This window comes from Ochlerotatus camptorhynchus, unplaced genomic scaffold (genome assembly GCF_037179485.1).
Source record: "Ochlerotatus camptorhynchus isolate MF236.1 unplaced genomic scaffold, CSIRO-AGI_Acam_v1.1 ptg000696l, whole genome shotgun sequence".
Taxonomy (NCBI): domain Eukaryota; kingdom Metazoa; phylum Arthropoda; class Insecta; order Diptera; family Culicidae; genus Ochlerotatus; species Ochlerotatus camptorhynchus.
The window spans coordinates 83,076-227,254 of NW_027041172.1; the positions used below are offsets into that span (position 1 = coordinate 83,076).

Below are 144,179 nucleotides of genomic sequence, written 5' to 3' on the forward strand. Positions count from 1 at the left end.
TCATTGGACGAAGACCAGTCGTCATCGCAGGAGACTTCAATGCTTGGGCAGTGGATTGGGGGAGCAGATGTACCAACGCAAGAGGGTATAGCCTGCTGGAAGCTCTGGCAAAGTTGAACGTCAGTCTGGCCAACGAAGGAACCATCAGCACCTTCCGCAAAGATGGTAGGGAATCCATTATTGACGTCACTTTCTGCAGTCCGTCGTTAGTGGCAAGTATAAACTAAAGAGTGTGTGAGGAGTACACTCATAGTGACCATCAGGCGATTAGGTACAGCTTTGGCCAACGGATACCTACGGCAATGTGGAAAACGAAAGTAAGCAAGCGGAGGTGAAATAAGAAGGCATTTGACAAGGATCTCTTTGTAGAAGCTCTCCATGCCGAGGAAATCGGAGCCAAGGAACAGACGGCGCTAAGCTTACTGGTGGAACGAGGCACTTGTGGTGTTTCGAGCAGCCATGGCCGCTCTAAAACGGGAGATAAAGCTGAGCAAGTCAAACTGCTTCAAGGAGCTGTGCCGAGACGCTGATGCCAACCCCTGGGTGACGCATTCCGAGTCGCGATGGCGAAGATTAGAGGTCCAACGACGCCCGTTGAAATGTGCCCAGACAAGCTGAAAGTCATCGTGGAGGGACTTTTCCCGAAGCACGACCAAATGACCTGGCCACCTACACCGGCAGATGCAGACAACACTGAAGGTAGACAAGTCTCCAACGAGGAACTCGTAGCAGTGGCGAAAGGGCTGAAGACGAAGAAAGCTCCCGGTCCGGATGGAATCCCCAACGTGGCGTTGAAGGCGGCGATCCAGGCGCTCCCGGACATGTTCAGGATAGTGCTGCAGAAGTGTCTGGATGAAGGTCACTTCCCGGACCGATGGAAGATACAGAAGCTAGTGCTGCTGCTGAAACCCGGAAAACCGCCGGGGGATCCAGCATCGTATAGGCCTATATGCTTGCTGGATACAGTCAGAAAGCTATTGGAGAAGATCATCCTCAACAGGCTAACGAAATGCACGGAGAGTGTGCATGGATTGTCGGTGATGCAGTTCGGATTTCGGAAAGGGAGATCAACGGTGGATGCAATTCGGACAGTGGTCGAGAGTGCCGAGAAAGCGTCTAAACAGAAGCGGAGAGGAGATCGATATTGAGCCTTGATAACGATCGACGTGAAGAACGCATTCAACAGCGCCAGCTGGGAGGCCATCGCCAAAGCACTGCATGAAATGCGAGGGGGGCGACACATCTAAATCTCAATCATAGATGCTCGAAAAATCTCACGCCAGCGAATAAATCTACGAAAAATCTTCTTGCCATTTTAAGCATCTAAATCCATATACTCGCATCTTTTTGCAGGAAATCTTCAAAATCTTCATCAATCTTCTTAAAATCTACTCATCGTACGTGCAGCTAAGCACAGCAAAACAAAATCGTTTCTGCATCGAAGATAGAGTCGTCCCCCTCGAAGAAATGAGGGTTCCTGATTACCTGTGTAGCATTATAAGGAGTTACTTCCAGAACCGGGTTCTAGTCTACGAGACGGACATGGGAGAGAAATCAATCCGGATCACGGCGGGTGTGCCACAAGGGTCCATAATTGGCCCAACGCTCTGGAACGCGATGTACAACGGCGTGCTAACGCTGAAGCTGCCCAGAGGAGTCGATATCGTAGGATTTGCGGACGACGTCGTGTTGGCGGCAGTAGGCGAGACGTTGGAAGAGGTGGAAATGCTGACAACCGAGGCGATCGACACGGTTTCCAACTGTATGCAAGGAGCGAAGCTGCAGATATCCCACCACAAAACGGAAATGCTACTGGTCAGTAACTGTAAAGCGGTACAGCGGGCAGAAATCACCGCCGGGGAGCACGCCATAGCCTCGAATCGTGTGTTGAAATACCTGGGAGTAATGATCGATGACCGGCTAAACTTCAACAGCCACGTCGAATATGCCTGTGAGAAGGCTTCGAAGGCCATCAACGCGATAGCTAGAATCATGCCGAACAACGCTGGTCCCAGCAGTAGCAAGAGGCGTCTTCTGGCCAGAGTGTCGTCATCGATACTGAGGTATGGAGGTCCAGCCAGGGTTGCAGCACTGAAAACGAAGCAGAACCAAAGGAAACTGAGTAGTACGTTCCGGCTCATGGCCATGCGAGTCGTGAGTGCATACAGAACCATCTCGTCGGAAGCAGTATGCGTTATCGCCGGTATGATCCCTATCGGCATCACCCTGGCGGAGTGATGCCGACAGCGAGTGCTACAGGCGGAGAGAAGCCAGAAGAGTACGGAAAGTTGTGAGAGTGGAGTCATTGGCTAAGTGGCAACAGGAGTGGAACACGATGGAGAACGGTAGATGGACACATTGACTAATACCGATTCTTTCGACCTGGGTGAACAGGAAACACGGAGAAGTCAACTTCCACCTAACGCAGTTCCTGTCTGGTCACGGCTGCTTCAGGAAATACCTGCATCGGTTCGGACACGCAGCGTCACCCCTCTTTTCGGAGTGTGGCAACGTCGATGTAACGCCGGAGCATATGGTCTTCGACTGTCCAAGGTTCGAGGCAGTGCGAACGGAGATGCCCGTCCTTAACGTGGAGAATGTCGTCGTTGAAATGTGTCGAGAGGATGGCACTTGGAATGCCGTCAGCAGGGTAGTCACGCAGATAATGTCGGAGCTGCAGCAAAAATGGAGAGAAGAGCAGCGATCTAGCAATGCCAGCTACTGTGTTACCTGACTTATAACGAATATACACGCAGAAAAAAATATTTTAAACGTAATAATATTTGACGTAAATTTAATAAGAATTTCATTTTGTTTTGGCTGCAAAATGAAATCATTATTATTTCAACAATCCAGTATCTTTGTTTTTAAAAACCCATGGATTGTTAAATCAAAAAGAAAATCTTTTCGAATTAACAAGAGCTTTTATGGTTTTGACGTAAGCTTTCAAATTTGGCAGCTGGGTCAACAAAAAAATATGTTTGTTTTTAAAAGAGATTTCTTGTTGATTCAATCATATTTATTTTATTAAGCCTAAAAATATACGCAGTGGAAACTAAAATATATTTATTGATTCAATTTTTAATAATTTGCGATTATTTTTGTTTTGTTTTCTATTTGTTACCAACAGAAATACAATTAAATTTAAAAAAAAACTTTCTGAGGCATAAAATCTCTCCGGTTCATGAGTCGATGGGTCGATAGGTAGGGCAGAAGTATACTTACTTACCTCTAGAGCTGAATCAAACGAGAATTTTTTTTGTTATTGTTTACATTTTTGTCCGGGTTTTCACGAGGGAATGGTTGGTAGTTATTTTTGCATTCATGGGAAATTGACACAACAAATAAATGTTAAATTAAAATTAACTATTGTTGGCTTGATAAAAGAATATTGTTATTTTTACAATAGTTGCAGTTGAAGAGTGGCTTATGAAAACAAAAAGAATCTTATTTTGAATTTATTTGAATAAATATTATCGAAACAATAAAATGCAATATAATTTCAACCGGAATTGTTTGTGTATATACAAATAAAGTTTTTTTTGGTTCAATGCAAACAATTTTCTGTCCGTGTACGTTATATACAAGTACCCCGAATATGTTAACATATGACTCGTCTAATTTTGCATAGCATTTGCAATGTAAAATTAGACGAACTATACGTTGTATTCGGGGTACTCGTATACAACGTATATTTGTTATAAGTCAGGTAACACAGTAGCGCTGAGCGTATGACAAGTGCATGAGCACAGCCACCCCGAAGTAGTCGCTTCACAGTGGTCCCGGGGGGATCCACGCAGAGGAGAGAGTAAGGAATGGGTTTTAGTGCAGCTGCACTAGGCAACTAGTGGATATTACACCGTGCCAACTTCACTACAGGCCAGGCTTCTTGAAGCTTTCCTAAACCTTGCTATGAAAAAAAAACACACACACACACACACAAATTGACCCCAATGCAGTTTTTTTTTTCGCGCAGACGAAGGGTTAAGTTTTCAGTAAATGGACAAAATCGTGAATAATATCCCAATTGCGGTTACTGAACAACTGATTTATTCGCTGATTATTTTAAAGATTTATTAGCTGAAGCTGAAAATGGAATTCTTTGTTGATTATTTTAATTAATGGTATGTTTGTTAATTTGATTTTCACTTGAGATATTTTTTTTATTTGTGTCATAGAATATCAATATATTAAATATAAATTGTATCGCGGCATTTAAATTAACCTCTGAACAATGGGCCGTACACACTTAGATTTTTTTGCCAAGATGGGCACCACCGAGCAGCTCGGTATTTTGTTTTGCTGGATCTCAGTTAAAAACTTGCCGAGATTCAGCTAACAAACGGGATTTTTTCCGACATCTCAGCTAACAAATAAAATATTTGCTGAATCTCCCCAAGTTTTTCACTGATATTCAGCAAAATAAAATGCCGAGCTGCTCGGTGGTGCCCATCTCGGCAAAAAAATGTGTATGAATAAAAAGAGTTGACTTTACTTTCCCGTGCTTTTCTTACGGGAAAAGTAAAGTAAATGCTTTTATTCATACGACCTAATCTCCTCATACCATCCCACAGTCAGATGAACTTGTTATGAACTTGGTAAGCATCGACAGAAGGTTGGGCTAGCGGCTGAGCTCATTGATTTCGCCAAGCCCATGTTCGAACAACTAGATGCTCGGCGAGTGTCGTTGCAAGTGTTTTGCTCGTCATCGCCTAAGCTGTCGAGCCAAGCTTCGAGTACATAATAATTTCCGTTTATCCATTTCACTACACCGGTATATGAACTTTACTATTATGAATGATCGATTCTTTTGATTCATTGTATGGTAATTTAACAAGATCTGATTTAAATTCAATGTTTAAAGCATACTTGCAATGCATTACATAGCTAAAATACGATTATTCGGAATTATGAAACTATGGGATATAATTATTATATTTTAATATGTAAGATGCAGGAAGAAGAGTTAAAGTTTATGTATGACACTGTGTCAATTTTAAACATAAAACATACATTTAAAACTACATGTTTAACGATCTTAACCTCCATGAATGAAGCTGAAATTTATACGTTCGTGACTTACATGTAAAAGCACACACGCATGTGAAATTCAATGCAAATTAATGTATTATTAAATACTTCCATGTGAAATTAATGATTTATTGCTGTGTGTTTCAACTTCGACCAGAAAATACATGACTGTGCCACATGTAAATTTACGAAGTTTTTGCTGTGACTGTCAATTTCTCTTTCAGATGGTCACAATTAGCGATTGAGACCCTATTAAGGCAATTGTGACCCTCTGAAGGCAAAATTGACAGGTTTCATGTGTCAGACAAAAATTTACCTTTTATTTTTGCATCTTACATATTAAAATTATTGTTATAATATAAATTTCATAATTCCGAAAAATAATATTTTAACTGTAATGAGCATTTGCAAGCTTGGCACAGTTAAGATACCGGTGTGGTGTAATTTAAACGAAAACAATATAGAGTTCTGTTAAAAAATTCCTCCTGTTAAAGCTGTTGTACCTGAAAAGAACCAAGAAAAGATTGACAAAAAATTGGTTGAAATCTTATGCGACGTTTATACGTTATAAAATGATCTATTACTGGGAGAAATAAATCAGAATAAGTAATAACCAAGAGCAGAAAAAGATGAAGATGGTGTTTTCAATGTTCATACTTACATTAGTGCCTTGTTGTGACTATTGCGAAAGATAGACTCTTCTGCAATCTTATTTTGTATTCGCGAATCACACTCTCCAATCCACAATGAGGGCATTTCAATACTAGCTTTGGAATAATTGGACTAGATTTTCCTTTGGTGTTGATAATGAACTTCTCTGCGCATTCCCGATGAAACAGATGCTTATTGGAGCATATGATAAAATATCCCTGTGAACAAAAAAAAAAATAAAATAAAATATTTAATTTTTGAGGCAGGGGGTAAAAAGTAAAAGGGATATCATATATGAAACTATTGCTATTGTTATTAGGAGTTAATATGAGAAATGGGAGTAAAATGCCCATAGTGGGCAAAAATTCTTCTTCTACTTCTTCGAATTTTAAAGTTATTGCATATTGCATATTAGCTTATTGTGTGCTTGCAACTTAAACGCTGTCCAGACTGGAGAGTTATAACATATTATAACGGTTGTCAAATAATTACAACACAGAAACCACCATGAATATAGCGCTATAACATGTTAAAACCATAGAGGTAACTCTAAGACCACTGGGTCCCGAAGAAAATCATTATTATTTTTGGCTCACTCAGTACCAGAACAACGGTCCCAAGCAGTCCCAAGCTATTTCACTCACCCCTGCATGTTCTGCATGAATCCTCACACCCCTGATGTTATCTGTCAAACTTTCATAGCGAATCAAAACAAACATAGTGTAGTAATAGAATTTCAACTAGAATAGGGTACGTTAATCGTTTGCTTGGGACCAATAGGCTACTAAAGTGGTGAGCCAATTTAAAATCGTTAGTTTCGTATTGATTGTTGTTATAACTCTGTAGTCTGAACAAGGCATTAGTGTTCTAGATGCACTTCCACAGTTATTATTTGAGATGCCTGTACCATTTGCTCACTACTTGACTAGCCTATTGGTCCCAAGTAAATCGATTAACGTACCCCATTCTAGTCGAAATTCTAGTACTAAAAAATGTTTATTTTGATTCGCTAAGAAAGTTTTTCCTATGTTTCGAGGGGGGTGCATCGATTAGCTTGGGTACGAAGATAGTACCAGAGCTGAGCCAAAAAGTTGAGCACGTTTTTACTACTAGTCTTGAACGCTGTCCAGACTGGAGGGTTATAACATAGAGGTAACTCTAAGACCACTGGGTCCCGAAGAAAATCATTATTATTTTTGGCTCACTCAGTACCAGAACAACGGTCCCAAGCAGTCCCAAGCTATTTCACTCACCCCTGCATCAACAATCAATACGAAACTAACGATTTTAAATTGGCTCACCACTTTAGTAGCCTATTGGTCTTAAGCAAACGATTAACGTACCCTATTCTAGTCGAAATTCTAGTACTACGCAATGTTTGTTTTGATTCGCTATGAAAGTTTGACAGATAAAATGAGGGGTTATTGGTTTTTCCTATGTTTCGAGGGGTGAATCGATTAGCTTGGGACCGAAGAGAGTACCAGAGCTGAGCCAAAAAGTTGAGCACGTTATTTCGGGACCTTCTAGTCTTAGAGTCCCAAGCAGTCCCAAGCTATTTCACTCACCCCTTTATGTTCTGCATGAATCCACACACCCCTGATGTTATCTGTCAAACTTTCATAGCGAATCAAAACAAACATAGTGTAGTAATAGAATTTCAACTAGAATAGGGTACGTTAATCGTTTGCTTGGGACCAATAGGCTACTAAAGTGGTGAGCCAATTTAAAATCGTTAGTTTCGTATTGATTGTTGGTAAAGCCCTCTAGTAAAAGTATGGACGACTGTCACCACAAAACTGAAAAAAAGCTGTTCCAATCGAGTAAAGTGGTGCATTTTGACAGTTCGATTGGAACAACTTTTGACAGACGTCCATACTTTTACTGTAGGGCTTTAGGATAAAGCACAAAAATCATGGCTATTGTGGCTACAGTGTTGCTGCTACTTGATCATGCCACAAGATTATTAATCTCTTAAATAATTAATAACTATTTAATTCGACGTTTGGCTAAAAAATAATCTTCCGCAAAGATGAAGCTGAGAAAATTTCCAATAAGAATAGTTATAGAACGTTTCAGCAGAGCAATATGGAAAAAAGGCTAGAAGACAATGAATAAATAGTTAGTAATCAAGTAAGTTCCATACAAACTTCAAATGGCTGATCAGGACCCGATTTGAAGCCGTTTGAGCACTGTGGAGTGAACATTTCAAATTTTCTAACTCAAATCATTACCTGTGTACAGTAAACTCCACAAGTAGCACAGCATCCATGATGATGTAGTCTTCGCTGATGTGTCAGACACAAAAGCTGATAACTGGCACTATTGCTTGGGCGTAGCAAATTCTGGAGACCACCTTTCAATTCGTTGCAGCACCCGATCATCTGTCCGTCAATGTCGTCCGTTGCTGTACAATACATGCGACTTTGTGTTTTTGTTGTAAAATATCGGGTATCCTTTTGACAAAAACACAGCATTTTGGATTGCAAATGAGTAGCAGGCAGTGCATGTGTAGATGCTTCCGTTTGAGTTTTCATATCATCATTAATTTGAGCATCATTCGCATTCGTACAAGTATTTATTATTGTATTTGACGAATGTGTTAATGCTTTCGTATCTTCTTTATTTATACTAATTGTTTCGATACATTGGTTGTTTGTATCGGCAAGCGATTTGTTGTTGTTAGTTTTTTGAAGCCCGAGCATGAAGAGGTGCTTTTCTTTTAGTTTAAGCAATCTTTTCTGTTGTATCTTGGTAAGTTTGCTATTACATTCTGGCGATTTATTGCTCCCTAAGTTATTCCTTTTAACTTCATTGAGAAACTCCAATGGATCCGGACATTTGATTTGAACGTTGCTTAATGGTTCGGATGGGAACGAATCTCGTTGTTCGAGTGTATTATCAGGTTGACTAATAGGTATTGGTATTTTCGCCTCGGATATTTCTGTCTTCCCGGAAGTAGAATCCACATCAAATTTAAGTAATTCTTTGGTGTTAGATGAATCCTTTACTTCCACGTTTAGGTTTAATCTGGCGTTGTTTTGGAGTTCGAACCCATATCGTAGCTCGTCATTGGCTAGTATTTTTGCGGATAATTTGATGGGCCGCGAAAGTCTACCTTGGATCCCTGTAATGTCATTTTTTTCTCTCCTGGCAATTGCTGATGCCAATATACCATCACTTCCATCTTTAGATAGTCGAACTGATCGTTTTGGTGAGCGCTCCTTAGGATTTTTGGTTTTGGCAGTTTCTTTCTGGGTTTCTTGTGAATGTTTTGGTTTCTGTTCGCTTTCTTTCCCCAACTTACTGGTTTGATTTTTCGCGTTTTTCCAAAAGCGTGACGAACGCTTTCTTCTTTCAGCATTTTTATCCATAATACGATTCCGTTGCCTTGTGGGGTAATTGCTTCTAATGTGTTGTGTTCTTCGAGTTGTTGGAATTTTTCGTAGAACGGTTTTACTCCTGGTTACTTTTCTCGTTTCTGGAGAAACTGAATGTAGTTCCTTAACATGAACAACTTTTCGTGGCGATTCTTGCACCTTTGGATCATTCTTATATTTTTTCTTTGCAGTTGTTTTAGTTTTTGCTTCGGGTTCATTCAGTTTGATTCCAAAAGATTTGTTTCGCAAGGTTCTTACTGTGTTATCTGTTTTATCACCAGGGATCTTCACGGTATCATTAATGTTAATCTGTTCATCGCTCATATCGTTTGATGATTTAGAAGATATTGATGGCAGTTCGAATGTCGACGTTTGTTGGTTTGATAAATGCTCCACATCGGTCAATTCGGAATCTTTTGTTTGATCATGTTTCAATCGTTTGGACCTTCTCACAGAGGTAGGCGAAGGATGATCTTTATGATTCTCACTTGCATTGTCATTTTTTACGGTTGCTTTTAAATTGGATGATGATGTTTCTTCATTGGCAGATGGTGAATTTTGCATTTGTAATAAATTATCATTAGAAGAACTTTTGATTAGACATGACCCGTTGAATGTAGACGACATGTGAATGAAAATATGTTTTGCATCAGGATCATTATGTTTCGTAATTGTGGGAGCAAGCTCAGGTTTTCCATCTACAATTTCAGTATTTTCAGCATATTTTTTCTCAACTGATAAATCATCCTGAATAGGTCTTACATCGTTTTCACTATGGACTACTTTCTCAAAAACCTCATCATTTATGTGCTCACTGTTTGAGGTACACGTTGAACCCTCAATTAACTCAGAATCGTTTGCGATGTTTATAGTTTCATTTATTTCATTAAGGCTGACTGCTTTGAGCGCACTGGTTTCCTCTAACAATACCGGAACATTTCCTTGAGTTGATGCAAGGACTTCTTGAATTTCTGCTCCACTGATATCGTTAGCGATTTCAATTTCAATATCAGCGCTTTCACTCACGTCTGCTATTATAGGATCTTGGGAGCTATCACTTTTATTGTTTTCATCAGAAGACATATTCAACTCGCTGCTAGCTGCATCCTTCTTGTCTTTGTCCTTGGATTTTATTTTTGAACGACCATTTTTTGACCGGCTGGCAAATTGATTATTTTTTAAAGCACGCCATTTGAATGTTTCGTCCATTGATATTTCTGCTTGTTTTGGTAATGTACTTTCTTGGTTGAACTTAGATGACATATGATTTAGTAAGTTGTCGATGAAATCCATTTTTTCTTGCAGATTTATGCATTCGACATAATCAGCAATACCATAGCACAGTATTCACTCCATTTATTTATAGCATTTATTACTTTTTGCACAACATGACATATAAAACTGAATTTGTTTGATTTTTATCCAAGAGATATATTTTTAATAATAAATTACTGGATATCACTATTCTTCTGATTATTTTGCTTGACATTTATGCTTTGTTTGTGTGAAATGTCAGTCTCATCAGCTACTTCAAAACTACTCAGTTTTGGGTAAAAAGTCACCCACTTCGATTTTAAATGAACCTATTTCAAATTGGGTAGGAGTATACATCCTATGGTGGGGATGATAGAGAAGTAACCGTGACTGCTTCTCATCCCAGTGGATCTGGGTTAAAGCCCGTAGGGATTTTATGATGTTAAAAATCTCAGGTACAAGGAAAGTACGGCTAATGGGCTGATGGATTCGATATGTTGCCATCCTGGTGTTGATTATTGACACATCGCATGCGGGATATTGACGGATGAAATATTGCCAATTCAGAGCAAAATTAGCAAGTTGTTAGTTGCGTTGTGATTTTTTTTTCCTCTGAAATGTATATTATTAAAAGAAGAATAAGAATAAGAAGTATATGATAGCCAATTAATAGTAATATCTTGAGTCAAACTATTTGACAATCACATCTTAATTAGCATGTTACCCCATTCTAATCGGAATTCTAGTACTACACAATGTTTGTTTCGATTCTCTTTGAAAGTTTGACATTTTTTTTTTAAATCTTTATTTTAGAGATTTTTAGCCTAAAATGCTGTCGAGACTGGAGAGTTATAACATGTTATAACGGTTGTCAACTAATTGCAACAAAGAAACCACCATCAAGATAGCTCTATAACATGTTATAACCACAAACGAAGTGACAGACGAAGGGAAAATTTTGGTGACGCACCTGCTATTGCAATTTTACACTGTACCACATGGCAACACTACTAATGGATTGTACCACATGGCAACACTAAATGTACTAGAATGTTTTGGTTCTATCTTTTACACTCTACTCTAAACTGAAATGCATAAAAAAATGACAAAATGATACACTCTTTGCACACTGCCAAAGATCATATTGCACACAAAATCAACTATGTTCAAATCAAAACAAAAATACTAGCCCATATGGTGGCTGATGGCACAAGCTTCTAAGAAAATTCTATTGCAGCGAACCACATTATTTTAATTAATTTCTTCGCCAGTTAGTCGTCTGTCACTTCGTTTGTGTTATAACGTACTATAAGCACAAACGAAGTGACAGACGACTAACTGGCGAAGAAATCAATTAAAATAATGTGGTTCGCTGTAATAGAATTTTCTTAGAAGCTTGTGCCATCATCCACCAGATGGGATAGTATTTTTGTTTTGGTTTTGCACAAAGTTGATTTTGTGTACAATGATTCTTTGACAGTGTGCAAAGAGTGCGTATCATTTTGTCATTTTTTTATGCATTTCAGTTTAGAGTAGAGTGAAAGAGATAGAACCAAAACATTCTAGTAAATTTAGTGTTGCCATGTGGTACAATCCATTAGTAGTGTTGCCGTGTGGTACAATCCAGTAGTAGTGGTGTTGCCATGCGGTACACTGAAAAATTGCAATAGCAGGTTAGTCACCAAAGTTTTCGAGCCGCTCCGTCTGTCACTTCGTTTGTGCTATAAGCATAGAGGTAACTCTAAGACTAGTAGGTCCCGAAAAACGTGCTCAACTTTTTAGCTCAGCTCTGGTACTATCTTCGGTCGCAAGCTAATCGATTCACCCATCGAAACATAGGAAAATCCACTAACCCCTCAGACCGAGGGGGACGACTCTATCTACGATGCAGAAAAGATTGTATTTTGCTGTGGCTAGCTGCGTGCACGCTGAGTAGATAGAAAGAAGATTGATGACGATTCTGAAGATTTCCTGCAAAAAGATGATGCGCGATGCACGTAGATGCGACAAATGAAAAAATATTTTTCGAAGATTGATTCGCTAGTGTGAGATATGTTGAGCATCTAATTTTGAGATTTAGATGTGTCGCCCCCCTCGGCCCAGACTGGAGAGTTATAACATGTTATAACGGTTGTTAAATAATTGCAACACAGAAACCAACACCAAGATAGCGCTATAACATGTTATAACTCTGTAGTCTGAACCAAGCATGGAAAATCATTTACATTCATTTCATGCATTCATTTACATTCATTTGCCTCTAACTTTTTCATCAACAGCATTCCGCAAAATGTTGTTTGGAGCTTTAGTTGGTTTTGTTATTATCTACAACTTTTGCTCATAACTCAAATCTGTATCTCTTATGCCTCACGAATTAGAGCGGGCAGAACTTGTTACTGTTTTTCAGTGAATGTAAAATACATTCACTGAAAATCAGTAGTGGCTTTTGTTCGCTCTGGTTCGTCATGCATAAAAGATAAGGACTTAAGTTGTTGACAAAAGTTGTAGGTAATAGCAAAACCTACAAAAGTTCCATACATCATTTTGAGGATTTTTGTTGAAGAAAAAAGTTAGAGGCAAATGAATGTAAATGAATGCACGAAATGAATGCAAATGATTTTCCATGCCTGGTCTGAACGTACTATTAGAGTTACCGTGTGTACCAGAGCTGAGCCAAAAAGTTGAGCACGTTTCTTCGAGACCTTCCGGTCTGAAACGCTGGCCAGACTACAGAATAATAACATGTTATAGCGCTATCTTGATGGTGGTTTCTGTGTTGCAATTATTTGACAACCGTTATAACATGTTATAACTCTGTAGTCTGAACGTGGTATAAGACCAGAAGGTCTCGAAGAAACGTGCTCAACTTTTTGGCTCAGCTCTGGTACACACGGTAACCAGCGTAAACATTTCGTGAAAAAAGGGGCCTGTGTAAACCCAGGAAACGTCAATTGAAGTGTATTTTTTACACATTTTTCAAGAACGGTTTTTACAGCAAATAATGTGTAAAAGGTAATCATTTCTAGAACTTAAATATAATGGGTGCGCTTGGTTTTTTTATTAACTTTGGGATTTTCTTATTTGTGTCAATGATAAAATAAAGATTGCTCGAATACAATAATATTTTATAAAAAAAAAGAAATGCCATCAACAAAAATAAGTAGCGGCACCGGTGGTGTAGTGGTAACCCCAGTAGGCCTGGGTTCAATCCCAGTCGACGCTGCCGGGATGTTCTGAGGCATAACATCTCTGATCGCGCCTTCCTTCGGAAGGGAAGTGAAGCCATTGGTCCCCGGTTCATGAGTTGGTGGGTCAATAGTGTCGTGACCGGACCGAGGTTTCCAGCCTCGGTCACGGCTACACGAATCTCGGCTGTTCTGCTTCGACTGCTGCTGCTTCTGCTGACTGCTGCTACTGTGTTACTGCTGCTGCTGCGTTCCTGTGCTGCTTTTCCTGCTGCTGCTGCTGCTTGTCCGTTGCCTTTAAAATTCGTCACAAGAATGATCCAACGAGCTTAGGTTGGCCGTTTTTATACCTGTTGTAACCCAACATGGTGGCGATACGGCTTGGTCCGCCACGCCGGTGCTGACTCTTCTCGGCTCGCTTCGCTGGTAGTTAGTAAACTGCTTTTCCGTAGGTGGTCGCTCGCTGCAAAATATGTCAATCGAATGACTGTTGCTTCCGCTGTTCGTTTCTTATATACGGTCTGCTGCAGCTTTTTACTGTTTGTTCACTATTGGTAGTTCATTCTCTAAAAGAGCCACCAATAGAATGTCGTTTTCTCTGTTGTGCGTTCTGCGAGGGGTATGCACGCATCGAAAAGGAAAAAGGGGGAGACCAATCTATTACTACAATAACTCACAAGAAGAATAATTAACTGCCCAACAAATTTTAATAATTTTATTCCAAAACCCTTATATCTACTACAATACCCTACGTAATTTCCCTTACTTTACCCAGCGCTGACCGCTGTGTCGGGATTTCCTCTCGGATTTCCCCTCACAAAGTAATATTTTGTTTTCATACTCTCTTCTTTACTTTCACCTCTACCATCTTTCACGCTAACTAAATTCTACTAATTTTGAATGTTTAATTCCTTGATTTAATTCTCAAATTCAGTGTCAACATTTCAAAGGGGTGTAATTGCATTTGTAAACAGTTTGGACCGTACTTCCTCAATTTTTCCTGCTGTTCTTCACTGGAAATTCAGCAAATGGCGTGTGTCAACAAAGCAGGATGCAGCCTCGGATGCAGCAAAGTTTGAAGTTTATTAACCCATTAATGAGTATAAAAATACACAATTTTTGACTGGTACTACATTGTTTAAATGTGTATTTTTCACACATTTTAGGATCTACAAATTTACACATTTTTTGACAGCTGCGTATAAATATAAAAAAATGTGTATTTTTTACTCATTGATGTGTTTTCGCTGGTTACTCTCTTCGGTCCCAAGCTAATCGGTGCACCCCTCGAAACATAGGAAAATCCACGAACCCCTCATTTTATTTGCTAAACTTTCAGTGAAAGTCTCCTAAATAAAGATAAATCAATCAATCAACCAAACTTTCTTAGCGAATCAAAACAAACATAGTTTAGTACTAGAATTTCGACTAGAATTGAATACGTTAATCGATTTGCTTGGGACCAATAGGCTAGTCAAGTAGTGAGCCAATTTAAAATAGTTAGTTTTCACGCGTGGCTGTACGATCAATTTTGCGATACACTGTAGCTACCGAGGTAGCTACCCATTTAATGAGTTGACATCTAGGTTGACATGCAACTCTGTTTTTTTCAGAACTGGGTGATATTTTAACCATTATTATGGTTTTTTCAGTTACCGTGCATGTCACAGATAAACAACTCAAGTAAGCATTGCCAGCTTGTGATCTATTAACCAGGTTTGTGAAGTTCTTAAAGAATAAACATCGATATTTTGTTGTATATTTAATTTTAATGTTAGTAATAATGTCATATGTGATGTATGTCAGGTTCTCATTAAATAAATTTCGCAATTCAATGTCTATTTGATTGATAACAATAGATTATTCTATCCTCTAATCACAATGTCAGCCGAACAATACAAAAGGTCCAAAAGGGCAAGGATTACGTTGTACTATATAGTTTTTTCTTTGATTGAATTTAATTGATTTATGGATGCATTTTAAAGAGAATGACCATGTAAATGTAAATGTAAAAAGTTCAATAGCTTTCGTAAAGTTTATCGAGAATGAGAATGTATGTTAGTCTAGAGTGATTTTTCAAATCATCCTATCACAATGCAACCTCTCTTTTTTTTGTGTTGTCTTTCGACTGGCTAAGACCACAGTTGGTCCATCTCGTCCAACCTCTCTTCGTCAAGTTCCGCTCTGAAACATGAGTGATTTGCTGGTAACCAGCAAAGAACTGTCAAAGTAATCACCCCTATTCTGTATTTCGTTCGAAACTAAATTCTCATACAAAAATTTTTTTTTTTGTATAGGAATTTCGTTTCGAACGAAATACAGTATAGGGGTGAATATCATAACTGTCGATTGAGTATATCAGGTAGGTAGGTGTGGCATTTACACAATATCATGTCGACTTTAGCTTCACGCCACACGACATCGACATGATGTATTGACATGTTGCATGTTACCACATCAGTGGACGCCTGGCTTTTTGCTATGTTTAGACTAGGGAGCAGTCTTGTAAGCGGTCAACGTAGTCGACTCATTTTCTGTGATAATCGACTGCCTTTGCTTCCGACACTTGCTAAACCAAGCTATCAAATTACAGTACCAAACTAAAATGTCATATGACAGGCTCAATCCATGCTAGGTTTTAATCCCTGTTACAAGGCTATCTGGATGACATTTTCTTGTCGGTAATTATAAGGGTAAATTTGCCATTTGTGGACCCTTTCCTTTGGATAGATTTACCAATGGATAACACGTTTTCTAATCCATGTGCATCGGCTTTAATGAAAATGTTGGTCAAATGCTATTCAAAACAAGGAAAAAAATAATGTAAAGAACGCCAACAGCTGTCAAAGAAACATTGGACCCTTTGGGTATAAAATTTAAAGGCAGGACCATTTGTTTTAAATTACATTTTCTTGTTGATACTTATTAGGGTAAATATTACTCTTTCCTTTATTGAAGCACTTGTGGCTTAAATAGATTTTATAGACCGATTTACCTGTAAATTCCATTGGAAAACAGTCTTTAGTGGGAATGACACTAGTCGAAATACGTATCTGTCGTAGATACCAAAATTAATTAAGTGGAATTAAATGGAAGAAAGGTTATCTTGCTGTTTTATTTAAGCATAACCGACAACCCAATTTCATAATGATGGCTACCAAGCCATTGGGAATTTTTCCTTATTAGAGAGTTGTATAGATTTTTCTCCTTTGCTTTACTTAAATCTTTGGTTTTTTATTTAGGTAGGTTGCGATTCTACACATTGTAGTTTCATTTTTACACCTGTGATTTTGACATTCTTGTGACATCTCATGGGTAATTCTGCGTAATAAGGTGCACACATTATTGGGGTAAACTTATACGGTATTTGGTGTAAATTTAAACACAATTTCGCATACACCAGCAGTGTTGCATACAAGCTTGTAAACAATTTCGATGTTTATGCCGACTTAAGCTTAAAATTAAACGAAAAGAGATATTACGCGATGGTTAAAATTTCGATTTTTTCTGTGTGGGAATGACACTGATGAAGACTGCACAGTGTGTAGTCGAAATACGTATCTGTCGTGGATACCAAAATTAAATAAGTGGAAATGGCAGATAACCTTTTTTGCTGTTTTATTTAACAAAAATCATACAATAAGAACTTATGATAAAATTTTTGAACTTTGAGATGATTGCGATACCCACAGAGTTCTACCCACCACGTTTTCTTGGCGGGTTTTTAACCAATCGCTCTGATTTTCTCCATTCACACCACTCATATGCAAAAAATCAGACCGACTGGTTGAAAACCTGCCGTGAAAAGCGGTCGGTAGAACTTAGTGGGTAACGCGGTAACTAATACAGACCAAAAACTCATAATGGAACTTGATTTGCTCAATGAAAGTACAAAAATAGAACTTTAGTTCACTAAATTCTGAGGTCCTTTTGATCTTGGCATCGTACACACTTAGATTATTTTACAGAAATCAGTATTTTTTGACACCGTAATTCATGTAAATTTTTGCGATATATAGCGCACACGTAGACGACCTGAAAATAATAAAAAAAAAAAAAAATTGGCACGTTTATAAATCCCAGAAAATCTGTTTTTTCCTTATATTCTTAAAAAAAAATATGTTTTCTATCTCATCATGAAAAAAATTACTATCAAAAAAACCGAAAAGTCGATGTTTTGTGGTTTTTTGAGTCCAACTTTATGCCATGATGACTTACAAACATTTTTTACACGTGAATTATCTTTAGAAAAAAATGAGATTGTTTTAGATTTTTGATATGTTTTTCCAATATTTTTAGAAACATCGAAATTTTTTTCGAAGCGGTAAACTTCGCCTTAACGCTAGATTTGGCGTAATTCTATACGATATTTCATGTAAATTTAAGCAAAATATAGCATACATCAGCAATGTTGTATGCAAACTTGTAAAAAAATTCGTTATTTATGTGCTCAACATTAAACGACATCCCTAATAAAAATAACCATAGAAGAGAGCTAACGACGTGTTCGGGGTATCATCCAAACCATTTGTGGGATAGTTTACCCATCCGGGATACAGTTCGTTTATGGTATTTGTTTTTTTTTTTTTTTTTTTATATTAATTTATTTGTACAGGCTCAATCGAATAAACTTTACAGAGCCGAGTTATCATTTTCATTATACATGATTATTGTCTTAAATCTAGAGTTAAAGGAATTGAACCGATTACTCGCGGTCGTCTCGAGGTTAGTGGAGATTTACAATTTTTTGGGTGGGGAAAGGGAGAAGGAGGTATATGATTTATTATACAAATATTTAATTAATCCTAAAACATGAACTTATTTCTATTCATCTTGAAAACAAACATTAAAAAAAAACTACACGCACAATACACAAACTAAACACAAGGTTAATCAAACTTACAATCTAAGGTTAGTATTCTTAAAGTAAACATATATGAGTTTCATAAACTCCAGGTCACGTCTAGCCAAAATATCCCGAACTGGAACATTAGGTTGTCTACCTCGAGCCTGAAGGGAATCGCACAGCTCAGATCTGACTCCACGATGCTCAGCACAAGACCGAAGGATGTGATCGGCGTCTTGGTAACCTTGCCCACATTCACAGAGATTGCTGTCTCCCAGCCCAAATATCGCCTTCCATAGCGCCCACCTTAGCAAGTGAGTCAGCCATCTCATTGCCCGGAATCGAGCAATGAGATGGGACCCATGCAAAGGTGATGACAAAAGATCTTAAAGATAAAGCACTTAAAAGCTCTCGTATTTTCATGAGAAAATACGAGGAGTGCTTTACCGGCCTCATAGAGCGAATAGCCTCGACAGAACTGAGACTATCCGTAAAAATAAAATAATGATCTGGTGCAAGTGAGGCGATCGTTTCTAGCGTATAATATATTGCCGCCAGTTCAGCAACATATATGGAACAAGGAGCTTGAAGCATTCGAGAGGCGCTATGAAATTCGTTAAAAATACCAAAACCAGCGGACGACTCTATTAGTGATCCATCTGTGAAGAACGATCTTGCGGAATCAACTTGGCCAAACTTTGCAGCGTAAATTGACGGAACAATCATGGAACGATGATGTTCTGGGATTCCACGAATCTCCCGCGTCATAGATAAATCAAAACTAACTGAATTGCCGAAGTCGGAGAAGCATACACGATGGGGATTATGCTGTGAAGGGCTGACATCCTGAGTTATGTACACGTAGTACAATGACATAAAACGAGTTTGAGGGTTTAGCTCAAGAAGCTTCTCAAAGTTTTCGATTACCAGTGGGTTCATAACTTCACAACGGGTGAGGAGCCTGAGGGACAATTCCGAAAACCGATCCGATAGTGGCAACATGCCCGCCAACACTTCGAGACTCATCGTATGAGTCGAGTGCATGCATCCTAACGCGATACGAACACAACGATACTGGATACGTTCCAGTTTGATGATGTGAGTTTTAGCCGCCGACTGGAAGCAAAAACTACCGTACTCCAAAACCGCTAAAATCGTTGTCCGGTACAACGTTAGAAGATCTTGCGGATGAGCTCCCCACCACGTTCCGGTAATTGTTCGGAGAAAATTGATCCTTTGTTGGCATTTTCGTCTCAGATACTCAATGTGGGATCTCCAGGTGCATTTGGAATCGAACCAGACCCCAAGATATTTGAAAGACATGGACTGAGTGATCGGCTTACCCAAAAGTTGAAGCTTCGGTTGTGCTGGGCTATGCTTCCTAGAAAAAACGACCAACTCAGTTTTCTCCGAGGAGAATTCGATACCTAGCTCGATAGCCCAAGTAGACAAATTATCTAAGGTATCCTGTAAGGGTCCTTGCAGGTCGACCTCTTTGAGCCCTGTCATTGACACTACTCCGTCATCTGCAAGTTGTCTCAACGTGCAGTTGTCACTTAGACAATTGTCAATTTCTCTGACGTAGAAATTATACAAAAGGGGGCTTAAACATGAGCCCTGGGGGAGACCCATGTAACTAAATCGAGAAGCTGTAGAGTTTCCATGAGAAAAGCTCATATGTTTCTCTGACAGCAAATTGTACAAAAAGTTATTAATTAATGGGGAAAGGCCACAAGCGTGGAGTTTGTCTGAAAGGACTTCAACCGATACTGAATCAAAAGCCCCCTTAATATCCAAGAACACAGAAGCCATTTGCTCTTTTTTAGCAAAAGCCAACTGGATTTCTGTGGAAAGCAACGCGAGACAGTCGTTCGTTCCCTTACCCCTACGGAAACCTAATTGAGTATCTGAGAGTAGGTGGTTCGTCTCAACCCATTTGTCGAGGCGAAAAAGGATCATTTTCTCCAACAATTTTCGAATGCACGATAACATCGCGATGGGACGATACGAGTTATGATCTGACGCGGGTTTTCCAGGCTTTTTAATGGCTATAACTCTCACTCGCCTCCAATCATCTGGAACAATATTGAACTCCAGGAACTGACAAAACAAGTTCAACATGCGCCTCTTAGCGACGTCTGGGAGGTTCTTCAACAAGTCGAACTTGATCCTATCAGCCCCCGGAGCCGAATTGCGACACGAAAGGAGCGCGAGTGAGAGCTCCAGCATTGAAAAAGGCTGGCTGATCTCGTCTACCGAATTCGTCGTTTCGCGAGGAATCATCTGTGCCGGCACGGAATCAGGACATACTTTTCGCGCGAACTTGAGAATCCACCGATCCGAGTACTCCTCGCTCTCGTTGTTTGAAGACCGGTTACGCATCCTTCGCGCCGTGTTCCAAAGCGTATTCATCGACGTTTCGCGCGATAAACCGTCCACGAATTGCCGCCAGTATCCGCGTTTCTTGGCTTTGATGAGGCTCTTGAGTTCGTGTTCAAGAGTCGAGTACGCTTCGAAATACTCGGGTGTTCCGCGTTTCCGGAAAAGCTTAAACGCGTCGGACTTTTTACGATAAACCTCAGTGCATTGCTGGTCCCACCAAGGGGTAGGAGGTTTCCTACGAAAAGACGTTCCTGGAACCGGCCGAGTTTGAGCTCGAAGCGCGCTGTCCAAGATCAGATTGGAGAGGAAGTTATATTCCTCCAACGGTGGAAGCTCTTCTACCGACGACACGGCTTCATCTATCGCGGTCTTGAACGTTGTCCAATCGATATTACGGGTGAGGTCGTACGCGACGTTAACGGGTTCCGACGGATTGAACCCACTGGTAACTGAAACTTTGATCGGCAAGTGATCACTACCGTGGGGATCTTGGATCACATTCCACGTGCAATCCAACGATAATGAATTAGAGCAAAGTGTGAGGTCTAATCTACTTCCATTTGAGGATGGACCAGCCAGACGTGTTACTTCTCCATTGTTAAGAATTGTCATATTGAAGTTATCACAGAGGTCATATATCAAAGTAGAACGGTTGTCATCATACAGTTCCCCCCAGCCTGTACCGTGGGAATTAAAATCTCCCATAATCAACCGTGGAGTAGGAAGAACTGAACAGATATCTGAAAGTTGTTTTTGACTAATCGAAACTCGGGGAGGAATATACACAGAAGCAATACAAAGGCTCTTGCCTTTAACAAAAGCCTGACATGCGACAACTTCAATACCTGGAAATTGTGGAAGATTCACTCTATAGAAGGAATGGCACTTTTTGATCCCCAAAAGTACTCCTCCTCCACGCGAATCCTCACGATCCAGTCGAATAATGTTAAAATCATGAAAAGGAAGATCGATATCTGAAGAGAGCCAAGTTTCACACAGAGCAAATGCATCACAATCATTATTGTGAACCAAAAACTTAAACGATTCTATCTTAGGAATAAGACTTCGACAATTCCACTGTAGAACAGTGATCAAATCCCCGACCTCGTTTGGAAAATTATCCATCGAAGGAGATGATTGCTGCAAGGAGGGGCCACTTCAATGTCAACTGCTTCAAGAGGGTTTTCACAGTAGGAAGCATTGCCAGAACAATGCTTTTCAGAGGATCAGAAATATCGAGGTAATTGAGGATACTGTCCACAATGTTATCAAATGAGAACAACCCAGATGAAGAAGGGGCTTGTGTTCTGAAAATTGGGGCATCGGGGGTTTTGGATGTCCCCGGGAGAGGTGGAAAATCCTGGGTATAATCAGTTCTGCGGAATCCAGGAGGAGTAGAAGTCTCCTTTTTTCCACCACTCCTTGATTTGGGCAAGCTGATTTGGGGTTCTTGATCTGCAACTTTCCGCGAACGGATGCGTTTTCGTTTCCGGGCAGAACCTTCCGGAAAACTGAAAGAAACTCCCTCCTCAGCCAAGTCAGAGCCAGACTCGTCATCTGACAAAAGAGCGAAGGGATTTGTTTCGTTGGTCGATGGCTTGGCTGTCTTAAGCATTTCTGCAAAAGACCGCCTGGAACGTTCTTTAAGAGAGCGCTCTAGTTTTTCCCCGCGTTGTTTATACACCGGACACGACGAGAGACCATGAGGAGGAGATCCTTTGCAGTACACGCATTTTGGTGCCGTGACTGTGCAGGCGCCATCCTCGTGCTTCTCCCCGCATTTGGAACAGCGTGCCTTGCTGCCACAGTGAGAGGCCGTATGTCCCAACTGTTTGCAGTTTTGGCAGATCATGACCCGAGGAACAAACAAGCGCACAGGTAGCCGAAGTTTTCCCAACTCGATGTACTGAGGAAGGGCTGAACCAGAAAAGGTCACGCGAAACGAGTCTGTGGGGGTAAAACTCTTTTTACCCTCGCTGACAGATACTGAGCCCAGTTTTTGGACATCCAGTATCTTCACCGGGGGCCAACCGCCTGCTTCTCCAAGATCTCGGGGGTCAGACTCGCTTCGGTGACCACACCTTCGATCTCCACATCACGAGCTGGTATGTAAACTCTGTACTCAATCGTAAAGAGCTGGGAGGCAGCAATCTCGTTAGCCTGCTTCAGGTTAGAAACGACAACACGAAGTTTATTATGCCTAACCTTCGTGATTTCGGTCACGGCCGAGTATCGCTTCGTCAGATCAGTGGAAATTTGCATCAAGTTCAAAGGTTTGTTTTTGGGCTGAAAGTAGACAACCCATGGCCCAGTCGAGTCATCTGGATAGGCTCGCGATCGGGGGCTTTTCTGAGACGAACCATGAATGACAGGACGTTTTCGTCTTTTCTTGCCATCGAGTGGCAAACTGGTTTCATCTTCCGACAAAATGTCCATATCGTCTTCTGACGAGACGTCCATTTTGCCGTACTAGTGGGAGCGGTAAACGCTCTACCACTGAAACGATGCTTAAAACCACACAGACACAATAAACAGAAAAAAACTACAAACACAGAAACACAAAATTAAATTTAACTGATGGGCGAGAGAAAGAAACAGGAAAAAAAAACTTATCTGCTATACTACTACCACCGAGTGATTACACAGCAGCAGCGGAGCGACGCGCAGCGTGGGTGACCTTCGATGCGCGTGTGCGGGCGATCTTTGTAGTGGTGTGCTTGTATTAGGCTCGGCACTCAGCTGGACACACGATGATGGATGACCGGTATAAATGCGGAGGCAGATGCTGACACTCGATGACGATGATCTGTGTGCAGGTATGCGTGATCACGCACCGATGGCAAAATGGTTGGCGAATTGGCAATCGCAAAAACAATTTTCCTTCCGATGATGCCGAAAACACACTTTCTTCTCAGAAAAAAACTCACTTTCAGATAATTGTTTAGCCGGGTACTATGCCAGTAATCACTAAGCGAGAAAAAACTGATAATTTAAACCAACCGAATACCGAGAAAACTTCCGAAATACCGGAGCGCGAAACAAGTCGACTGTACTTCTTGCTAGGTCGCAGTGGGATGATGGTATTTGTTTATTAGGGGTTCTTTGTGTCATAAAGTCAAATAAAAATTTGTATCGGTCTAAGTTAAAATAACATTTTTTTTATCATATTTCAGATATGGATTATTCTCCAAGAGGATTCCTAGCACGTGCTGTGGTGGATAAAACCCGAAATGATATTTCACTTGATAACTGTGACATGTCAGCAGTAAGTTTCTAAACTTAATAAGAACTTATTAATGTGCAGCAAAATCTTACATTAACACCCCTTGCGTGGCGACATATGTGTGTAACATTTATTGTTTCGAAGATGTTTGAACCGATTTATGTTCAATTCTTCAATTCCTGAAAAGTGAAATTTGGTGTTCTTTTGCTACGCACTGCACACGAAAAATTTCAGTGTCAACCCTAGGAAGGTTAATCTAGGTTTTTGGGGTTTTCAATTATCTTGTATTACTATTTGTCATTACGCTACTAAAACCATGAAAATTTATTTCAAATTTGATTAGGCCCTAGGACCAGAAACTGAAGAACTAGGGCCAAAACTGGCACTAATCCAATAATGTAAAATTATAAATCTTTTATATGTTAGTGAAGCTAAGTTATGTTTCTTTTTTATATGTATTTTAGTGGTACACATTATCAAAACTTCCGGGAAAATATGAGAAGAGATTTGTTAACATGCAGAGTCCAGATGAAATCACGCTCAAGTGGTTAGAGCAATCTAAAGAAGTTTCCGGTAAACTGTGGTTACAATTATGGCACCTTATAGCTAAGGCTTTCCTTAGTGTATTTCTTACCCAAACTGATGTCAATGGAATTTTAAAACGTGGATCGATGTTTATCCTATCAGAGCCGCAGTTCAAACACTTGCTGATAAAAAGTGGAATTAATAATACCCTTGATCAAGAACCAAGAACCGTAAGTATAATTATTGTAAGTATTGGATTAATTTTGATGCTTAAGAAAGCATTAGATGACATACTTAAATGATGTTCCATATTGTTGACTTTACACGATATTTATTTTTTATTTTTGTATTTTTGGTACATAAGTCAGGGATTCAGACGGAAGATTTTGGATTAATTGTAATTTATCTTGGTATTTTTTTTAGTGGTTGGCACAGTCTATACACTGAACAATTACAATTAGAATTAGAAATTTTCTTGAAGCTCGCTTAAGAACTTCGTTAAAAGTTTTTTTTTTGCACTGTCGGACAAAGGGGCGACCCCGGCATAGTGGTGAACATCCATCTCTCACGCCAAAGTTACGAGTACAAATCTCACCCCGGACCATTCATGGCTTGAAGACCCAAGAGTGTTAAAGTGACTATGATAAAAAATAAATAAAATAAAACTATCTAACAGGTTTGGCCCAAAAGGGTCTCAGAATTTTATGAAATTTTGCCCACAGGTATGAACAATATAAAAAAAATCAAGTTTGTTAACTTTTCAGGAAAATTTTAGATGAAGATTTCGGTTTTCCCGGACATCGCGTACTTTGAAAAATCATAACTCATGAAACAAGCACCGATAATTCGATTTTCAGTGTAGCGTAAATAATATATGCCGCCTCATAATGCAAACCCGGTAAGAGGCACCACTCTAAAAATTTCACCAGTGAAAAATAATAAGTTTTCAAGCATAATAAAACAGAGAAGTTTTCATTACCCTGACAATGGATTTTCCGGATTTTCCTTGAGATTTTCATACATTACATTTACATACATTTTGATCCCCACGTGAATCCTCCAATCCAATCGAATAATGTTAAAATCATAAAAAGGAAGATCGATATCTGAAGAGAGCCAAGTTTCACAAAGAACAAATGCATTACAATCATTATTCTGAACTAAAAACTTAAATTAGTCTTATTTAGGAATAAGACTTCGACAATTCCACTGTAGAACAGAGATCAAATCCCCGACCTCGGTTGAAAAATTATCCATAGAAGGAAATGATTACTGCAAGGAGAGGCCACTTCAATGTCAATTGCTTCAAGAGTTAATTATTTAATTGGGAACTATGTCAGAAAACACTAATAGCGAATAGCGGAGCGAGAACCAAGTCGACCGTACTTCTTGCTAGGACGCAGTGGAGTCCTTTTTTTCAAGCATATGAAACTGTACCTGTGGCTTGAAAATCGACATTTTCATTGCAACCGGGACCAGGAACTTTACTTGAACGATTGTCTGGAAAAACGTGTGCTGCCTTTCCTGAAGCAAAACGATTGTTCCGTGCTGTTTTGCCCGGATTTGGCATCCTGTCATTGCGGAAAAAGGCTGTGGAAAGTGCCACCAACAACGTGTAGGTGGTGCCCAAGGACAAGAACCCTCTCAGCACGCCAGAGCTCCGCCCAATCGAAACAATATTGGGCCATCGTCAAGCGGAACCTGAAGAAGACCCAAAGAATTGTTGGAAGCGAGAAGCAGTTTAATACAAACTGGTGTTCTGCGGCGAACAAAGCGGATGAAAGGCCTGGCAATTTGGATTAGGTCAACCCGAAGCTTAGCTCAATATTTTTCTGTATTTTATTAAATTGATTAATATTTTATAAAAAAAATCGAATTATTCAATTAGTAAATTAAATAATTTAATTTTTTTAATAAAACAATAATCAATTTACACGCATTCTTGTTAGACCTAATTCTGATCTTAACACCCTATATTACATGCTATAGTCAGCTCGTGGTATTAGTTCTTTTGTAATTATCAGAAAAGTTAATCGTGCTGCTAATGCTAAGGGATTAATTTTTATTTTATATCCCCAACAGATAAAAGTATTGGATATTGGAGCTGGAGATGGAGAAGTTACTTTACGCCTTGTAAGTGGGATTGCTTCAACTTTCCCATCATCTACCATGAAGTTATATGCAACTGAGTCAAGTTGGATAATGCGGTCAAGGCTCGCAGAAAAGCAGATAACGTAAGTTTTTTTTTAACTGTTACCTTGAAACGGGCGAAAGTTGATCATTGTGGTGAAATTGATGATGACAATGACATTTTTCCTTCTCATTTTGTTTTTGCTATTATGGGTAAACATCTACAGTACAATTCTTTCGAAATGCTCCTCTGACGAGCAATGCATTCTGCTACGCTATAAAATAGTTATTTTGGAAGTGGATATCTGTTTCCATATTATATTTCATCGTGGCATTAGTTTTGGTGCTATGTTTGAAGAAATGGTCTATTTGATTAGCATTGGATTCAGAATTTTGCATAATAAATTGACACATTTACATTTTCTCAAATTAGCAAAATTAACAAACATCTAAAACGCATCTATGCTCAAGCTTGTGATTCAAATGTTTATCAATAGTATCATCGAAGTTTCTGTTTGCCTTAAGTTCCATGCACTTTTGATTCAGTTGGGATTCAGAAACAGTTAGTGCATAGACTATTTAACAGTTAGAGGAACTAAAAATGAACGACGGCTGTAGAATGTACAATTATTGGCTTTTTGAGCGCTAATTTTTTTTTTGTAAATGTAAACGATTGAGGGGGTAGAAGATACTTTGATTGAAAGCCTACCTGCTAGGTTGATCGAAATTTCGACGAATCAGCAATGAAAAACGCCAAGTGCATATTTTACTTACTATGTTCATTTTACTTATTCAAATTTTCGGGATAGCATGCGTGTGGACCTTCATTAGATTCATAATTTATTTTTAACTAAGAGTGTATTGTCGTTATATTTTAAGGGTCCTGGAAGAGATAAACCAACTGAATGACGTAGAGTTCATATCTTGCCTCAACGTACTTGATCGCTGTATTGATCCACATCAGCTACTATATGACATGTACAATGCTCTTGCACCAAACGGAAGAATACTATTGGCGTTAGTATTGCCTTACAGTCACTATGTGGAGAAAAGTAAGTATGAAAAATTCTTTCAATGCAATGTACAAAAATAATAATAATCATACTCAGCAAATCCACGCCGTTCAAACTTTACCCTCTCCGAATTCCATGAAACTTTGCATCATTTTTCGCTAGTGGCAATACACCAAGTCTGTGCTGAAATTCGGCCATTTTGACTCGCGCCTAAATTAAAAAAAAGGCTTATTCAATTTTTTCAAAGAATCCTAGCACGAAAATTGCTCATCTAACCAAAATGAAGTCTGAGACAAAGTTGAACCAGAAAAAAATCATTAAAGTTGATGTTTTACGATTTTTGTCAAATTTAAAGTTTCCATTGAGTGCAATATCAGAAAAGTTTGCATTTTTGATAATCTTTCAAATTACATAAACAAAACATAAATCTAAAAATGCACTTTTTTGCAATCTGTGTCAGTTTTTTGTCCAAAATTTATGTTCTGAAACTCAATCCAGTTTCCTTCAACTTTGTCTTAGCCGTTATTCCGATAAGAATGAAACGTTTTTGTGCTAGAACCTATTGAAAAACATCGAAAACGCCATTTAAAAAAATTTGGCGTGAGTCAAATGGCTGATTTCCAGCATAAATTTGATATGTTGCCCATAGCGAAACATTATGCATAGTTTCATGGAACTTTCTGAGAGGTAAAATCTGAAATTTGTTTATTTATTCACTACTTGACGTGGATTTGCTTTACTAAGCTAATATTGTGTCATATACGCTCTAGGATGAACTATTTATCAACATGATTGCTAAATTGCTTCTTTTTGCTGCTATTTATTTTCTCAAACCAGACAATACATGTCGTATGATGAAAAAATAGCAGCTATTGGAATTTCAACATTATGACGTCCGGCCTAGTGGCATTCGGTCTAATGATACTTCACCGGTTTTGACTACCCCAAATGTAATACAAACCATAATGATTTGTAATCATGATAGCTTTTGGAAGTCCAGGATCATAACAAAATTGGAAAATTCAGGATATTGAACGTTCTTATTGATTTGGGATATTGAATTTTTTTACATGTTGGAAATGTTTTTTTTTAATTGCTCTAAGCTCGAGATGCTGCTATGTATGAAATATTTTTATTTTTTTAAAGCCCGTGACACACACACACCCCTCACCATCCCACTCCAATGGGGAATTTGGTAAAGAGAGATGATAAAACCGATTTGTACCTTCCTAAAAGTTGTCCTAGCTCACTGTCTACTCTCTATATGCAGTTGTAGGGTTTTGTAGGGTTTTCGATCTAATTTCCGTCCTACTAAGCACATCCCGCCAGTGCTGTAAATTCTCAAAATCATTTGAACATTTTTGATGAAAATGAGAAAAGTAGCTATTCGCTATCAAAGGGGACCTCCTCCGAATGGGTGATATCAGTTGCTTAGTCATTTGACGAAGGCATGGATCATTCTCATTTGAGAAACGCTATATTTCTGGATTTCTTCCATACTCCACTGTCGTATATCAAATGATACTGAGTGACTCAATTGACAGTGACAATGAGCTTCGAATGAGAAAGGGGCTCTTCAAATTATGGTCATGTGAGAATTCGTTTACACAGAATTGATTGAATGGTTGTAGTGGTTCATCTTCAATCGAATGATATGAAAATTTACAGCACTGCATCCCGCACTTTATCTCTCTTTTCTGAACGAGTATAAACAAAAAATGGAATATTTCTGTCAAAGATGACTACTAAATTTATTCACCTTTCCATACGTACCGTTGGATTTGATAAAGAGCCACAAATTGTTGAGATATTGTACAAAATTTAATACTGCTTCTTGATTCTAAATTCGTTCTACGAGTTTCAATTCCGTCCTAACGCATTGAAACGCCATTAGATTTTCTTCGTCCTACGGATAAACGTAGAAAAGAGAGATTCGCTAGGGGCGCTTTTTTGTTTTGAGAACAATGAGCGTAAATATTCATACAATGCGCTCTAATAGGATTTATGTTGTAGCTAATGAACTAACGCATCGGAAAAAAACCTATTATGGATTTGTGCACGGTGAAATCATTGATATTATTGATCTTTTCTGATCGATAGAACGGAAATGGGCGATTACGACGAAGTAGCGCTCTACCCTATACTTTCATCTCCTCACTCCATCGTATAAAAATTACCACTTCAGCCTGTTATTTCTCGATGAACATTTCAAATTGTCCTATCTGCCTTGGTCGATTCTCTTCATGGACTTTCTCTTTTCATAATCACTGTTATGCAAACAGATTTCGCGCTAATTCTACCACATATTTTGATAAAGGAGGTTCTTATCTAGCGTCCAAAATGTCAAATAAAACACGGAAAGGTTTTGCGAAAGAGAAAGTCGATGAAGAGAATCTATCAATGCAGATAGGACCTTTTGAAATGTTTATCTAGATTTGAAATTAGCATCTTCAACTATGTAAATCGTTGACTTCACGCAGAAGTAATACTAAACATATAGACAAAGTTCTTTTAGATGCTTATTGTAGACGTTGACCGTCGCTCAGCTCCGCTGGAAACGTGGACAGGACAGAAAATCTGAGTAGCTACGCAGTAATTGAGCGTTTTTCAAAGGTTTATGGAGCATTTAATCGTTTTAATGGTAGAAAAATCATTTTATCGTACCCTGACCGTGTTTTTTAGTGGGTGGTGCGTAGCGGCTGCAGCTTTTAAGAGCAACATGTAATTACCCTTTTACCTCTTCAAAATACTCAATAGGAACTACTTCGTCATACTCCACTTCGCTTCGACTCACACCTCTTAAATCTGTAATTCAACATTCCCGTAGTTTTTATTTAACACTAGGTGAGTGTGCCCGGCCTTGCTTGGGATTCAATATTAGCTTGATTTTATGCACCGATTAAAAAAAAGCATGCTATATTGTACGTAGCTCCCCTCGTATCTAAGGGGCTACCCCCTATGCCCATTTCCTTATACGTCCACATGCCAAATTTGGTTCCATTTGCTTGATTAGCTCTCGAGTTATGCAGAAATTTATGTTTCATTTGTATGGGAGTCCCCCATGGGTCTCGAACCATCAAAAAAACCTTTCCCGACCCCAAAAACCCCTCGCTCCAAACGACATACAGCTCGACAGCCTCATCCGTGTTGAATACCCAGCTCAGAATTACTCAACCATCACTACAAAACGTTCCTTTTCAGGGCCACCAAAAATTTGTTAAAGAGTATTATTTGGACATTGGTCAAGGTCATCAGTTCCCGCAAGCAGCTAGCTATCAAGGCGCAACCTGTCTATAGAAGGTGTGGAATTGTAGGCCTGAATATATTGGTGCAATTAGTTTTTCCTCGGCTTTCATTCCACACGATTCGTTTCTCTCGTTTAATCAATCACCCTTGTAGTGACGTCGAAAAGATAGTTTCAATCGGCGCTTATATATGAAATTTAATGTGGATTATAGAATTTTTTGTATGTTTATTATGTAAAATTTATTAATGGTTTGCCACTAAATGTTGAGATAATTTTTGATTATTGAATTATCACACTGTATACCATGAAAAAGCAGCCTGTTTGTGAGTTTTTGCCTGTTTTCAAGTAAGGAGTTATCATAAAAAACAAATCACCAGCTGGTATTTCTCGGCGACTTTACAAATAAATAAAATCAAACAAAATCATCATGCAGAACTAGCTAGGATTGGTTTTACTTCATATTTCACAAAATTGCTTTCGAGTGTTAAGACATCGTCTCCCGCAAAGTTTACATTTTTCCCTCTACCAACACATACATCAGGGCTAGATTCGTATCTATAGAATCCACGCAATTTCAAAAAACCAAAATGTACAGCATTACGAAAAGAGGTCAGGTTTCGACCAATAGCAGATAGATTTTAATTCTAAACAAGCCAAACGATTGGAAATTTATCTACCCATCTGCTAAAATGAACACTTAGTTAATTTTCAATAGGTCACTATTGAAAAATACCAAATGTCCAACTGTTGCAATGGTGATCAAAATTATCACCGAATGTCTGAAAACAGCGCATTCCCTAACACAGACTTAAAAATCGAATTCGATGCGGTCCCACTGAACGGTGCTCATTCAATCACCGTAAGTGGTGGTGTCCACTCCAGCAGCAGCAGTAGTAGCAGCAGCAGGAGCAGCAGCAGGAGTGCTTTCAACAACAACAACAACGAAAGGCTGCCTGCAAGCAGCGAGCTGCAGAGCTCATATGAGCAACCATAGAGAAGGAGGAAGAAGTCCCACCGCTAGGCTAGGATCGGAATCAGTAGCTCGTCGTGCTCAGCTCAGCATTACTCAACCATCACTACAAAATGGTCCTTTTCAGGACCACCATAAATTAATTAAGAGTATTATTTGGACATTTGTCAAGGTCATCAGTTCCCGCAAGCAGCTAGCTATCAAGGCTCAACCTGGTCTCTATATAAGGTGTGGAATTGTAGGCCCGAATGTATTGGTGAGATTAATCATTGTCCAATCATTTTCCAGAACACGCTGGTAGGAAGATAGAATTTGAGAGAAGTGGGAATAATTCGCTTTGGGTGTATATTCAGTCCCCAGAAAGCCAATAAAATCAAATTTGTGAGAAAATTAGCTCTCACGAGTTCAATCTCTCGAAGTCCCTCCTTTTTTACATATTCTGCACAAACGATACTTTCCGCCCCGCCCCATTCATATAATTCGGAAGGAAATCCTGTGAGGGGTGAATTGAATACACTTTAATACCAAAATACACAAAACTTAAAAATAACAAAAAATTCAAAATACACCTTTTAAAGTCGGGTAGATGAATCGAAAATACTCAAGTTGAGAGTCCCTTGGATTCTCTTCATCAACTTTCTCTTTGAAATAAATACTACAAATTTGATACGCTTACAAATAAAAACGGAAAGAGTTAAGATAATTGATGATTGATCAATTAAAAGAACTAAATGTTCACATTTGTTCCGTCCACTAGCGGTCCTACGTCAAGCTTCCGTTCGTGCCCCTAGGCACAGACCCTTCTACTTTTTTCTTACCGTGTAGTGCCAATCACCGACGGACATCGACTGCCATCCATTGACGGCAATCGAATGTGCAGGAAGGCAGCTTCCACACCTGCGTAGGATATCGCACCCATTTATCAACACACATGGGCCGGGACCATCGGCTTTACTTTCCTTCCGAAGGAAGACGTTCAGTAGTTTCCGAGTCTACAAGGGTCCAACAGACAAACAGACAGACAGAAATTCATTTTTATATGTACCGTAAAACGGGGTATCTTTGATAATGCGGGTAACTTTGATAGTAGAATCACAGACAAACAGACATAACACATTTCTCAATGTAAAACATCGTCGCTAAAACATTACCGCCATCTGTTAAGTACATTGTTGTGCGTTGTACGCTGAACAGAAGGCGGTAGTGTGTAAACGTCAAATGCAAGGAAATTGACTATGCGCGCCACAGGTGGTGGTACTACCAACTACGATACTTTTAAATTGACTGTTAAATTCTTGTCCGATGAACAACTTGCGATTGAGTCTATTTGTCTGTGGTAGATTATAATGATTTAATTTACTCTCTGCCTATTTTCCGAACTAGAAACATTGGTTCCATATTGTAGCTTAGGACATTTCCCTTGATATCGCATATAATTTTTATATAGCCTGTGTAACGTGTTTGCCAAACATATTGAAAAACAATTTTCTTGCTTTTTGCCTGTTTGAAAAGGCACTCAAACCATCACTTATGAAATGTATGTCTGATACAGCCATCACAAATTCAATGTTGTCTTATTATTGCTTATGATGTTTCTGATTATATACTCATTAAAAGTTTCATATTTCTTGAAAAAAATTGTTTGAGATTCACACATGTTTTTCTACATTCATCGAGCATTAGCAAAGTAACTCCAAATCAAAATCGATGTTCGGTTAAAAAAAAAATGATAAACATTAATTGATGTAAAAAATATTTAGAATATACTTTAAAAAAACTATCATTGTTACCCCGTTTTACGGTATATCTAGTAACTTAACTCGAAGCAAAGGCTTTGATAAATAAATGCTGACTTATCTTTAATGATTTTTGAAACGGAAATGAATTAGCGCACCAATGTAAGTTGCAGCTTAATGGAGCTATCTAAATTTAACTGAACTGTACTGCTAATCTTCCATTTCAAATTACTGAAATTATCAATGAATTCTAAGTGCGCTGTTTATAGTAGAGTGTAATTATGTTTTATTTTATTTCCACAGATTCTAGTCACATGCCACTACGGCCTCTTATGGAACATTGGCCTAGCCAATCCTGTTTACCCATGGAAAAGGAGATTGAAAAATTCTTCGAGCAACTTGAAAACATCGGATTTAAAATCTTATCTTGGACCAAAGCTCCGTATTTATGTGAAGGGGATCTTAAACAATATGTTTACTGGTTAAATGACATACTGGTTGTATGCTCAAAATAATAGATAGATAACATTAGCGATAGCGAATCTACGTATGCATTCAATACTTTTTTTTTGAAAATTCCGTATATATGGATGTTAATAATCCTTTGTGGTTGTAAAAAATACATGATTACCGCATTCTTCAATGCAAGTTTGTTTGATAAAATCATTTCCGAAATTTTACATATTAGGGAGATTTAGATTTTTCAGTGCTGGACTAACGATAATGTATGTATATAGCTCCCTTCATAGTTGCACTTACAGTAATTAACAAAAACTACATAAATTTATCATATCGATCTCGATTCTCTGAATGACTTATCAAATCACAACGGCAGTGTTCGCAACATCATTCTCAAATCTTTTTCATTAAGCCAGCATGAAAAAGGCCACCCACATTAGATCCGTTTGTGTTTCGTTGATGTTAATTTGACAGTTAGATAATAGATTTAGCTGTCACTTTGCCACAACGCGTCAATTTCGGATCTAATGAGCATGGAGATAAAAAAACTACCCCTAATTAAGTAAATACTACGTACTTATTCCTTAATTCCTGGGTTCAGCCCAATAATCCAAATTAGAGTGAATCGCATATAGTAGTTTCCATTTAAGACCAGCAAAAAAATACTAACTCTTAAGTATATTCTACCCAAAATTAAGCTTTTTTTCCTCTGTTCGGGACATAAAGCCACTGCGACCAGTAATTTGATCTATTGTAGTATATCCCGTGTCCTTAGTTTAGTGCATGTTGTATTACCATAGAGGTAACTCTAAGACCACTGGGTCCCGAAGAAAATCATTATTATTGTTGGCTCACTCAGTACCAGAACAACGGTCCCAAGCAGTCCCAAGCTATTTCACTCACCCCTGCATGTTCTGCATGAATCCACACACCCCTGATGTTATCTGTCAAACTTTCATATCGAATCAAAACAAACATAGTGTAGTAATAGAATTTCAACTAGAATAGGGTACGTTAATCGTTTGCTTGGGACCAATAGGCTACTAAAGTGGTGAGCCAATTTAAAATCGTTAGTTTCGTATTGATTGTTGGTATTACTCCATCACTATTGAGGAATGGTGAAGTATTCGGTTTTGATAAAGTTGTCATTCTTGCCTTCATAGCAAGGAATCGATTCTAATTGAAGGTCCCCCTATTTATACCCAAAGGTCCCCTTTGTCAGACAAAATTGGATTCCTTAACAACAAAATTTAGCAATGAGCATGCATCAGAACCCTAGTCTTAACCACTTCATACTAGGGAACAACGAATAGATGAAGACTAACCAACTCATTTTGAAGTAGGACTACGTCTTTAATTTCTATACTGGGGGTCACATTAAAAAATCAAAATTCAGACATGTAGCGAAAAATCCCAAACACGGACGCAACAATAGAGCGCAGATCGAACACACGACACATTGCGCATGCTCACATGAGCGTACAAATGAAAGGAAGCGAGCCAATGAAAGGAAGGGAGGAGAAAAGCAGCGATAATAAAAACGCTTGCCATATCGTTTTTTTCGTCAGGATTATTCTCTGCTTGATCGTCAAGCAGTTCAGTTCGGTGTTAGCTCGCTCTCTCGAGTTGTTTGAAAAGTTCGTGGCGATAGTGTTCGCGCTCTCTTTCGCGGTTTGTCGTGCGTGTGTGTGTGCCCAGAAATCGGGAAGCATCGGTCGCGAAGCCCGGCGAAGGTCCAGAACCCCGGTGAAGGAAGATCCGGTGTGCCTACCTCGAACAGGTTTGCTGTTCTCCCCATGGATGCACGCAGAAAAAAATATTTTAAAAGTAATAATATTTGACGTAAAATCAATAAGAATTTCATTTTGTTTTGGCTGCAAAAAGAAATCATTATTGTTTCAACAATCCAGTATTTTTGTTTCTAAAAACCCATGGATTGTTAAATCAAAAAGGAAATCTGTTAGAATTTAAGAGCTTTCATGGTTTTGACGTAAGCTGTCAAATTTGGCAGCTGGGTTAACAACAAAAATATGTTTGTTTTTAAAAGAGATTTCTTGTTGATTCAATCATATTTATTTCATAAAGTATGACAATTCACGCAGTAGAAATAAAAATATGTTTATTGATGCAAAAATAATCTGGCAATTTTTTTTTTATGTTTCGTTTTCTTTTTGAAACAAAATTGCAGAAAGCCCCCGGTTCATGAGTTGATGGGTCGATATGTAGGGTCCAGATGTGGGAGCTGCCTTCCTGGCGTCGGGAGCATTGGTACTCGTCAGTACGGAAAATATGATCGACGGAAAAAAATCAAGGAAATAAAAACAGAAACATTGATTATATTTATCAACTGCAGCTCGAATTGCAGCATACTTACTTACCTCAAGTCTCAAGATTTTCGAAAATCTTGCACTTATTTCCCGAAATTCACAATTAAAAACAATACTTACGAGGAACGCGAAAGTATTGTTATTGTTTACATTTTTGTCCGGGTGAAAACGAGGGAATCGTTGGTAGCTATTTTTGCTTTCATGACCCAGAAAATGAACACAGCAAATAAATGCTTAATTAATATTAACTATTGTTGGCTTAATAATAGAATATTGTTATGTTTACAATAGTTGCAGTTGAAAAGTGGCTGATTAAAACAAAAAGAATCCTATTTTGAATTTATATGAATAAGTATTATTGAAACAACAAAATGCAATATAATTTCAACCGGAATTGTTTGCTTAAATACAATTAAAGTTTTTTTTGGTTCAATGCAAACAATTTTCTGTCCGTGTGGGAATACCCAGCCAGCTGTGTTGGAAAAACGCAGCAAGAAGAGAAAGAAGAATCGAGGCCAGTCCGATGTCACTGCGACGAACGCCAGCGACATCGGTGATTTCGGCGACGCCATCGGCAACGAAAATTCTGCCGGCCCGAGTGCGGCAAAAGTGAAGCTACCTCCATTGGTAGTGAAAAATGCCCATCTTAATGAGCTCATCGCAGATCTAGCGACGCTGGGCGTTAAAGCCGAATACAAGTTGGGCAGAGTCGGCACCAAGGTGGTGCTCCGTACCAAAGCGGAGTATGACTTGGTCGTCGCCCACCTGAGGACTTCCAAGGTGGAATTCTTCACCCACGACATTCCCGGTGAGAAGCCATTCAAGGTCGTCATTAGGGGCCTACCAAACTTCGACCCAAAGTTTATCGAAGCTGAAATCAGAGACCGGTACAAGCTGGCCCCAAGTGCCGTCTATCGGATGACAAGGAAGGACGAAAATGTGAAGGCGTATCCGGATAGCCTTTTCCTGGTACACTTCCAGAAGGGAACGGTGACGCTCAACGCGCTGAAGGCCATCCGATCCATCAATTCCATCATCGTCCGCTGGGAGTCATACCGTGGCGGCCATCGTGATGTGACTCAGTGCCAACGGTGTCTGAACTTTGGACACGGCACCCACAACTGCAACATTAAGCCACGCTGTGGCAATTGCGCTCAAAACCACGCCACTTCCAACTGCCCTGTGGATGGAGCCGTGGCGTTAAAATGCGCTAACTGTGGTGGTGCTCACCAAGGTTCCGAAAGACAGTGCTCCAAACGCGAGGACTTCAAACGCATCCGAAAACAGGCGGCAACTAACAACCAACCAGGACGCAAGAAGGACAAAGTCCCGGCATTTTGGATGGAGGATTTCCCGCCTCTTCGTGCTCCTCAGCAAAGGCAAGAGAATTCGCGGGTGCATTCCGCTCAAGCAACTTCTGGTGATTCTGCTGGCCAAAGCTCTCCATCCCCCCCTGGATTCTGGAGACAACCACCAGCGCAAAACAACAACCCCGATCTGTTCTCAGCGGATGAACTGATGGAAATTTTCGTCAACATGTCTGGTGCTCTTCGTAAGTGCCGCAATAAACCCGAACAGATCCAAGTGCTCGGTAAGTTCATCATCCAGTATGGTGTCTAAACCGCTAACCATCGCTACCTGGAACGCTTGCTCTGTAAAAGCAAAACAGATTGAGCTTGCCGACTTCCTCCGCAAGCACAGCATCGACGTGGGCCTTCTAACCGAGACCCATCTAAGGTCCGGCGACAGCTTCTGGTTGCCTGACCACAACATTATCCGGCTAAATCGCACCAGCTTCAGGGGGGGGGGGGGGGGTGTAGCGGTCATCGTCAGAAAGGGAATCAAGTTCTGCACTCTGCCCCACGTCCGCACTTCTATCATCGAGGCCGTTAGTGTGGAGGTGGAATCACCAACTGGAAACGTCCGGTTTGTCGCTGTTTACTGCCCACGCCAGTACACCGCCAACAATGGACTAGGAACTCAATTCAAGAACGACCTGACCGCCATCACCCGTACTAGCTCCCGATTCATCGTTGGGGGTGACCTGAATGCCCGCCATGAAGCTTGGTGGAACTACCAGAGGAACCGGAACGGATGTCTATTGTTCGACCACGCACAACATGGACTGTACACTGTGCAATTTCCAGACGAACCAACTTTCATCTCTCCGGCGGGAAATCCCTCCACGCTGGACTTTTTCCTGTCAAACATCGGACTATCCAAGCCGGAGGCGCACAACGATCTCAGCTCCGACCACCAACCGGTGGTGACTGAAGTCGGTGTCAACGTGGTTCCTGCTAGAAGCTGCCTGCGTAAAGACTACCACCATGTCAACTGGGTGCAGTACGGACGAATGGTGGACAGCAACATCAATGAAAATCCACTGCTCGACACCGTAGATGACATCGACCGGGTGTTGGAAGGACTCCAACGGGCCATATCCGAGGCTGACGAGACATGCGTTCGACAAGTTCCTGTGAGGGGTAAGTTTGTTGCTATTGATTCCCACACCCAATTATTGATTCGATTGAGAAATGTGCGTAGACGCCAGTTTCAGAGGACTGGAGACCTAGGCAAAAAACGTGATATGGCCGATCTGAACAGGCAGATTGCTTCCAGAATGGACTCACTGCAAAATGAAAGTTTCGGGCGTGTTGTCCAGAATCTGGACGACCGCTCCAGACCATTCTGGAAGGTAGCCAAGGTCCTGAAAAATCATCCCAAACCCGTTCCACCTCTCAAAGTCGAAAATGATGACGATCGGCTTTTAATTACCCCACAGGAGAAAGCAAATGCGATCGGCAAGCATGTCGCTTCATCGCATTTGCTTGGCTCGACTATCCAAAGTCCGCTCGATGATCAGGTTGCGCAATGCGTTCAAAACCTAGATGTCTCCCCTTGTGTCGTGCCTCCGGCGGATATGATTACAGTACAACAGATTTGCTCAGCGCTGAAATGCACCAAGAACATGAAGGCTCCCGGGTTTGACGGTATATTTAACTTGATCTTGAAGAGACTCAGCATGAAAGTGCAGATGTTTGGAACTGCACTACTTTCCAAGCATCTGGAAAATAGCAAAAATCATACCAATCCGCAAACCCGGTAAAGATCCAACATTGTCTTCAAGCTACAGACCAATCAGCCTCCTTTCAGCGCTGAGCAAATTGTTCGAGAAACTCATTCTCAATCGTTTGCTCAAGTTTGTCGAGGAAAATAACATTCTCCTTCCGGAACAGTTTGGGTTCAGAAAGGGGCACTCCACCAATCACCAGCTAGTGCGGGTGATGAATAACATCCGAAGTAACAAAGCTGTATCCAAGTCCACAACCATGGCCTTATTAAACGTTGAGAAAGCGTTTGACAATGTTTGGCTCGACGGACTTGTGTACAAGCTTTGTAACTTCAACTTTCCTTTACATCTGGTTAAAATCACCCGTAACTACCTCCAGCAAAGGTCGTTTAAGGTATCGTTGAATGGTTGTCTTTCCGACACGTTTTCCATCCCAGCAGGAGTCCCGCAAAGCAGTCTGCTGGGCCCCTTGCTATACAGCATTTATACTTCCGACATTCCTCCCCTCGGTGACGGTTGCGTGTTTTTCCTGTTCGCAGATGATACCGCAATAGCCGTCAAAGGAAGGATGCCTCGCGAAATAACGAACAAACTTCAACGATGCCTTAACGCCTTTGCTGATTATGTATGTGGAAAATCAAAATCAATGCCTCCAAAACACAAGCGATCATGTTCCTCCATCGGTAATCGCCCAAACTGAAACTGGCTCCATCTTGTACTGTAATCATGAATGGCACAAGGGTTGAGTGGTCTGCCGAAGTAACCTATCTCGGGATGTTGTTTGATGAAAAGCTCCTCTTCCGTGCGCATGTAGAGAAAACTGTAGTTAAGTGTTCTGCCTTGATTAGGTGTCTGTATCCGCTGATTTGCCGCAGATCCCGCCTCTCAAGGGTGAACAAACTGGCCGTCTACAAACAAATCATAGCACCTGCGATCCTCTACGCAGCTCCGGTGTGGGAATCATGTGCACAGACTCACAGGAACAAAATCCAGGTCGCTCAGAATAGAGTGCTGAGGATGGTACTTGATCGTCCTTTCGACACTAGAATAACAAATTTTCACGAAGAGGCAGGCATTGCCAAAATAGATTACATAATTAACGAAATTAAGACTAAATTTGCACAAAAATGTTATTTATCAGAACATGCTTTGATAAGCAATTTGTATATCAGTGCCAACATTTCAAAGGGGCGTAATTGCATTTGTAAACAATGGCTTTAGCCGTTGATTTCTCACAAATAAAAGCTCACTCATGAAAATTGATTGCACCAACAGGTAGAGGAATGTTTCCTCTTCCAGCTAGCATTGTTTATTTGGAGGAGTGAGCTTTCATTTGCGAGAAATCGACGGCTAAAGCCTTTGTTTACAAAAGCAATTACGCCCCTTTGAAATGTTGGCACTGATATAGTAGATTAGGTGTATATAGTAGTTGTAGGTTAGTTGTAGTTGTAAATAGTAGTTATAAGTAGTCTCCTTTTTCAAATTTTAAAACAAACCAATCCCACCAAGGTGGTCATTCTCTAAAACAGGCCTGATAGGACTAGGAACTGTAATTAATAATAATTGAAATTTCACAGGAACAAAAGTTGAAAAGACGCATCTGTGTCACTTGATAAGTTATACATGTAAACCACACAAATTCAAGAAATATAGATCATTTTAAGTCAAAAGTTTTTTCGTCATTTGCATTCGAGCAACGGACGGACAAGCGTCGGACACGACGTTTGAGTGGAACAGCGCGCATCGCACCAATACGAAGACGACCCGACGACGACGAAAACACCCACATTGACCGGAGGAAACTCAATAGGCAGCATGACTAGGCCACCGTCATCCGGTCGGCATCGACTTGCACTGATGTGGCCACCATTTGAAAAACAACCGGCCCTTTTCAGGGCCACCAATTCAAAAACGGAAAGAGTTAAGAACTAAATGATCAACATATTTGTTCCGTCCACTAGCGGTCCTACGTCAAGCTTCATTTCGTGCCCCTAGTCACAGACCCTTCTACTTTTTTCATTGTTTCAAGATCATCCTCGCTCCAGGTTATTGTTGCATAACTCTTCTTCATAATTATTCATTATCTCTTGAATAACCTTTAAAGGAACTGAGTAATTTTTCTCTTCAAAGACACCAAGAGACGTGTTTCTTGGAACCCTTAGGCCAGGTGCTCACTGTTGTGGCGGAGGTGCGACATCTGCTAGCACGTTAAAACATCATGTAGATTATCGCCACACGCCACACGACGTTGACATTGATGTTTTGGTTCGGTGTAGGTGAATTCGCTAGGTTGTGCATCAGCTGGATTGTTCGTAGCCGGCCATGGCCTCGATCAAATGGCTGCCATCTTTTTAATTGAAAGCCTTTGCCGAAACTTAAGCTCAACCCTATCAATTAACACTAAAAAGGAGTTGTCTTGAGCCGTAAGGAATAAAACAAGTGGTGATATTACGTTGCATAAAAATTTTATTACTATCAAAAAGTCATTGAGTAAGCATATTCTTGTTTTAAATTCTACTGGGCAGGACTTTGCATTTGCTTTTATCGTCGTTGTTTTATTTAAAATGAACTTAATCTACTAGATGGTGATGATATCAATGATTTAAAATAAATACGATGATCGTTTTAGAATCAGAACCATACGATTTATCTCTCATAAAGTTCGTCAGATACTGTTGCGTGGTTGTATTAACTATAGGTTTAAAATAAATTACTAACCTAAATAACACGCAATCTCTATATGGGTTACAAATTGTTAGTTTCATTATTGCTGAGCATATGTGTACGAATTTCCATGTAGGGTTTCTTTCCTTGTAGTGTCACGAAAAACCTTTAATTAAGTATACGTTGCAATCCACCAAACAATGTTGAACCCAATAGAAAGAGCCATCCTCTCGACGATCGCTTTTCTACGTTCTTTTACAAATATTCTTAAATATCTTGAATCTTAAGTAGGAAAATAGCAAACAACCAAACAAACAATTTAAAGTTGGTTCAATAATTGGCAAATGCAGAGTGTAAATAGATTACGAATATGTTGAATTAACATTTATGATTAAGGGAAATTCGATTTTCAAGTATTTTGTAATTGTTGGGCGTATGACTCACCATAACGATGAGGTTCCTTTAAGGTTTCTAGATATTTAAGAAATATAAGTTCTTTAGTGAAAACGATGTCATGCATGCAACTGTGAAACACAGCAAACATTTAAATGCCTGTAGGAAGCCAAGAACAAGTGAACTGCAGTTTTGTTAGTACTTGTAACATCGAAGATATCTATTGAGCAGTAACCAATTTATCACATAATCTGACTTTATGAGTCATTTTAAAATGGCCAAATAGTGTTGATAAAAAATGACCTCAACTTTATATGCGTTAATAAAAGGAAAAAGGAATGTGAAAAATGTAGTTTACATTATTCTATTTAGAACATAGAACTAGTATTTTTTGTAGCAGTTTTTTTCATGTCCACTTGTGTTGGTTCTCGAGATAAAAAGCAAATCATCCCTATTGTGGCACTAATGAGTTAAGCCGGTTTTTAGATAACTTCTTTTTTACCGGTGACATCGTTTTCGATTAACTTTCAGTAGTTTACATTAGTATACATCAAATATATATGTCAACACATATATGTAATCTATACCAATATATGCACATATTTATTGTCCTGTTACTCTCGTTTGAATCAACTTTGACAATTTATTTCAGTCATAGCAAAGTTACTTGTGTTAACGAGCATAAAAGCACTTTATTTTAAAATGCTTGGTATGCGTAATGTTTGTCTGAAGTATGATCGTCTGTCAGAGTCTCAATAAATATTTACGAACAACTGATCAAGTGAAAAGAATTCACTGCTTCGAAGTAATCTATATAAATAATCATTTCAATATTTCTGTTAGCCCTACTGCCCTTTCAGTTATGATCCACAGGGAGAATTGTTCAACATCTGTTTCTTTTTTAACTGGGGAAGGAGAGCTCTCCCTTATCAAACTATTACAGCACAATAAATAAATTAGACTAATGCTGAGTGATTACCATCGTTGTATCCATTTGTCGTCTTAAGCCATGACTTTGTGCGGTTGAATCCACTTTTTCATGTAGTAACAGAACAGCGTCGACATGTAGACTAAAACCATTAAAGAGCACGTTACAGCCAGTGCTAATACTGATGTCTTGGTCGGGCATGGTTCAATTATGGTCACGGTTTTATCTGTAAATAGATTAATTATAAATTGAAACATTTGGTAATGCTCTACTACATAGGATCTCAACAAGAGGATATTTACGCACATTTGTAAATCAAACGGTTGGAAAGGACAAAATGTCGTAGATACGAAAGGTTGGAAGCCATTAACTAAATCGTTTTTTCTTATTTTTTTAATGAAGGATTTTTAGCCATTTATCGTTATTTCATTTTACATAATAGTAAAGCCGGTATTCCATGGACACAACGTATCAAACTAAAGAAAAGTTTTAAAACGATGAACTTTAACCCACATTTTATAGAACGAGCTTTCAAAGAAGGGAACGAACTTACCCTTCCGGAAATCAATATAAGGAAACTTTTAAAAAGCATGACTCATCCCAATTTAAAGAATCATAGACATTATTAATCATTTGTGTTTAGAAGCCACCATGTGGTGCTACAATATGAGTACATGAAAATGTGTTTCATTCCTTAGGAACTAAGGAGCTAAATCGGGAATTCGTCAGTATCGAAATATGATTATACCTACATGTCAAAACATATAATGACACCTAAATAATCATTGAACTAGTTCTCTTAATAATTGAATAGGAGTTTTGCAAAGTTTTTCGAAGAATCATTGATTATTTTTGAAAAAAATGACGGGTTTGACGGCAAATACAAGCAGCTAATGAAGCAGGAGAATACAGCTAAAAAGCTGTGAGTGTGTGAGTGATAAGGTGTTGCCGCTACAAGATGTAAATACAAACAAAGCTATTTTCATTGGGAAAGATTTGTCAGTTAATCTGTGAACTGTTAAAACTTTTTAGTAAATAAAAAATAAGTGAAAACGCGCTTTATTAGTCCAGTTTGGTGCAATATTTTGTTATCAATTTGATACCGCAATTTCTTAATTTAGTTTTAGAAAGATGTTGCGGTAGCAGATTTTTGATATTATTTCTTGATATTTTACCTCTTATGTCATGCTAATCCATATCTTTTTTTGGAATCAAGATAATAATTTTCTATGACTGAGCTATTTTCTTCTACACAGTTTTAAAAAGTAGTGTAAATTTCCATTACTATGATGCACATAAATGGAGCGTCATATATCATTCAAATTTACATTATTGTGAGACATTTCATGTAAGATTCCATAAATTGTATGCAACTATTCATCTTTGTACGCAACATTTCTTGCAAGCTGCTAGTTTACGAGAAAAGGAAGTTTACATGCATGAATATTTGCATCATCAGTAAAATCCAGAATGTTTCTGTGTACCTGGGAAACCGTGAACAGGAGAGGCCGAAAAAAAAAACTTCATGGGAAGTCGGAAGACAATTCCACCTCGGACCTCGGTAGAAATTTCCAATAGAAATAAAAAAAAACTCAAAGAGAAGTCTGGAGAAACATCCAGATGAATTATCAAGCGAACTCGAAAGAAACTTGCTATGGAAGATGAGAGATCATTTTGGGAATTTCAGATCATACTTCGGGAGATAGTCAAAAGACAGAATGGTTTACAGGGATGTTGAAAAAAAAATCCGATGGAAATCGGAAGAATCTTTCAGGAGAATCAAGAACAAACATCCTAGGAAGTCAATACCAATTTATTGAAGAATTTATCGAGAAAACAAAAAAACTTCCAAGTGAAGTATCAAGAAATTACCGGAGGTAGCTCAGAAGAATCTTCCGGGTCAAGCCAACTCATTCAAATTATGTAGTTTATCATAATCTATCAAAGTATTTTCAGATTCCAAATTCCATTAATGGTGTTAACGTAGAGCACATGCAGAAGACGAAATGTTCTCGGCCCAAGAAACTTCCAGGAAGTCGAGGAGGAAATCGGCCGAGGAGATCCACTGAACAACTTCCAAGCGAATAATTCACTGCGCTGGGTTATACCACAGAGGTAACTCTAAGACCAGAAGCTCCCGAAGAAACGTGCTCAACTTTTTGGCTCAGCTCTAGTACAATAGAGGTAACTCTAAGACTAGAAGGTCCCGAAATAACGTGCTCAACTTTTTGGCTCAGCTCTGGTACTCTCTTCGGTCCCAAGCTAATCGATTCACCCCTCGAAATATAAGAAAAACCAATAACCCCTCACTTTATCTGTCAAACTTTCATAGCGAATCAAAACAAACATTGCGTAGTACTAGAATTTCGACTAGAATGGGGTACGTTAATCGTTTGCTTGGGACCAATAGGCTAGTCAAGTAGTGAGCCAATTTAAAATCGTTAGTTTCGTATTGATTGTTGCTAGTACTCTCTTCGGATCCAAGCTAATCGATGCATCCCTCGAAACATAGGAAAATCCACGAACCCCTCATTTTTTCTGTCAAACTTTCATAGCGAATCAATGATAGGAATTTTTTGCATAGTGCACAACATAGATAACGTCTTGGGAAAAACCTGTTCCAGAGCATATTCGTTACTAGGGATGAAAGTCACTGAACACTGGTCAGCCACGTAGGTGAAACAAATGCATGAACAAACTTACCCCTGCCATATTCCGTGCTAGCTTCGCTTCGTAAGAAGTCTCGGTTCTTCTCGTCTCCGAAGTCAAGGACCAAAATTTCTTGCGAAATATTCATTTCTTCCTCCTCTTCCTCGATGTTGGTTTCATTTCTGAGAAATAAAAATGGAAATTCGTTATATAATATATTAATTGTGCAGAAGAAAACAAATCAAACCTTGTCACCGAACGACGTTTTCTGCCCCAGGACTCTACTGAATCTCTGCCCCATTCACACACAGCTGGTTCGCATGGCCCCAAGCAGTACTTGACGTTACATTGGAAAATGACACCGTAGCTTTCAGTGAACCGGAAGGCTTCGTAAATCGACTGCAAGGCATTTCCGTCTTGGGTGAATGCAGGGAATATACTCGGATCAACTGGGCATCCATCATCGTCAATGATTTGGAAGGTGCTCTTCGAGTCCTTGGCCATTGCAACACATGATCGTGCAAAGATACCGTATGGAGCTGTTAAATAATAAGATGTTTAGTTAAAATTTGTATGTCTGTTAGGTTACTTGTGCACTTACTGTCTTCGGGAATTTCAATACGGAACGTAAGACGATCTCCAATACGAACAGTTTCCACTTCGCGGCTTCTGGCATCCAGAATACGAATCCTTGGTGGCGGTGCTTCTGGCGATGAATTGATGTGAATCATTTCAGGGTCGCGAATAGGCAGCATTCCGAAGGAGATGTTCTTGGAACTCATATCGTAAGTACATTTCACTTTGTAGATTTTATCTGCCTTAGTCATAACGACTGAGTGGTGTTGTAGAACAACAGTGTTACTGTAAATACCAGTCTGGAAGAGTTAATCAATTTATTATTATTTTTTTTAATTACGATGAACTCATAAATAAGTATATCCATACGGCACTCTGTGTGTTGCAGTCTTGTCCTCCCATCGTGAGATCTAATCGGAAGGCATCCGAATTGATCACATCGATATTGCAAGTTTCGGATCGTCCCAGAGCATAGATACGACCATTGAATGGCTTGTTGGTGCGCACCTGCACAGCAATTCGCGTGTCTTTGCAATGCACAGATACTATAACGATAAAGAAGAACATATTATTTTCAATAAGAAGCTCCAGAGGTTCTCAAACGAATCTGTTCCGTTTCGTACAACTGCCAACCAGATGTAGATATTGCCATAAACGTTAAGTGACCTGTAATACTGCACACCATTCTAAAAGCGGTGGGATCAATACCCAGTCCTGTTGAGGATCTTTTACCGGCAACAATATTATAATGTCTTATGCGGCCAATACACATTGCAACTTGGTTGATCTGCGTTTTGCCGAATCTCAGTAGAACCATTTCGCCAACCGTGTGAAAATTGTGTGACTAACCCACACGAAATTCAATCCGTCGGGTCGATGGATTTGTGCATCAACCTGTTGCTCAATATTTGTTCAACTTTCCCATACATATTGCAACCAGTCTGACAGACTTTAACTCGACCCCTCTTAAATCAAAGCTCATTGATTTTACTTCAACCGATTGACCAACTTAATAAATAAACCTGACCTGATTGTAGAACCAGAATGTAGGCGTAATGCCCCGTTATGTGGTCTGCACACACTACAATTTAATTGTACAAACACGTTGAGTTGATGCTCAGTTGTCTCGTGTTCAACCTAAGTGATCGCTTGTATATAGGAATCCCTCGAAGACTGCAGTGGGTGGTGCCGTCCACCCACCGCTTTTTATCGGCTGTCCTGTAGGCAATCGTGCTGATTTCTTGTAGGCAACCATAGTTGATACTAATAGCATAAAAAAATCAGCTCAATCTGTTGGATAACAGCCAAGAAATAAAGGAAGATGGATGGCACCCACACCGTGCTCTTCGGGAGATTTGTGTAAATAGGTTGGCAAAGGCTGTTCAGCAGATTGGATTGTGTGTGGGAAAGTTGGCAAAATTGTTGAACGAGCAGTGGAGAACAAGTTGAACAACCAAGTCTTACGACCAGGTTTTAGCGTGTGTTGGCCTCATTATTACGCATAAGGTAATTTGGTTGCTTTACGTTTAATAGATATAAAACTGAAAATTACACGAGCTTGAATTGACGTAAGATCTAATTTTCTTGTCATGTAATTCGATAAACGACTTAATTTTATCTGCACATAGACGCACTTAAAAAAATAAAGGTTGAAATTTAATAATAAACACATCTAGATGTGAAATAGCGTCTTATGACTGAATAAAAATTCTAAGATTTGTGAAGAAAATTCTCCCATCTCCCCAGTACTCAAATAGTGGCTGTCGTGAGGAAAATGAAACAAACAGTGGTATCCGGAAGTCAATTGAAATTATGTTTGATATTGGTCTCACAAAATCACGCAAATGAGACCATTGTGCAAAACAACATACAACTTTTGCTGCCTTTCTGAATATAGGTATAAGATGACTCATTACATTTAGGCTAGTTAAGGAAAATTATGTATAAAAAGATGTAAAATTGCAGGTTTTTGAAAAATTATAAAAATCTGAATGAATGAATGAATGACATTTTCGTTACGACATATAAAAATATGTCTATAGTTTGTGGTTCGAGAAAATTTAAGAAAGGACATAAATTTAGGTCAATTAAGCCGCTTCTTTCGAGTACATCTAAAAAGCTTTAAATATACATGAAATTTTTCAAGTGTGTATATAAACCTGTCCCATTGCAATTATTTGTATATAACATCACAAGCACTATGATGCCCTTCATCCAGAAAAGTCGAGATAAAGTTCCTCGTCCGGACTGGGAATCAAACCCCCAGCATGGTGTGTACATTTTGACTAGGAAAGAACGGCTTGGATTAGATTTTGGTGTTATTGCGGATCTTATGAAAAAAAAATCCATCCAGCAGCTACCATACAGTTCTACCCCAAACGAAGTGACAGACGGAGCGACTCGAAAACTTTGGTGACGAACCTGCTATTGCAATTTGTCAGTGTACCACATAGCATCACTACTACTGGATTGTACCACATGGCAACACTAAATGTACGAGAATAATTTGGTTCTATCTCTTTCACTTTACTCAAAACTGAAATGCATAAAAAAATTGACAAAATGATACACTCTTTGCACACTGTCAAAGATCATTGCACACACAAAATCAACTTTGTTCAAATCAAAACAAAAATACTAGCCCATCTGGAGGATGATGGCACAAGCTTTTAAGAAAATTCTATTACAGTGAACCACATTACATATTTTAATGGATTTCTTCGCCAGTTAGTCATCTGTCACTTCTTTTGTGGTTCTACCGCAGCTGTCAAAGTTCTACCGTATGAAAGTGAGCTGAGTACTGAAAAAAAAAAAACATAATGTGCATTTACAAATTTGAAGTATTATGGCTGGTTCTTGGAATTAATACGTAAAACGGAAATAAATCTCTGGAATAGCAATATGTCTTTAAATAAACGTAGATAAAAATCCATGAAAGCAAACCAACATGGGTAAAACTGCATTTTTTGCAGTGCCCACTTCCTCATTCTTACCATCGTAGCACGTTCCTGTTTTATCACAGTTAGCATCGTTTCTCGTTAGGTTGTTGATAGCATGATCCTCTGCGGCATCAAAAACTACGGGCAGAGAGTTTTCTCCTGGTCCAGCCTCTATAAATAAACATAAAATGAAACGGTATTAGAAAAGAATCGATTGAGGATAGTATTTTTTTAATCTGGTCAGATACTAGGTCAAATGTTCATAATAAGCATGATGGAAAAGTTACGAGTTTTAAATAGTTCAGCCTTAAAGTGTGCTGTAAGGTTGTTTATATGTAGCTATACATGTTTGACTTCCTCGTACACGTAGGTATACCCTGGAGTGCCGAATAGAAAAAAATAACCATATTTTCGTCTACGCCTAAACCATAGTTTCCAACCAAAAATGTACAATCGGTCCGAACGAAAACGAGAATATGGGTGAATATCACTTGTAAAATACATATTAAATCTAAAGTGTGGTTCATAATGCATCTGGATCTCAGGGTCAAGGGTCATTTACCAATTGACTCAGATTAACGAGATCGGAAAATGTCTGAGCTTTTGCCACACCTTACTCACGGACACAAAATTATTTGCATTGAATTAAAAAAAAAAAAACTTTAGTTGTATTTAAACAAACAATTCCATTTCCTCGTTTTTAACCGAGACAGTTCTCGTGCGAATTCAGCTTTGTTTTTCCACGTTCAACGTAAATATTGTTTTAAACTGTGAATTTCGAGAAATAAGTGCAAGATTTCCGAAAATATTGAGACTTGAGGTAAGTAAGTAGGCTGCAGTTGCTAAATTTAAAAAGTTTTTAGCCAACAATATGTGTCCCAGAGTGAAATCTATTGGTGAACTTGCGCTGCGCTGGAGTTTCTTCTACTGCTTGCTGGTCCTGCTGCTGTACATGGTTTTTACGGTGCGGTTCTGTTTTTCAACCCCTAATTTCTTACAGAAATTTCATAAATTGTTACTTCTGTTACCAAAACTTATGAACAAATATAGAAATTTTCTTGATAAGAAAAAAAATATAGCGATATAGTTTTACTTAGTCGGATTTGAAATCTCGATTGCAATTCTGTTTTTTTTTCCAAAAAAAACATAACATAAAAATAATCGCCAAATTATAATTGAATCAATAAAAATATTTTGTCGTGCGTGTATTGTCATGCTTCATAAAATAAATATGATTGAATCAACAAGAAATCTCTTTTAAAAACAAGCATATTTTTTGTTGACCCAGTTGCCAAATTTGACACCTTACGTCAAAACCATGAAAGGTCTTGTAAATTCGAAAAGATTTTCTTTTTGATTTAACAATCCATGGATTAAAAACAACAATACTGGATTTTTGAAATAAAAATACTGGATTGTTGAAACAATAATGATTTCTATTTGCAGCCAAAACAAAATGAAATTCTTATTGATTTTACGTCAAATTTTATTAAAATTAAAATATTTTTATCTGTGTGCTCTATGTCTATGTTGCTGCGACTCAATCCGCTAATTTTTTTTTCGAATTTTATGAGTGGAATACTCACAAGCGTAAAAAAGGTGATGTTTACCATTAAATTGGGATTTCATGTATTTCATTGATTAATCATTGAATTGGTCGATGAACCTGACGAAATAAAACAGCCAGTTAATAATAGTTGTAGATTTGAAGTTTTTAACCCAATTACATTAGATGAACTTAAATTTATTTGCTTTTCATTAGGAAAATCGGCTGGAGTAGATAATGTTAATGCTAGAGCTATTCAAGATTGCTATCATTGGCCACATCTTGCTGGACCTTATTAATGAATCATTGCAAACTGAACATGTGCCACAATTTTGGAAGGAATCCTTAGTGGTCCCTATTCAAAAAGTTGCTGGACGATTAAAGCCGAAGAGTTTCGTCCCATCAAAATGTTGCACACATTAGATAAAATTTTAGAACTTTTTGTTAAAGGCCAGCTGGAGTGTAAAGATACGATTGTTGCTGTTTTTTTTTGGATCTTAAACGCGCATTTGAAACAATTTCTCGGCCCTTGTTGTTAAGATCAATCAAGCGTTTTGGAATTACGAGTACTGCATATAAAAGGTTTGAAAGCTATTTGTCTGACAGAATTTAACGGACTGTTTTTATTTTTTATGTTTCCAGTCCCGTGGATAATAACCTTGGAGTGCCCAGGGAAGTGTATTAAGGCCCCTGTTATTTATTATGTATATTAATGACTTGCGACGTGTTTTACGATTTTGCGACATTAATCTTTTTGCAGATGATACTATGTTATTCATTGCAGCTTAGGATTTAGATGATGCCGTTTTACACTCGAATGAAGATTTGCGTTCTCTAAGTAGATGGTTGAAGTATAAGCAGTTGAAATTGAATACAAGTAAAACTAAATTTATGGTAATTTCGCGGAATCGAGTAATCTGCTGTAATTGATGATGAGACTATTGATCGCGTTCGAGAGTTTAAATATCTTGGCGTGATTATTGATGAGAAACTTAAGTTCAACTCTCACATTGACAATGTCATCAAGAAAATTGCCAAGAAGTATGGAATTCTATGTCGACTGAAAAACGATTGCCAGTAAAATACAGCTATACAAATCAATCACCTCTCCTCATCTAGACTTTTGCCCTTCCATTTTATTTCTGGCCAATGCAATACAAATATCGAGATTACAGCGCTTGCAGAATAAAATAATGCGTTTGATTTTGAGATGTAATAGATTCACTTCCTCAACTTCTAGATAACTTTAAAACATCTGTTTTGAATCGTCTGGATTGCTTTGAGTTTAGTTTTACTTGCCATATTCCATACCCCATATCTAGAATAAGTAGCAGATTTTCGAATGCGTGATAAAGCAGTAGTATTTGTTTTTATGAAAAAAAGAGACTAGGACACTTTCCAGAGAACTCCACATGTAGTACTGTTGGCCTTATGCAGTGTGTTGATGTGGGGGGGGGGGGGGGGTTGATTGAAGGAGTGGCCCCCGCCAGAGGACCCGAGCCCAAATCCACGATTGGCTTTCAGAAATAAACACTGCTGTGCTTGTACTGTAATGTTATCAAAGTTTAGGCAGCCACAATTTTATCTACAATGATTATTTTCTTTGGAACTGTATAAGAGGTGTTCTAATACTTTACTTCAGTAGTTCAACTACGCGTTAGAGTGTTCTTCATTCTTAATCTATTGTTCTGCAATATGCGTTAACCCAATGAAAAGAATTGTAAGATTCTCTTATAATTTTGCATAAAAAAATTTCAACCGAATCGCGAAAGGAATCACGACATGATCAGATTCATGTGGTCGTTGGAATATTTTCTGTTTCTTCGGAAACAAAACGCGCCGAAACTGTTGCAGAAATCGTCGAATGATGGCGATTTCTGCGCGTTTTGCTTCCAATTAAAGGGATACTAGACAACCCCCAATACTATGAACTGATGCACCGATACACATAATCTAAACCGCTTATACACCAAGTTAATATTTATGTAATCTTCTAAACAGTGAGAGAATTCTCTCAAACCCTATAGTTAGGTAAAACACACATAACGAATATATCTAAATAGAGCTGGAATTAGGGCCTAACAGCTTTTATAAACAATGTCTTCTCTTGATGATTTCTAGAAATTCAAGGCTCGCCCACGCAAACCAACATCCTTATCGGGTAGGGAAAGACTTCCCTTATCCGATGATTAGGTTGGTCTGCGTGGACGTGTCTTGAATTCCTAGAAATCATCGATAGAAGTCATTGTTTACAAAAGCTGTTACGCCCTAATTCCTGCTCTATCTAGATATGTTGTATCCGGGGAACATGGACTTATCTAATTTTGGAGGCCTCCGAGACTCGCGGACACAACATATATACGTTATAGCTCAGGTAGCATAGTAGCAATTCAACTGTATCGCAAATTAGTTCTTAAAGTTGGTAATGCTATTATAATGATCAAAAAACGAAAATTATAATGATCCACAACATTACTACATTTTTTAAATCTGAATGGTTAAGTGCATGTGCACACATGGGTGCGATCTGCGTGCGATAAAACGGAAACCTTCAATAACCAATGGCGTAATACTGCTGATGACACCATTGGCTCTATGGAGTTTCTCGTTTTATCGCAACCACAGTTAAGTATTCAGATTTTCAAATGGCCAATCTCACTAACCCCGCGGTTCCACTTGCCCCGGTGTATCTTATGTCGTTTTCGTTTTTGCGGTGTAGCACCGGTGTAGTGTAAGCAGGAATAAGCGCGAGTCTTTGACAGCTCAACATCATTTGTTTGTAAACAAAGGTGCATCCTATATCTACACCCTAAAATATTTCGGTGTACGGCAGTGTAGCACCGGTGTAGCTACACCGCAAAAACGAAAACGACATTAGTTATTGCTTTTTGCACTAACACGTGCGTTCTAGTAGGGTAGAGAACTACTTCGGCCTAATCGCCCATTTTGGGCCTATCGAGCAGAAAACTTCAAATAAATCCATGATTTCAGAGTTAACAAGTCAATTATGCGTTTGGTACGATACTTTAGTTAATAAGCTACGGAACGAAATCAATGATATCGCGTGATATGAAGGTTTGCTTCAATTATTCCCAAAAACAAAAGAAGCGCTCCGACCGAATCAATTTTTATCTTCATCCGATAGGCCGAAGTGAATTCATTGGCGTTTCAATGGCGTTTCAATGCGTTAGGCCGAGTTTAGAATCCGTAGGCCGAGTTTGGCGTCAAGAAGCAGTTTTATACTTTTGACAATATCTCAACGATTGGTTTCTCTTTATCAAATATTACTGTACATACGGAATGGTAAATAAATTTGGAAGCCATCAGTAATAATAACATTCCGTTTGGTGCTAAGTTGCGCTAGATTAAGAAAGATAAAGTGTGGGTTGTTCTTAATAGGCCGGAAATGGGGTATTTAACCCTAAATGCAATGAAATTGATTTTTTACTCACAATAAATTCTAAAATATTTATCTTACACCAGGTGTTAAAATTACCGATTCCACATTTAATCACGACACTATTAGATACTATTCATATTTCCAAGAATAGTTTCATGTCGTCTACATTTATTTAAACAATCCTTGTGCTCTACTTTGTTAACGAACAAAATAGGGATTTTTATCTTCCATGACTTCTTGTTTTAGATCAGAGTACAGTACACGACACGGTTCCCTACACCAAATTGGGAAATATTAGATTGTATTACAGATTTGCATAAAAAACATAAAACAAATTTATGGACGATTTTTTTAAAATAATTTTGCAATTTTGTAATCTTAGGTGATATGATACAGAAACAACGATGTTAGAAAAACAGAGAACAACACGAAAACTCCCCTGCGCAGTCGCATGTCCGCTGATGAGGTAGTATCTTTGTGTCCATGCACGACAATAACTTCAAACTTAAGTGAAAGCTGGTGATAGAGTATTTGCCCCAGAGAAACATGAATGTACTGTAATGTCCTCAGAGCTCGGACGAAATTTGAAGAGCAGTTACAAAAAGATATTAAAGCTGTGTGGAGTACCTGCCAGAAACTACAAAAAACCCTGGTCGAATCGATGTCATGATACCTGTCGGAAGTAATGATAAATTTAGGAGGACGAACACACTACCGCGCTGCTACCTTGGAATATTTAAGATATTAAATGTAAAAATTTAATTTCATCCTCTTATCCTATCATTTTTTGCACATTTTTTAAATTTTTCATTGGAAATGCACCACATAAGGGTGAGTCAATTTAATAACTCCCAGCTTCCAACAGGTCTTCCGATCTGTATTGATATTTCGAATAACTTCGTCAAATTCGAATGAATTTGGTTGCGATCTGGATTTGCGGAAGAACTTAAAAGTTTGTATGGGAAATTAATGGTGAGAAACTATTCATTTTCTTGTCAAAAATTCACAAACGGCTCAATATTACCCGTGCTTGAGCCTTAGATAGAACAAACTATGTCAAACAACTTTGTGTAAGACCACAGATCGAGTCATCTTCTGTGCAAAAAATATGACCTTTAGCCCAAAAGCTTCACGCATATCCAGAAGCGAACAGTCAGAGGTGGCAAATGCACATTTTTTGCAAAACAATCGTCCAAAGCGATACAAAACAGCCAGCATACGGGTGGTCTTGCATATGAACATTACAAGCGAACGGCGGAGATAGAGAATATGAAAAATGCCGCAGCCAATTTTTTTTTCAAACAGTCTATTTTAATTACCGTAAAACGGGGTATTTAATTTACTCTCTGCGCTTTTCCGAATTGGAGAACCAATGGGTTCCAAATTGTAGCTTAGAGTATTTCCGTTGATATTGTAGGGGAAATGGCTCTAATGTCGGACTATGGATCTAAGATTGGGCCCATCGCTAAAAATCTGCTATTTATCAATTTTATCTAGATGAACGCGTCACTGGGACGTTACTAATGGATATTTTTGGTCGCTATTGAAAATTAAGTCGATTGCTGAATTTATGTATGGACCCAAATTAAGGGCATTTAGGCCGATATTACATCCATTTTCCCTTTATAGTTTTTATATAGTATGTTTTATATATTTTACAAACATATTCAAAAGCTATTTTCTTGAAGTAATGTCATCTACGTACCAGGTCCGGGCGAGTGGATTTGTCTTTTCACGGCCAACAACCAACAAACAAACGGCCCTTTTCAGGGCCACCAATCCAAATACAGAAGGAGTTACGATAATAGATATCGATAGATCGAATAATTAAAAGAACTAAGAGCAAATACGTTTGTTCCGACCACTCCCGGACTTTGCGCTACATATTCCAGATATTAGATGTAAAGTATTCATCATCTATTTCTCTTACCATCGGCCTATACTTACTGATATAGGTAAGTAGTAATATCAACCGGTGGAAACTAACGATTTTAAATTGGCTCACTACTTGACTAGCCTATTCCTTACTGAGCAGAAAATCATGGATTAAACCCCAAGATCTTCCACAGCACAATATATCACCATCGTCATTTGTATATTTGAGATTAATCATCAACCTCGGAAACCTATCAAACCATATCAAACGAAAACCTAGTGCTCGATGACTCTGGAGGGATCGTTTTTGCTTACTGAGTAGAAAATCATGGATTTAATCCCAAGCTCTCCGTCATGACTCTTAAAATGCATAATCACTAAACAAAATGAATATTTTTTTTCGATAGTCGGCTATCGAGAGATTAAATGAGCAACACAAAAAACAATACATACTTTTGGTTTGATCGCCAACTTGAGGCGAACCCTAAAGTGCACCCCACACGACAATTTTTATTGACAATAATCGTATTGTCAATTTATTCTATATTGACGTGAATACATCGATATTGACAATATTTATATATGCACATCATCAATATTATTGTCACTACTTGAAAGTATTGACAATAGTTCTTACCGTGTGGTGGTTCGCTTAACCAAATACCCTACCCGAACCTCCAACTCCGTAGCACTTATGATGGTGTCGCATTGTCGTTTTGGAAGAAGTCCAATATTGATTTCCCCATTGAATAAGAATAAGAAATGGTACAAAGAAAACTAAAGACGCGTTTCCTCAGCTTGCTGATTTCTGCTACAGAACGGACTTGCCATGAATCTTGGTAAAATATCAACGATGGTTTTTTCGCAATTATGATTCAGCTACTTATTGTAGAGGAGTAAAATTATTAAAGAAATATAATTTTCAATCTCTGTTCTTGCGGAACAATACAGAAAAAGTATTTTGGAGAGTACTCGGGATTTTTTTTTCTTCCAAGGTTTTCAGGAAAACATATTATTTTGGAAAACGGCATTCATTGTGGTTTCTCCTTAATTGTAATTTGACAACACAGGGAAATCGGCATCAATAAAACTATAATTAAGAATTATGTATGACATACCTTCATCCTTTTCATTTCTGTCATCATCATGCACATGCCGTATATTTTCTTCATTTTCCTCGGCCATTTTAACACATTCAAAAGCACTGCCTATCGTTTCCATATTGTCAAACAAATCCATCTTTTCAATATCCCCGAGAGAGAAGTTCTGCAGCTCACTGCATGTGGAAGCATTAAAAGTTTCCCATACACTTCCGAAACCAAACGCGCAGGTCTCATTACCGATTTCGATCATCTGAACATCATCTTCCTCGACATTGGCATCTTTAACCTTAAGAAAACACTCAAATTCACTGCCCTCACTATTGACCGAACATGCTGAATCAGATTCAGAGAGAAAGTTCAGAATCTCTTCAAACTCCTCATCGCTTTCCGGTTCCGGTTCTGGATTATACATCGCCACGCTTTCACATACTGGATTCCTGTTTTTACGCTTTAAAGCTTCGCGTTTTAAAGCCGCCTTTTTTGCCTTCGTTAAATGCGGCATTTTTATCGCTGATTTAAAAACTGCACCCAGAACACGAAGAAGTTACGCACGAATTGAGCATAATTTTTGCATACATTAGTCAGCTGGCAGTGCTGCCAAAAGCAAGTTTAGTATTTAGTCATAATATCTGTTAGTACTCGACATTATCATTTACGAAGTAGAAATGCATTATTACGCGTAATAAGCCATCGCAATCAATATTTCTTTCAATTTTAACGCAATCCTCACGCAACATTCATTTGAGAATTGATGTTTTATTTTGAATTCGGTGAAATGATTCTAGCAACCTTGTGAATCAGCACAACTGAAAATAAACACACACACCCTCTCCGACTGTGCCAACAAAACAAGACTGGTCATGTGTTTTTTTTTGTCCCTTTCTCACTGATGTTTGGCAATGATGATGACGTAAAACATTTTGCATTTTAAGAGTGCGAGTGTAAAAGAAACAACAAGCCTGACAGCCAGACCAATGCATAGAGAATTGAACAACAGGAAAGTGCTAGTACGGCGCCGGGGGGAAGCTCTCGACGTTTCCAAATTTTCGCAAAGTTCGTTTGGTGAAGTTTTCGCGATTTTGTGCTCGTCGCCGCGGATTTTTTAACGTTTTTATAATAGTTGAGTCATAGACCAACAAAGTGAAGCCGTGTACAAGAGCGGAAAGTGTTGTGATGCAAATTTCCACTGATCTGACGAAGCGATACTCGGCCGTGACCGAAATCACGAAGGTTAGGCATAATAAACTTCGTGTTGTCGTTTCTAACCTGAAGCAGGCTAACGAGATTGCTGCCTCCCAGCTCTTTACGATTGAGTACAGGGTTTACATACCAGCTCGTGATGTGGAGATCGAAGGTGTGGTCACCGAAGCGAGTCTGACCCCCGAGATCTTGGAGAAGCAGGCGGTTGGCCCCCGGTGAAGATACTGGATGTCCAAAAACTGGGCTCAGTATCTGTCAGCGAGGGTAAAAAGAGTTTTACCCCCACAGACTCGTTTCGCGTGACCTTTTCTGGTTCAGCCCTTCCTCAGTACATCGAGTTGGGAAAACTTCGGCTACCTGTGCGCTTGTTTGTTCCTCGGGTCATGATCTGCCAAAACTGCAAACAGTTGGGACATACGGCCTCTCACTGTGGCAGCAAGACACGCTGTTCCAAATGCGGGGAGAAGCACGAGGATGGCGCCTGCACAGTCACGGCACCAAAATGCGTGTACTGCAAAGGATCTCCTCCTCATGGTCTCTCGTCGTGTCCGGTGTACAAACAACGCGGGGAAAAACTAGAGCGCTCTCTTAAGGAGCGTTCCAGGCGGTCTTTTGCAGAAATGCTTAAGACGGCCAAGCCATCGACCAACGAAACAAATCCCTTCGCTCTTTTGTCAGATTACGAGTCTGGCTCTGACTTGGCTGAGAAGGGAGTTTCTTTCAGTTTTCCGGAAGGTTCTGCCCGGAAACGAAAACGCATCCGTTCGCGGAAAGTTGACAATGAAGAACCAAAAATCAGCTTGCCCAAATCAAGGAGTGGTGGAAAAAAGGAGACTTCTACTCCTCCTGGATTCCGCAGAACTGATTATATCCAGGATTTTCCACCTCTCCCGGGGACATCCAAAACCCCCGATGCCCCAATTTTCAGAACACAAGCCCCTTCTTCATCTGGGTTGTTCTCATTTGATAACATTGTGGACAGTATCCTCAATTACCTCGATATTTCTGATCCTCTGAAAAGCATTGTTCTGGCAATGCTTCCTACTGTGAAAACCCTCTTGAAGCAGTTGACATTGAAGTGGCCCCTCCTTGCAGCAATCATCTCCTTCGATGGATAATTTTCCAAACGAGGTCGGGGATTTGATCACTGTTCTACAGTGGAATTGTCGAAGTCTTATTCCTAAGATAGAATCGTTTAAGTTTTTGGTTCACAATAATGATTGTGATGCATTTGCTCTGTGTGAAACTTGGCTCTCTTCAGATATCGATCTTCCTTTTCATGATTTTAACATTATTCGACTGGATCGTGAGGATTCGCGTGGAGGAGGAGTACTTTTGGGGATCAGAAAGTGCCATTCCTTCTATAGAGTGAATCTTCCACAATTTCCAGGTATTGAAGTTGTCGCATGTCAGGCTTTTGTTAAAGGCAAGAGCCTTTGTATTGCTTCTGTGTATATTCCTCCCCAAGTTTCGAATAGTCAAAAACAACTTTCAGATATCTGTTCAGTTCTTCCTACTCCACGGTTGATTATGGGAGATTTTAATTCCCACGGTACAGGCTGGGGGGAATTGTATGATGACAACCGTTCTACTTTGATATATGACCTCTGTGATAACTTCAATATGACAATTCTTAACAATGGAGAAGTAACACGTCTGGCTGGTCCATCCTCAAATGGAAGTAGATTAGACCTCACACTTTGCTCTAATTCATTATCGTTGGATTGCACGTGGAATGTGATCCAGGATCCCCACGGTAGTGATCACTTGCCGATCAAAGTTTCGATTGCCAGTGGGTTCAATTCGTCGGAATCCGTTAACGTCGCGTACGACCTCACCCGTAATATCGATTGGACAACGTTCAAGACCGCGATAGATGAAGCCGTGTCGTCGGTAGAAGAGCTTCCACCGTTGGAGGAATATAACTTCCTCTCCAATCTGATCTTGGACAGCGCGCTTCGAGCTCAAACTCGACCGGTTCCAGGAACGTCTTTTCGTAGAAAACCTCCTACCCCTTGGTGGGACCAGCAATGCACTGAGGTTTACCGTAAAAAGTCCGACGCGTTTAAGCTTTTCCGGAAACGCGGAACACCCGAGTATTTCGAAGCGTACTCGACTCTTGAACACGAACTCAAGAGCCTCATCAAAGCCAAGAAACGCGGATACTGGCGGCAATTCGTGGACGGTTTATCGCGCGAAACGTCGATGAATACGCTTTGGAACACGGCGCGAAGGATGCGTAACCGGCCTTCAAACAACGAGAGCGAGGAGTACTCGGATCGGTGGATTCTCAAGTTCGCGCGAAAAGTATGTCCTGATTCCGTGCCGTGCCAGATGATTCCTCGCGAAACGACGAATTCGGTAGACGAGATCAGCCAGCCTTTTTCAATGCTGGAGCTCTCACTCGCGCTCCTTTCGTGTCGCAATTCGGCTCCGGGGGCTGATAGGATCAAGTTCGACTTGTTGAAGAACCTCCCAGACGTCGCTAAGAGGCGCATGTTGAACTTGTTTTGTCAGTTCCTGGAGTTCAATATTGTTCCAGATGATTGGAGGCGAGTGAGAGTTATAGCCATTAAAAAGCCTGGAAAACCCGCGTCAGATCATAACTCGTATCGTCTCATCGCGATGTTATCGTGCATTCGAAAATTGTTGGAGAAAATGATCCTTTTTCGCCTCGACAAATGGGTTGAGACGAACCACCTACTCTCAGATACTCAATTTGGTTTCCGTAGGGGTAAGGGAACGAACGACTGTCTCGCGTTGCTTTCCACAGAAATCCAGTTGGCTTTTGCTAAAAAAGAGCAAATGGCTTCTGTGTTCTTGGATATTAAGGGGGCTTTTGATTCAGTATCGGTTGAAGTCCTTTCAGACAAACTCCACGCTTGTGGCCTTTCCCCATTAATTAATAACTTTTTGTACAATTTGCTGTCAGAGAAACATATGAGCTTTTCTCATGGAAACTCTACAGCTTCTCGATTTAGTTACATGGGTCTCCCCCAGGGCTCATGTTTAAGCCCCCTTTTGTACAATTTCTATGTCAGAGAAATTGACAATTGTCTAAGTGACAACTGCACGTTGAGACAACTTGCAGATGATGGCGTAGTGTCTACGACAGGGCCCAAAGGGGTCAACCTGCAAGGACCCTTACAGGATACCTTAGACAATTTGTCTACTTGGGCTATCCAGCTAGGTATCGAATTCTCCACGGAGAAAACTGAGTTGGTCGTTTTTTCTAGGAAGCATAGCCCAGCACAACCGAAGCTTCAACTTTTGGGTAAGCCGATCACTCATTCCATGTCTTTCAAATATCTTGGGGTCTGGTTCGATTCCAAATGCACCTGGAGATCCCACATTGAGTATCTGAGACGAAAATGCCAACAAAGGATCAATTTTCTCCGAACAATTACCGGAACGTGGTGGGGAGCTCATCCGCAAGATCTTCTAACGTTGTACCGGACAACGATTTTATCGGTTTTAGAATACGGTAGTTTTTGTTTCCAGTCGGCGGCTAAAACTCACATCATCAAACTGGAACGTATCCAGTATCGTTGTCTTCGTATCGCGTTAGGATGCATGCACTCGACTCATACGATGAGTCTCGAAGTGTTGGCGGGCATGTTGCCACTATCGGATCGGTTTTCAGAATTGTCCCTCAGGCTCCTCACCCGTTGTGAAGTAATGAACCCACTGGTAATCGAAAACTTTGAGAAGCTTCTTGAGCTAAACCCTCAAACTCGTTTTATGTCATTGTACTACGTGTACATAACTCAGGATGTCAGCCCTTCACAGCATAATCCCCATCGTGTATGCTTCTCCGACTTCGGCAATTCAGTTAGTTTTGATTTATCTATGACGCGGGAGATTCGTGGAATCCCAGAACATCATCGTTCCATGATTGTTCCGTCAATTTACGCTGCAAAGTTTGGCCAAGTTGATTCCGCAAGATCGTTCTTCACAGATGGATCACTAATAGAGTCGTCCGCTGGTTTTGGTATTTATAACGAATTTCATAGCGCCTCTCGAATGCTTCAAGCTCCCTGTTCCGTATATATTGCTGAGCTGGTGGCAATACATTATACGCTTGAAACTATCGCCTCACTTGCACCAGATCACTACTTTATGTTTACGGATAGTCTCAGTTCTGTCGAGGCTATTCGCTCTATGAGGCCGGTAAAGCACTCCTCGCATTTTCTCATGAAAATACGAGAGCTTTTGAGTGCTTTATCTATAAGATCTTTTGTCATCACCTTTGCATGGGTCCCATCTCATTGCTCGATTCCGGGCAATGAGAAGGCGGACTCACTTGCTAAGGTGGGCGCTATGCAAGGCGATATTTACGATCGACAAATCGCCTACAATGAATTTTTCTTCATTTATCGTCAACAGTCGCTCGCCAGCTGGCAAAATAAATGGAGTGAAGGAAGTTTGGGACGATGGCTATTCTCGATCATCCCTAAGGTGTCGAAGAGTCCTTGGTTCAAGGGGTTGGATGTGGGTCGAGACTTCATTCGTCTGATGTCTCGCCTCATGTCCAATCACTATTCGTTAAACGCTCACTTGTTTCGTATTGGGCTGGGAGACAGCAATCTCTGTGAATGTGGACAAGGTTACCAAGACGCCGATCACATCCTTTGGTCTTGTGCTGAGCATCGTGGAGTCAGATCTGAGCTGTGCGATTCCCTTCGGGCTCGAGGTAGACAACCTAATGTTCCAGTTCGGGATATTTTGGCTAGACGTGATCTGGAGTTTATGAAACTCATATATGTTTACTTTAAGAATACTAACCTTAGATTGTAAGTTTGATTAACCTTGTGTTTAGTTTGTGTATTGTGCGTGTAGTTTTTTTTAATGTTTGTCTTCAAGATGAATAGAAATAAGTTCATGTTTTAGGATTAATTAAATATTTGTATAATAAATCATATTTCAAACCTCCTTCTCCCTTTCCCCATCCAAAAAATTGTAAATCTCCACTAACCTCGAGACGACCGCGAGTAATCGGTTCAATTCCTTTAACTCTAGATTTAAGACATTAATCATGTATAATGCAAATGATAACTCGGCTCTGTAAAGTTTATTCGATTGAGCCTGTACAAATAAATTAATATAAAAAAAAAAAAAAAAAAAATCTTGTTTCATTTTTCAAACATGGAATTGTGGTAATTTTTCAAAGCCCGCAATCTGCAGTGTTTTTATAGTGTCTGTTTCCCAAGTTTGCAGTAGTCAGGACTAGGGCTTGGTGATAGATCTTACACCGCATCTCACCACGAAGAGGCTGCGTTACGTAGAATGATTATGTTAGTTAATTAGATAGGGAATTCGCCATGCCCCTCTGCACCCTCTGGATATGGCCATGATTTAAATGTAAATGCAATTGATTTAAATGTAATTTTAATTGTTAATGTTTTTCATGGAAAGTTGCCAAGTAGAAGCTCGTTGAATTCGCCCTATTGCATTAACTTGTTGCAACGATTGCCCTTGGCGGGGGACGCTTTCACCACTAAGTACCTTACCCGGAACATGTCCAGATGTGACCATTGTGAACCTGGGAATTAAATGTAGCTACCATTATTTTTTTTTTGAATGTTCATGTATTTTAATATGTCAGAACGTTTCAGGTCACTTGTAGTATCGATACTAGTATTCACCGGAACCAGTTGATCGATTCAAAAATATGTTTGTGTGCTCTCTATCATCTATAAAATATTAGTGTAGAAGACCCTTAGTGCACAGCAAAACCTTTTTTGTGCTGCGCGTGTGCTTTCATGTGATCCCTGTCTGATCATATCATATTTTTTATACATGAAAATTTTGAAAAGCGTCAGCAAATTTAAAGTTTAACTTAGATTCAACTGATAACAAAAAATTTCTTACAAAATCAATAGGTTTAAAAACTTGGACACACGCGGCCATCTTGGGGTCTCCCTTAGCTCAGTCGATAAAGGCGCAGCTACAAAGCAAGACCTTGCTGGACGTCGCTGGGTTCGATTCCCGGAATTTTTCGGGTTGGAACTTTTCTCGACTTCCCTGAGCATAGAGTATGATTGTACTTGGCACGCATTAAATACTAATGCAAAAATGGTACATGCATAGAAAGCTCTCAATAAATAACTGTGGAAGTGAATCTAGAACACTAAGTTGAGAGCACAGCGGCGCCGGTAGTGTAGTGGTAAGCGTGATTACCTCTCACCCCATCAGGCCTGGGTTCAATCCCAGTCGGCGCCGCCGGGATGTTCTGATGCATAACATCTCTGATCACGCCACGGGAAGTAAAGCCGTTGGTCCCCGGTTCATGAGTTGATGGGTCGATAGGTAGGATCCAGGTGTGGGAACTGCCTCTCTGGCGTCGGTAGCATTGGTGCTCAGCACGGAAAACAAGATCGACGAAAAACAAATCAAGGAAAAAAAAAAAGTTGAGAGCACGCAATAAGCTCATGTGCGATAAGCAATAAGCTTAAAATGCGTCGAAGATGATTAAGAAGAATATTGTTAACAATAGGTATATTTGGTTTCGATTAAAATTATTGTTTAAACATTAATTATGTTAAATAGTATTATCTTGCTCTCCACATTATGTGGCATAGAATAGCATGAAAATTTAACCCCATTAGATTTATTTTTGATTCGCAGTAGAATGTATGTGTACAATATACAGCTTGAACGCAGCATGATAAATTGTTTGAATTTTACTAAACATTTTTTTATAAATGAACGATTCGCATACAAAAATTAAAACAGCACACTCAATGCAAGGACGAATCTAGTGTTGTGGGTTTAATGATAATTGGATGAATGTTTTCCGGCATCAGCATTTCTGCTTACCAACCAAATAAGATAAATATAAAATGAGAAACATGGCAGCATCTATATGTTCCCTGACCTTAGCACTCAGAGACTGAAGAGGCAACGATTCATTATTGTCTATGAGCCCGATTAATCATAGCTTTCCACCGAAATGCATATTTTGCAAAGCACATAGCACAAACGATCTTCACGTCTTTCTTTACATTTCCTTTCCATTGCGTCCGCCGATGAAAATTGATGCTTTTCTCTTTCGTCAAGTTGAAAGTTTTTGGGTCAAATTTAATTCCGCTTTCAATTTTAGCGTCTTGCTGCTGCTCATAATGGTCAGTTCGATCTAACCTCTCGTGAGTGAAATTTCGGGTGCAATGAGCGAGTAAAGCAAAATGTAAAACTCTCCATTCAATTAATTTTTGATTTGCAGTAGAATGCGTGTGTCATTGAACACTGGCAGTGCGTTAGAAATAAAGTTCATCGAACTGAATAAATATGTACACAATCTGCTTATGTATCACTTATTGCAATATCATTAACTCTTTTGTGTAATTCTCTTAAACGGCTTATGAAAGATGCAATGTTTCCGAGTTCAGTAGGAGTTGCACATATGTCTGTGTTTTTTTTATATAGCTCCATAAGACTATTTCCAACGACACCGTCTACAACCCGCACCGGTTCATTAGACAGACAGGCATTCGGACCATAATCAACGCCAAGTAGACTAATAGAGAAAGTTCCGTTTACCAACAGATTTTTCAACTGTCGTGGGAATTGAACCCTGACTCCGTGATTCACAAATTAGTTTAATTATGCTTAGCCAAAAGAATGTATACTAATTGATTATGGTCAAATTTGGAATTTTAACTATATATGACTTACCGACTGGAAATTTATACTTGATCCCAACTTTATATTCTTTTCGCATTTTGCAGGATTTTTGCACCACTTCAATTAACTGAATGTATCTGCACGATTCCTTAGTGTTTTAGCACCAATCTGATTCTGAAGTTTGGAACAGCGGTTCTCGAACTTTTTTGTTTTGCCAAGAATCATTTTCAGACTTCAAAGTTGCTTAAAATGAGTATTGGTATTCAGATGATAAATATTCTTTTGAATCCAGATCGAATACCTTCGTCAGAGTTCTACACACTGACTAAGCCTCTTCAACAGATCTGCGAGAAAAGTTCGATGGAGTTCAATTTCTACAGCATGCACCATCTTGAGGCTGTTCGTTAGACTAATGCAAACATTTTGAGTTTGTGCTTAAACGCTCCCAAATCGGGTCCTGCACCGTTTGAAAAATTCATGTAAATTTCTGCGAGATATAGCGCTCATAAAATTAACGCTAGGTTTGTTACAAATTTACGCAATATTTCGTGTATACAGGCCGGACTCGATTATCCGGAGGCTCGATTAACCGGAGGCTCGATTATCCGGGGCTCGATTATCCGGAGAAAATGGCTCGATTATCCGGAGTCATATTTTTTTACCTATTTGCAAATTATTTTTCATAAACCGCTTGGAAAACCGACTTTTGATCCGAGGACGAGTAACATACATCGTTCGACTCAGTCTGACAAGATCGGGAAATGACTATGTTTGTGTGCATTTTAGCATTAGCATTAGCATCGAACAAGTTGCACAATATCGTAGGTGGTACGAATTCAAAACTATTAAGAGCAAGACGGATATCTATTACTGGACAGATAGTAAGTAGGAAGTAATTACTATCTCCCAGATAAAGACATATCCCGCTCCAACAGTTAAGGATTGTCCTGGCCACGTCCTTACAACTGGTAGGGATAGGAAAGGTATGTTAGTCCAACATTTACTTAAGAGAGATGCAGAGAACTCTACGACCCCTCATAAATGTCTCGGGAATTTAGGAATTATGTTAGTAGGGAAGGTAAGCCATAGGATACACCCAGTCAGTGTTGCTGGCATATGTAGTTTTTTTTATTAATGTTGAAATTGCTGTCCGGATCATCTGCTGAAAGATAAGGTTGCTGAAATAAAATGACTATGTTTGTGTGCATTTGTTACAAAATCCAGCGTTAAGGGGTTTTGGATTAACTTAACTGAAAGGAATCAAATATATCATGTTCCACAACAACATACAAAAACTGAATCGCATGATGGTACGTTCACTAATTACGTCACGTTTCGGGGGGGGGGGGGGGGGGGTAATGGCAACCGAACAAAATTTTTGAAGATCCGTAAAAAAAATGTACCAAATGGCCTTTAACCCTCCGTTACTCGCGGTGTTGTACTTTGTACAACACACATGAGTTTTCCATTGCCATTTTGTTGCTGAGTTACCAATCGATCTGAAACCAACGAGTATTCCTCAAAAAACTTGTTTTGATCTAAACAAGCTAAACTTTGATTACAGTTAACACCTAAAAAATGCGGATAATAGGGAAAATGTAAATGGAAACCGTGAAAACTGTGACCATACTACGTGGGATTTGACTTAATTGATTACAACATGGAATATATCAAGATTCTGACAAGATAGAAAGTTACTGTCTCTGACAAAGTTGACCCCCTGAACAAGTTTGCCGAAAACAAAAACTTTCTATCTGCTCAGGATCTCGAGCTATTGTGTATGCGAGAATTGCATGTGTATACTAGCACCGAGTAGGGAGAAAATTCTGAACAACTGTCCACCAACGAAAAGATCTTGACTTCCTGAAAAACTTTGCCAAAGACATTTATTCTTTATCTGGTCAGGATCTAGTGATGTATCACATGCGAGAACTTAACATGTATACGAGCACTACCTAGTGAGAAGATTTTGAACTACTGTTGATCAGCAAAAAAGCTATGATCTCCTGAACAGCTTTGCCTAAGACAGTAACTTTCTATCTGGTCAGGATCTCGAGATATTTTATATGAGAATTTCACGTTTATACTAGCGCCGTGTAGTGAGAAAATTCTGAACTACTGTCCAACAGCCAAAATTACTTGACACCCTGAACAAGTTTGCCGAAGACAGTAACTTCTATCTACTCAGGATCTCGAGCTATTGTGTATGCGAAAATTGCATGTATATACTAGCGCCACGTAGTTAGAATTTTCTGAACTACTCCACCAACGAAAAGATCTGGACTTCCTGAAAAACTTTGCCCGAGACAGACACTTTTTATATGGTAAGGATCTAGAAATATTTTATATATGCGAGAATTTTACATGTATACTAGTGCCGCGAAGTGAGTGAAGTGAAGTGCGGTTTCCATTCACATTTTCTCTATTATCCGCATTTTTGTGGGTTAACTGTGATAAAATTTTAGCTTATTAAGTTAAAAACAAGTTTTTTAATGAATACCCGTTGGTTTCATATCGATTGGTAGCTCGGCTGCAAAATGGCAATGGAAAACTCACACTGTTGTACAAAGTACAACGCGCGAGTACTCGTGTTATAAAAATTGGCGTGAGTAACGGAGAGGGCGGTTTCGTGAGAATTAGTCTTTTGGTGGCTTCATACCTGAAAATTTATATCAATTTTCTTATCTTATTTTGTAGTTCAATTCATTTATTCATCACTTCAGTAAAAACAGTAGTTCATCAGTAAAGTGATTCAGTAAAAACAAAGAGAATTGCAAATTTGATCATAAATCAATACTTATTGACTATTTTATCAAGAATATTTCCCCTGATTTCACGAAGTAAAAACTGCCGTTCCAACGGCAATTGGTTTTCCTCAGCCCATGTGATGATAGTGTCAATACTGTTCAGCGCTGATTGATCTGGAACTGGTTCGTACTCCTCATCTTGGTTGTCATGTGCTGTAGAAATGTTTGCAGTTTCATCCAGAGTGGTGTTCGTCACGCTTTCTCCTTCATAAAAATGTGAATCATGGTTAAGAACAGCATTGACTATGTCAGCATCAGACATGACATCGAATTCCGCATTCTCGTCTTCATTTTCGCCTGCAGCCGCTTTATCAGCAACCATCAAATGAATTGTTACACTATCATCCCTACAGCACCGGAACTAATATTTGCAATGTTAACGTTTCAAAAACATTAATGGAAAATTGTCGAAAATGATCGAGTGCGTCAAGTTAGGAACCGCGTCAAATATGGTGCCTTCACGGTAGCCGTGATTTTTAGCCAAGCTCAACTTTGTCTTTACACACTCGTGAGAGTCACGAGACTACGATTTTTCGCAAGTTGAGGGGTCCCATGGCGTGGTTGGCTACACGTTCGGTTCTCAAGCGTATAGTCCATGGGTTCAATTCCATTGATCTTCTTATCGTATTTTGATGTATTTTAATGTGCCTCATGATAGGTTGTCATCCAATTCCGATTCTGGTCACTATCCCGGGGCACCTGGAACTTGTCCGGAAGTGGCCAATATGGTCCAAAGTACTTAATTTTTCCACCATTGATCTGGTTCTCGAATGTTGATGTAATCTGATGTGTCGCATGATAGATTATTATTCAAGTCTGGTTCTGGCCACTTTTCCGGAGGCACCCGGAACTTGCCCGGAAGTGGCCAATATGGTCCAAGGTACTTAATTTTTGCCACCATTGATCTTGATATCAAATTTTGATTTAATTTGATGTGTCGCTTAATGGGTTTTGTTCCTTTCAAGTCAAATTTAGCCTCATGGCCCATAAACGCCGAAACTTGTTCCGGCCATATCTACAAAACCAGTGGTCCGATTCCATAATCCTTCAATAGCGTTCAATGGGACAACTAAAAACATTAAATGAGACCACATAAGACCAAAAAAAAAATTTTTTTTTATGGCTCGATTATCCGGAGTGAAATTTTTTTCAAGACTCCGGATAATCGAGTCCGCCCTGTATCAGCAATATTGTATGCATTCTTGTAAACAAATTCGCTGTTTATGCAAAGTATAGCTAAACATTAAACGAAGGGAGATTTTACGCGATAGTTAAAATTCAGATTTTTTTCTGTGTTGTTGCCTCCCAAAATTTAATCTCATTTAGTTAGAAACTGACTGAGCACAAGTTCGTCATTGGGAAACGCAAAATTTTTGTTCATCGCCTTCGACCCTTCTACTCTAAAAAGTTCGATACTTTGAAATTGAAACAGTAATTAATTATTTAAAAGATTGGTAATCTTGTGCTGTTTTTTAGGCAACACTGTATTGTGCGATGATACCCCGTTGGCGTTTGGACGTTTGGCAAAATGGAATATTCTTCTTTATACATATACATAAACAAGATAAAAACTCTGAAGTGTACTTAAGAACTTTAGGAGAACGTCTCCTTCTAACCATTGGGTAAATCTATTAAATTAATTTCACCATAATCCCTTAAACTATTGGGATAATTATAATTGAATGCTCTTGTAATAACACATTACTAATTCTTTAAAAAATTATCAATGATTTATGTGAGCTTGTCTAGAAGCACCATTTGAAATCATATCCTACTTGAACATTTTGTACTGTTAGAATTATCATTCAAAAAGAAGGAAAAATCTTTTACAGAAAACCTTAATTCACCGTTTGAAAAATTCATGTAAATTTCTGCGAGATATAGCGCTCATAAAACTAACGCTAGATTTGGCATAAATTTACTCGATATTTCGTGAAAATTTAAGCACAATATCGTATAAATTAGCAATATTGTATGCAAGCTTGTAAACGATTTCGTTGTTTATGCCAACTGTAGCTCAACATTAACCGAGGGAGATTTTACGCGATAGCAAAAATTCAGAATTTTTTCTGTGTACATCTATCCGTCTCCAAGACAAAAACATTGATGTGAGAAAAGAATGAGTATCTTTGAAAAGCTGGAAAATGGCAGAAAAGCAAGAAAACTTTAAGAACTGCTCATTTTTAAATGAAGGAAAAATACTTAAGTAAAACATTAAATTTTGATTTCTTCACAAACTTTAAAACCTGGAAATATATTAAATTTCTTCCTTTCTGAGAAACTGAAAACCACAGTCCAAGACTTCACTAAATTCTTAAAACTTAAACATTTCTTATTCGAATAGTCTGAAAAATATCCAAGTGTTAAAAATCTCGGAAACATCACTACGCCTGGAAGCTATCAAAAAACTTCGAGAATTCTATTTTTTCAAATGGTTCGAAATCTATTAATTTCATTCGGCCAAACGTCCCACCCCCGTATTGTGCCATGATTTATATGCTCTATTTCACGCGACATAAACACCAATGTTGCCTGCTGAGCAGTTGATTGAGCAGATTCATAAGACATCAGTGTCTTGAATGATCAATAGCTTTTGTCCCGAATATATTATTCGAAAAATGGTCTTCAGAAAGTTATAGCTGAGAAACTTTCATACAAGCTCAGTTATATGGTGAAAATATAGAAATATATGAACAAAAAGTTTGCTTCTCTCTGCTGTTAATTCCCATATTTACTTCAAATACTTTGTGCACGGTTAGTTTTTAACTAAATGAGTTTACATTTTGGAAGGATGATCAATCCTGTAAATCCATGTACCATGAAAATATAGTTAATTGCTATCTCATCATCTTGATGCTGTTCGTATAATTTTTAGAGAAGTTCGGTTTCCGGAGACCCGAGGGTCATTTTGAACTGAATTGTATGTTTTTGAACTCTTAGAAATTATGATGAGAATGAGACAATTTTCAGATATATAAATATACCACCCAGGTGTAAACGAACGGTTTTTTTTATTCTTTGTGGCTCAAACTTAACACACATTTTTCACTATTTTTTTTTTTAATTTCATCATTATTCTGACATTTAAATTCCTCTATTTATGCGGTGGGTGGTACCGTCGACTCATCACTGTTTTTGGGCTGTCCTTCAACCAATTGAGCTGATTTTCTATTGATAACTAGTTTATGGTTGACACTAATCACATACATGCGTGATTGGATGAAGAACAGCATAAAAACAGCGATGGGAGGACGTTACCACCTGCCGCATAAATGGAAGAAATCAGGCATAACATTTGATAACGGCACAAAAGCATTTGTAAACAAACTTTCTAAAGCCCTTTACACGTGAACCAAAGTACGCTCACGCAAACCAACAACATCATCGGATAAGGGCAACTATCACCTTTCCGAAAGTGGTATTGGTTTGCGTGGGCGTACTTTGGTCCGCGTGTAAAGGGCCTTAGAAAGTTTGTTTACAAATGCTTTTGTGCCGTTATCAAATGTTATGCCTGAAATACTGTATTATGTTTTATTTTTGGGAGGGGTTGAATGTTCCTTCTAGTGGTTTAATTATCGAGGAAATAACCAAGCCGACGTAAATACCTTTGTAAACATTTCCTTTAAACGTACATTTATCGAAACTGACAACTCGCCCACGCAAACTAAGACCACCCAAGTTGTTTGATAAAACCATCATAAAAAAAATCAATAATTGTTTATTGTGGTTTTGAGAGAGAGAGCCTGATAAAACTTTTCCGTCTGCATTAAGTTTATCCTCAAACAACAAGGTTTGGATTAAAACTGAATAGTTTCATGTAACCTAATGGTTTTTAATGTATAACCAATGACATTAAAAAACTACATCTCACAGCAAAAAAATAATTTTGATATCACGTCAAAGTGGATGCACTACAATCATGTCGAAAATATGGTGTAATATTACTTGCTAAAAAGGACAAAATTATCATTAATACAATGCATGAACTGACATTACGCTGCTTTTACTGCATTTGTTTATTTATGTGGTCATAAAAATTACATGAAATTTTCGACATGATTGTAGTGCATCCACTTTGATGTGATATCAAAATTATTTTTTTGCTGTGCTTGTTATATATAAAATGGATGATTTTAACAAGTTTATACAGAACTAGGAGGAAAAGGAGGAAAAGCTGCTCGTCCGCTTCAGTTTCTAAAATGCTTAAATTTTTTGAAGTCCTTGCTACGCTTCAGCTCGGATAATGGAGCTTTTTTTTCTTAGCACAATCCGATTTCTCTATTTCTCCTACCGAGACAGTTTTGCCACGTCAAATATATACAATAAAACTAATTTTTCACCCATCTGTAAGGCCCAATTGTAAGATAAGATTCGGCTGTTTTCAATAGTTTGTACTTACAGCATCCTTTAAATAGTGAAAACATGTCCACTAAACTAACAAAAATTATAAATTTCCACTAAGAAACACTCAAAGCACAGCAAAACACATCAAAATAGCTGTTTTGAAATCGTACAAAACTGTCAAATTGATAAAACATTTTTGCTTTTGAACGAGCTGTTGCGAAACCAATAGACCATTTATAAAGTGTAATGACCATACATAAAACCGTTTAACCTTCTTCATCTTTGGCTTTATTAAGTCCCTACTCGGACTTTGCGCCAGTCCACAGCTTAGTTAATTGAGAGTATTCTAAGCCAGTGGCATTTTTGCATTAGTATAATAGCATGGTAAGTACCATCATACTCGATATCCAGGGAAGTCACGAAATTTTCCAACCTGAAAAATTCCTAGATCGAACTGGGAATTGAGCAGAGCCACCTCCAGCATGGTCTTGCTTTATAGCTGGAAAGGAGACCCGAGAATATTTTTTACCAAAATCATATTAGAATTTTTACCAAAATCTGAGATTGGCAGTCTTTTGGCGTATAGATCAAAGCTCTATAGTAAAAGTATAGACGTTTGCCAAGAGATGTTCCAATCGAACTGTCAACATGCACTGGTTTGCTCGATTAGAACCATACGTTCTCAAGAGGACTTTAGTATACTTAAAAAAACTTTATTTATATTGCCATCATAGCAAACTAATTATGTCATACTCTCAGCAGCAATCAGATTTTCAATCATTGAAATATAAACATCTCTTCCGTTTTGTTAAATTTAATTAAAAAGCGTAGCTTTTAATATGAAAAAAGTTGTTTTAAAACAGTTTTTAATAGGTTTGGATGACTTTTTTTTCCCTTGATTTGTTTTCCGTCGATCTTGTTTTTCGTGCTGAGCACCAATGCTACCGACGCCAGGGAGGCAGCTCAAACACCTAGACCCTACCTATCGACCCATTTTAGCTCATGAACCAGGGACCAACGGCTTTACTTCTGCCTCAGAACATCCCGGCGGCGCCGACTGGGATTGAACCCAGGCCTTCTGGGGTGAGAGGTAACCGCGCTTACCACTACACCACCGGTGCCGCTCTTTGGATGACATTGTAGAACGGAAATAATGAAATCAAAATGCTCTTTTTATGGTTTTATTGAGGGTTCGGCAACTTTCTACAGTAAATTTGTTTCCACTGCATTAATTATTGCTAAACCTGATGACCATAATGTCCGGAAACCGTCATTCGAAAATTAAAGAATTTTTAAAGGTTTTCCATGTAAACAGCTGTAAAAAGTTCGTCTTCTTCTTTTTTTTTATAGTGACTTTCAAACTCTTGGGTCATTCGTGACTTGTCCGGAGGTGAGATTTGAACTCGTGACTTTGGCGTGAGAGGTATGAATGTTAACCACTACGCCGGGGTCGCCTCCAGCTATAAAGTTATTTTAAAACATACTTGGGGCACCATCAGGCAGGTGAAAATTTCCCCCCTGGAAGAGTTTGTTCACAACATAATCCGGAATTCATTGTGGTACAACAGATCCATTTTGCATTATGGACTGATCTATGAAAAGTTGAGAATGTATCATTTCTTAGTTTGAAATTAATAGACAACGGATAAATAGAGTCCGAGAAAAATTGTGTCTAAAAAAGCCAACCAAGCCTTATTGTTTTACACCGATGATGGGACTGTCATTAACAAGTTGAAGTTGACCTGGTTGGTCTGAGTCTGTCTGTCAACGAGGTCTGTTGTTGGCGTATCCACCTATGTTTCACTTATTTTTAATGTTTAACGCTTTCAGCCAAAATCAATTTAAGTCACAAACCCCGCAAAGCTGGTCACCGACCGTTATTTCTCGGCTGTTTTCCAACCGATTGAGCTGTATGTGATTAGTGCCAACTATAAACTAGTCACTAGAAAAAACGATATGTGGACAGCACCACACACCACACTCTTCGGGGATTCCTGTATAATTTTCAGACAGAAGATGTGTCCATGCTGAATTTAAGTAATAGGTAGACCCTAATAAACAAATACCAGAAACGAACGGTAACCCGGATGGTAGAACTATTACACAAATAGTTTTGATGATACACCGGAAATCTCGAAAGTAGCATCATAGGCTGCCAATATAATCCGTCGCCCATCGCCAACGTACGCAAAATGCGAAAACAATTAATCAGTAATTGACAACCAAAAATCCTATTAAATGCTACTCACTTTCACACGTATTTTCGTAGTATGCTCCTAATGGCTCTCCAACATCGATCAGGGGACGTTCTCCATTCAAGTAAGTCGATGGTCCATCGGGCAACGATTTGTGATCGAGATGGTACAGGCGGCAGTTGTATTGTGATCCAAGTGGTTGTCCCATGTAAAGGAATGATCGACACAGGAACTCTGTTTCAATTTCACAAGCTAATTTGCATGCCGAATCTGACGTGACTTGCAGCTCCTTGTCCGTGTAGTAATGTAGTCCCACATACTGCGAAACTTTATCTTCTGAGACGCCCGTGCGTGGAAGCTGGAAGCCCCTAGTGAATTTGCACGCTTGACCTGGTTTCAAACAAAGGTTTTCGAAATAATCAACACCCTGAGCATCGACTAGCTGAACCAATTGTCCGGTTGTTCTTCTATCGGAATCGCTCAGTACACACTTCATGTTGTTGTAGTCGTACTCCACAGAGCGGCAAATGAACCGTTTTTCGTTTAAACACGCGGAAAGGCATGCTTCCTTTGTACTGGTATAGATTAGTGCGTTATCTAGACCCCGAATAATCTTATTTGGAACGCGTTCGAAATTCCATGGCCGCTGGCATGCGTTTTCTGACCGCAGCTGTAATTTCACCATATAGTACATGCTGGAAGATCTTTGTGGTGTACTGGCAGGATTGTTGGCAGCTGTAACATTTTGCAACTGGCACAAAGTTTCTTGAGCGGGCGTTAAAGGATTGACAACAAAACTGTAATGAAAGAAAATAGAGTCATTATATTAGGATGTATATACAGTGTTTCAAAATAACTAAATTAAATTTATCGTTAAAAACTTATCATTGCCATTTTCAACATAATTGTCCCATTCGGTTTCCCAGCAAGAGCTGAGAAAAACGGCTTTGAAGTTTTTTTTTGTATTTTTCGCGACATTTTCGGAACAAAGTAAGAAACTTTTCGTGTACATTGTAAAGTGATTGTACTTGACAATCGATTTCAATGTAGGGTTAAGGTCTAATTTCCGTACCTTTCGTTTTCAAACGGATTGAACAAAAAAAAAAAAGAATGTTTCTATCAAAGTTGACTTGTAAATGTATTTGGATGTTTTTGATTAAGAGTCAGAGTCACAAATTGTTGTCATCTGAGTTTCGATTCCGTCCAAATATTTGGATTCACTTCGGCATACGCATGAAAACTAAAAAAAAATTGATTCGCTAGGAGTGCTTCTTATGTTTCAGTAAGCAAAAACGGCCACTGTAAGGCCTTCGCGCTCCTTAAATCATAATTATCGGTTACATGAAGCTATTAAAAAGAAATTACATCCCCGAAAGCATTTAACAATGTCTTGCAAACCGGATCAAGTATACGTCACATGTGTCTAAACAGATGTTTTACTTTTCCGAATCGTTTCCCCGTGTTTTATTATTAAGGATTTTCGACAATAGAGGCCTGGTATAGATCAATTCCGTAATGCAACGAGGCTTAGGTTCTAACCCCAGATCTTCTGCTCAATAAGCAAAAACGGTAGTCTATAGCCACATTACCACAATCTACGATTGACTTAACAAAAAGCGATTCAAATGAAGGGACGTCCTCGAAAGCAGTTAACAATGTTTTTCAAACTGGATCACGCATACACCCTTTCCGTAATTCCAAACTCAACATACGCATTTAATCGCATCAACCGAACTACACACGACGCACGAAAATCGCATTGACAAATTAAAACACTATCGATCAGATACAAAACACTTCTATTATATCCACCTGAGTTTGTAAAATCAATTCTCAGTTCTGTGCCTACTGCTGAGTTCTCAGAAAATGTTCATAATTCTATATGGACACTGGATATTAACTCCACACATGCACATACGGCATTACCTCTGGACAAAGAGCTTTTGGTTGCTGCACGTATACAATTTTCTCGTCCTTGGTGGACAGATCCTTGGTGGTGCACAGACAATGGACTAAAATTCATTAACTTCGAAAAAGGGGAAACTATTTACCCTTATCGCGCCGAAAAGCCAACCAGACATGAACACCCTCCAATCCTGGACTCAATGCGTCCGCCTATAGTAAGACTCACGGAACAGTCTGCAATTGGCGACCGACGCTTTTTGAAGGCACGGCTGCGGGACCACAAAATTATGGACATTGTGACTATGGCAGACACTCCCGGGTAACTAGCTCAGTAGCATGAGACCCCTGAACTGTGTCGCAGGGCCGGCATGTTACTGGGTATTCGGAGGGGCTACGCGGACAAAGTATGAAACACAGGAATATTCACATTTTCTAACACATTTATTTGCCCTTTTCTGTGGCGTGTGGGTGTGGATTTTCACATATATGTGGCGTGTATGCTAGGGTTTAAAATTTGCACTGTACTCACTGCTGGATCTCCTACGGTGTCGCGACGCTGGCGTTGGCCCACACGGCTGCTCCTGCACTACCGTGTGGCCGGAAACTTGCGGCGCGGGCTGCAGACAGTGTTGCAGCTTTAGGATAATGGCGGATCTGGTGGCGTTCATCAGCCACATACGGCTCAGCAGGCGTTGCTGGCTCGTTTGGCTGGCAGGCGTCTTCCGTCGTTGACGGCATCGGCTGACCGTGGCATGGCCACCTTGGTCGAGCCGAGACGGGACCCTCCTTGGTAATTAAGGCCACCGGCCTGAGGGAATCGTCCCTGACGGACGATCGAGGATCATTTACTATTAGGCTCGGAAGCCATCTTGACTTCCGAGCCTAGCCGTGTAAGACCGTTTTATTTACGGTACGAGGTCCTGAGAATTTTTTTTTCCTTTGATTTGTTTTTTCCGTCGATCTTGTTTTCCGTGCTGAGCACCAATGCTACCGACGTGCCAGGAAAGGCAGCGCCCACACCTGGACCCTACCTATCGACCCATCAACTCATGAACCGGGGGAAAAACGGCTTTACTTCCCATCCGAAGGAAGGCGTGATCAGAGATGTTATGCCTCAGAAGGACTACCGACGGAAACAGCCCTTTTACGCGAAATTTTCCTGGACGTTCACGAAGAACTCGGAATTCCACGCACCGACGCTTTGGCAGACCTGAATTCACACCGCGCGTTCCTACTTAGTGAACGCACACAACGACTGCAGCAAACTAGGGAGATCGCACGCAAATTTTACAGTCCTCCAAAATTTCAACGGCACTGACGCACTCTACTAAAGGAAGTAACGACGACTATTCCCATGCAAGGGAATTATTATTATCGAATGACGACACTCTACATGAGGTAGGCCCTTCTAATGTAAGTAATATTGACCCTCGAAAAAATCTCTTCACTTCCTCAACAGAATGCGACTAAAATTTTGGTGCGAGTTTTGGTTGGTTCCAATATGTCTTGGAACCAGGCATACCAAAAGTACCGCCTCATGACAGTATTCCAACGGCTGTCGCTTTCTTTTTCCTACGACAGCCTTGAGATTGAGCTATAAGCGACAGCCCACAGTGAGGCTGTTATACGACATCCAACGTTGCCGTATTGTGCAGTACACGACAGCTCGTTCTTAGTCATGTATTTTGTTCGTTCGGCTATGACAGCCTCGGATGGTCATTCTTAACGTTCCTCGTACATACAACAAGCAGTCCTTTAAACTGCAGATTCGTTGCTGCTGCTTTGAAATTTTGTTTGTATGTCGTAAGACTGCTACTACACTACCAGTGTGCCGCCGGAGCTCGTTCGGTTGCTATCACGTTCGTGCTGCACATTGCAAAATTTTCATCCGATATTTTTTAAAAACGCGCGGTCTCCGGCGAAAAATATAAGCCCCGACACAAACCTGACTTCTACCAAACCTCAACCAGATGTTAACCAGACTTTGACCTGACATAAACACAGAATTGACCCGACATCGACCCGACATTTGGCCGACGTCGACCATAAATTGACCTTACATTGATCCGAAATCGGGCCGACATATCTGTTCGGGATCATTCTTCTGGGTTTCTTCCATACTCCACTGCCGTATATCAATTGTATATAAGGGATGGTCCATTAATTATGCCTTATGCTTGATACTCTTTCGACTAATGTTTGCATTTCCTTACCGTTTTTGGCTACCCATCAATCGAGAAATAGCAGATGGCTCTTTCCGGTAATTCCTAGGGAATCGAGAAATATATTTTAAACATTATTTAACTTACGGAAGTTTTTATTCATTTTTAAACTTCCTGAAGCTTCATCCAACTTTCCCTGGAATTTTCTTCCACCTTACCTTGGAAGCTTCCCGGAACTTCAAGGATGCTATCAGATTTTTATTGCGGATCCACACTAGCTGCAGGAACATTTAAGAAGTTCTGAAACTTTAGAACAGTTCACAATTTTGTGTAAGTTTCAATAAATCAATGACAGTGTCATTAACTTCTTTTAAAATTCGAAAACCCGAAAATTTCTGAAAAGTCCAGCAAGCTCCAGTGAACTTAAGGAAACATCATAAATATTTTGGAAACTTCGCAAGTCCAAAAAAACTTCAGGGAAATTTAATGGATTCCAGGAACTTTAGTGGAGCTCAGAGAACATCAGGACAGATCAATTAATTTCAGTGAGGCAAACAAACAATGTGAGAATATTTTATATACACTGAAGTCTTTTTTTACACGGTTTTTTTTACGCGGTTTTTTTTTACGCGGTTTTTTTTACACGGTTATTTTTACACGGTTTTTTACGATTTACACGGTACGTTTTTAACGATTTCTCGACAACGATACAACCTATGGACTTGATTCCAATCACATTATCCGTTTCAAGCTATAGGTAATCGAATGGCATACTTAGAAAAAAATCACAATTTTTGGTGTAAATACAGAAATTTTTAAAATATGTCTGTATGGACCATATCATGCTTTAATTACAAATGGCATCAAAATCCGATTTTTAAAAACATTTAAGCATGCGAAAAATCAAAATTTCGTAGGTTTTTTTTTACACGGTTTTTTTTACACGGTACGTATCCCCCGTGTAAAAAAAGACCTGAGTGTATTTGCTTTTTAATGGCAGTGTCGATAACTTAAAAAAAAATCGGGAAGATCAGAGAACTTCAATGCTGATGTTACAACAAATTCAAGAAAATTGTGAGAGCACCTAATAGATTTCGTAATCTTCAAGAAAGTCCAGAGACCTTCAAAGATGATAAGAGATATTTCGGTATTCTCATTATAATCAAAGAAATTCCGAGCGCTTCAAGGGTGGCCAGAGAACCAAAACAGCCCCTAATTTTAGGAAAATTACAAGAACTTTTAAGGGATTTGGAGGAATTATGGAATATTCCAAAGTACATTTCAGGAATGTTCCGAAAACTTTAGGGAAATTACGGAGTCTTCAGGGATGTTTTAAGAATTATGTCCTTGTTTCTTTCGACTGTTCCGTAAGCGCTCTGGCTTCCCACTTCCGTCAGATGTTTCTTCCAATCTACCTATAGGAAGTTTCTGCCAGCATCTCCAGGAAGCTTCTTTCATCTTCTCCAGGAAGTTCAATTTATTCTCCCAGAAATTTCTTTCGTCTTCTTCTGGAAGATTGACCATAAGCCAAAGGTTTTTTTGTTCGACTTCCATTGGATGGTTTTTCCGAGCTTCTTCTGGTTTTCCCTGGAAATGGCTACTTCTGGAAATTTACTTCCGATTTCCTGATGACCTTTTCTGGCTTCCTTTGGATGTGACATCCGATTTTTTTCGTAAGTTTATTTTTATTTCCCCCACAAGTATCTCAGTTTGTGTCATGGAAGTTTCCCGGATGGTTTTCCAACTTTTCTTAGAACTTTCCTCGAACTTCATCCAGGAGAGCTTCTTTCGTCTTCCTCTGGATGTTTTTTTTCAGCTTCGTTCAGAAGCTAATTTCAACATTCCCCGGAGTTTTCTTCCGGAGTTTTCCGATCATAGTTCAAAAGCTAAAATTTTGTTTTGATTAACAGCTTTCTCAGTCTTAAAACACTGCAACGACTACGATGTAATCAGCCCGACATTTCGGCCATCAGTTTTGGCCTTTTTCAAGGAAAAATATTGTTTGTCGACAACACTAATTAAAAAAAAAAACAAATAAAACAAATTAAAGATTGTTTTAAGACTGAGAAAGCCGTTAAACAAAGCAATTCTCCTCAAGCCTCGCCTCAAGTCGTCGCCATCGTTAAAATTGTCGCTTTCAAAAACGACAAAAATATAAAATTATTTAAATAGTAAATACCGATAAATACCGATTTTTAATTACCTTTGATACCGATAAGCTTTAAAACAATCTGGCAACGCTGGCAAGCGGTAGTAAAGCACACAAAGCAACAGTCAATTCAGGTTTAAACCAACTGTCGCGAGGAGGCTATACTATTTGGAAGCCTGCTTGGAACTGAAACAAACTGGGAAGAAATTTTTGGAAACAGTTTTAATGTATTCCGGCACGACAGGAACTTTCAAATCTATAATAAAAAGTCGGGTGGTGGAGTGCTCATTGCCATCAATGCTGACTTTACTTCTGAAGCAATCATAACAAATAAGCACAAGGAATTCGAAAATGTCTGGGTCAAAGCACTTATTGCCGGTGAAATACACATTTTTTCTTCGGTGTATTTTCCACCTGAACATGCTCACAAGCAGTCTTTTGAACTATTTTTTCAAATTGTTGAAACTATAATGTCAAATATGGAACCAGAAGTAAAACTGCATATTTATGGCGACTTCAATCAACGAAACACATACTTTATTACAGACATTGAAAATTGATCATTTTTACTCCCAGTCGTAGGTGAAGACGAAACATTACAATTATTATTCGACAAAATATCTTATTTTGGTCTTAATCAAATTAACCATGTAAAAAATCAACAAAACTCATATTTAGACCTTTTATTTACAAATTGTACTGAAGACTTCTGTGTGTATACATCATTAGCACCTTTATGGAAAAATTAAGTGTTTCACACAGAAATTGAATACTCAATTTTCGTACAAAATTCTTCTTCCTCCAGCGACTGAGAATACGAGGAAGTGCCGGAATACCATAAAGCAAATTATGAAGAAGCCAAACGTAGACTATGTACAATAAATCGGCAAAATTTAATAAGTATTGAAGGAAATGTCGATACTTAAGTAGACAAATTTCACTTAATTCTTCAAAGCCTAATTTTCGAAACTGTACCAACAAAAAAAAGAAGACAAACAGAAAGCAATAAACTACCCGCATGGTTCAATCCACAACTGAAACCAATTTGCGAAACTATCATAACTTATGCAAGAACTATAACCGCAAAGTTGAAAATGAAGTCAAGTCATGTCCTAAGAACTTTTTTAATTATGTAAACACGAAATTAAAAAGTAGCAATTTTCCTTCGCGAATGAATTTGGATGCAAATGTAGGTGAGAATTCTTCTGAAATTTGCAATCTCTTTGCAAATTTCTTCCAAGAAGTATACACCACATTTTCCGAAGAAGATCGTGACCGCGATTTCTTTGCATTCATTCCTGAAATTTATAAAAACATCTCTGTCAACCAACTTTCTCAACATGAAGTCCTCAATGCACTAAAAAACTTAAACGCGACGAAAGGGTCTGGACCTGACGGCATCGCACCCATATTTTTGAAAAACCTTTCTGGAGAACTCGCATTTCCTCTAGAGCGTTTTTTCAACATGTCTCTGAAAAATGGAAAATTCACTGAAATTTGGAAATCATCTTTTTTTTGGTACCTATTTTCAAATCAGGTGCAAAATCAGACATTCGAAATTATCGTGGAATTGCTATTATTTCTTGCATTCCAAAACTTTTTGAATCAATCGTAAACGGCAATATTTTTCAGCAGGTGAAAAATCTAATTTCAAGTAAACAGCACGGCTTTTTTATAGGTCGCTCAACTACTTCTAATCTGTATATGTATCTTTCATTCTTAAAGCGTTGGACAGTGGTAAGCACGTTGAAGCGCTATACACCGAATACAGTAAAGCATTTGACCGCATCGACATACCATTATTAATCCTCAAATTGCAGAAAATAGGAATGGAGCCTGGACTTTTGAATTGGCTTCAATCATACCTAACACATCGTAAACAAATAGTCCGCTTTCAAAATAAACTTTCAAAACCAATTTCAGTCACCTCTGGGGTACCCCAGGGTTCTCATACAGGCCCACTTCTTTTTATTTTGTACATAAACGACATTTCCTACATACTTAAAAAATAAAACTGCTTGTATATGCAGACGACATGAAGCTCTTTATGGAAATAAGTAATTCTAGCTATGTAGAAGAATTCCAGAATGAAATCAATATATTCCACACCTGGTGTAGTAAAAGTCTACTTCAACTGAACGTAAAAAAATGTACCGCAATAGCATTTAGCAGAAAAATTGAAACACCGCAAATATTTTAGGAAATTATGGAATAATACGATATTATGATGATATTTTGTCTGTGTAAGGAACAAGACAAATTTTTAAAGTTTGTGTTTGACACATAAAGGGTGATACGGTCAAAATTTGGTCAAGGGAAAACGCGTGTAAATCGGTGAAATCGTTTATTTAAAAAATCAAATTAAATTTCTTTTTCAAGTTCAATTAGTATAAAATTCAGGAAAAATATTCAGTTAGGCTTCCGCTTTTCCAAACCCGAATTGCCGGGCCTTACGCTTGACCCCTGCCATCAGATTTTGTACAGCCACCTTGTCCACCTTCTTCGCCGCAGAAAGCCAGTTTGCCTTGAACTGCTGGTCGCCCTTAGCAGTTTTTTTGGTCTTCTTTAGGTTCCGCTTGACAATAGCCCAGTATTTCTCAATTGGGCGGAGCTCTGGCGTGTTGGGAGGGTTCTTGTCCTTGGGAACCACCTGCACGTTGTTGGCGGCGTACCACTCCATTGCCTTTTTACCGTAATGGCAAGATGCCAAATCCGGCCAAAACAGTACGGAACAACCGTGTTTCTTCAGGAAAGGCAGCAGATGTTTATTCAAACACTCTTTCACGTAAATTTCTTGGTTGACAGTCCCGGAAGCTATGAAAATGCTGCTTTTCAAGCCACAGGTACAGATGGCTTGCCAAACCAGATATTTCTTTGCGAACTTTGACAGTTTCATGTGCTTGAAAACATCTGCTACCTTTCCCCTTCCTTTTGCCGTATAAAACTCCTGACCCGGAAGCTGCTTGTAGTCGGCTTTGACGTAGGTTTCGTCGTCCATTACCACGCAGTCAAACTTCGTCAGCATCGTCGTGTACAGCCTCCGGGATCGCGCTTTGGCGGTCGTATTTTGTTTATCATCGCGATTTGGAGTCACTACCTTCTTGTAAGTCGATAGTCCGGCTCGTTTTTTGGCTCGATGCACGGTTGTAGACGATACACCCAGCTTATTTGCGGCATCTCGGAGAGAGAGGTTAGGGTTTCGCTTGAAACTACCGGCAACTCTCTTTGTCGTCTCAGCGGCTTCCGGTTTTCGATTTCCCCCCGATCCAGACTTCCTGGCTGTCGACAAACGTTCCCCAAACACTTTAATTACATTTGTAACGGTTGATTTGGCAACTTTTAGCGATTTTGTCAACTTTGCGTGCGAGTAGCTCGGATTTTCGCGATGCGCGAGCAAAATTTTGATACGCTGCTCTTCTTGCTTGGACGTCATTTTGACAACTGAAGAGTGAATTCCAAAATCAAAATAGGAGCAACATTCTACACACACACACACCTTCAAAATGAGGGGTGTTCAGGTTTTTTAAATGCAAAATTGAAAGAAATACGTCAAGTTGATATTGACCAAATTTTGACCGTATCACCCTTTAAAACCTGCAAATTTAGCTTTGACAGAGTCACAATAAGCGATTTGCTGATCGCCTCTTCGCGAAGAGTGAAGAGTGAAGAGTGGGTGAGATAAATGACAAAATCGCTTATTGCGACTCTCATGCAGCAACATTGGCTGGTATTATGTGTCAAACACAAACTCCACAATCTTTTCTTGTTGCATACACAAACAAAATATTATTATAATATCTTATTATTCCATTATTTTATAAAACATTTTTTTAGCCAAAATGAATGTAAGGAACGCTGCACCGCATATCGAAATATCATTAGGCAACCAAATAGTAGAAAAAATGCAAAATTGTAAGAGATCTAGGTGTAATCCTAGACTCTAAACTAACTTTTATAGAACATTATAATACTATCATTAGTAAAGCAAACAGAATGCTAGGCTTCATTAAAAGGTTCAGTCATAATTTCGAAGACCCTTACACTATTAAGCTACTATATACCACATATGTAAGGCCAATTCTGGAATACTGCAACCTAGTATGGAATCCATACATTTCCATACACGAAGAACGCATAGAATCTGTCCATAAACAATTCCTTTTATATGCTTTACGTAAATTGAATTGGACTGCATTTCCTTTACCATCTTATGAAGTGTGCTGCATGCTCATCAATATACAAACACTTAAGGAGCGCCGCCAATTTGCAATGCTTTTCTTCATCAACGACATTATTTCAATGCGCATAGATTCGGCAGAAATTCTCGCACAATTAAACTTTTACACACCTTGTCGATATCTTAAAACACGGAATTTATTTTCAGAAAAATCGTACAGAAAAAACTATGCAAAAAATAGCCCAATCAATCGAATGATGCGCCTGTATAATTTGCATTGCGGAACTATTGACATCACTATGTCCAAGCAGCAAATAAAAACTAAGCTAAAACAGAATAGAATTAATGCATGGTATTGTAAGTAAACATTTTAATGATCATTGTATGTAGTCTACACTGGTTTGGCGAAATAAAATAAATAAATAAATAAAATAAATAAAATATGCCCTTCAAAACCTTCTCCAGGGTGGGCCAACTAGAGAAAAAAAAAACCCTCCACAAATATCATTAAGCTCTTTTTAGAATTATTATTATTATTATTATTATTATTTAATTTTATTCATCGGACTATTGTCGACATGAAACAACCTTAAAGCTTTAAACGGAATAGTTTACCAACAAGTTTTATAAAAAGTGTATCTAAAATTTGACCCACAAATGTTATTGAAACTTGTAAACGCATTCACAAGCTTCTTTCGGGAGTCGATAAATATTCGTAATACCGAACAGTACAGGATAGTCCATGTGAAAATTGTTTATAGCAGTTATGGCTAGATAAAGAAGAAGAGGTTGCCCAAGGTACCCCCTCTGTTTCCATTTCCAACTGCGGTTTGATGGCTATATGGCGAACATTTTCTACAATCAATATTTGGACGAAGACACTTGACTTGTACGACGTATTTCTATGGTGCAATAAATTTTTAACTAAAAAAATCATGTTTATATGTCCCAATACTGAGCGATTATTAAAAGTAAAAAAAAAGTTCGTTTCTTGACGCCCTGTTTAGGTTACTACAACACTCACTGTACTTACCAACTATGTAATAACCACAGGTAGTTAGACCTAACTGATTGAATTCTTGCGCACAAACATAACCGTGCCGGCACCATGCTTGCCGCGGTTCGTACTTATTTATTTCTTATCGATCGTGTTTTGACGGAATATTTCTAAGATAAGATTGTTTTACGCGTGATAGTAATTTTTAATTTTTAATTTCAACAATATTTGACTGCGAGGCGCTCATGGAACAAAGAAACGATTATCTTAATCAAAAGATACGGATATTTTCACAAACATTTATGAAGCTAATGTATAAAAAGGACACATTTGGTGGTGTCTATCAGCATTATTATATTCATATGCAAAATGTGATCAATTTGAAATGCGTGCTAATAGGCCAATATGACAAATAATATCCATTTATGTCACCTCCTTCCTCTTCAAAACTGTTGAGAAAGCGGAGGTGCATGAAAAAGTCTGACATCATACCTAATTGAAAAATAATATTTGTATCGGCCTGTGCTAGAAATAAAAGATTTGAAAAAGACGAAATTGGTGTCACTCGCTTCGATGATGACGAATACAAATACAAAATGAATATAAATATGTACTCCACGAGAGAGAAAAAAACACCGAAACGAAATGACGTTTTTTTTTCTTTTTGGTTTGCGATGGTGTCCGATAGAAAGTGTAAAAGCTAACATGAAAAACTGTCCTTTCTGCAGAACTTTTTCCGTTATTTCTGATGAGTACGGCGATCAAGCGTAACGTTTGAGATTCAGTTACGAGGCAACAAAGCATGAATTAACGCTACAGTTGTCAAAACATCAAAGCAGAATCTACATTGTCAATAAGCACATCATTAGTGAATGTTGAGATAGGTGAAATGGCTCTAATGTTGGCCTTTAGATCGAAATAATAGGCCAATCGATTTATAATCTTCTGTTATTTAATCATTCATACAAAAATGATCTAGATATTACAATTAGATATTTTTAGTTGCTGATGGTAAAACAATGCTGTACTTTGGATTTGATGCAAAATACCAATACTAAGGACACTTAAGCTAAATTAAGGTACATCCCAAGTCACATTGCAAGCTTTATGGAGGCTATATACCATTCTACAAGTCCTGCAGAAACCTCATAAAACCAAAATTGTTACTTGGGATCAATCCTGCTCGCACACACAAAAAAAAAAAATTCAAACGATCCCATGAGAAAATGATTTGGAATTTTGCAATGACTTATTGTGAAAAATGAATTTGCTATTTTCCGAAAGTGATAATTCTTCTTCTTCTTCTTTAGCTTTATTAAGTCCCGACAGGGACTTAACGCTGTTTATCAACTTAGTGTTCTATGAGCACTTATACAGTTGTTCATAGGCAAGTTTCTAAATCTGTATCATTTTTGCATTAGTACATATTGTGTGGCAAGAACAATCATCCTCTATGCCCATACGACCAATGAGTTCAACCCAAATTTGAGTTCAGTTTACACATAAATCGTAAAAACTCAGCGAAGAGTAAATTTGCCTGATGTTTTTCCAGGTTTTTCCACGAAAAAATCCCGAATATGAGAAAGTAAAGATTGGATTCTCTCAGTCTATTGAGTAGGAATAAACTTGTCTTCAGCATGGTCTTGCTTTATAGCTGTGCCTTTACCAACCGAGCTAAGGGAAATCTCTAAGCGAGGCTGAATGTGATCCACGAAGCTTATCGCTACTCGGAATAACTACCCGGGGCGAGCAGCCCTTATGTTTACCGGAGATGAGCAGCCCTTATGTTTATTTCAAAAATTGAATTTTTCTAAAAAATGCAGAAATGTACAATTTTCAAAAAAATGTTATAGAATTATTCAGTAATTTGCAAGAAATTGAAGAAAATGTGACCACCGAAAAAAGTACTCATTTTGTTATAAGAATACGCCATCTTAAAATAGGCTTTTCGACCTTGTATTAGACATTTTTGTATTTTAGCTTACCAGCATGATCAATCACGATCATTAAACATGTGTCTTAATGCTAGGTAGCAATTTAACTATTTAATCAACTAGAATTTTTGTTTTTCACTTTCTTAATCCGTTTGCTTTTGGTTTCGACGGGTGTTATTTGTTTATTCAAATAGTTCAATTCTCCTCTACAAAAAAGAGGGATGAGTTTCACCCGGAAATGGGTGTCAAAATATTGATAGACAGGTTCTAAGTAAGCAATAGCAGTGCTATTAACGGACTCTATATTAGCATATAGTGCATCACAATCTCGAGTAAGTCCGAGCGAGTTTTAGTTGCATCATTGAGCATATTAGAAGAAGTTTTCGAACCATTTGAAAACTGGAAAACTAATCCTTGAGCTCAAAATAAGTTTATTCCTATCGATAGGCACATGTGATCTATATATTTACACACATCAGATCCAATAAACACTGTACACTCAATTGTCATAACATTTATATGTAGCTTCGATATTGTCATAACAATATCTGACATATCTGTGGTATCTTCATTTCCATCATTTATAGCGGTATGCTTCATCAAGGATAATACGAAAATCTCCACCATGCCGTAGTATCCTTAATTTAAATCTCGAATTTCACTTTAATACCCGGATTTCGGGGTATTAAAGAAAATCCTAGATATTCAAAAAGTACGCAGCCATAAAAAAAAACTTGCTTGCACCGTACTACACCGTAGGTGACCGTGGAATAGACCTCTCCTGATTGGTGCGAGAAGTTTCACAATTCACACAAATCAGAATTGTCGCGTCACTGATTTGCCTGAGATTATTTCCATCAGCTGTGGCCTGGAGACAGAGCAGGAGTATATAAAGAAGCAGATGATACGCCCAAATCGGGGGTCATTCTCGTCGAAGAGTGAACCAAGCCATAGAAAGGTGTGTCGCTATGGAATGAACTTTTCCCGTGTGAATTGCCACTTTTCGCGTCTCATGAAATCCTCCTCTGCGGTCATCTCGAGCGCTCCCACGCCAGCACAGCACTTCGCAGGAATCGCTAAAGTTTTCGAAGTACTCGAAATTTTACGGAACTTCTCAAAAACTCTCGTAACATCTCAGAAATTCTCAAAAGTTCTTGGAAATTCTCGGAAGTTCTTGAAAATTCTCGGAAGTTCTTGAAAATTCTCGGAAATTCTTGAAAATTTTCGGAAATTCTTCAAAATTCTCGGAAGTTCATCGCAGAAGTTCTTAGAATTTCTAAAATGTTTTTGGAAACTCTTGGATCTTTCTGAGAAGTTCTCGTAACGTCTAAGATGTTCCTGAAACTTATAAGATGTTATCGGATCTTCTAAAAACTTCTTGGAACTTTGTGGAGTTTTTTTTAGAAGTTCTCGGATATTTTCGGAAGTTCTCAGCATTGCTCAAAACTTCTCAGCACTCTTCAGAAGTTTGCAAAACTCCTCGGATGTTCTCATAACTCCCCAGAAGTCTTAAGATTAAGAACATTGCTGAAGTTCTCGGTTCAGCAATTTTTCGGAATATCACCGAACTTTTGAGAACTTCCTAGGAGTTGAGAAAACTTCTGAGATTTTCTGAGAACTTCCGATAACTTCTGAGAAGTTCTGTGAATGTCCATAAACTTTCGAGAAGATCTGAAAAAAATTCAAGAAGTTCTGAGAACTTCTGAACTTTGGAAGCTAAATAAAGTTCAAGAATTTCACAGCATCTCAGGGAAGTTCTCAGAATTTCTCAGAACATCAGAGATCTCAGAGCTACTCGGAAATACTCGGCAGTTCATAGAACTTCTCGGAAGTTCTTGTAACATTACTTCCTGAACATCTTGGAAGTTCTCAGAACATAGCTAAAGTTCTCAGAACTTCTCGAAACCTCTTAGAAATTCTGGGAAATTCTAGGACCTTATTGAAATTTTTCGGAAATTCTCGAAAATTCATTTGACATTCGGACATTTTCGAAAGTATTTCAGAGAACTTCCGAGATGTTCAGAAAACTTCGCAGAGTTTCTATAACCTTTCAAGATATTCTAAGAACTTCAGATGTATTTTTAATGGTGAACGTAATAGTTTATTTCATAGTGCTGTGATAAATATTCGATTAATTAAGTGTGGAATTGTGCTTGGGCCGCGGTAGAATTGATCCTACGCGTGCCCCGTAGTGATCATTTAGTGGATAGGTAGGATAACGGTAGCTGCTGCAGCTGGTTATTGTTCAATTTGTGTATTTTTTCTTCGCCCGGCATGCTATTGGCACCCTTTAGTAAGCAGCGGCATTGTAAATTTTTGCTTTCGTTCGTTTTTACTTGTGCCTCTGTAGTGTTGCATGTAAAGTTTATGTGTATAGGTGGATAGATATGGCAGAGTGTGCAATATGTAATTTGGGAATTTTGGTAAGTGATTTGCCGGTTATCTGTGTGGGTAAGTGTGCTCGTGTATTTCATTGCAAATGCACTACACTTACGCGGACTCAGGCAATGCAAATGTTCTGTTCAAGTATGATAATTGTCTATCAGATCAGAGTTGCGACGAGCAACATGATCTGATCTCGCGCGTCAAAAGAATAGGAAGAGATGAAGAATGTTTTTCAACTCTCGGACTCGATCTCTGGCCTGCGAGATCACATTACTGCTCAGATAGACATCGCGTTGAAGAGCGGGATGGTAGACATTAGCCGAAATGTAAATAGTATTGAAAAATTAATTTGTGAGAAATTGGACAATATGAAAAACTCATTTTTTCAAATTACTGCGGAAAAAAATTAGCTGTAACGAATGACCAGTGCAATGTATCTAGGACGATACAGTCGGAATCGGACTAAAATACCGAACGCAAAAAACGTAAACTAGTAATTAGTAATAGTGATCATGATGATGATGTTTCTGTTTAATGCGAGTTTTTCATGAAAAACATAGTCGTGCAAGTAAAAGTAAAAATATTAGTAACAGTAACAGTAACAAACAGAGAAATCGTAAGACTCGTCCGGTCATTGTGATATACCAAAAGAGTCCAAACAAGCTTGCGAAGATACTCGTAAGTTTTTGAAAACACAGTTAGATCCAAAAACACACAAAATCAGTAATTTTAGGAATGGTAAATATGGCTCTTTTATTGTTGAGTGTGCAACAGGAGCTAATCTAAATGATGTAAAAACTGGTATTGAAAGCAATCTGAGTGGAAAATATAGTGCTGTTGTTCCCACTTCAAGATTAGTGTTGTAATTGAAGTCGATGTCGATAAGTATAAATGTTTGTTTTGTGCGAAAAAAGTAAACGTAGGGTTTGATCGTTGCTCGATAGTTCCCGCGATTAATGTGTTGAGATGCTTCAAATGTGGAGAATTTGGGCACAAGAGCATGGATTGCAAAAATTGTGATAGATGCGCTACGTGCAGCCAACAACATCGTCGGAGTGTACGTCAACTGTATTGAAATGTATTAATTGTTTGAAAATGAATAAAGAACGTAAAATGAACTTGGACGTCAACCATGCCTCATTTAGCTTTGAATGTTTGCTCTATAAAAGAAATTTTGATCAGAAGAAAAGCAGCTTGCGTATCAATAATAGCAGCCAAGTTCCAGAAATGTTAATCAATTCAATTTTTTATATCTTAATATTGTGGGGTTGTCATCAAACTACGTAGCATTACGTCAAATTGTTGAGGAAAAACGTCCTTTTTTAGTTTTATTATCTGAAACTCATATGGTAGAAACTGAAGCTTTTGATCAGTATAGTATTCCGGGTTATATTGTTGCTGCTTGTTTATCCATTCTAGACACACTTGCGGTCAAAGAATCAGTTCAATTCAACCTTCGTACGAACGAAGTTATTGATGGCAACTGGTTCTTGGGCATTTCAGTTATACGTGGCATGAAGATGGGTAATTATGGTGTTTTGTATCATTCTCCCAGTTCTAGTGACCAGCGTTTTGTCGAAGTTTTAGAGAACTGGCTCGAGAGATTCTTTGATTCTAGTAAATTAAATATATTGGCTGGTGATTTTAATATTAATTGGCGTGATAAACATAATTCGAATCATTTGAAGCGTTTAGCTGAGTTTTTCTATTTAAAGCAAACGGTAAATAAGTATACACGTATTTTCAGGTACAGTAGAACTTTAATTGACCACGTTTATTCCAATTTTGATTCCATTTGTTCAGTTACGGATACTGATTTGAAAATAACCGATCATGAGACCTTAGTGATTAATGTCTTAGACAATGTTAACGATAATGATAATTTTGTAAAATTGAAGTGCTGGAGGAAATATTCGAAGCAAGCTGTTTCGAATCTTGTTGAGAGGAGCGTGGATTTTCCATTCGTTGCCGGTAACTTAGATGAATCTACAGCTGTTCTTAATAACGCTTTGAAAACGTGTACTAATCAACTAGTTGAGCAAAAGTTTGTTGCTTTGAAAAACTCGAACGGCTGGTACAATTTTGATCTTTTGGTACAAAAAGTTTTGTAGATCAAATATTGACAATCATTGAAGTAGGTACACAATTGCGCGTAATAACGTAATGGAAAAGAACCTAGTAATTGCAAACCGCGGTCCATAACTTTTAATGGCACATTAGAACAGTCAGAACAAGTAATTGTCGACAGTGTTTCATTGATTAATCAATCCATTGAATTGGTCGATGAACCTGACGAAATAAAACAGCCAGTTAATAATAGTTGTAGATTTGAAGGTTTTCACCCAATTACATTAGATGAACTTAGAGTTATTAATGAATCATTGCAAACTGAACATGTGCCACAAATTTGGAAGGAATCCTTAGTGGTCCCTATTCAAAAAGTTGCTGGAACGATTAAAGCCGAAGAGTTTCGTCCCATCAACATGTTGCACACCTTTTGGGAAAATTTTAGAACTTGTTGTTAAAGGCCAGCTGTTGGAGTATTTAAATAGTAATAGTTTGTTGATACCAGAACAATCGGGATATCGGGAAGGTCATTCTTGTGAAGCCGCACTGAATTTGGTATTTGCGTAGTGGAAAAATAACTTGGAGTGTAAAGATACGATTGTTTCTGTTTTTTGGATCTTAAACGCGCATTTGAATCAATTTCTAGGCCCTTATTGTTAAGATCAATCAAGCGCTTACTGCATATAAATGGTTTGAAAGCTATTTGTCTGACAGAATTCAACGGACTGTTTTTAATGATTCCGTTTCCAGTCCCGTGGGGAATAACCTTGGAGTACCCCAGGGAAGTGTATTAGGGCCCCTGTTATTTATTATGTATATTAATGACTTGCGACGTGTTTTACGATTTTGAGAAATTAATCTTTTTGCAGATTATACTGTGTTATTCATTGCAGCTAAGGATTTAGATGATGTCGTTTTACACTTGAATGAAGATTTACGTTCTCTAAATAAGATGGTTGAAGTATAAGCAGTTGAAATAGAATACAAGTAAAACTTCATTTATAGTATTCTCGCGGAATCGAGTAAATGAGAACGTTTCTTTTGTAATTGATGATGAGACTATTGATCGTGTTCGGGAGATTAAATATCTTGGCGTGATTATTGATGAGAAACTTAAGTTCAATTCTCACATTGACAATGTCATCAAGAAAATTGCCAAGAAGTATGGAATTCTATGTCGACTGAAAAACGATTTAACTATTGCCAGTAAAATACAGCTATACAAATCAATCATCTCTCCTCATCTAGACTTTTGGCCTTCCATTTTATTTTTGACTAATGCAACACAAATATCAAGATTACAGCGCTTGCAGAATAAAATAATGGGTTTGATGTTTAGATGTGCCGAATTATTCACTTCCTCAACTTTGATACTAGACGCCTTACAATGGTTGTCGGTGAAGCAAAGAATTGTATATTTGACTATGGTGTTCATTTTTAAAGTAGTTAACGGTTTGCTGCCTCGATATTTGTGTGATCGAATTGAAAGAGGAAGTGACTTTCATAGATATAATAAGAACACCACATTTCTTGACTTGTGCTTCACAATTCGATGCCTAGACATATCAAACGTTCAGCAACACTTACAGAATTTAAAAGACACTGCATTTCGCACGTTAAAACTGTCTTTTGAACAGTTATCCAGTGATTTTTTTATGAATTGACAAATTATGTATCTTGACGAAGTTATCTCTAACGGATTATTTTATATGGATAATACTGTCATAAGGACTTTTTAATAATTATTGTAGCACTGCAAAAACTATTTTTGTTCGCCACGATGGTGATGCTGGATGTTTTATATTTGATTTAATAGTAGTAGATTAATAATAAAAAAGTAGTCTACAAAGGCCTCGCGCGCGTATTACGGATATAGAGGACTGAATTTAAAATTTGATAAAAAATGCAATTTTGAAGCTTACTTGAGTTAGTAGTAAGTTTTCTGGCAAATGTTGGGGGTTCATGAGCATTCCTGACATTGCTGAAAATTATGATAGCATCAGATTGCGGGGTTGCTAGAGTAATAGGATGCTTTGTTGATTGTTCATTAACTCTTGATTGCTTGTAATACTTATGAATATTTTTGGTGGACAATAAGCTGCTGCAACTTGTTTGTGACTGGAATAAGTGGCACACAAGTAACCACAATTGTTCAGTGACATGTGTGCTGCTAGGGTAAGAGAAGGACGCCTGAGCTTTTCCTCATTTACATCGCTGTGAAGCAACTGTAAACTCTAGAGGGAATTGATATAACCAGTTCGATTTTGTTTACTAACCTGGTTTAAATATCATATTTAATTATCTTAAAGATAAATCGTCCAGCTCAAACCTTTGTAGGGGTAAGAGGTGGGACCATCATCATCATCATCATCGAAAGATTTCAGACCTTCTCAGAACATCGCTGAAGTTCTCAGAACTTCTCAGAGTTTCTCGGAACATATTGGATCTTGTCAGGAATTTTTGGAACTTCTCGGAAGTTCCCGGAAACCCTTAGAATATTTCGAAATTTCTCAGAAGATCTAATTTTTTTTTATTTAAGTCGATGAATGTAGATAGGATCTATTGAAAAGTGACACAAGAAATTTTGTTGCGGTGGCGAGACCGATTACACTCACACTCATAAACACTGTTCGCTACAAAAGCAAATGGCTACGTGGTGCTTACCAAATCAAGGATTAAAATCTGGATAAACTCGCGTATTATCCTCCATGGAGCTTACCGCTATTAAAGTGGCAACACTTCTCAAAAACTGCCATTAAGTTTGCGAACTTTTGCCCCATTGCCGAGCCCATTGCTGATTCGAACTTTTACACCGGTATGGTATAAGTTGTAAACCTTGAATAAGTATTGATGAAGTATTCGATTTTTTTTACTGTTGTAATTCTTTAATCCGACCCTTATTGAAAGGATCCGCTATTTATACCCTTCGGAGTATTGAAAGACCCTCAAAAGGCACGCCCCTTTGTCAGTCAAAATTGAATTCCTTTGCAACAAAATTAAGGAGTGACACCGATAATGACCATGCATCAGAATCTTAGTCTTAACCACTTCAACCAAGGGAACAGCGAATAGCGAAACTAACTCATTTTTCCCTTGTTTCAAGATCATCCAGTGGACAAAGCCACTATCAACAAGGCATAAAAGTAACAAGGACTAAGATGTGTTCCTTTGATTACTGACAAATCCTGTTCCCCTAGTTTAAAGTAGTCAGGACTAGGAATCGGTGGTACATCCATAGATCCGTAAAGTACCACGAAAAGGTGATCTACCTACGTTACGGAGCATCTTTAAACTTGAGTTGTGCCTTTCTCGACTTCCCTGAACATAGAGTAGTATTTTACTTGTCACACAATATACCAATTCATGCATTGGTTGGCATAGAAAAGCCCTTAATAACTGTGGAATTGCTTCAATGAACACTAAGTTGAGAGCAGGCGGAAGCTCGTGAAAGGGCAAGAAAAAGAAGAACTTTTATCAATAGGTTCAATTTGAACCATAACACACACAAACTTACTCTAGAGATGATCCCCATATTGTTTTCATTGTGTTTTTAGGGTTCAATTTACTTTGATGCTTTTTCGAAAAATTAATTTCATCATTGCAAAGAGCTCGCGTCATTTTAAGCAAAATGGCAGAAGGTATGTATTGACGAGAATAATTTGCAATGATAAAATGTTGCGTCGAAAAAAACTGGGCTTACATTTTTGGACATTGCACCTTAAATGCATTTGATTTTTGTACGTACCTAAAAGCGGCTGCTTGACAATCCGGCTCCTCGCGGCACCATCCTTGGCACTCGTAGAGTGAAAGATTTTTCACACTATAGTAGGTCGTGCCTTGGAAATCAAAATCCGTTAATTTTTCAAATGCTATTCGCCCGGCAGCAAAGTTTACTGCCAGGCAAAGCAGTAAAAATGTTGCTAGCATATCCCTTGATATGCGCGTTTTCATGGCAAATTTCAGCAAATCCTGTAAAGAAATAATTTAGGGAGTATTTAAAAGTTTTCTGGTGTTATAGCTCATTAAAACAAATAATATTCAAAGGCATAGCGGAATGTTATAAGAAAATACACATATTTATAAATTGTTTAAATTCTGAGCTTGGCTGATAGTTCATAGAAATTTTTTTTTTTTAATTTATGTGTACACAAAGCAACTGCTAGTGGTAATATCATTTCTATTCGGGTTTAACTGCGATTGCTTATACAAACTAAATTGAGTGGAAATGGCGAATTAAGTTTATAAGATTAAATATTATTAGAACCATTATTCAAGTGAAGATCGCAGTGTCCTAGTAAAGCATACCAACCACATAATATCAACAGTTAGCACAGCAAGTTAATTATCAATAGCAAAAACAACGTCGTCGCAACGACGAAAATGACAAACAGTGCAGCAACGATTTATAATCCGATTCAACAGTGGATACCCAGATAGCAACGAAGGCATTTAAGCAATATTGCATTCAAATTGTGTGTCTTGAAAAATTGGGCTTCTGTTCCGATAAATGGCATTAATAAAATTCATTCTAGTTTTGGCAGTAGAAGAGGTAATACGTAGCCGCGTTTTTGTGTGGGTTCTTAACTTACATACCTAATTATGTGTTTTGGATTCTGAGGTATAATTTTTAGCGTATTCTGAGATGACGTAGTAAAGTAAACATAGTATCTGTAACAATATTTTTTAAGTTTAGAAATGTCGAATGTTTTATTAGCTTCTAGTAGTACACAGTAGCCAATGTTTCAACTCCCAGATATAAGATATATTCGTTTTAAAGTCCAAAATCTTCCGAATATCTAGTTTTTTTTTCAAACTTTTTTGAGATACAATATCAATAAAATAGGCCGAATACTGTTGGACTATTTGGGACATTTGATCAAATTGTAAAAATGTATAGATAGAACATATATATTATAAATATTGTTTATATATAAATACAGAGGTCTCGAGATAATTTTTAAATAAAGACTTGATTGCGTCAACATTTGGGACAAAAAAAAAATTCACAATATTCAGGAACAATTTTTGTTTTAGATTCTGGTTCTTTCAACATTAGCGATATGACAATCTGGAACTCATGATACTACATTAAAAAAAGATCTTGGATGTGGTGAGAAATTGAGGATCATTTCTGGCGACTTGTTTGAAATACTTCAAGGAAAATTTTGAGGAGAACTCTACAGGGCTTGTGAATTGTATTTCAAGTGCGGAGATTGAAAATAATATAGGAATTAATAGGTGATTTAAATGAAAAATTAAGGTCATTTCACGTAGCTTCCTCTATCTCAATACACTGCACAATTTCATAAGTCAAATAAGGTACACCTGAGCAAGTGGGATCGCGAAATTAGTAAGATCTAAAAACTGAATTGTGGGTGCGACAAAACGGTAAACTTCGTTGAGCCAATCATGGCATACTACTAATAACGTCATTGACTCTATGGAGTTTCCCGTTTTATTACAATCACACATAAGCATTCACATTTCAGATTAAAGATTGAATATCAAAGCATAGGGGCCCACGGTTAAACAAATACAGGGCCCATTTGTGGGCCCCTATGCCCCCGTGGGGCCCCTATGCTTTGGTACCAAAAAAAGCCTGCTACAAATTTTTTTCCATAAATTATTACTTGTATTCTCACTTACATTTAATTCAATTTACATTTATTCTTGCTTAACTTTACATTCAAAAATATTTATAGTTTAGTGCTTATAATTGAAAATAAATTCAGGCTACCTAGTATTTTGCAACACATTTAACACTGGATTTCATTTCGAAAATAATTGGTCTCTGGAGAGAGTATTAAAGTTGATAAAATTGAAATGAATTCATACGTAAATCGTTTAGAGTTATTTCCTTTATTGTTCCGCAACCAAGTGCCACTCACCGACGGACATCGATTACCATCCATTGACGGTAATCGAATGTGCAGGAAGGCATCTTTCACACCTGCGTAGGATATTGCACCGGGACCAACGGCTTTACTTCCCTTCCGAGGGAAGACGTGACCAGAGATTTTTATGCCTCAGAAAAATCCCACCGACTTCGGCTGGGATTGAACCTAGACCCATTGGGGTGAGAAATCAGTCATGCTTACCAATGCACCATCGGTGCCGGCCAGTCGTTTAGAGTTGAGCTAATAATAATGATATAGTACAGGGTGCGTGACGAATTTATAAATAAATCGCACAAAATTCATTGCTAGAAAATAAATCGCACAAAATTCATTGCTAGAATAACTAACTGGTGTATTTTTTCTCAAATATGCCATTTACTGCAAAAATTCGTCACGCACCCTGTACAAGGATAAGCAAATCATTTTTTTTTTAATTATTATTGTCACTTTAACGCACTCGGGTCATTCGTGACTTGTCTGGCGTGAGAGGTATGGATGCTAACCACTACGCCAAGGTCACCTCATCAAATCATGCTTCTCTAAGCCTCTAGTGCTCCGTAGTGCTAATATGAAATTCAATATTTTGTAAAGTGGAATTGGATTGGAAAGATTGCAGCCAATAATAGATTGAAGATGACTAATGCAGAATAGAAAATAAATCTAAGCCCTAATCTTGAAAAAAATTTCATGCCTTTTGATGATAAGAATATTTTAAAACATTGAATTTAAAAAAAAAATCATAGCTCAAGGTATTTTAATTTCCTACAACTTTTACAATCATTATAAGTACTGACAATTTCCTCTTAATTTTGAAAATTTTAACATGTATACTTGTCAAGGTCACAGAGAAAAATTAGATGTTGTTACATCTTGAAAATAATTCTGATATCAAAGATCAAGAAAATCTTTGAAGGTGCCAAAGTCTAAGTTCGAGATTTAGAACAACTTTGAATCAGAAATGTTGAATCTTTTCTGGTCTTAAAAAGTATATTCAGTTCCACATGTTTTTTGCTAAGTTCAGGATCTGAAATTAATTCTATATTAGGGATCTTTTACTCAGTCCAGGCTCTTTATTTTTTTCTTAGGTCCGGGATCTCGATATTTTTCCCCAATCCAGCATCTTGCAAATTTAGCAAAGATCCAGAACAGGGTCGTTGTTAGCGTTTAAGTTTTCAAAGGAAATTTGTACTGAAGACGTTAATAGATGAAAACATGGACAAAAAAAAAAAAAAAAAACAGTCTTAGATCTTCAAAATCCCCTATATCACAAAACCTTTAAAAGTTTATAAGTTCCATAAAATTAAATGATTATTTGATTGTTATGTGGTCGGTGTTTGTAGGGGCTAGTAGCAAAATTTATGAAAAAATTAGATAATGATAGTATTTGATCAAGAAATTCCTCAGTTACATTTCATTTTAGTCAGATTAGATAAATAATACAAACAGCAAGGAAAAACTGCCATTACATAAGAAACTAAGCAAACTTTAAATTCGTTTTTCTCGCAATCTAAAAAATCACTCAGTCCAGTCTGACTTAACACCGTTCATTTAAAAAAAAAGTCCGAAACGTTAACATACTTTCCCTGATTCCCGATTTGTTTCAAGCTAATTTTTTCTTAAACAATTGATAAGGTCTCTTTTTTTCTTTCCCTAGTTCGGTCAACTTTGTTCTTCCCCCCTCTAAACCTGACTTTACCCTAGAAAATTAAACGCAATACTTTCTCAAAAGTTTCGATTCATGAAGGTTTATAGTTTATTTTTACAGAACTCTAAACATAAGATCGAACAAATAATGGCCTAGCATTAAACCCATTTTAATATTAAGTTTTCAACGCTCAACATAAGATTGTTAAAAACATTAATTTTCTCTTTTCAAGAATGTTTTGAGAGATGAAAAAACATTTTGATTCGTATTTTACTACAAATAATATAAGCAGTACCTAAATTACAGTTCAAACCTGAGAGACGAATCAGACTTGCGTAGAACAAATCAATAATGTAAGAAAAACAGATCAAACATACTTTTCAAATTCCCATTTTGCATCATGCAAATATTTTCAAATCAAGACCCACATCAACAAACCAAGCATCAAGCAGCAATACTTAATTTTTTGTTCGAAAACTTTGTTTCACGTGACATACATGGAGACCTAAATTCTTATTCACAGCATAACACCTTTTTCCTTATTAATATTGGATCGGTATGTTTTCCGTTACTACGTAAATCCTACATATCGGCAAAGTGACCGGAAAACATGGAAAACTTGAGATATTCCATGTTGTAACCAATTAAGTCAAATCCCACGTAGTATGGGCACCGTTAATGTGGTGTCCATTTACATTTATCCTATTATCCGTATTTTTCTGGGGTTGACTGTAATAAAAAAAAATAAGCTTGTTTAGTTCAAAACAAGGTTTTTAAGGAATACCCGTTAGTTCCAGATAGATTATTAGCTCGGCAGCAAAATGGCAATGGAAAACTCACACCGTTGTACAAAGTACAACGCGTGAGAACTTGTGTTACAGAAGTTTGCGCGAGTAACGAAAGGTTAAAATCGATATACGTTCATTTTGTTAACCGACTTTGCTCGGGCTACCACAACACCACCGGCGCCAAAGTCAGTACAGTATGTTGATTTCATTCATATGCGTCTCAAACACAGAACCACCTACATAGTCTAAACCAGGAACCAGGTGAAGTAAAGTCTTGTTTCATTTTAATGCCTATTTTGCCGTATTTCATTGGAAACCAACGAGTTTCCTTTCTATCTATCCCCATCTCCGAAGATTAAAACTGCAATCATAGCGAGTTTCTCTAAGCATCAATACAGAAAAGTAGTCGTTTACTGCATTTACCTAACGAACAACTATTTCGAGTAACAAGCTTTGCAAGAGTAGAATGCAGTCAAATTTTAAATTTTCTCAAAAATTGTCAGAAAACTAAATTAAATGGCAAGCAACAGAAACGATTCAGTAAAAGTTTCTAAACATTTTTGTTTGTTATCATCAGATAAACTTGAAAAGAAAACGGGACCAGTAATCATACTAACCATCTTCAAAGCTCAGTACGGGAATGAAACCGCTAGCGCCTACTACGTTAGCGCACGAGAAAAGTCAATAAACGGGAGAGAAAATGCTAATAATCAGCTAGCCGGTTTTTGGCCCTGGTTGGAAAGGTAAGAGTATTGCTTCAATTGTCGGAATTCTTTACACTAGAGAAGCGGGTCAGAGAAAACTGAAATGTGGCACAAACCCAACTCGTAGAGCAACATGGAGCTTCTGCGTGCAATCTCCATAGCGGTTTTCCTCTGGCAGTTGAGTGTTTTTTTTTATAGTTAATAGTTGCTTGCCATTGTGAAGGTTGGCTCCCTACTCAGTGAGTGCACGGTGTATTTACCAGTTGCGATCAGTCTGGTTAGTGGGATGGGAAGTGGTATAGAAAGTTATTGTATCTCTTGGGAAATATGGTTCATTCTCCCATATATTGTTTGTCAGTGACAAGCTTGCTGTATAATTCAAGAAAAATTTCTGTAATAATGATCATATCATGCCATTGCGGTATCTTGCTCTGTTTTAGTAAATTAAGTCAGTTACGGTTTCATATAGCTAAATGTTGATGTTTTTGAAAAATAGACGGTTAACATTGAGAATTGTTCAGAATTTTACAACTTTGGCTATGAAATAAGTATGGACATTTGGTCAAAAAAACTAGCACGTCGATTCCCAACTGAATGCGGATAGAAGAATACAAAGATAGGGCATGAAAGATGACCTGAATCGAACCGCAACACAAATTAGGGTGACGGATGGAAACGCCAATAAAGTTCAATCGTCGGTTCGTTATGCTGTTGCTGTTGCATTGGATCGATTCAAGACAAAGGAAAATTGAACGGTCTAACCAGAGCCGGATTTATATCTCAGAAGGGGCCCTTTTAAGTCGGAGCTCCTTACTAATACGCATCAGAATGTTTGCAATACGACCAGCGATAATTATAATGGTTATGATTTGATTGATTAGTATTCAAAAATATATCTGAACAGTTTCTTCTTCTTCTTCGCATTTCAAGCTTATCGCATATGTACTAGCTTATTGCGTGCTCTCAACATAGTGTTCTGGATGCACTTTCACAGTTATTAAATGTGAGCTTTGGATGCCTGTATCATTTTTGCATTAGTATTTATTGCACGACAAGTACAATCATACTCTATGCCCAGGGAAGTCGAGAAATTTTTCAACACAAAAAATTCCTAGATCGGACCGGGATTCGAACCCCACCACCTTCAGCATAGTCTTGCTCTGTAGCTGCACCTTTATCAACTGAGCTAATGGAGGCTGCACAGCTAATGACTCAGTAAAACTATAAGTTATATCATCTATAGATTAAATAAGCTCTAGACCGAGAACCACCCTACATCCTTTTTTCTTAAAAATCAGCCATAATATTAAAAGTAAAAGCAATTTACAACTTTGAGCAGTTTTCCGAATAAACCATTTGTATGAACTACCAGATCTAATTCTATATAAATCCCTCAGAACAACAAAATCGGTTATAATAAATTCCACAAAAATTGCCAGAAAAGCCATGTCAGATATAATGCAAGAAATATGGAATTCGACGAGCTACACACTTAGAAATTGTTACCGACTTCGGTAATTTTTTACCGAACTTTCAATAGCTGAACATTCGGTAAAACTTTGACCCTCATTTCAAAAGATTTTTCACTAAATTTTAATTTCAAAGCACTGTCAGTCTTGTTCAAATAATCGGGTCTTGCCATTGTGTTGAAGCTTTAAAGCTAATGAATTAAAATACCTGATTTCTGTTCGGTTAAAAGCTGCTGAAAGTTCGGTTAAACATTACTGAAGTCGGTAATCATTTCCAAGTGTGTAGTTTAATGTGAGAGGGTGCTTTCATCGGACTTTTCAGGAGGAGTACAAGGCTGTGGAGTAAGGTCAGAGACGGAAACATTTTAAGTAGGATCTTGACCCGGAGTTACAGCTAATTGTATATTTTACCGGTCGAATAGAAAGAATACATCAGATACTTCAAAAATGCCTCCGACTCTAACCTGAATATATAAACCACAACAAATGGTGAATTTATTATGACTACGCAAAAAAATATCTTTTTTAAATCTGGAAGCAGGGTGCCTTCCATTCATTTTGGCTAAAAAAAATGTTTTATGAAATTAAGGAATAATAAGATTCGGTAATTTTTTACCGAACTTTCAAAACATTGTGAAGTCTGTCTTTATCACATAATACCTGCCAATTTTGCTACATGAGAGTGGCAATAAGCGATTTTGTGATTTATCTCACCTACTCTTTGCTCTTCATTCTTCGCTCATTGGACTCTGTTAAAGCTAAATTTGTAGGTTTTATGTGTCAAACACAAACTTTACAATCTTTTCTTGCTCTTTTTTCCCTTTATTTAACGTCGGTCTCTGTTCCGCAATCTAGTGCCAATCACCGACGGACATCGATTGCCATCCATTGACGGCAATCGAATGTGCAGGAAGGCAGCTTCCACACCTGCGTAGGATTTTGCACCCATTCACAATTCAATACACATAGACCGGGACCAGCGGCTTTACTTCCCTTCCGAAGGAAGACGTGACCAGAGATTTGTATGCCTCAGAAAAATCCCATCGACTTCGGCTGGGATTAAACCTAGATCCATTGGGGTGAGAAAGTAGTCACGCTTACCACTACACCACCGGCACCGGCTATCTTTACTTGTTACTTACAAACATTTTTTAGCCAAAATCAATGGAAGACACCCTGTCTGGAAGTGTGAGTACAGTGTCATCATCCATTTGATAAAAGTAATATATACATTCGGAGCTTATTGTGAGTGAAAGAAGCTTCAGAGTGGCCATGTATGAACATTCATTCTTGAAATGCGTCGCTAGATCTACAATTGAGTTCTCCAAACAGAATCTCATGAACAGTGTAATGCAGCATTACAATTAATAAGAGTCACGCACAATGGATCTAATCCGTTGCTATAAATCTGACAGTTCTTTAGGAAATTCATACAGGCGTGAGTGGTTTTGTAAACAATGCCTTCAAACGTGAATTTATCGAAATTAATAGCTCGCTCTCGCAAACTAACACCACCATCAGGGGATCACTCAAGTATCCATTTTGGTTTTATGAGGGTTCTGTACCCAACAAACAGTTTGAGCTACTTAAAGGCTGAATAAGCTATTTTTTAGCTGAAGAAGCTAATTTTTGACTGAATCAACTCTTGTTCTAGAGATGAACTAGCCTAAGGCTAAAAATCTCAAAAATAAAGACTAAAAAAAAACTCGTGTTCTGCTTCCAATGTTTGTTGGGTAGACCATGATTTAGGCTTGTAGAATGCTATAAAACTGCTTTAAAGCTTGCAATATTACTTGGGTATTTAACTTTCTTAACGGTGGTGTTTAATCCTCTGTTCGGGACATAAAACCACTGCGACCAATAATTTCATCTATTGTAGCAACGGTGGTGTTAGATTGCGTGGGTGAGCTATAAGTTTCGATAAATTGACGTTTGAAGCCATTGTTTACAGATCTACTCACATCGGTATGCATATTTGCACGAGAGTTAGACAATAGATTCAGCTGCTACTTTTTCGCACAGATCAGATCCAAATCCATGGCTCTATATGATTTTTTAATTTGTATCCTGACGATGTTTAGCAACTGCTTATCGATGTGTGTTGTTAGTTACTTATTTCTCAACATATATGTGTGCTGTAAGTGCATTTATTTTCTTTTAAATCATCATTTTTGCATTTTCGCAATTCGATACAATAAACAAATAAAATAAAATAGGAGAAGCCGAAAACTAGTATCGAAGTAGCCCAAGCCACCATCCGGAATTTTGATGCTGAGGTTTCCATCTAGTAGGGGTATGCGTTACATATAAGGTTTAGGCGGAAGTAAACGAAAATCTAAATTTGAAACATCGCTTTAACTGTTTTGATTCTGGCCGAGTTTAAACTAATTCAATGTGAAAGGAATACTGACTTGGATACATCCAACCGGGAAATGTAAGATTCTCTTACAGATTTACAGGAAAAGTATGAAGAATTTGCATTGTTTTGCGACATGAATAGACTCCGTAATGTGGTCGCCGGTAGGCTTTAAAAATATTTTTGTAATTTTTATGTAAGATTATTTTTTGAAAATTTTTTTTTACCCCGAATGCATTGCGTCTAGAAAATCATATCGTGAAGGTTTTATATAAAATATGGAAAAAAAACTTGCTTGTACGCTGCAGTTCATTGTAACTGCCATTATATTTTTTTGTATGAAACATATGCAGAGGATGTAATAAATCCAATTGGTTTTCGTGCATGCACAATAGATCCAGTTGCGTTTCGTTTGCGATAATTTGACAGTTTACCCATGGGTTATCTGTCAAATTTACGTCAACGCAACGCAATGAGATCCATTGTATGTGGCCCTATACCTAACAAATCAATAAAGATAGAAATGTAAAGAATTACAAACTAGTGTAAATTGATAATTGAATATGTGCCTAATCTTCCAGTTCCTCAACTAATAAAGGAACAGAAAATCAGTTTAGTATTTTACATGAGTACAGATAGCAAACTTATCCGTAAATCACAATTTCGAAAATTTAAGACGATGAGAACAAAAAGTTCACTTTCCCCACAATGATTCCCATACAAACTTCAAAGATTCAGTGCAGTATGAGATCTCAACCAAATGAGCTCATATTTCAGGAGAATGATCAGGACATGGTTTGGAGTCGGTTGAGTTTGATAGAATTAAATCTTTATTTTGAACTACCCTAATAGTTATTCTTGCAATACGTCATATTTCTAAAGAGGGTTTGGAGCAGTATCAACTAACTTATTCGATTCAAATCCCGGCGGTCGAAAATTTTGGGTGATTACGAGGGATTCCTCATTTACCGGAAATGAAAATCACTTGTAAAACAATTCTTTTTTTTTTGCGCGAATTTTGTTTTTTTTTTAGAAAATCTGTGACAAGCAAAATCTGTGACAATTTCTTCATTTAAAGAACAATTTACCACGTTAGGCATCAAATTACCATTAAATGTTAGAGTTGCTCGAATTTTAAACAAAAATCACATGATTTATCAAATTTAGCTGCCTCATTTTTTTTTCTCTAGACTTGTTTTCCGTCGATCTTGTTTTCTGTTCTGAGCATCAATGCTACCGACGCCAGGGAGGCAGCTCAGATCCATCAACTCATGAACCGGGGACCAACGGCTTTACTTTCATTCCGAAGGAAGGCGTGATCATTGTCTCAAATTATGGTTGTATTTAAAAATTCTAGTTTTGAATGATTTTTAACTGATTGAGAAATGAACGGAATCAAAAAACACACAACGTCAACGGTTTCATACTGTCACATATTCCAAGCACTGTACTATTGAATCTACTTCCCAAATGATACACGCGTTATTTTGCCAATCAATAAATATTGATGTAATATGACTAATGTCTCTAATGTTGGGCCCACACATAATTTTTCACTAGCAACCAAAAATATTCATAAGTATTGTCCATATGACACATTGTTCTAAGAAGTATTTGAAGAACAGGATATTATTATCAATGGGCCCAATATTTAGATCCATATAGCAACATTAGAGTCGTTTTTCCTATCAGATTGATAACAGAATAGTAAAGATCAGACTCAATATATTTCATTAACATCATCAAGAAATAAGCACGATTACCTTGCATATTGCTACAAAAGAAAAGAGTTCTTGATTGACTTTTGTCATTTTTAAATTTCCACGAATTTCTATTGTCCTTACATATGACCCATTTCAGGTGTCGTGAGACGCAGATTACATGATTACATGGAATGCATTATTTTCAGATTGAAAAAAAAAATCATGGGTCTGCCATGCCATCGTTTCGGTTCAATGTAAATTTATATGAAATCATGTCTGTTTTCTTTATTATCAGTGCACTCAGTTCCCATAAACCACATCAATTGAACTTTCCAGCCAAAGTCTTTCACCTTACGCTTATCGTGTCATGGGAGTAATCGCATGAGAATTCATTTAACACTTGGCTCATACTTTATTGATAAAGTTCAAGTGTGTATAGATGGGTGGAATGAAATGTAACAACCCTGCATTAATCCCAACATGTGTTTTGTCATAGGTCATTCACTTATCATTGCCAGTAAATAACTCGATAGAAAGTAATAAAAGAGTAGCATAATACGTAAGAAAGTTGAAAACATAAATTCCATATCTTCTGGGAAATGCATTGAATACAATCGTAAAAAGGAAATACTAGCAGTAGACGATTTGTGTAGAACTCAGAGATCAATTTGCAGAACGTCTACAAGAAAAAAAAAATTCCAGGGGGGATTGATAGTCGTTAGCACGTGGTGTTGAAATATGTCATTCCAAACGTTAATGTATTTTAGCGTGTCAACAATGCACCGGTGAAAATATGTTGCATCCTCGAAATAATGGAACATTTTGCCAACATATGAAATAGTTATAAACCAATAACTTTACAGAATGTGTTAGTATACGTTGTATCATGTAAATCAAAGGAGATGTAATATTTGTTTCTGCTATGTGTGTAGAAACTTAATAAGTCAGGATAATCAGAAAGTTTAAATAATTTAGAATCTGACTGTAAATAAATCGCAACAAGACCGGATTTATATTCTTCTTCTTCTTCTTCTTCTTCTTCTTCTTCTTCTTCTTCGTCTTCTTATTCAATGAAATTATTCGCTTCTATTGTCAGCGTTTTGCCAGCTCTTAACTTATATTCAAATACACTTCCAGAGATTTCTATGCCAACCATTGCATGAATTTGCATTCTGCTGATCAATTGTTGTAATTCGCTTACAAATAGCAATGAATAATCAGTCTGATCATTTATAATAAGTTATGCGTCAAGAAAGTTTTTTTTTGTAATTTCAATTATTATAACATGTTATAACTACTTAGCCTGAACATAGCATTAATTTCTTCTAATCCTGTTTTGCCATCACTAAGAGACTTAACCCATTCATATGATGGGGATCTCACAGCTTTCATGGGATCTGATGTTGATATAAAATTTAAAAAATACTTAAAATCGAATATAATAACGTTGATGAAGAGGATAGTGCTAAATTTTACTTAACGTTTACTTCACCATTACACAATAAATTCAAAAAAATAATTCTACAATAAATATTATGAAGAGAGAGAGAGAGAGAGAAGGATTAGTAATTTCCATTTAATTCCACTACCTTATTTGCTTATCCTTGACAGATACGCGTATTTCGTCTACAATGTGCAGACTTCTTCAGTGTTTTGTACTAATACTCTCTCCCTCTCTTTCCATTATAGTATTCCAATAAGACGCATCCAATTAGACATTCATCAGGATTAATAAATATTGTTTATGAACATTTTTTAACCATTACACAATAAATTCAAAAAATTAATTCTACAATAAATATTATGAAGAGAGAGAGAGAAGGATTAGTAATTTCCATTTAATTCCACTACCTTATTTGCTTATCCTTGACAAATACGCGTATTTCGTCTACAATGTGCAGACTTCTTCAGTGTCTTGTACTAATACTCTCTCTCTCTCTTTCCACTATAGTATTCCAATAAGACGCATCCAATTAGACATTCATCAGGATTAATAAATATTGTTTATGAACATTTTTTAAATATCTGTTTAGATAACATCGAGTTATACACGCGCAAAACGATATTTTAGTGATTTTCAGCCATTTTCTACATTGTGAAACAAAATAACCTTGTTGTATCCGGTTCAGTCCTCTTGAATTGATAGTATTTGATGTTGAAGAACATGTAAGTAGAAAATAATCTGCAACTTTTGCACTTTCGATTGTTTCATTATTTTAACCCTTTGTCTGTATCTTGGTGTCAATTTGACCGCAGGAAATTTTTGCAATCTTGATTATTCATCAAAATGATTTTTTTCTTTGAAATTTTTGCATGCTAAAGTCTTTTTGATATGACTACTTTTCAACATAATAAATATGATTTTGAACTTTGACATAAAGCCATGTTAAAATTTACGTGCTATTTTGAGCAAGGTAGGCACTAATAATCAACTTTAAAAGTATCCGGATTTACGGACAAAGTGTCCGGGTATCGGTGCATTACATTAGTTAGTGCATTACATTACATTATGTGTTCAGCAAAGTTAATCCTTAGGCTTTCATTGGGTGATATTAATGCTACTTGACAATCTTCCGCTAGGGCAGCGCTGTGGCAACTTTTTAATAAAGCATTGTAGAAGGATGGTATCTTGGGCAAGTCTTAGAACGTCATTATGAGCAACTCTTCTATTTGCACAGACAAAGTTGTTCTGCATAGTTTTGACATCAAAGCTTCAGGCAGGGTAAATATTAAGCAAGGTGTAAATTTTCGACAAGCAAAGCAACTTTTTTTTGCGTTTCATATACATTTTCCAATACTAACTATGGAATTCTTCCAAAAATTCAGATCACAACCAAATTAGTTCAAATTTTACATAGTTTTAGGGGACCAAAACTGCTTAAAATCTATAAAACTTGCAAAGGTAGTACCATCAGAAGAGTTACTCAGTAGAGGGTGACCGTAGAGGTTAGCATCCATACTCATTGTTAGCCCATGTCACGAGTTCAAATCTCACCCCGGACAAGTCACGAATGACCCAAGAGCGTTAAAGTGACTATAATAAAAAGAAAAATGATACACCATCCACCAGTAACTTCTTCTTCCATGCTTTATACGCTTATTTTGCGAGCCGGCTCTCAACTTAGTATTCTAGATGCACTTACACAGTTATGAGAGCATTCTATGCCATCCAATGCAATAATATGTATATCGCGTGGGAAGAACAATGATACTCTATGCCCAAGGAAGCAACAAAATTTCCAACCCGAAAGATTTCCTCGACCGCACCAAGAATCGAACCCGCCGGCTCCGGCTTTGTAATACCATGCCTTTGACGACTAGGTTATCAAAGGTCCCATCCTTCTATAATACTGGAGACATAAGGTTTCCATAATGACACCTTCGAGAGTTATTGATTAATGCCGTGGTTTGATACTTCTCCGACCATGGTTCAGCATGATCTACCTAGAAATAAACTAGTGATATCAAGAGATAGCCCTTATCCTCCTGAACTACTTTGTCCAAGATATTCAACTTCCAAAATGCAGCAATGAAGCGATACGATGCATGTGCAACAAAAGTAAATACCATTCTACCCTAGGGTTTCTTCTTCTTCTTCTTCATTGCTTATCGCATATTAGCTTATTGCGTGCTCTCAAATTAGTGTTCAAGATGCACTTTCACATTTATTAATTGAGAGCTTTCGATGCCTGCACCATTTCTGCATTAGTATAATTGTGTGGCAAGTACAATCATAATCTATTTCTGGAAAGCCGATAAATTTTCCATCCCGAAAAAAATTCCTAGACCGGACCGGGAATCGAACACAGCCACCTCCAGCATGATCTTGCTTTGTAGCTGCGCCTTTACTGACTGAGCTAAGGGAGGTCCAGTGTGCCGGTCGCATTTATCCCGTTGGGTTCTTAGTGATGTTCTATTGCCAATCACCTTCAGTGGTCGGTTGGCGTATTTCTGCATTTCTCGTAACTTGAACAGCAACAAATTAATAGTTCGATTCCAATATTAAACGCTTGAGCTTGTAGACAGATTTCTGCCAAATCTATGTGTTGCTGTAATTTTTTTTGGATTTGTTTCTATATTAAATTAATATAAGTTTCGTTATTTATATATGATAAACTCAGTAATGGTAACGTGTCGATCATATAAAGATTATCTTGTAAAAGTAAAATTTAATTCAAACATATGCGTTAGTATACTTTTTCCAAAACTTGCTTGTAGGCTAATTATATTAATTTGGACCCTGGGTAACTAGTACATATTTTGGAAATCTAAAATTAAATAAACGTTTTCAAAACATCGTAGTGCCTGAAATAGTATCGTATTGTAAGCTTTACCGTAATATTTATTTAACTTTACAAAAAACGCGCCTTGATTGAAAATGCTACTGCACAGTACTCCGCAAAACAGTATAAAGACAAAAGGCATTCATCGTAGCTTCACGCGAATTCCTTTTGTCTTGACGGCATTGAAGGTCATTACCACGTAGCCATGAGCTGAGCCAGCATTTGCTTTCGCAAACAAGGTAGGTACCTATCGTCCAAATAAATTGCTTGTACATCCGAATGAGAGTGGAAAGTTCGCTTGAATAATTTCTCCAAACTTTCGTTCAATCCCATAGATGTCTGTCAATACCTACTCCAAGGTGCTTGATCGACTGCGTTTGCAAGTGGTACTCCGCCCAGCCAGTCAGCGGGCCGATGATTTCTTTTCCAAGCGGCCTGAGAATGTACTTGTCCCGCGCATTTGAAATCTGTAGTGTCGAGCTATGTTCATCTTGAGTTTAATTACACCAAGTTTCTCGGTGGTAAGATTTTAGAGGCACGCAAGGAAGTGTTGGCTATCTTGAAGGAGAAAATATACTAAGTATCATCTAGAAAAGATGCAATGCAAGTGAAATGGTATATGAACATTAAGTTGATACTTAGTCGTTTGTCATTATTTATGCGTTTCTATGGCGGTGAGTTCCCCTTGAATTATGTTCAATAATGGGTGTAGAAATTGATTTGAAGATACATTAGAGTATTAAACCCTAATGTCGAACAAAAATAACAAATAAAAGTAATAAGTGGATTTTTGACGATACCGTATTAATTAATTTCACCCGGATGCAAAAATGTACAAAAAGTGTGTTGGTGAGAAAAACGGAAAATCGATTTGTATGAGAAATTTCGTCGGTTGCGCTCATTTAGTCATTGAGCGAATGGTCTCTGATAAATTCAGCTCAATTTAGTTTAATTATGTTCAATCAGATTTTTCTTAAAACTATATTACAATTTATCTTATCAACATGGAGGTGTTGCTATACTGCCGAATGCTTGCATTGCAAACAAATACATTGAAGCCCTTGTACTTCAATCAGGGCGAAAATATGATGTCCTTGTATGACCTGCCCTCCTGAAAATCAGTTTAACTAATGTTGGTGTGGTTGAAGTTTCATCAGATATTGAGCAAACGTTGATATTAAAACGACATCAGATATTGAGCAAACGTTGATATTAAAACAACAATACCATGGTTTTGAATCACCAGTACCAGAAACCATGACAATAAGTTAAAAGATCTTATCACGTTTAAAATAATAAATAATTCATCTATAAAATATGTAAAATTTTAGTTCATACATAATACATCATTTTGAACATTTTCCAATCTTCAGAATCCCGTAAAACTTCAGAATTATTATTATGAATAGACAAGAAACATGACATTTGTTCTAAGGCCCGGATCGTAAAATTCTACTCAAATCTTAAGCTCTGGAAATACCAAATTTCTCCATTTCTCAATTTCAAACTCCAAATCTGGGATCTAGTATTATTCAAAAATGGATGATTTTTCTCTCCGTTATTTCGACCAACGGCATTCAGCCAAGCGACATTCATCCAGGTGACCGGATACTGCTTTAACTGCCTTCTCAGTCTCGGAGTGATAACGCAACAATCTCTTATCATCCTCGTTCTTCCAGCAGGAGGAAATGAGGGGTATTTCCGCTGCATTTTCAACAGTATTTAAAATCCGCTTCTGTGCTTTTGAGAAAACCAGGATGAAAAGGTAGTAGACTGTTCCGTTAAAAAAGCACCAGTTATCTTATAACGGACTACGAAAGAAACGTTGAAGCGCTTTGATCAAAAATCATTGTTATGTGCTAATTTACTACATTCATTAATGTCACACTTTTCCACGATTGAAATAAAAGCAGGGATTAGCACTTCTTTGTCCCTCATACGCCACAAAAAACAATATAGAAAATCAGCTACATCCAACATGTATTCATCAAATTCTTTGATCATGAGTTAAATTAAAGGCTGATGTAAAATATATACTACGAGGAAGTCAAATAACCTCTTTAAGGAGGGTTTTCCGAAGCGAAATGAAGTAGGCAATGCTATATTGCGCATTTCTCACCTAACTTGACAAATAACAGATTTAGTTTATAAGGGAACATGCCGTAATGACGTAGCATATTTTTGACTAAATTAAGACCACCCCGTGCCTCCTCGTAGCAATGAGATTTATTCAGGTGTGGAAATAATCGTAAAATGGCGTTCATGTATGTCATAGTGTTTGTGAAGGATACCTTCCGTGACGTCAAACTTCACTTTTTTCATATCATTTTTTTTTTTAGTTTTTCATCATCCGATTGCTTCCAATTGCAGTGATAAAAAAAATGTTTTTTTGGAATTATGAAATCATGAGATGTTGCAATGATAATTAGTACTTGTAAGTTACAAGAAGAGATCGTGGAGTATGTATTTGATGCATAACAGCTGTTAATATTGCCTTCAGTGCGCCACAATCAGCGATTTTACGATTCGTGAGTGTTCACTCTGAGTGAACGCTCAGAAATCATAAAGCAAATTCATTTGCAAAAGCAAAATTTACAGGTTTTATGAGTCTAAACATACTTTACAACCTGTTATTGTTACTTACATGTACCAAATATCATTATATTATATCTTATTATCTAATGATTTCATAATTCCGAAAAATAATTTTTTATAGCAAGTGAGTGGAAGCATCCCTGCATTTTATTCATCGTACCTGTATAGGTTAATTAAAATATTAGATATTCCTCATGTTTTTCAACAATTTCTTTAAATTAAGAAGTAAAAACCAGAAAAAAAAGGCATTTACATCAGGAAAAAATATAAACTAACATGGTTGTTAATGAATATATCGAAATACAATCAAATCTTCCTCGATCTCTCACTAAGTCGATATTCTCCCTAACTCGACTTCAATCACTTTTCCCATACAAACTTCCAAAGTTAACCTCTATAACTCGGTATAGTCCCTACTTGATGATGCCTTCAATATCGAGTTAGGTAGACTTGAATGTAGATTTAAAAAAAAAACTCCTTTTCAGCAACATTTTTTTGTTGAAAACTGGTATTGAAATTTTTAATTTTTCAAAAGAGTCGTTTTTTGTTGTTGTTGTTGTTGTTGTTGCTGTTGTTGTTGGAGAAACAGCTTTGTCCAAGACGTCAAGTCTCTAGAATGTTCGCCAACTCGTCCTCATCGATATCGATAGTTGTATAACTAAATTTATATGTCAATAGATGGTCCTCATTAAAATGAGAAAATTCGCTCATAAGACGCCATCTTAGGAGCGGTTCAAAATAGCGTCTGTTCACCATGTTAGGGGCTGCTGTTCATCGTTCTCGTGCCAGCGTGGAACTCTAAATACTGTACGATGGTTCTCCGGCCAGCGGGTTGGGCAGACCCAGCAGTAAAAATAAGCAACAGTACAGGAAGCTAACAATGTAAATACGAATCGGAACAATACGCTTGGACCTAGCCGACGAAAATGGACTAACCATTGAAAACTTGGCTCATGGAACTGTATATCAAGCCGGTACAAGATGTAAAGGAGCGCACCAGGCTTGCTGGTTAGACTTATTGGAGCAAGGCATGAAGTGTAGGACGATCAAGAAACTGGAGACCTAACCTAACAAGATAGGCTGGAGCGTGAACGAGGTATTTTCGGTATTTCATGGTTCAGTTACCGTTTTTGTTTTAAGTAATCAGAATGAATGTTTTTCTACTAAACCATCAAATGGTGGTTTTAACATGAAAATGACGTAAAATGTATTTAAAAAAAATATATATTAAAAAAAACCATTTAAACCAAAGCTCCAATAATATAGAACCCTTAAATATGTTGATTCATTACAGGTTTTTATATCATTAAAATATAAATGTAACTGTAAGATTCTCATATTTACCATAATTAGTCAAAATTTTGTAAAAAATATGTAATAGTATAGTTTTTTTCAACTTATCCAATTAACTTTCTTTCGAAATCCTCAGTATCATTGAATAATGTAAATAAAAATTCCAATCCCTATTAGATTTCCCACATTTATTCGAAATAATTAATAAAACTAAAAATTATTGCGAATGGATCATTGATAAATATCAGAATATTTAACTGTCCTGTTTTGTTGTAATAAACACTATCTGTATTTAGTATAGTATACGAGAAAGAGATAGAAAACAAAGTCATATAAAAACAGATGACAGTTAAGGATAGCAATTAAAGTAGGTATGCTTTAACGAACCTCCTGTATATTCCTTTGTAGCAAGAGATAACATTTGTAGGTCAAGTATTAGTAATTAATTTAAAAAATCAAATTAAAATTCAGTATGTCACTAGTCATTTCGGAGCACCATAAGACTGATCACTGAAAAGCAAAGATAATCAAGTCATAACTGATTTGAAATGGAAACACTATGGCTTCATCTCGTTTGCCAATGATATCTGGAGCACACGAAATACCCACACGTGAAAATCGCTTTCAACGGGAACCGGGCCCGTTATCCGTTACAAACCAGAAATTTTATACAGATAATTTGTGTTCTTTTTACCGTTACGCAGAAAACCCCTAGATCGAATAAATTGACCCCAAATTCCACAGTAGCATTGATTATCATCCACAAAACGACAAATATGACCTGCAGTATTATAATCGCTAGTATTCCTCCTGCATTCAAGAGCGCAATTCTAATCTACAGTTATACTCCGAGAGGGCATCTTGTGTGACACAGATTTGCGCTGAGATACCATTCACCAACACACTGCAATATGGATACATCGTTCGCTCAACAATAGCTGGATCGCGAAAGGTCGAGATGAAATTTCCGATGTCCCGTTTCCGTTATGGTTCATTTGAGCATTCTGCTTCGTGTTTTTTTTTTTTTCTTTTTTCAATACACTGTACATATGCTGCACTGTTCTAAGATGTCACTAATTAGCATAATTCATTTTTCCCAGATTGAATCACTGTCTGAAGATTCCGATTGCACTCTGAATATTTGTAGATCATGATGAAAACTCATACCTTTAATTTGATAAATGTGGTTTCCGATTTTTTTTTCAATCACTATTCACAAACTACCACAAGTTCTTGCAGTAGGTCCTCCTTGCAAACCGTTCTTCGTTGGAAAAACAACTATTGCTTTTTTGCAATTTTTCTTCAGCAAGCACTGTTTTACTTCACCCGTTAGTTTCTTTTTCTCCAACCAGTAGATGAATCCGTAACGGTATTTGATGTAAATTGATCTTCCCGCTTACAGCTTTCTTGTACGTATAATGAAGAACAGTTTTCTGTCACTCGATATAATTAACGATTAACGTCATACACAATGGGTTCACACAAACAGATCAGGAAGATAATAAAACGTTTATCCTTTTGAAACGGTGTCACCGAAGCTTAAAAAAGGTATAATAAAGAAGCAACAGTACTTTTAAAAGCACCAACGCTGGAAACTAAGATAAGCAGTGAAAGAAACGAAAATTGATGCTAACACTCCGGTTGCATCATGGACAATGACTTTGCGGCTGATGTTCGCGAGGCTTTTTATGGCCTTCCTGAAGATGTGGATGGTAGTTCTTGTAAAACATAGCAGTATATGCTTCGAAACTCTCTTTTCCTCTTCTCGTTGGTGAATCAATAATGAACGTGAAGAGTTTCTGAGTCTATTTCGAGAGAATTATGAAGAGAAAGAGCGAATTATTCAAAGCAAAACCTCAATGAAAGAGGAAAGTAAAGAGGAAAAGCGAGAATTAGTTTACGGTAATGTGGTACACAATCCCGCGGCCTTATGTTTTCTATTCAACCACCACAACCAGTAATGCGGTGGAGGCATTAAATGCTGGCATGCTGGGTTATACCAATTACACTAAGCTAGATTCATTTACAATGATTGTGAAGTTACACATCTGCCTAGAAAATGCGCTGGAAACTTCATGGGAAATTTTTGTCAAACTAAATATGCAACCCGTTAATTCTGCAAATTCTGTCCCATAGTTTTGAACCGCTTATAATCCGAGACCATCGTTCATAAGTGCTTCTCGCATAACTGAATACCTATATCCTGAAATAATTTGAACATGATTGTTTGCCTTGTTCTACCAATATGTATAGCCCTGTTTCAACACATTAGTGCACACGTTCACCGTTACATAAATTGAAGCAAACAAATCGTTTTTCTCCACTTCTTTGGCATAATTTCAAAATTAAGTTTGACATTCATGCTCTATGCTTGACAGATTTTATCTTTGGTGCCTTTTTACTCAATGCACCGTAAGGTTTAAGTCTGCTAATGCTTGCAAAGTAACGTTTCTTTTCAATTATGCGATCATATTTGGTTAATTTCTTACTAACTGAAAACTTCGATAAACGAAAAATGCATTTCATAAAAATATAGTATGTTCTCATATAAGTATTATTGCTATTAAAATCTATACATATATTACTTTGCATAGGATTTGCGACTGGTTTTTTGTCGTTTTTTTAAGGGATACACATTGAAAGTGTCATTTTAGATCAATTGTACAGTATTTTGTGTTGTACCCGCATATAAAATAAGCATAAGAGGTGCCTAACTACCTATTTGGGATATCATCACACCCTAAGGGTAGCTTAGCATTTATGATATTGTTCGTGTAAGGTACGAGTTTATAAGGGATGTCGGGTTAGAGCTTGTACCTTCATTTAAATCTTTCGTGCAAGCAGTATATTGTTAAGCGTTCCAGTATACCGGACGCCACTATAATGAGTTGTCACCATGCTCGCAACTCCTAAAAACGACAGCTCTTGTGGATTTTAATCCTCCGAACAGTTTATGAAAAAAAAAAACGTATCCTCTAGAAAGCTGTTTTAGAAGATTGAACGAAGCCATTAATCTATTGACATAAATCGATAGTTTAACCTAGAGAGCGTCTAGTATAAGAGAGGAGCGGACTGGCTGGTTTTGAGCCAATCGAGCAGCGCCTATCTTGATTGCATTGGCAGTGTTGCTAGAAATCACCATATGTTGCCTGCCAAGGCAGTTTGTTCTGAATCCGCTCCTCTCTTATACTAGACCCTCTCTAGTTCAACCATGCACAGTGGTTTAAAAGTAAAAATTCATGAACTTTATTGTTTTCTGATGAATGCGTACATTTTGGCGTATAAGTGCACACTTAGAAATATCTAATCTTACACGTAACGGAATCCATATTTGACATAAAGGATGAGACGTAAGCAAACATGTCATGTAAAATTAAGTGCTCCTATACTGAAAAGTTCGAAAGTACGTTTGATTGAGCTGAATTTCGCGTCTATATGACTCAATTTTATGTCAAAATTGACGCTCGTATATGTCAGTCTCAGAGCACCTAAATTTACATCAATTTTTCTAAGTGTGTGTGTTCAGAAGATATTCATAATTTTATCTATTGCATGTATTGCAATATGCACCTTAAGTTTTCCTTAAGGTGCAACTGTACTTACGAGAACAGATAAACGCAAAAAAACCGTCCCGGTATTCGTGAACAAAAAATCACGATAACCTGAACTACTAGTTAGTTTGGATTCATGACTTAGTTCCCGTAAACGTGATCGAGAAAATCACATTTTCATGAAACAAATCCATAATAAATCATGATTTCGTGATCCATGAGCCCATAAGTGTGATTTTCGTTCCTGAAATCATGCTAAGCTGCAGCTGTGATTTTCAGTTGTTGTCAAATTTATCCTTGCCTAGTGCTCGGTTTCTTCGAGAATAGTGCGTTGATTATTAGTGAATGCAGCTTAGCCGTATCATCAGATTAACACATTGCCATTGCCAGTGGCAGGGACATGTCATAAAACTGTCTGCACATATAGAAGAAAATGATCCCCGAACGCATCTGGTGTTCTTGCTCCCGCCCCGGTGGTGTTAGCTGCTTCATGGTGATGGGAGATCCGCTGATTTGTTGAGCTGCAAGTGTGTCCATTCCATCTGCTGAGAAGATGTCTGCTACCAGTTTGGGGTGCGGGCGAAACTTCTTGTTGTTTTCCTTCCATAAAATATTGAAAATTATTTTAATGTTGACATTTTACAGCATGCTCCATTTCCAAGAACATGCAGCATGCTCCCGTTTTCAAGAACAGGTTCACAATATCAAGCACAACCCATGAACATGAATCACGATTACCAGAACTAGATCAAGATTTTCAGAACATGAAGGTTGAACACGAAATAATTCGGACACATTTAAAACGCTGCCATTAAGGTGATACTCTAAGGAAGCCTTAGCGTGAAAATTCAAAAGCACAAATATCTGCTTCCACAAAAGATATAAATATGAAATAGCTACTCCTTGGTTGCTGCGCTACAACATACAGAGAGTGGCAATTTTCTAATTGTATGTTTTGTGGAAGCTGACATTTGTGCTTTTGAAGTTTTACACTAAGGGACTGTTCATAAACTACGTATAATACCTCGTTCACATTACAGCCTATATCACGTAATATATGCTGTCTTGCAATGAGCACTCATACATAGGATTGCCAGTGAAAACTAGATGTATGAGTGCTCATTGCAAGATATCGTATATCACGTGATATACGCTGTAATGTGAACGGGAGTCACGTCCCAAGCAGTTTTGGAAGCTTGCCAAAGAACAACGTCATGGAGCTGGTCTACCATCGTCTATGATACATTATGGTAACGTGTCCTCATCTACGCAAAATATCTGTCAGCTGTTCTCTGAAAAATTTGCTAGTGTCTTCACGGACGAGAGACTGAGTGACGACCATACCCCATTAGCTGCCAGTTACGTATCACTCTCTGGCCAAACCATGAGCAGAATTGACATCAATCCCGAGATATTTTCCAGGGCTTCAAGTATGTTTTGTTAGGCACTGAGCGCGTCCACCAAATTAAGAACCTAGGTTTGATTCTAGATACACAACTTTCTTTCAAGCAGCACATCTCGTATGCCGTCGACAAAGCTTCCAGAATTCTAAGGTTTATCTTCAGGATTGTCAAAGACTTCACGGATATTTACTGCTTAAATATTTGTACTGCTCTTTGTCTCGCTGCATGTTAGAATACTGCTCGGTTGTCTGGACTCCTCACTACAACAACGGTGTCGAAAGAGTTGAGTCTGTTCAGCGACGGTTCCTGAGATATGCACTACGTAAACTGCCGTGGACGGATACCTTCCGATTGCCTAGCTACGAAAGTCGTTTGCAACTGATCAACCCCGAGCCCCTGTCGGTCCGAAGAGATATAGCAAGGGCCTTACTAATTGCTAACCACTATTCTTATTGTAATTCTTATATAAACTTCAAAGGGCCAGCGCAGTATAATACCCCGGACAGACTATGGCTTATATCATGTAATATAAGCTGTCTTGCAATGAGCACTCATACATAGGATTTCCAGTGAAAACTAGATGTATGGGTGCTCATTGCAAGCCAGCCTATATTACGTGATATAAGCCATAGTCTGTCCAGGGTATAAGATCATAGCCAAATGCATTAACATTTTGGGAGAATGGTCAAACATGATGTAAAATCGATTGAGCTGGGTGTAGCACACGGATATTTTGATCCACCCTATGGGATTTAATGCGTATTCGCTATTAGGAAGCCCCCATCTTGAATCAGGGGTTGCGAAATTGGAGACATATAAGATAAGATTATACCCCGTTCACATTACAACGTATCTCACGTGATATACGCCGTCTTGCAATGAGCACTCATACATCTAGCTATTTGGGGGATTCTTGTATTCGGTGGAGTATTGCTGGAGTCAGCGCAGAAGTGAAGCAAATAAGCGTTTGAGCCTATTAAGGATCAAAGTAAAACAAGAAGAAGTCTCTGTTTTTTTCAGCACGCATTTTTTTCTATTAGAGCTTCCATTTCCGGGCGGTTTTTACCATCCTGGGATTAGGGAAATAAAGATTAGTTTAAAAGTGTTGATCGCTTTTGGGGATTTTTTTCAATTTCCGAACAGGTTTCGGCCGAAAGTCTTCGATTTCTATGAAACTTTGTCCATAAACAAAAGTAAATTTAAAAAAATCAGGGTTGCCATTTTTTCCGGAAAACCTTAGTTAAAGTTTTCCGATTTTCTCGGACACCACCAACTTCTAATCATAAATTTTGAACCAAGCATTGCATAGTCAAAGTCAGTTAACAAAAATTACTTGTAATTGTGTCAGCTATTGATAAAAAATACAGTTAGAAACAAATTTCTCATGGAAGTTTTCACAATGAAAGAAAATTCAAAAGAAAAGCTGTGGAAATTATCGTCTGTTTCATGGATTTTTATCAAAACAATGTTTTCATGTTTGATAATTTATTAGCTTTTTTTCGGTGAAAATTTCAAGATGGTATCTTATACCGTTTTTGAGACATGCCCGAAAAACTGATGACCGGTCTAGCGTACAGACGGTGTAGTAAACACAGACCGGCGGATAGAAATGCCGTAATAATGGCAGCACGGTTATGTTTCATATTGTCTAGCAACACTTGCAAATGCTTACACATAGAATGACTCGCATTCAGTGCAGCAAGTTGTTATGTAAACAAACTTTAATTTTGGTTTGAAAATGAAGTGTTTATATAAAGGTTGCAGGAATAATTCCCACAATGGCATAACAAATGTTGAGTTTTTCCGATTCTCCGCAAAGAATGCCATTCTGAAACAATGGAAACTGTTTTGCGGACTACCGGAAGATTTTCGAATAGTTGTAAGTCACCGACTGTGTAGCGTAAGTAAAATTATTTTGCACAAGTGAAGACTTAACAGCAAAGCTTTTCAAACCGCTTTTAGTTGCACTTCTCATGTGTATTTGGACAGTGGAGGAAAAATCAGAAAAGTTTCCGGGTCGATTCCCTGCTAATCCGATGTGCCACAAATTTCTCATCCAAAACGCATTGATCGTAGTATGGAGGATGACGTTGATGATATTGAGAACATAAATCCGAGCATAAATCCAAGCACACAAACCTCGACGAAGTCGGTGCAGTATCAATACATTGAATATCTTGACGAACTTTTACACCCAGATGAACATGATGGTGAAAATAGTGTCGATTCCGTATATTGTTCTCAATCCGTTAATGATACAAGTATCCAATTAAATCTTCCGGAGAATCTTGAATGTAACCAGCGTCTGGAACAAAACCCAGAGTCAACAGTGTCAAAGGTAAAGTTCTGTGAGATCAAATAGCGATTATTTTGTGTGTTAGATCAATGTGAAACTATTGCGTACTTCAGGCCAAACTGGACAAATGAGCGCATTTTAACCTATTAAAAAGAGTAATAATACGTCTCATCTTCTTGGTGTCTTCGGTGCGCTTATTTCTTGCATTATAAAGAATAAGTGCACCCAAGGCACCAAGAAGATTAAAAGTAAACGTACACTTTTATCACATTTTTTTCATATTTTAAATAGCTCAGTTTCAGTTGCACTCTGCAATAAGTAATTAACAGGATTTTTGCGGAAACTCATAAACAAACTTTTAAGCGTATTTTAAAACAATGTTCTTCTCTTTTTGATGCATTTGCAGGAGACTTGTGTCGTACAAAAATGAGAATGCGACGTTTAAAAGCAAATAACATCAACACGACCTTGCAGGAAAATTTTCGCAAAGATCAGCTACAGCCTTCTTACGACTGGAGTCAAGAAAATTAAAAAATGGTCCAACGAAAGCATCATAGAAGGCTTAAAAACACAATTTTTGTGTGGATCAACGGCATACGAAACGGAACGGTTGAAGCGTCAGTTGCCTAGTGGCAGAACTCTAAGGGAAAACTGCAAGGGATTCGGTTTGATGCTGAAGTCCTTACCGACGTTTTTGATCTGCTGCGACACAAAATAACAGGAATGTACTATAACGATCTGGATTGTGCAATCATCTTCGACGAAATGTCAATACAACAAGGAAGTAATTACTGTTCTAACTTGAAAAAGTTCATTGGACCAGTTACTCTTCCACATCACACAGGCATTGCTAACCATGTTATGGTGTTCATGATTGTTGGTGTACATGCCCGTTGGAAGCAAGTCGTAGCGTATAATTTTTCCAGTGATTCGATCAACCATGGCTGTTTGAAGTCAATCGTTTTTGATTTGATTGAACGGGCAGAGGGAATCGGCCTACGTGTCCATGCAGTCGTTAGCGATTGTGGAGGTAAGTGTGAAAAAGCTAGAAAACTACTTGATGACGAAAGTAGAGTACAATCATATTTGAGTAAGGGGATGCCATAGACTACGTGGACAGCTTTTTGAGGGTTTTAGACTCTCCATCCCCTCCGTAGACACGCGTCCATATAAATTTCTAAAAATATGCATGGACCGTGGGCATTCGTCATGCTCCCCCTCCCCCTATGTTGTTCACGTGGTATATGCACAGCAAGGTGCACAGCTCCTTAGAAACTTGTAAGAGATGCTTCTGAAAGAAGTTTCAAAGGCAGGGCGCCTACTGCACAGTGGGCCAGGGATGCAATCTATCAGGATAATATTAATAACATCGAAACAAAGCATTTCCGTGACTTAATGTCTTCGGAAAAGTTTCTTATCATAATAAGAACCGCCTATTGGCTTAAACAAAAAGTTCCAAACTCTTTAGGGACTCTTCATTAATTATGTAGACAGTTTTTTTTTTATTCTTGACTACCCCACCTCCCCCCCCCCCCGTAAACAATTGTCCATACACATTTTTTTAAATTTTTTGGGCCGTGGATAATTACCAACCCCTTCCTAAACTGTCAACGTAGTTTATGAACAGTACCTTACAATAGCCGACACCAAAATCTAACTTTTGTCCCGATGGTTTAGAAACTTGACGTCTTCGGCAAACTTCTTCATCTGGACAAAATAAACAACTCTTTTGAAGAGGACCAAATTTAAGAAAAATATGGTCAAAACATCGTTTTTCATTCTATTTGTTGTACCGCTAACAAACGGAAAGTCTATACATAATATTGGCAAAAAAAAAGTTAGATTTTGAACTATTTTTTCGTCAATAGATAGTGCTTATAAGAAACTTTGTCGAAGACACCAAGTCACGGAAATGGTTTGTTTCGGAGTTAGTAATTTTGTGATGCCTCACCACACACGTTTAAAAACTGGTGTGAAATAGTGTCGACATAATGTTTCGATCTCGGTTTCGACAGCTTGGATAATGCCACACCTCCACCACACCTTTGGACGCCCTGGGTAAGAATGAAGTTCCTTCCAAAAGAAGCTTATCAAAGAGTGATTCCTTACCCTATTTTTAATTAACCTCTAAAGTAATCTCGTATTGATTATTAGTTCAATATTGAATTGTATATGTATTTTGCAGGTAATAACGAGCGTTTACATTCCCAAGACCAGGTTTTAAACAACTGTCCACTCAAACATCCTGTCGATGATACACGTACTTTGGAAGTGCTGCCCGATAGTACTCATGTATTTAAAAGCATGGTACAGGGATGGTTAAATAACCAAACCATAGTTATACCAGCAGACGTAATGACCAAATACAACCTCCAATCCCCGGTAGCAGATATTACACACCTTAAGGATCTCGTCGCATATGAAGAAAGCTGTGACTTAAAAATGGTTTGCGGATTAAAAGCCGCAGATGTTGACTTCACCAAAACTATATCGAAATTTGATAAAATGAAGATCAAAAAGTCAACCAAATACGTCAATCACACAGTACCAGCGGCCTTGAGAGTTTACAGCAAAGAGACTGGAAGATCGGATATATTAACCGCAGCATTCGTAATCGAATGCATGGCCACCTGGCTTGATCATATGACATCTAGGTCGTCTGATTTAGCATTGAGCAGAAGAAGTATGATCGCTTATGAAAAGGCCATGTCTGCCCTTACTGAATTCCGAACAATGATATACAATGTTAAAGTAGGTAAAAATAGGCGCTGGAAGCCCTGGCAAGCAGCGGTGGTATTGTTGACGGACAGTTTTCTGAGGATAGTAGACTACCTACTCTCCAATGGATACACATTTGTGCTTGGCGGAAGGTTTACTCAGGACTGCTTAGAGAACGTGTTCTCATAGCTCAGACGAAGAAAAATGCGACCTTCTGCGCTTCAAGTACAGGATAATCTCAAGCTGCTGAGTGTTTCTGATATGACTGATATAAAAAACTCTTCGTATGAATGGGACAGCAGAGATTGGCTTGTAGACTTTTCTAGCCAAATAGAATCCTTGGATACACAACGTAAGGAAAATTCCTCACGGCAAGAAAAATGTGAGCAAACGTCGAATGTTCTCGATGAAGATGAGAATGATAAAGAATATGTGGTGGAGTTTCTGAACTTATACAATCAGTCATCAGAGCAAAACGCTCTTTATTACATCGCTGAAATGATCTTAAACCAAATGCGTAGGCGATTCAACGTATGTAGTATATGCCTAAACAGCTGCCTCGTTGAGGCAATTGTAGGCAATGACGTCAGGTTGTTCACAGAACTCAAAGATTTTACGGGAAGTGCACTGGTGTACGTAAATATGGAAACGTATAATTATTTCCAGAGTTTGGAAGACATTTACAAAAGGAACATTGATGCTCTGATATTGTTAAATGATAACTTGGAACAAAAGTTTTTTTTTATTTGATTAACAGTGTGCCTGCATCACATATGAGCAACTGCCACAATATTAAAAACAAAATCACAAAAAAAAAAAATCATTGAGTTTCGGCTTCGAGTTACCAGAACCAAATTGCCTCGAGATAAACGTCACGACAGTAAATCAATGAGGGTTTGAAGCTTGTTTTATGTAAGATATTGTATTTTGGTTTGAAAATCAAAAATAAACTTGTTTCAAAATAAACAAACAAAAAGTTTTATTTACTGATAAGTTGTGGTAATTATTAAATCCAAATCAATACTGTCACAATCCATTTTAGATGCAAGAATCCATTCACTGCTTATATTGAAGTAAACAACACAGCTGCAGACATAACTTGGAAGTCCATATTGTTATACCTGAGACGTAGACGTCTTTTTCCACTAATGGCGATAAGCTCCAACTAGTATTATCTCAGAGATTAAATCTCAATCACGAATTTCGAAAGAATACGACATTATGAAAAACTTATAAACATTTTTTTTAACATTAATAAAATAATAATGGAAAACCGTGTTCGGGATTACAATACTCACCACACATTATTCGTTTATCCGTTTGGCTCAACATTTTGACAGTTCGTTTGGCTCCGCTAGATTCGTATCCGCCGGTCTGTGTTTACTATACCGTCTGTAGCACAAACGAAGTGACAGACGGAGCGGCTCGAAAACTTTGGTGACTAACCTGCTATTGCAATTTTTCAGTGTACCACATGGATACACCACTACTACTGGATTGTACCACATGGCAACACTACTACTGGATTGAACTAGCATTTTCACCAAATGTACTAGAATGTTTTGGTTCTATCTCTTTCTCTCTACTCAAAACTGAAATGCATAAAAAAATGACAAAATGATACACTCTTTGCACACTGTCAAAGAATCATTGTACACAAAATCAACTTTGTTCAAATCAAAACAAAAAAACTAACCCATCTGGTGGATGATGGCACAAGCTTTTAAGAAAATTCTATTACAGCGAATCACATTATTTTAATTGATTGCTTCACCAGTTAGTCGTCTGTGACCTCGTTTGTGGTCTGTAGTCTAGCGCTCTTCTTTAAAAAAAAAACAAATTGTTCTTTCTCCTCGCACACCGCCCGTACGCGTAGCACCTTAAAGGCCGGCGCACAATAGATACGTTTTCGGGTTTTTTGACAGATAATGCATGGGTTAACTGTCAAAAAACCTGAAAACGTATCTATTGTGCGCCGGCCTTAAGGGGAAGCTCACCGGCCCAAAAATAAAAAAATATTTTCGGTACGTTTTTATTTTTCTAAAAATATTGGGAAAAATTATCAAAAATCCAAGAAAATCAGTTTCTTCCTTAGATTGTTGTCAAAAATTACATGCAAAAAAAATTTTCTATTCCATCATGAAAAAAAATTGGACTCTCAGAAAAACCGAAAAGTTGATGTTTTGTGGTTTTTTGAGTCCAACTTTATGCCATAATGACTTATAAAACATGTTTTTGCACGTGAATTTTCTTTAAAAAATTAGAAAAAATGTGATTTTTTTAGATTTTTGATACTTTTTTTCAATATTTTTAGAAAAATCAAAACGTAATTATTTTTTTCGAAGCGGTGAGCTTCCCCTTAAATACCTACTTACGCAAGTAACCATAGGCACGTTATTTTGCCTTTTTGGCTATAAAAGGTAAAGCCCTACAGTAAAAGTATGGACGACCACAAAACTTAAAAAAAAGTCGTTCCAATCGAGCAAAGCGGTGCATTTTGACGGTTCGATTGGAACAACTTTTGACAGACGTCCATACTTTTACTGTAGGGCTTTAATAAAAGGGCCTCATCAGAACTTACAAACACTGGTTTAGCCAATGTTCAGCCGTATAGATATATATTTTATTAAAATCAAATTAAATTATATTAAAACCAACCGGCCGATTAGAAACGTCTAAGTCAAAGTTCGGGTGATCATCGCCACTATCTATACCTAATGACGCCGTTAAAACCCGTTTTTAGGTATAGATAGATGTGTGTTGAAGATATTATACCTGATTTGAATAAAGAGAGTTGCTAAAGCTCGTTGAAGTATCAGTAACTGTTGGTTATAGGAATTCATCATCAAATTCATCGCATTTTTGCGAAAATCTATGGATACAAAAACGTCACGACTGGATCCTTCAAGCAGTAATACCGTGGTTCCACAGTCAGCGAAATGTATTCAAAAATTGTGGGCACAATAAATAAATGGTTTCCCGATGAAGATATTGACGCGAACGAAGATTTTGAACCTGTTTTGTTGAATTTAAAATCTACTTTTCAAATGCCAGATACAGTAGAACAAAAAATTTAAATTCTCAAATTGTTGCCAAAAAGTTGGTCATTTACCAAAATACAATCACATTTTAAAGAAGCCACTCGTCACATGATAACTGAACCAAAAACAAATGTAATATGACTGCAGCGCTTATCAAAAACAGAACGACCTTCATATAGTGCAGATGTGCATGGTAAGATAGTAAATTTTCATTTTAGAGATGACATCAGTCGACCATTTCCTGGATTGAAAGACACAATTTCTATCAAGTTGTCAAACGGAGCTCGACAGAATTATCAAAAACGCCTGTAGCTGGCTCCGTTAAGTGAACTATATAAAGAGTTTTTAGATTCATGTGATAGTGAACACGTTTACCTTGTTTTAGAAACTTCGACCCAAACAATGTGTATTTACTAAAGATTCATCGGCATTGAATGTTTGCTATTCCTAGAACTATTCTTGTTTGATCCAAGATTCGATCCAAAGTCATTATTTTTCAAAGCCACACCCTTTTGTAATTTACTACCTTCATTGCTCTTTAAAAGTTTTTTTTTGTTTTATTACAGAGACTTTCAGCCTGTAGCTGGTTTGTCTCTCTCTTTAAAAGTTTTAAATTTTATTGTAATAGCAGATATGAAAAAACATAACACAATATCGGTTTACACGTTTCGATGTAAACTGCTTTCAAAATTAAAAGATAAATTTCCACATCTTGAAAACATTATTTATCTGTCAGATGGTTGCGCAGAGCAGTATAAAACAAATTTAATTAAAAAAAAATGTGTAGCTATGACAAGGATTTTAACATCAGAGCAGAATGACACTTTTTTCAAACTTCACCAAAGGACTTAGGCATTTTCGGTAACATCAAGAAGACGGCTAGCATAAAAGAGTGCTGAAATTAACAACGCTAAACAATTTTTCTAGTGGGCAACGTCTAAAGAAACGAAACACCAGCTCAAAAAACATTGGGAATTTATTTGCGAACCCTGATTTTTTTAAATTTACGTTAATACATCTATGAAATTTACCTATGTGCGAAGTTTCATATAAATTGAAGTCCGTTCGGCCCAATTTGTCCGATAATTAAAAAATATCCCCTTTTCTAAAATGATGTTTGTTTTTATTGTTCAACACTTCACTGTTCATTTATTTTAAAGAATGGTTTTGCTGTGTATCCTTTCATCAAGAGCTGTACATTGCTTCAAATCCTTTGAAAAATTCTCGCGTAAAATTTGAAAACAAAACTTGTAATGTCCCTTTTGCTTAAATCGAAGCTCGCTCATGCAAACCAACAACACCAACGCATAGGGTATATTTTCACTTTCCCGATAGTTTTCTTGGATTGCGTGGGCGTACTTTGGTCCGTGCAAAAAGGTGTAAGTTTTGTTCACAAAAGTTGACAGGCCCTTTTAAATTGTTACGCGAGATTTATATTGTCTTTTTTTGCTTTGATATATCCCTACAGGAAGACAAAAGAACGTAAGGAAGGTCCCCTAAAATATATATAAAACCCTGATTAATCCACCTACCGCAGCATTAAAAATCTTCATTTCATATTCGGGATTATTTATTTATTTGTCGTCAATCAGTGTAGACCGTTTTACAATTGTTGTCTTAAGTGCTATTTTTACAATGTTGTCTGTGTTATATTTTTTTATAACATGTCTTGAGAACAATTTAAAAAAATAACTTCTAGCTGACGTTTTGCGAGGAATTAAAATATTGCTTTAATTTGGTTTTTGTCATTGTAAAGTCAATGTTATCGCAGTGCTTATTATATGTGTCCATCGTTTGGTTCAAGGGTCCAAATTTGGCATAATTCGTACGATGACGATTTGTAGCAAATATATTTCTATTTCGTAAATGGTGTATATAGCCCCGTAACGTGGGTAGATCACCTTTTCGTGGTACGTTACGGGATGTAAGATCTACCACCGATTCCTTTTTTTTTTCCTTTGGTTTGTTTTTTCCGTCGATCTTGTTTTCCGTGCTGAGCACCAATGCTACCGACGTGCCAGGAAGGCAGCTCCCACACCTGAACCCTACCTATCGACCCATCAACTCATGAACCGGGGACCAACGGCTTTACGCGTGATCAGAGATGTTATGCCTGAGAACATCCCGGCGGCACCGACTGGGATTGAACCCAGGCCTGCTGGGGTGAGAGGTAATCACGCTTACCACTACACCCCCGGCGCCGCTGTGTGGAACACATCTTAGTCCCTGTTACTTTTTATGCCTTGTTTATAGTGATAAGTCCTCGGGTTGCTTGGACCGAGGATGATTTTGAAACAAGGAAAAAATGAGTTTTTGTAATCAAAGGAACACATCTTAGTCCTTTTTACTTTTATACCTTGTTGATTGTGACAAGACTCGGCTTTGTCCACCGAGGATAACAAAGAAACAAGGAAAAAATGAGTTAGGTAGTTATTTTTCATCTACGTGATCCCTAATCGCTGTTCTCTAGTTTGAAGTGGTTAAGACTAGGGTTCTGATGCATGGTCATTATCGGTGTCATTGCTTGTTTTTGTTGCTAAAGAATCCAATTTTGACTCACAAAGGGGCGCGCCTTTGGAGGGTGTTTCAACACTCCGAAGAGTATAAATAGCGGGACCTTCAAAATTAGAATCGATTTTTTGCGATGTAGGCAAAAATGACAACTGTATCAAAACCGAATACTTCATCATTTCTCACTGGTAATGGAGTAATACGACATGCACTAAACAAAGGACACGAGATATACGCAGTGGTTTTATGTCCGAACAGAAAAAAATTGTGTATATAAATTTTGTCCCTGCCCAGCACTAATGAGATCCCCCTCTACACTACCTCAGGGTCGGCATACGCGCTCGAATATCGTGGCTAAGGAAACACTCAAATATACAACACACACAACACTTGTTTAGCTACAGGTACCTTTTTTCTTCCCACTTTCGTTCCACTTTCTTATTGGCTATCTCCTACCTCGTTCCGCCTAACGTTTCTTCCACAGCCACTCCTTCACCGTCCTCAACTTCCTTTTGGGAACTTTTCTTGACTTTTCACAGTCCAGTCGGTTCCTTTCCTTCGACTTTGAACCCTCGACTTGGTTCGCAAGCCGGTCGCGTACTTCGGTACTTTCCGCGACGGCTCTTCTATCTCTCTCTCTTCTCACTATACTCGTGGCGTCTAACGGTCGATAGGCCGTTTGGTTTGTGTTCCCGGATACCTTTGTATCGGAAGATGCTCGGGGTCGAACCGCGCCGTATGCCGAATGACGGACACTACGGGGTTTGACCACGCCGTGGATGAATTTCCAGTGGTAAACTACGGGGTCCTGGATGATTCTGCACCTCACTCTCCTTCTTCACTTTCAAAATGAAATTAAACTTTTTTGTTTTCTCCAAGAAAGTTCATCGAATTTCCATGAAGATCTCCAAAGTTAAAGAAAATTTTATGAACTTCAATAAAGTTCTGTGAACTCCAGGAAATTCTTGCAAACTTTAGAGAAATAGAGAAGTTCAATAACCTTCAGTGATGTTCATTGAACATCAGAGAAGCTCTACAAACTTCAGGGAAATTTTGCAAACTTTCAAGACGCGATGCAAACTTCAGAGAAGTTCTTCAAGTTTTAGGAAAAGTATTACAAACTTCAGAAAGAGATACGGTCTGTGAGATTCATGGAAGTTCAATGCCCTCCTGGTAAGTTCTACGAAATGATATGAACTTCAATGTAACTCTGCTAACTCTACTTAAGTTCTACAAAAACATCTGTCAATTTTAGTAAACATTTGGCACGGTCGAGAGACGATATTCTGCTTCAATTTCAAAGAAATTATAAGAACACCAGTAAAGTTTAAAGAACTTCATCGGAAAATCGAAAGAGTGGGGGAGAGGGGTGCACCTAAATGAGAGTTTGCCACATACATAATATCCTAAGTACGGCTTTGAACACATGATATGGAATATTGATGATTTTTTTATACAACTATTCACAACTATCTCCAAACCACACCGTTCGAAAAAAAATCATGTAAATTTCTGCGAGGCATAAATTTACGCGATATTTCGTGTAAATTTAAGCGCAATATCGCATAAATTAGCAATATTGTATGCAAGCTTGTAAACGATTTCGCTGTTTATGCGATTAGGGGGTCCTTTTAGTATTTAAACTTCAAAATACACAACAAAAATCAGATTTTTTTACGCAATGCATCTAAACATATTCCAGAAAATGGAATATACACTCTAAATAAGAATAACAATACTACGTCATGTGCATCCATCACTAGAATACGTTTTGAAATGCTTCCATTTTTTTAAATGGAGTAATTTACTTGCAATAAATAATTCTAAAAAGTAAAAATCGTTCAGATATGTTTGCTTTATTAATTTTAACCCTTCAGAGCCCCTCCTGACTACGTATCTGCTTTTTCACCGCTAATATTGAGGATTTCTTCATATTTTGGCATGTTGAATCTTGAACAAATAATCTCGTTTGAAAACTCGGGGGATCCTATCGTGACCTCCCCTTCTTAGATAAATTGTTTTAACTCTGGGACATCGGAAATGTTTCATGATCCTGGAAAATTGAAAAATCCAAGTTATGATTTTTTGTAAAATGCATATTTTTTAAAGTAATTTTTTTAAAACAGCTATTTCACTAATCTACTTAGCTGTAATTTTACTCATATTTATATAAATATATAGATATTTTATATACCATGATTTGCAGGTCATTTTAACATTTAGTGTGCTTCAGAATAGGTGTCCATACAATAAAATGGATTTCCAATAAAACACATCAACCAAGTTTTGCCATTTATTTTTCGGTTGAAAGCCACAATACAAATAAATCATATTAATTCAGTTTAAATATCTCACCCTTGCGCTCAGACGATACTCTGGGGAATTTCACCCCAACGTCAAAAAAACATTGCTTGAATCGGTCCAAAGTAAACCTCTTCATGCTTCCTATATTGTGCAGCATATAGCCACAAACGATGAAGTCAAGTGGGTTAAGATCCGGTGAAGATGCTACCCATTCTTCGCTAGTGATGAATTTATGTAAATTTTTCGCGCACCATGCTTGTTGCTTCTGTGCCTGTGAGCCGAAACAGAGTTTTGTTAGAAGCAATGTGGATGTTTCATATTCATATACAGCGAACCGATGAATATGCTTCAAAAGGAAGTAAATCGTTTTTTGAAAATTGCTCGATATATACGTCAAGTTCTATGAATCTATCCATTCAATATTTTGGTTGCTCCGCATGGCTTCGATGGTGGCTGATAAATTAAAACAAATGGAAGCGCTTATTTATTTTCTGCAACATTTAGTCACTCTTACGAAAATTCCACTTCTGTAAGAACACCATGTAGATACAATTCTTGTACCTCCCATAATAGATATACCGATAATTTCTTTATGCTAATATAAGAACTGCATGCCCAAAGATTGACCCGTTAAAGAATGCATATATTATTCTTATAAAGTGTGACTAGGACAACTCTTCCAACCGAGATCGTTATGAAGCCCAGAATAGAACAGAGACAGTTATTTTATGCACTGTAGCTAACAGAATTATCCGCATATGTTGTATCTAGCACGCTTCTTCACAAGGTGTGCTTCTCCACGGAAGATTAATAATCGACGGATACAGGCAGAGCAGTGCATCACAGTTATTCGTATAGCATCAAACGCTATCATCTCACCTTCTACATCACACCAAGACCGGTGCATTCTAATTAGACTAAATACATTAGCTTCCAGAAGAAGACATAACAATGGATCTCTGAGTAAATCATAAGACTTTATTTCGAACTTTCTGTTTGATGAGATAATGAAAACATTCAAATAAAATAGAGTACTTATGTCTAGTGAAATCATTCACTGTTGTTTTTCTATGAATGGAACTTTTGTTTTGTCCCGCAAAAAAAAACGTTACGCTAAAATATCATTTACTATAGAGCCAACGAATTACTGTAGGCATAGAAAGCTCTCTACTAACAACTGTGGTAGCAACAATCAATACGAAACTAACGAGTTTAAATTGGCTCACTACTTGACTAGCCTATTGGTCCCAAGCAAACGATTAACGTACCCCATTTCTAGTACTACACAATGTTTGTTTTGATTCGCTATGAAAATTTGACAGATAAAGGGGTTAGTGGATTTTCCTATGTTTCGAGGGGTGAATCGATTAGCTTGGGACCGAAGATAGTACCAGAGCACAATTGTTAAGAAAACATGGTTTACATCTACAAAAGTACGTATTTTTTTTATAGAAATTCGGGTTTCTTTATCAGCCAAGTTGAATTTTGGCTCCAACCTTTGAAAACAAGGCTTGGGTTTTATAGAATAGACCTTTGTGAGTTCATACGTGACGTTAGATTTTTTTAAGCCAGGTTGGATTTCGGTTCAATCGTTTGAAATTTGTGCTTGGATTTTATAGAATGGAACTAGCTGAAAACCGAACCGATTAATGTTCACAAAAGAAGGTATTTTCATAGAAAAGTTAATTTTCTGTTTTGCCGAACTGAATTTTGGCTCCTATATTTGAGAAATAGGCTTGTATTTTATAGAATAGAAGTTGCTGAATCCATACGTGATGGTACATTTTTTGAAGCATGCACATTTTTTAGAAAACTGGGTTTGAGTTTTCAAGAGTATATATTTTTATAGAAATTTAGGTTTCGTGTTCAGCCAAGTTGAATTTCGGCTCCTTCCTTTGAAAAATAGGCGTTGATTTTACAGAATTGCTGAATCCATACGTATTTTCATAGAAATTTGGTTTTTCGGTTCTGCCAAATTTCATTTCGGCTCATATCTTTGAAAAATAAGCTTGTATTTTATAGAAGGGACCTTGCTGATACGTGAAGGTTGATCCGGGTTTATAATTCGAAAAGTATTTTTTTCGAAGTGTTCTGCAAAGTTGGATTTTGATACTGTCCTTTGAAAGTTATGCTTAGATTTTATAGCATTGAGCTTGCTGAATTCATATGTGATGATTATTTTTTAACCACACGCAAAGCAAGGTTTAAATTGACAAAACTACGTATTTATAATGAAATTTGGTTTTTTTGTTCAGCCAAGATTGGGCTTGCTTTAAATATTACGCTTACCTTCTTGAATCCATACGTTTAGTTAGATTTTTTTGAAGCACGCACAATTGTGGAGATTACTGAGTTATATTTGGAAAGGGAGGGAACTATCGAATACAGAACGTTTTTTTATAAGAACTGTTAAATTTGTGGTATTCCGCTTGATAGTTTATCCGGATTTTATCAATACCCAAAAATCAATTGTTTTGATCCTATTCATCTACATTTTTACCAATGTTCTTCATTGAAAGGATACAAAAACTTGTGCACGAAATGTCTTGTTGATAACCCGAGTGTTACACATAATAAAGTCAACATTTGTGGCATTAATGTCAAAAATCACAGCTTCAAATAAGTATAAATATAAATGTTAGCGTTTGAAATATACGGTTTAAATGTAATGTAAAACAAATTTTAAATATTTTTTTTTGGTTCATTTTTTATCCCCCCTCCCCCTTGACTGAAAAAGGGGAACCAAGGTAAAAAAATCGTATGAAAAATTGCCATCTGCAATTATGAAAAATTGTCACCTCCAATTATGAAAAAGGGGGACCAAAGTAAAATTATCATATGAAAAAATTGACACCTGCAAACTGCTCATATGAAAAATTGGCACCTCCAATGATGAAAAGGGGTGAAAATATCATATGAAAAATTGTCACCTCCAATTATGAAACCGGGGGACCAAGGTGAAAATATTCTATTAAAAATTGTCACCTTCAATTATGAAAAGGGGGGACCAAGGTGAAAATATCATATGAAAAATTGTCATCTCAATTGGCACCATGGGCAGTAGAGTGATGCAAAATTTGAAATTTTCGCTCCACAGTACTTAAACGATCCAAAATCGGATCCTGACTAACCTCTCAAAATTTGAACCCATTTGGTGAGAAACTGAGATGGCACAAACCAATTGAAGTTTGAATGGGAAATACTATGGTAAAACCAAGATTTTTGTTCATGTCTATCTAATTATTCACCATATTGGCCTGCTTCAAAAGTTTTCAACTGTACTTGTAGAAAATTTTCCCAGCTACAACTTTGCTGAAGACCACTTTTTAATTAAATGCAAGGATAGAAACTTATCAATGGTTCAATGCGCTGATGTCTTATGATCATGCTCAATCAACTGCTCAGCAGGCAACATTGGTGTTTCTGGGGCGTTGATTAGGACACACAAATCATGGCTACTATGTCACACTGCAAAATACAGTGTTGCCTACAGAGCAGCTGCTTGATCATGTCATAAGTTTACCAATCTCTTAAATAATTAATAACTTTTTCCTGTCTCGTTTTACATAGAAACAATCTTCAGCAAAGTTGTAGCTGAGAAAATTTTCTATAAGAATGGCTATCGAACTGTTCCGCAGCTCAATATGGAAAAAGACTAGAAGGCAATGAACAAAAAGTTGAGATTTCCCATAGTAATTTACATGTAAACTTCAAATGTCTTGTGCGAAGTCTGTTTCTAACCAAATGAGTTGTAACTTTGAGAGGCTAATCAGGACCCGATTTGAAACCATTTAAGCACTGTGGAGCGAAAATGTCAAATTTTGCATCAGTCTAATGGGCAGGCGATGGGGATTACTAAGGTTCCCCTCTCTGATGAACCACTGCATGAGAGAACCAAAGAGCTAGTCTAAAGGGTGATACGGTCAAAATTTGGTCAAGGGAAAACGCGTGTAAATCGGTGAAATCGTTTATTTAAAAAATCAAATTAAATTTCTTTTTCAAGTTCAATTAGTATAAAATTCAGGAAAAATATTCAGTTAGGCTTCCGCTTTTCCAAATCCGAATTGCCGGGCCTTACGCTTGACCCCTGCCATCAGATTTTGTACAGCCACCTTGTCCACCTTCTTCGCCGCAGAAAGCCAGTTTGCCTTGAACTGCTGCTCGCCCTTAGCAGTTTTTTTGGTCTTCTTTAGGTTCCGCTTGACAATAGCCCAGTATTTCTCAATTGGGCGGAGCTCTGGCGTGTTGGGAGGGTTCTTGTCCTTGGGTACCACCTGCACGTTGTTGGCGGCGTACCACTCCATGGCCTTTTTACCGTAATGGCAAGATGCCAAATCCGGCCAAAACAGTACGGAACAACCGTGTTTCTTCAGGAAAGGCAGCAGACGTTTATTCAAACACTCTTTCACGTAAATTTCTTGGTTGACAGTCCCGGAAGCTATGAAAATGCTGCTTTTCAAGCCACAGGTACAGATGGCTTGCCAAACCAGATATTTCTTTGCGAACTTTGACAGTTTCATGTGCTTGAAAACATCTGCTACCTTTCCCCTTCCTTTTGCCGTATAAAACTCCTGTCCTGGAAGCTGCTTGTAGTCGGCTTTGACGTAGGTTTCGTCGTCCATTACCACGCAGTCAAACTTCGTCAGCATCGTCGTGTACAGCCTCCGGGATCGCGCTTTGGCCGTCGTATTTTGTTTATCATCGCGATTTGGAGTCACTACCTTCTTGTAAGTCGATAGTCCGGCTCGTTTTTTGGCTCGATGCACGGTTGTAGACGATACACCCAGCTTATTTGCGGCATCTCGGAGAGAGAGGTTAGGGTTTCGCTTGAAACTACCGGCAACTCTCTTTGTCGTCTCAGCGGCTTCCGGTTTTCGATTTCCCCCCGATCCAGACTTCCTGGCTGTCGACAAACGTTCCCCAAACACTTTAATTACATTTGTAACGGTTGATTTGGCAACTTTTAGCGATTTTGCCAACTTTGCGTGCGAGTAGCTCGGATTTTCGCGATGCGCGAGCAAAATTTTGATACGCTGCTCTTCTTGCTTGGACGGCATTTTGACAACTGAAGATTGAATTCCAAAATCAAAATAGGAGCAACATTCTACACACACACACCTTCAAAATGAGGGGTGTTCAGGTTTTTTAAATGCAAAATTGAAAGAAATACGTCAAGTTGATATTGACCAAATTTTGACCGTATCACCCTTTAGCAGTGATAGTATCACACTTGTTACTCCTTTGCTTGAGGGCCGCGTTGTAGTACTGCACAATACAGTGTTGCTCACAAAGCAAATGCTTGATAATGTCATCAGATTATCAATCTCTTAAATAATTAAGAGCTAACGATCGAAATTTTTATAAAAAGTCATTTCGATAATCTCTGTTCATTCGACGCTACTGGCAACAACTTGATGAGATCCAATTAGGAATGTTTTTGGACCTTACTCATAACTTATTTCAGCCACCTACATGTTGCTGTAACTTTTCGTGACAGAAGTGTTACTCGGCTTACTATTTGAATATCTTTTAACATTGTTAAATATGTGTAATTGTTTGTTGGCTTGTAGAGCACCCTTCAAAATCAAATTAATATGATACCATTTTCTGGGGATTCCAAATCGCAAAGTTTGTTTATGAATTCTATTCTAAACTATTCAAACGGCTCTAAAGACATAAAAATGGTGGCGATCAATGTCATTTATGCGAGTCACTTCTAGTAGAGCTCAGTATTCGAGATTCAGCTATGGGGCCACCAGGCACGAATTATATATCGGAGACCATACAAGCTGCAGATTTTAATGGTACCTACATGCAAACAAAAGTTTACGTTAGGATTGAAAATTCGAATTTTGATGTGTTGATTTCGAGGGCTCGAGTGTCACCGTTAAAATCTGCGCACCCGGTGCGGACAACACTCCCCAGGCATCCCTCACTCGACGTCACTGTATTAATTACTCAAATCGTTCAGGTCGAACCGTTGCAGGCATAACAGGTGGGATCATCATCATCATCATCATCATCATCATCATCATCATCATCATCATCATCACTGATTAGCAACAAGCATAAAGCGATAGGTCATAAAGCACGGCATTCTTGGGCGGTGGTCTCGGTTCCGTGCTCACAGAGTATTATTGTGTTTACCACACAAAACAAATACAAACTCATACGATGATAGGCATAGAGATCTCCAAGCGCAATCTCACAAACCCTAAAATCCAACATCCAAATATAAAAATTAAGAAGAAGAAGAAGAAGAAGAAGAAGAAGAAGAAGAAGAAGAAGAAAAAGGTATCGCGATATCACAACTACTTAATAAGGTAGCGCGCGGTCTCACGCACACTTTTGTGCATCTGGAGAACTCTATAGGAAACTCCCGGTTAATAATTGTACACGGAAAAAAGTTTTCATGTAGTTTCCATTGGGAGTGCACATAATATTTTTTTCCAATAATAAAACCAATGATATCTATCTGAATTTCACATAACATTCATGTGATCACATGAGTTCTATATGATGAATCACTTAAATTTCATTTGACACACAAGGTTCATGTGAGTTTGTGGTACAAACTCCAATTATGATATCACATGAAAGTTGTGTAAAATTCTAATGAATATTTTCCATTGGATATGTGATTTATTCATTGAGTGTAGAATTGTTCAAAAAAAAAAACACGAATGGCGATGGTAATGAGTATTGGAAAGACTTAAATTACACCGAGTATATTCATTTTAACAGAAATGTTCGGGATGGTCCGGGTCAACCGTGATTACTGTTCGTCATGTTCATTTGAACTTCTGTGCAAATTTTCAGCAAAATCGGTGATGATTCAGAGGTGCTTAAAGTTAATTGTATGTTTTAGGTAATTTACGGCTTATACCTAATAGTTGTATCTCGAGACTGCAACAACGAAAACTGCTGTAATAATTATCATAGCGAAGCCTAATGCATTCTGCATCTACCAACCAAATTTGAGTAGTACAATGACATAAAACGAGTTTGAGGGTTTAGCTCAAGAAGCTTCTCAACGTTTTCGATTACCAATGGGTTCATAACTTCACAGCGGGTGAGGAGCCTGAGGGACAATTCCGAAAACCGATCAGAGAGTGGCAACATGCCCGCCAACACTTCAAGACTCATCGTATGTGTCGAGTGCATGCATCCTAACGCGATACGAAGACAACGATACTGGATACATTCCATTTTGATGATATGTGTTTTAGCCGCCGACTAGAAGCAAAAACTACCGTACTCTAAAACCGATAAAATCGTTGTCCGGTACAACGTTAGAAGATCTTGCGGATACCACGTTCCAGTAATTTTTCGGAGAAAATGCTCTTTTCTAAAAATAATTCGAAAAGATATCCAAAATCTAAGAAAAACAGTTTTTCCATAGATTCTTTAGAAAATTTATAAGTAAATCCATTTTTCATATCTCATCATGAAAATAAGTTGGACTAGGAAGAAAAGCGAAAAGTTGATTTTTGTGGATTTTTTATGACCATGATGTCATAGAAAAAATGTGTTTACATGAAAATTGTCTTTGGAATCGGGAAAACTGGGTTTTCGATAAGCTAGACCGGGGCAAATTAAAACAGTTTTTGCAAAGTTAAACTTGGAAGCTCTCTGGAAAAATAATAAAATATCATAAACTAGATGTTTTTACATCAACAGTCTCGTAAAAGCGTTTCCTTTTGTTTACGTTTGCTATGTTCTGTCAATCTAATTGAAACTTCTATTGGCTCTGTTGTCTTGTGAATTTTAGCTATAACGGCATCTTTTCTGATATTTATCTCTCAATCTATGGAATCTACACGAACACTATGTTTAAAAGAAATATCTAGAACAGTATAAGGAACATTATGCCGTAGACTACACATTTTTATATCATATGGATGAAAAGTTCGTAGAACAAATACTTTAAAATTCTTTACTTTTTAAGATATCTTCGAGCATGAAACTAAGTCAAACTTCAATAAAATCATTTTGAATAGTCAACCTTTGGTCACAAAGTTGGTAGATAATACATTAAACTTTGCTATGAAAGTTGTTACAGCAGTTTTTGTTGTTTCAGTCTCGAGATACAAATATTCTAAGCCGTAAATTACATTAAAAACATAAAATTAACTTGAAGCACCTCATCACCGATTTTGCTGGAAATTTGCACAGAAGTTTAAATTAACATTACAAACAGTAATCACGGTTGACCCGGTGCATTCCGAACATTTATGAATAATAAAAGAACTTGTTTTCGTTATTTCAAAAAGTGAATCTTAATGTTAGGATTTATTTAACAACCGCCTAATTGAAAAATAATGAATTGTTAGTTTTTGAAATAAATTTCTAAACCATTTATTTTGTTATTAATCAATCATATTTTTATATTATTGAATGAAGCAACAAAAATAATCTTGTAGTTCTACGTCAACAATGCGATCGTGCTTTGGACACAACCCTTAACTTTTTTTAGCAAGTTTAGAAATACAACATCATTTTAATGTACCATGTCAACCATATCATGGGCTAATGCCGCCATCCTGGTTCTCCGGATAATCTAACTGTAAATGCGTCCGTATCATTTTAACTGCCCTGAAAACCCACAGAAGTTGGCATCATGCTGTCAGTAGTTGTGAAATCAAAACTGGCAGCTTACGGCAATCCATTAACATGGTATCTTTTGCAGATCATGTTTAGTTGGAAAGAGTTACCAAAACTGTTCACGGATAGAACATTTACTATTGATATTTAAAGTTGATAAGAATTAAAATGATTTTCTTCATCTTTAGTTTAAGATTGTATTCAAGTAACAATTTTACGCTAATGTTTATTTGCGATTAAAGGTGTATTTAAATAACAAATATAGATGGATGATCTTTTGTTCTGTTATGCTATAGTTTTTACAAATGAGTACTGTTGTATAAAATCACGGAACGGAGCAAATATTGGTCGTAATGTTCTGACGTCTCTAGAACTTTCTTCTTCTGCCATAATAGTCCAAAATCAAAATAGACAGTTTCGCACGTATGTTCGCCATATAGCCCCAACCCTGATCCTACGAAGTTGCAGAACTCTGGAACATGAAAGCGTAAGATATGGAACTTGGAGCTATTTGGTAGTCCTGTCTGAAACCAGCAAATTCTTCAATTCTCTGAAGATATCCAGAAATTAAGTTTTTAAGGCAAGCTTTGAACACCTCAGCAAAACGGTAAAATACCTACAAAAAGTCGCTTAATTAGTCAATGATAATAAGAGAAGAGTAAAATTGAGTTCTTACATTTTTGAAAATACTGAGAGGTCCATCAGATTTCAACAAAGTCCTCTTCTCTAGTAATTGTGGCAGTATCTACCGGTAAATCCATACTTGCTATGACGTTGACATCAACTTAGGTTCACCCATTATTCAGCAGTTGTTGGATCAACAGCTTCAACACCTTTGTAAATGGTGTTTATGATCCCAAGTACGATATGGAGCACAAGTGGGGGACAAAGCAGAACAGTTCATTGATAAGGAGCTCCACACAACATTGGTTTTTAAACGCAATTATAAAAATGCTTTGCTGGTTTATCATCAGCACCATCAGTATTCCATTTTACGTAACTTGTGTTTATTAAGTCCAACGTTCTTGGAACCTTGCTCTTTTGAGAAAGCATGGACTTACTTGTGCAGCAATATGGACAAGGATAAGTTGGACTGTGACCCGTGATACCTAGCAAATAACTGATGATTTTTAGGTCACCTGCGACAACCGCTTCCAATTTGTCCAACGTGAGAAGTGTCGACCAAACTTGTACAATATTGGTATACTTTTCCAGAATGCTGGGTATTACTGCAAGAAGAAACAACTTCTTCACTACTGTACCTTTAGGTCCATTCCCCCTTTTTCGCTCCTTTTCTACGATAGATAACGTAATCTTAAATGAGCCTCCTCTCCCATCTGTTAAATAGAAATCTTTCATGTTCAACATACTCAATTAATGCCTTCACATCGTTACAAAATATGACTGGTTTCATCAAGACTCTTGGAGAAGACCCCTTACTGGTCTGCTCAAATTCGAATGGAAGATGCGTAACAGAAAAAAAAACTCCTTGAGCTTCTGGTTCATATCTTTTATCTTTTGCGGAAGATAAGAGGGGACTTCGATGTCCATTCCTGTCCCGGAGGGGACTGCTT

General features: G+C 37.9%; 3 protein-coding genes across 4 annotated transcripts; 1 reads left to right on the forward strand and 2 right to left on the reverse strand.

Moving 5' to 3' along the window:
- Positions 1 to 4,204: 4,204 nt before the first annotated feature.
- G9a lies at positions 4,205 to 10,541 on the reverse strand. Its single transcript, XM_065238077.1, has 3 exons — positions 7,914 to 10,541; positions 5,693 to 5,900; positions 4,205 to 5,534 (listed from the first exon to the last, which is right to left on the reverse strand). Exons 1-2 carry the CDS (start codon positions 10,350 to 10,352, stop codon positions 5,694 to 5,696), a joined length of 2,646 nt encoding a protein of 881 aa, XP_065094149.1. The 5' UTR covers positions 10,353 to 10,541; the 3' UTR covers positions 4,205 to 5,534; position 5,693.
- A 4,614-nt stretch (positions 10,542 to 15,155) lies between these two features.
- Positions 15,156 to 34,192, forward strand: LOC135714701 (protein-L-histidine N-pros-methyltransferase). Of its 2 annotated transcripts, none has more exons than XM_065238091.1 (6): positions 15,156 to 15,214; positions 23,900 to 23,991; positions 24,414 to 24,704; positions 26,557 to 26,708; positions 27,484 to 27,656; positions 33,874 to 34,192. In XM_065238091.1, the coding sequence occupies exons 2-6, from the start codon at positions 23,902 to 23,904 to the stop codon at positions 34,083 to 34,085; spliced, it is 918 nt and encodes a 305-aa protein (XP_065094163.1). In that variant the 5' UTR covers positions 15,156 to 15,214; positions 23,900 to 23,901; the 3' UTR covers positions 34,086 to 34,192. The 2 variants fall into 2 exon arrangements, with proteins under 2 accessions (XP_065094163.1, XP_065094164.1); XM_065238092.1 differs by having other exon boundaries at positions 15,168 to 15,181.
- A 9,202-nt stretch (positions 34,193 to 43,394) lies between these two features.
- Positions 43,395 to 117,845, reverse strand: tyn (trynity). Its single transcript, XM_065238084.1, has 9 exons — positions 117,345 to 117,845; positions 97,190 to 97,413; positions 75,723 to 76,465; positions 49,630 to 49,746; positions 47,006 to 47,181; positions 46,662 to 46,935; positions 46,308 to 46,599; positions 46,115 to 46,242; positions 43,395 to 43,637 (listed from the first exon to the last, which is right to left on the reverse strand). Exons 2-9 carry the CDS (start codon positions 97,393 to 97,395, stop codon positions 43,486 to 43,488), a joined length of 2,088 nt encoding a protein of 695 aa, XP_065094156.1. The 5' UTR covers positions 97,396 to 97,413; positions 117,345 to 117,845; the 3' UTR covers positions 43,395 to 43,485.
- Between the last annotated feature and the right edge of the window lie 26,334 nt (positions 117,846 to 144,179).

Excerpts from the sequence above, each read along its gene's own strand:
- G9a (XM_065238077.1), bottom strand. The coding sequence starts at position 10,352 with ATGGATTTCATCGACAACTTACTAAATCATATGTCATCTAAGTTCAAC. Across the intron at positions 5,901-7,913 it reads GTGGAGTTTACTGTACACAG|GGATATTTTATCATATGCTC; the intron begins GTAATGATTTGA and ends TTTTGTTCACAG.
- LOC135714701 (XM_065238091.1), top strand. The coding sequence starts at position 23,902 with ATGGATTATTCTCCAAGAGGATTCCTAGCACGTGCTGTGGTGGATAAA. Across the intron at positions 23,992-24,413 it reads ATAACTGTGACATGTCAGCA|TGGTACACATTATCAAAACT; the intron begins GTAAGTTTCTAA and ends TATGTATTTTAG. Across the intron at positions 26,709-27,483 it reads CTCGCAGAAAAGCAGATAAC|GGTCCTGGAAGAGATAAACC; the intron begins GTAAGTTTTTTT and ends TTATATTTTAAG.
- tyn (XM_065238084.1), bottom strand. The coding sequence starts at position 97,395 with ATGAAAACGCGCATATCAAGGGATATGCTAGCAACATTTTTACTGCTT. Across the intron at positions 76,466-97,189 it reads TGTCAAGCAGCCGCTTTTAG|TTTTGTTGTCAATCCTTTAA; the intron begins GTACGTACAAAA and ends CTTTCATTACAG. Across the intron at positions 47,182-49,629 it reads AACAGGAACGTGCTACGATG|TATCTGTGCATTGCAAAGAC; the intron begins GTAAGAATGAGG and ends TTATCGTTATAG.